Source organism: Saimiri boliviensis, chromosome 18 (genome assembly GCF_048565385.1).
Source record: "Saimiri boliviensis isolate mSaiBol1 chromosome 18, mSaiBol1.pri, whole genome shotgun sequence".
Taxonomy (NCBI): domain Eukaryota; kingdom Metazoa; phylum Chordata; class Mammalia; order Primates; family Cebidae; genus Saimiri; species Saimiri boliviensis.
Genome location: NC_133466.1, coordinates 3,844,922 through 3,985,835, shown reverse-complemented (window position 1 = coordinate 3,985,835; position 140,914 = coordinate 3,844,922). Strand labels below are relative to the sequence as shown.

General features: G+C 51.4%; 5 protein-coding genes and 1 pseudogene across 8 annotated transcripts; 1 reads left to right on the top strand and 5 right to left on the bottom strand.

The window, feature by feature from the left end:
• Positions 1–9,216: 9,216 nt before the first annotated feature.
• Positions 9,217–12,904, bottom strand: TFF3 (trefoil factor 3). Its single transcript, XM_003927585.4, has 3 exons — positions 12,711–12,904; positions 10,631–10,777; positions 9,217–9,441 (listed from the first exon to the last, which is right to left on the bottom strand). The coding sequence occupies exons 1-3, from the start codon at positions 12,832–12,834 to the stop codon at positions 9,428–9,430; spliced, it is 285 nt and encodes a 94-aa protein (XP_003927634.3). The 5' UTR covers positions 12,835–12,904; the 3' UTR covers positions 9,217–9,427.
• An 18,231-nt stretch (positions 12,905–31,135) lies between these two features.
• On the bottom strand, positions 31,136–35,181 carry TFF2 (trefoil factor 2). Its single transcript, XM_003927584.3, has 4 exons — positions 35,012–35,181; positions 33,828–33,977; positions 32,258–32,404; positions 31,136–31,306 (listed from the first exon to the last, which is right to left on the bottom strand). The coding sequence occupies exons 1-4, from the start codon at positions 35,088–35,090 to the stop codon at positions 31,293–31,295; spliced, it is 390 nt and encodes a 129-aa protein (XP_003927633.2). The 5' UTR covers positions 35,091–35,181; the 3' UTR covers positions 31,136–31,292.
• A 10,266-nt stretch (positions 35,182–45,447) lies between these two features.
• On the bottom strand, positions 45,448–49,964 carry TFF1 (trefoil factor 1). The gene is made up of 3 exons (XM_003927583.4): positions 49,555–49,964; positions 46,425–46,577; positions 45,448–45,643 (listed from the first exon to the last, which is right to left on the bottom strand). Exons 1-3 carry the CDS (start codon positions 49,628–49,630, stop codon positions 45,627–45,629), a joined length of 246 nt encoding a protein of 81 aa, XP_003927632.2. The 5' UTR covers positions 49,631–49,964; the 3' UTR covers positions 45,448–45,626.
• Positions 49,965–50,892: 928 nt separating this feature from the next.
• Positions 50,893–51,513, bottom strand: LOC101040776 (tubulin beta chain-like; annotated as a pseudogene).
• Positions 51,514–60,686: 9,173 nt separating this feature from the next.
• TMPRSS3 (transmembrane serine protease 3) lies at positions 60,687–84,308 on the bottom strand. 2 transcript variants are annotated; one of them, XM_010338248.3, is made up of 12 exons: positions 84,200–84,308; positions 78,302–78,412; positions 77,320–77,436; positions 76,805–76,928; positions 73,573–73,698; positions 72,118–72,161; positions 71,211–71,376; positions 70,219–70,388; positions 68,368–68,463; positions 64,791–64,936; positions 64,044–64,196; positions 60,687–60,790 (listed from the first exon to the last, which is right to left on the bottom strand). In XM_010338248.3, exons 1-12 carry the CDS (start codon positions 84,291–84,293, stop codon positions 60,773–60,775), a joined length of 1,365 nt encoding a protein of 454 aa, XP_010336550.1. In that variant the 5' UTR covers positions 84,294–84,308; the 3' UTR covers positions 60,687–60,772. The 2 variants fall into 2 exon arrangements, with proteins under 2 accessions (XP_010336550.1, XP_003927630.1); XM_003927581.4 differs by having other exon boundaries at positions 64,791–64,933; positions 84,200–84,293.
• An 8,360-nt stretch (positions 84,309–92,668) lies between these two features.
• Positions 92,669–138,237, top strand: UBASH3A (ubiquitin associated and SH3 domain containing A). 3 transcript variants are annotated; one of them, XM_003927579.3, is made up of 14 exons: positions 92,669–92,824; positions 94,907–94,960; positions 95,635–95,821; positions 100,287–100,485; positions 103,660–103,829; positions 105,306–105,514; positions 116,374–116,497; positions 121,588–121,687; positions 125,629–125,751; positions 127,533–127,625; positions 132,783–132,927; positions 133,637–133,743; positions 134,681–134,790; positions 137,153–138,237. In XM_003927579.3, the coding sequence occupies exons 1-14, from the start codon at positions 92,712–92,714 to the stop codon at positions 137,288–137,290; spliced, it is 1,872 nt and encodes a 623-aa protein (XP_003927628.2). In that variant the 5' UTR covers positions 92,669–92,711; the 3' UTR covers positions 137,291–138,237. The 3 variants fall into 3 exon arrangements, with proteins under 3 accessions (XP_003927628.2, XP_039336558.2, XP_074245322.1); XM_074389221.1 differs by having other exon boundaries at positions 92,732–93,058; XM_039480624.2 differs by lacking the exons at positions 133,637–133,743; positions 134,681–134,790.
• The last annotated feature ends 2,677 nt before the right edge of the window (positions 138,238–140,914 follow it).

The window sequence follows — 140,914 nt, the reverse complement described above, 5'->3', positions numbered from 1 at the left end:
TACAGACATGTGTGGCTGCCCAGTGTGTCCGAGGCTCACTCAGAGACCCTGCTTTGCTGGGGTTGAGCGAACGGCACACGTGTCAGCAGAGGCTGAGGTTAGGACCCTGAGGCTTCCCTGTTCTCAGAAATACTCTCCCGGCATCAAAAGGAGAAAACAGTCACTGCCACTGGCTACCGCATTCCAGCCTGGCAAGGGGTTACTGTGTGTAGAGGTACCATTTGGGGCCTTTTCCACGTAGAATGGCCTTTGTAAAGCTGAAGAGAAAGGAACAGAGCACAAAAGCACCTTGATTTGTTGCAAACATAGGCGGGTGGTGCCGGCTGGATGAGTGCTCTGCATTTTGAGGGCATGCTGGACAGTGTGGGCAGAGGCAGCTCTGAGGGGCTCCTCTTCATCTGTGGGCTAAGCTTGCCCAAGTCACTCCCCTTTTCCAGAAAGCCACCCCCAGGGGCACCAGCCTTTCCCGGCCCAGTTGAGGACACAGCCACGGGCACATATGTGTTTGTTTCACTGGGGTTCATGGTTTGGGGCACAGTCTTCTAGCCCCGAGATCTCCAGAAAGGCGTGAGCCCAAGTCACACGCCTGCAAAGTAGCTCAACTCAACATTATTACACTGAACTGTTTTCTCTCAGTAGAGTGCCACCATCCTCTGGGTGTCTGCACTGAGCAAACAGACGAGAGAATCTGGCTGATCACTTTGGGCGCCTTTGGCCTAAACTTTGCACCTGACTTTCAGCGTGGCCCGGCCTGATAGGCACAAAGTAAGAAATGCTTTTCATTTTATGGTCCCTGAGTTACAAGACCAGATCTCTGGAAATGTGTCAGCCACGTGCTGTTACCTCTGGCCCACGTGGCTCATTACCATGAGGGCAGGTGAGCAGGGGCAGACGCCGAGGCCTGGCTGGTGTGCCTCCCTAGTGGCCTGTGTGGGGGACAGTCCTCTAGTCCCCAGACAAGTCTCCCTTAAAGGAGGTTTCTGTAGCCGAGAGCCGGCACTGGGAGTTGGCTCTTCACTGCTCCTTGCACCTGTCTATGAGCCTCTGGAAAACGGTTTGCCAAATGGGAGTGTGCGGCAGCCGGGGGACCGGCAGACGTGTCCGTTTCTGGGGAAGTCACCGAAACAATCTCCCCTCCTAGGGGGCCCTAGTGTGCCCCCTCCTGCTGGTTGAAGTCCGGCCTCGAAGGGGACGGTTAGGGAGTTACGCAGTACGTGGGTTTAGGGTCAGCAGCCCCAGGTCCATGGACTCCTGCTGAATCCTGAACGCGCCTAACCTGAACGGTACCACAATTTGGTTTGTCTAAAAATAGGATCATAACCATGGTAGCAACTTCATTTTTACACCTTTGCATTTTTACATATCTGTCTTTGTACATCTTGGGGGGTCTCTTTTCCATGACCTACCAGCTTCCCAAGCTTAATAGCCAATGTCTCACTATGAGGTCCTTGGCCAAATAAAAATAGTAGCAAAACATCCCATCATCCAAATTGCTAATAACACCGACCACCACACCCACACACTGGGGCTTTCCATCTTCACAGCCTGATCCTCTCTCCCGGACGGTGTGAATGGGGGTCAGTTTTTCAATCTAACATCTTTGTTTAATAAGTTCCTATGTGTAGCTGACCCCTTTGCCTTTGTTTTTATAGATTTATATTTTTTCCTTTGTAGACATATTGAGGCAAAACCTGTTCCTAGTTGAATCTGTCTCGAATTGTTGCCTTTTATTTGATGAAGAACTGTCTAAAGGTTTTCCTTTGTTATTTCTTCTAAAGCAAAAGTCAATGCAAGTAACTCTAACAAGCGTGGAAACACGCATACATCTGTATATCTGCTATGTAATTATATAATACCTGTTTTTATAACGCTGTGTGGATAACTTTACACTAATTTAATTATCTGACTCTAGGAGGCGCTGTTGCTTTGCACGCTCTGAGCGGTTCATGCTGTTATCAGATGAATTCAGCATATTTACATATGTACATGTATATACATATATATATATATATTCAAAAATAATGTGGGCTCTTTGGAGTGCCTGTTTCCTTGGTGGTTTCACTCCACTGGAACGTTGAACCTGAACAGACCCTAGGATGTGAGCTTCCTGTCTCCACCTTACAGACCACAGAGCCCCATGTCTATTTCTGTAGACCTATCTCCTTAGATTTGTACATGCGTTTTTTGCAGACTTGAACTTTGTTTTCTGAAATTAGATGCCATTTATGATTATGTGACATCAATCAAATAAAGCATCATTATTTTCTGATTTCTGCTTCTCTTTCCCTTCTGCTTTCAACAGCCCCAGCTCTCAGACCTGCTGGGGGAGTCATGTCGGGTAGGGCGTCTGGATGGAGCAGTGTCATGGTGGACTCCAGGGAGGAAGAAAAATCAGAGTGACAGTAAGGACGCCTGCAGCTCCAGGCTCCATGGAACACGGCGTGTCGTCCCCACCTTTTCCTGTGCAATCTCATGTGACCGTCATCATCAGAGCTGGAGGGCCACAACTCACTCCATTTTTCAGGTTAAAAAAGATGAGGCTTAGAGAGATTACACAACTTGCCAAGGCCACATAGCTGGTAGGTGGCACGGCTGGTCCATGGCAGGGCTGGTCGGTCACAGAGCTGGTCAATGGTGTCTCACGCAGAAGTGAGACCCTGGCCATCTAGCCAGGGAGCCAGGGCTCCTGGCCACTCCATGGCGCTCCCTTCCTCAGCAGGAGGCATTTAGGAATGGAGACCACTCAGGAGGAGAATTGCTTTGTGTAGGAAGTGGTATGGCAGGTCCGACCCTCATGACCGGTGGAAACTTCTCCCAGACACTTGGCTGAGGGGTGAGATGATGTGCCAACATCTCCAGGATTGGCCTTGAAGTCCTTACGCTGTCAGGGGCCCCTGTGAGTCAGTGCTGGGGCCTAAATCCAGGTGTCATCTGGGACCATCACCTGGGATATGGCCCTACTGGGCCCTACTTGGAGGCAAGGAGGAAGGTGTGCATGTGTGGGTAGGAATGGGACAGTGCAACTGGTGACCTGGCATGCAGACTCGGCCCTCCCCCGGGCACCGTGATCCAATGAAGACAACAGCCGCCTCTGTACTCAGGGTCTCCCACACTCCCCTCCCTCCTGCCCTGGTTCCCCATCCTTAGATGACATCTCATGCCCCAAACCCACCCACCAAGCACAATAGCCTCTCCCCGACCCACCCCATGAGGTCACTCAAGTTGACAACCAGAGAACAGTTTGTTGACCCATCCCCTCCACCGCTGGGAAAGGGCTGGGCACTGCCCACGATCCACGTGGCTCTCCTCTCCGGCTCAGAGTCGCTGCAGGCCCACAGACCAGAGATGCAGTACTCCCCACACCTGCTTATCAGCCGTGGGGCATCCTCTTTTGGAGTGCTCCAGAATCCATGCAGAGACCAGCACCCCACACCCAGAGCGATCTAGGATCCATACAGCACATGACAGCCCCTCGTCGGAGCCCTCCAGAATCCATGAAGCACGTAGCACCCCCTCGTCAGAACACTCTGATCCCTCCTATGCAGCGAGCAGCACCCTGCACCCAGAGCACTCTAGAACCCGTGCCACGCACTCCAGAATCTATGCAGCCGGGGTCCTCCAATGGACCCTGAGATCATTTCTGCAAAAGGCCATGCCTTCATAAATCTGAAAATTTGGAAAACATCCTTCTACTTATATCCTTACGACCCACCATTCAAGCTGTAGAAGCTTTTCTGGGAACCCAAGCAGAAGGATGTCCAAAATGTCAAAATGGTGGGGCCTGCAATCCCACGGAGCACCCCAACTCTTACAGTGCCCAGGCCGTCCCACTCAACACAGACATTCTGCCTCCAGCCCTCAGGCCTCTGGGTTATACCCGAAAGAGGTGACTCTTGGGGACAGCAGGTGCCATGAACCCTCCCATAGCTGCAGCCCCTTGATTGGACAAGGAGTCCACAGCGCTGTTGCCAAACTGGCTGCACCCCCGCATGAGGGAGCCCAGCTTCCCGACACCACCCTGTGGCTGCTGGGAAGACACCATCGAAGTAGGTGTCCCTCGTTAACCACCTCATCCTGCGGACAGATGGTGATGTCAGACGCGGGTAGCCTGTGGCCAGGCACTCTTCCTGAAGAATCAGCAGATGCCCCAGGCCCTGCCCCACTGTTTTATTGCCCTTCTCTGCCCTTTCCCCATGTGAGCCGATGTTGGTCTCTGCCTCCTGCTGCTCTGCAGATATTAATGAAGCCACAGCCAGGGGGACGGAGGGTCAAGCAGGGACCACAGCTGGGCAACCTATAAGCTCTGTGACCTTGGGAGCTCTGGGACCTCACTTTTCCCATTGTCCCCATCTGTAAAGAGCCAGGTTGGCACAGTTAAGAGCAGGCGTCAGGAGAAAATGGGATCTCGCCACACCCCAGGACTGAGACAATTCATCTGGTTGGCGAGGCCAGGGAGACAGTTGCAGGGGTTGGAGGAGCGGAGGAAGTCAGCTGCACCCTATAAAACCCAAGAGGGAAAGGCTGCAGCGCCCAGGCCAACAGGGGCGAAGACAGCTGCACAGAGCGAGCAGCCAATGGATCTTGTGCCTGAGTGTGGTCTGGGAACCCTTGAGCCCAGGAGCCATCTGGAAGGGGACAAGGCCACCTGGCGGCCACCTGGCAGGACCATGGCATCGAAGACCAGATGTGCCAGTCACACCGTGGTGCTCACATGCCCTTGGAAATCAGCTCGCAATTCTCAGGGCAGAAAGTCAGGCCTTGTCTAAATGGGCAACTCAACAGAAGCATCAGCACACGGACAGATGCGTGTGTAATGGAGATGGCAGTCCCATGCCGCAGAATTCACTTTTGAAAAGTGCGTATCTCACTGGGTGTCAGTGTTGTTTTTAGTGAAGTGTACGACGTGGTTGCCTTTAGCATCTAGTATTGCATAGAACTGTGCAGCCGGTACCCTATGTCACTCCAGAACATTTCCAGCACCCCAAAAGGAAACCCCTCAGCCATGAGCAGCCACTCCCCATCCCCAGCTCCCCCACAGCCACTGAAACACTTTCTGTCTGTGCGTTTCCCTAATGCCCACATTTCCTGTAAATGGAATCACACAACACGAGGCTTTTTGTGATTGGCTTCTTTCACTCAGCATAAAACACACTTCCGTTTTGAAAACAAAGTAAAACCTAAGGAAGAGAGGGAGTGTGAACTCTAAATGCGCTAGGAAACCCTGGTCACCGAAGCCGCACGGCTCTGGTCTCACAGGGAGTGAGTTTCTTCCGCCTGCACCTGCTCCCGCAGCCGTCAGCAGCCCTCTGATGCCGTCACTGCAATTGTCCCGTTTTGCTGATAGAAACCTTGAAGCCCCGGCGGTCTCCAACTCTTTCTAATGCATGATGGCGCCTCTCGAACTCCCAAGAATGAGGACTGAGGGGAGAACGTCCGGCCTCCACAGGCCCCTGCAGGGCCTCCGTGTACACACCTAGTGAACAGGGCGCTTCTTGGCTGCCTGGAGATGCACCTACCACTCGGCCGTCCCTCAGAGGTGACCTGCGACAGGGACCTAGGTCACCAACAGCCCCGGGTTCCCCCTCAGCGTCCACCAAGGCGTCCATGCCAGGTCAGCTTCTCCAGGGCTGCTCCCAACCAGGGCATTCCCACCAGACACAGGGTCCCTTGAGGGGTGCTCTGCTTTGGGGACTCCCCATCAGCTTGCTGGAGGCTCTTCCTCCCCAGTCCTTCTGCCACTCAATTCGGAGGCATCAGACTCACTGCAAGGCCTGCAACTTCTCAGCCTGTTCTTCCTCCCTAAGGGCTTCCCCGGTGTGTCTGCGACGTATGGAAACCCTCGTGGGCGTCTGAGCTTGAAGCAAAAATCCTTGCCATTGCAAATTTAGGAATCCTTGGAATTCCGTGATGAATACAAGTGAGTATCCAACGTATTGTGGAACAATACAGAGCTTTCCAGCTGATCCTGGAGGCACTGTGGAAAATGAGAAATGCTGCAGCCACACCTTTGGCCACCAACTCGAGAGGCAGGGAAGGCACACACATGCCTGGGAAAGCCATCGTGAGACTTAACGACCACAGTGTGGGAAGAAGCCTGGTGTTCCCCTCCCCTTTCCACCAGCAGCACACGCCAGCCCCAAGGAAGCCCAGCCACATTCTGGCTTCTTCTGGCAATCAGAGTGTTCATTCTGGAAGGTTCTGGAAACCTGAACCATTTCCAAGTCAGTGATGAAGGTAACTGACATAAAAATAGTTCCTGGGTCCTATGGGTCACAATTCATTATTTGAATTCACCGTGAGCCACTGATGGATGTCAGTTTCAGAAGTGCCCAGGTCAGGAGGTGGGAAACCCAGCGTGTGGTGTGGAGGCCACTTGGGCTCTGGACAGCTGTTGTCAACTGATGCCCAGTGCTGGAAATTAAATATGCATGAGGCCCTATGAAAACATGAGAAATAAAAGCAGAGTAATGATCAATACAATCCTACTCCGTGTGCCATGCTCCTCATGCCCACACCAGAGGACGGGAGGAAGGAGCCAGGGCTTGAATCCCCTCGGATGGGCCTCCGCGAATGCAGGCAGCCCCAGGCATTGACATGTTTGAAATGAACCACTCAGCTAAAACTGCAAACCAAGCAAAGACAGCCCTGCACTCCTGGAAAATTCAGATATGTTCAAGCCATTTGAAACAAAAAACAACCACCAAAACAACTGTGTTAAGATGTGACACGGAAGTGGTCTCTGGGCTTCAATCATCATGAATAGGTTTGTAGCCACCATGAGTGTCCAACAGGATGTTAGCACGTCCATTGGGTGGAGGCAGTGGTCTGTTCGGGACACCTGGGGTTGTCACAGAGCCCTGCCATGTCTGGCTCAATTCCCCCGTTCACATGATTCATAAATGCATCCACAGATTCTCAAACATCCCCGTGGCAGTGCAATGGCACGATCTCAGTTCGCTGCAACCTCCACCTCCCGGGTTCCAGCAATTCTCCTGCCTCAGCCTCCTGAGTAGCTGGGATTACATGCACCCACCACCATGCCCTAGTAGAGACGGGGTTTCACCATGTTGGCTGGGCTGGTCTCGAACTCCTGACCTCACGTGATCTACCCTCCTCAGCCTCCTAAAGTCCTGGAATTACAGGCGTGAGGGTGTCTTAATTTGTATCTAGCGTTAGTACCAGGGCACAGCTGTGATGGGTTGCGAGCTGCTATGACTCCAGCAGCCAGCAGAGGGCGGTGACTGGTCACCTTGCGGGTTGGAGCCGGTTCCCGTTCTGCCGTCAGGCTGGTGGGTGCGTGGCTTGCTTTGGGTCCTGCTCCCACATTGGTGTCTGTGATCTCTTATGAAAACATCAGAGCCCCCAGGTGGGTGCTGTCAGGGGCGCTGCGCTCTTTCTCATAGCATGAACCCCACCCGGAGTTCTCAGAGCCCTCCGACCTCGATCCACCCCACCGGGCAGCAGGAGTCAATGGTGAAGCTTCTGGAATGTGCATGAAGCATTGTCCTGTCAGAGGAAGGCACAGGCTCGGGCTGGAGACCGGGAGCAGCACGGTGGTGGGTGAAGGAGGGGTCCTACCGGGCTCCGTCTCATGGGCACAGCGGGAGGGAGTCTGGGCGGGGGCACCGCAGTGTGGAAGGTGTCTGCAGTGACCACAGAAGGCAATGCTGGGAAGGGCGGGGTGGGGCGGAGCAAGGAGTTCTTTGGAAATGCAGGCGGGCGGTGCCCGTGAATGAGGTCCCAGGCCAGGAGGCAGCACAGCCGGAACCCGGGGAGAGGGCACCCGCGGGGTAGGAGAGAAACAGAGCTGGTCATCCAGTCTGCAGAGGGGTGGCCTGAGGCTGAGGCCGGGGCCTGGGGCCAACCTTGCCATCCCTCCAACCCTCAAAGGCTGGGCATGGTCTGTGAGGGAAGCGGGTGTAGAGCCCACCTAGGAGGATGTCCAGAGCAGAGCAGCAGAGCCCAGGAACAGGGAACCACGGTTGGAGTAGGCTCTGAGGTCTGGGACAGTCCTGGAAGTTTCACTTCCACGCCTGGCAGCTGATGCTTCAGGGCATTAGAAGGGACACCCTGGGCTTCAGATTCAGAAACCAGGACATCTTGACGTTGCCCCTCTCAGTAGGGGCTTTTGGACAAGCTACTTCAAAAAAGTCTCTTTCCATATCCGTAAGACAAGGGCAATACTACCTCCCGTCTAGGAAGGTGGTGAGCTCTAGGGGATCAGGCCCCCAGTGCAATCTCAAAACAAAGGTTGCTGTTTTAAAGGAGCAGTTGTCTCTTTTCGAATGGGGAGAAATAGCTCAGAACAAGAACCCACGGCTGTGACTGCACCGCAGGGGACCTGTGGACTTGGCCCTGAGACCGCCCGGGGTGGGAGAAGCCCAGGAGGCCCGGCCAGGCAGCGCTCACTGGCCTTTGTGCATCCAGAACTGTCTCGAGGGGAGTGGAGAGCTGCCTTGTCCCAGAACAGTGCAGGAGGCAGAGACCCACACCCTGCTCCAGAGGTGGAGAGGCTTTATGACAGGCGTTGCCAAACTTTTTACACAGGGGGCCAGTTCACTGTCCCTCAGACCGTTGGAGGGCCGCCACATACTGTGCTCCTCTCACTGACCACCAATGAAAGAGGTGCCCCTTCCTGAAGTGCAGCGGGGGGGCCGGATAAATGGCCTCAGGCGACCGCATGCGGCCCTCGGGCTGTAGTTTGGGGACGCCTGCTTTATGAGGACGTGAGATGGAGTCCCTGGGGACACAAGCTCATTCATTCCCCTAGCTGCATCCATTTATTAAAAGAAGGCCACCCAATGTGTCACAGATGTTTAAACTTAATTAGGAAACAAATACAAAAAAGGGCCAGTCTGTTCGTAGTTACATTTACTGTACAAAGAAGCAAGGACCCGGGAACAGCACTAGCACGGACAGCAGCGAGAGTGGTTATGAAAAAAGGGCCACTTTGGAAGATGGTTTTACCGGCTTGATGTCTTCACCGAGAACGACACTGGTGATTTTGCTTGAAATGAATTTTTTCTGCTTTCGAGCGGAAGCGGCGCTGACGATGCTCCCGGGCTTTCCTGTGACGTGGGCGCCCGTCTGAAGTTCACCACGTCCTTCCATGCGCTGCTGCTCCTTACGGAGTCTTCCTGCCCTTGAGGCCTGGGCAGAGCCTCCCTGAACCCCTCCCACCCTCTTCCACGACGCAGCAGAAATAAAGCACAGCCGTGGAAAGGCTCAGGCACGAAGAGCCGTCCTCGTGCGGAGCATGAGATCTTTATTCATTGAGACGCCGGGCCCCAGACATGAGCTCTCAGCAGAAGGGCTTGTCGGGAGCAAAGGCAAAGAAAAGCGGAGAAGAGCAGCGCCCGCAGCCATCCAGGCCGGGCCCGGGTGCTCGGAGCTTCGCGTCCCCTGGCCCGGAGCAGCTGGAGGTGTCTCAGAACGTGCATTCTGCAAACAGAGCAAAGGCCTGTGGTGAGCAGTCTCTCTCCACCCACGCTGCCCGGGTTCCCAAGGCCAAGGCAGGCTCCAAGGTCAGTGCCTAGTCCTGCCTCCTCCCCCAAGTCACTGGGGGAGTGTTGAGTCCCCACCGCGTGGGGGAATGCCACGAATCCCACCTTGGGTTGCTAAATGAGGCAGCCTGGGGTCAGGCAGGTAACAAGGCCCTGGGCCTTCGCAGGCCCATGGCTGGCACTCAGAGAGGAGGGTGTAGTCCCAGGACGAGGAGCCAAAGGAACAGGACCAGCAGTGGACAGTCGATAGACCCTTCTCTCTCCCGCCCTTCTCTGGACCCCCACCCCCACCCTGGACTTGCTGGGGAGGGTGGAGGGAGGCTCTGAGCAGGGCAGGGGCCTATCATTGATCAGGGAGCCCGGATCAGCAGGATTCAGACTCCCTCATTTTCACCCTGGGACAAAGGGCAGGAGAGGCCCCTCTGGATGCGGTTCCAGGAAGGCACCTGAAGCAGGTGCGCCCTTTGTAGGAGCTGAGCTGGCACTTGGACACAGCAGATGGCTTATAGCCCATCGCCCCACCCACAATGTGGGGCAGCTGAGCCTGGTGGAGCCAGGGCGGCAAACCCGGGTACAGGGCCATCTGTTACCCGCACAGCACACAGGCGCTCCGCCCCGGGGAGAGAACCCCCACGGTAGTTGCCCTGTGCCTGCCCTCCACCATGGCAGAGAGAGGGGGAGGAGGTGCCCCTTGTGGCAGGGCAGAGTGGGGAAGTGGGGTGGGGCACCAAGGCCTGACGCCCAAGGCTGGCACCATGTGCCATCTGTGGAGGGCCTGCCTCAAACACAAGACTCTGCGTGGCTGGTCTGCAAAAACAGCCTGAGAGTCGGCCCAGCTTTCCACAGCTGTGCGTTTCCGCTTCTCTCAAGAATAGTGGTTAGTTTCCCCTATATAATGCCATAGTTTTGAATACCTTTTTGTAACAAGTGCTTTTATGTTTTACCCCAAGGGGACAGAAGAGGTCAGCCCCCGGCCATGGCTGCCCTGGGCTTGAAGCCTCTGCTGTGAGGCCTTGGTGTGGGCGTGTGGCTTCCCGGGGACCTCCCGCCAAAAGGACAGGGCAGCCCTGAGACCCCCTGCCGGACGGGGCCAGGGCCACACCACGATGCTGCCCCTCGGGGCTTACCTGTTTCCTGCAGGGGCTTGAAGCACCAAGGCACTTCGGGGATGCTGGAGTCGAAGCAGCAGCCCCGATTGTTGCACTGTTCAGAGGTGACCTGGGGATAGCCGCAGTCCACCCTGTCCTTGGCAGGCACGGCACACTGGTTTGCAGCTGTCCCAGAGAAAGCCCTGTCAGCTGCCGAGCCCTCGCTGGGCTGCGGTGGGGGTGTTTGCAACTTTGCCCCCTCCCGCTCCCCTCTCCTGGGTTCAACCGCTGCTGAAACCCTGGCCCCGGAAAGATGGGCTTTCCCCGTGAATATTTAAAGAGAACCAGTCTGTTCAATGCTAAACGGGGACTCGGGCCATCCTAAGTATCTCTCTCCCTGGCATGCTCTTATCATCGTCTCAGGAAGTCACACGCAGACCTGGGTCCCCTCCAGCTGACAGGAACCCCTGGGGAATCCAGGGCCTCTTGAACCCGGAAACAAAGTTCCCCTTCATTGTTTGACCAACAACAGCTTGCCCCTTTGTCTTAAATGAAAAGCGTAACGGGAAGCACGCATGCCACAGAGGTCACCGCAACGCATGCCACCCACTTTTCATTCGTTTCACATCTCCCCACCCCGAATTGTTGAGTCTGTCCCACCTTCCCTGGACATCCTTCGGTCCCCAGCGTTTTCATTTTTTAGGCAAGCCTCTACGTCTGTGTATGCGGCAGAAATTTATTACCTTTCCTTAATGAACTGGGTATTTCCTTAGGAAAATGTAAATCATGTGCAGTCTCTTAAATTCCCTTCTATTGCTCCCAGTCCAAAATTCGTTTTCCTAGCACAGCGGTGTTCAAACTTTGCTCACACTGGAATCAGCTGCAGAGCTTTAAAAATGACCGACATTGGCCAGGTGCGGTAGCTTACACCTGTAATCCCAGAACTTTGGGAGGCCAAGGCAGGAGTATCACTTGAGGCCAGGAGTTTGAAACCAGCTAGGCCAACATAGCAAAGCTCTATCTCTAGTAAAAACACAAAACATTAGCTGGGCATAGTGGCGCATGCTTGTAATCCCAGCTACTCGAAGCTGAGGCACAAGAATTGCTTGAACCCAGAGGCAGAGGTTGCAGTGAGCCCAGATTGGGCCTCTGCACTCCGGCCTAAGTGACAAAGCAAGACTGTCTCAAAACACACCAGCTGAGGCCTGGCTCTGGCCCGGAGAGCCCTGATGTAACTGCTGTGCCCCCAGCATTAGGACTTTTAAAGCTCTCCAGGTGATTCTAACGGGCTGCAAATGCGGGAACCCCGGCCTTTGACCCTGCTCAGAAGACAGCGCGGTAAAAGCTGTACCCGAATTCCTTCAGACTTGGGTGAACGGGGCAGCCACACCCCCGACGCAGGGTTGCTGTGCAAAGGCTGAATGAACATTACCCTGCATGTGTCGGAGTGCTCTGAAGTCACAGCTTCTCCCCCGTGTCTTTGCTTTTTGCTTTGTAAATGTGGAAACAGTGCATAAAGACCTGTATTGTAATTCAGACGTCTCCGGCCAAGGCAGCTATGGGGTCATGGAGAATGGGCTTGGACTCAAACCCTGATGTCAACACCGACTGGGCAGGGCTGCCTTAGATAAGTTGTTAACTTTCTCTGAGCCTCAGTTTCCTTGTCTGTGAAATGGGGACAATAAGAACCCACTTCATAGGGTTAGTGCAGGAAAAAGTGTATATGTGACAGCTGGCCATTTTTTTTTTTTCTTTTTGAGATAGAGTCTTGCTTTGTCACCCAGGCTGGAGGGCAGTGTCGCTATCTTGGCTCACTGCAACCTCTGCCTTCCGGGTTCAGGTGATTCTCCTGCTTCAGCCTCCCAAGTAGCTGGGATTGCAGGCACGTGCCATCACGCCTGGCTAACTTTGTATTTTTAGTAGAGATGGGGTTTCAGCACCTTCGCCAGGCTGGTCTCGAACTCTTGACCCATCTCGGCCTCCCAAAGTGCTGAGATTACAGGCATGAACCACTGCACCTTGCCAGAGGGCCATTGTTAAATTAACTCAGAATCCTCCCTTATCCCCGGTCCCTTCCCTTCACGCCCACCTGCCACCAGGCAGTTGGAATGATACTCACACAAGCCCACGTACTCCTCGACGGAGCTGGTGAACACCAAGGCCAGGACCAGCCCCAGCAGGAAGAGCGCTCTGGCCATGATGACCACGGTGGGCTCCGGGACGCAGCTCGGGACATGCTTCATGGTCCGGGAGGCCTCATTTATGCCCCAGTGTTTGCACAGCGCTGCGGCGTGTTTGCCTGGGGAGGGCTCTCCCTCCTGGCTCTGGCTGCCCCTGTTCTCTCCCACACACCTTTGTCAGCAAACAGACAGTTCTTCTCTCCCCGAGGGGAGAGGTCTGTTCAGGCCCTGCTGTTTTGGCAGCAAGCCCGAGGGCGGATCCCAGCTCTGGTTCCGCGCTTTGCTGGCAAGTGGACCTGTGTCAATCACCTTCCTAGATGGCACAGCAGGACGGTGTCCAGTTCAGCCTCCTAGCCAGGAGCCCTCAGAACACCCCTGGTCCCACGACAAGAGAGCCCCAGGCTGCCCATCCCAGGTCAGCCTCGGAGACAGACAGCCTGAGTCCGGACCCTATGGCTCTCTCACAGCTCCTGAAACGCAGAGCTTCCTTTTCTCTTTTTTGCTTTCTCCCCCCAAAATTATTAATTACGTTTTAATAAATAGATGAAATGAATTGATTGAAAATATGTTAATAAAAACATGGTACACACAATTGGTTTTTAAAATCAAATAATGCAAAAGAGCCTCTCCTATCCAGAGGCATCTCTTGTGAACACTTTCTTAGGTATCCTTCCAGAAATTTTCTCTCTGAATCCAAGCACTTTTTTTTTTTTTTTAAGACAGGGTCTTACCCTGTTACCCAGGCTGGAGTGCAGTGCTGCGATCTCAGCTCACTGTGACCCCCAACCCCACGGGGCTCAAGTGATCCTCGCACTCCTACCTCAGCCTCCTGAGTGGCTGGAACAGCAGGCATGCATCCAGCTAATTGTCTGAATTTTTTTAAAGACCAGGTTTCACCATGTTGGCCAGGTTGGTCTCAAACCCCTGGACTCAAGTGATCCGCCTGCCTCAGACTCCCAAAATGTTGGGATTACAGGGGCGAGCCACCACACCTGGCCACATTTTTTAACACAGATGGAAACTGACTATACACCTTTGCCCAGCTTGCTGTATTAAAAACTAAAGACTGCCTCTTGGGAATTGTTTTATAACAGCGTATCAGATGAGGCAGGGATGATTACATCTATTTTCAAGAGGAAGAAACTAAGACTTGGCATTTTAGGCGCCTGTCAGAGGTTTTTCCAATGCCCCTGGTAGAGCTGGCATTCAACCCACTCCCAGAACCCTAGGCCTCCGTCCTTTGTGGCCACAGTACCCCGAGGACCCCCAAGCTCCTGCAGTGGACTGGCTGGTTGCAGACAAGAAGTTATTCTCATTCCAGGGAAATGGGTTCCTGGAGCTTCTGTTCTCTGTGTTTCTTCTCCAGGGAGGCATTTCGATGACCCCCACTGACCCCTCCAGGAGCCTCTGTCTGAACATCCCTGGGGTGGATGTTATCACCCTGAGAAATGGGAGCGCCTGGCTGCTCGGACTTCGCCTCCAGCGGGGGTCCCGGTGTGCACAGGGTGACCTGAACCACCAAGGATATGTCTATGAGCTGTTCTTCCCTGAGTGACCCATGGGAGCCCGGTGAGCACGTGCTGAGCGCCAGGATGTGCCCTGCCCTCATGCTCAGCAAGCCCGTTGTGGGTAGATCTGAGGGCCCCTCGCCTCCGGTGTGCCATTCCGCTGAGGCCAGGGAAGGAAGAAGGAAAGGGCACTGCCTGCATTGCTTTCAGGGCACTCCCTTTTTCCGGGAGATGCTGGACCCAGGTTCATCAATCCCTGGATTTTCACACAACAGGATTTTCAGAGGTTTCAGTCTTTTTTTCAAAGATCATTGCAGGGGAAATTCCCGGGGGATCTGGTGAGATCTCCCTGCCTTCTCACTGCTCATAACACCCGGAGGCCAGGCCAGGTCATGGTGCAGGGCTGAGTTCCAGGACGGTGTAGACACCCCAGGAACAGACTGCAGCCCCTCCGGCCCTCATGATCGGGGGGAAAGGACCCCCTTGAGGAGCTTCCGCAGGTGCTGGGGTCTCCACCTGCCTCACTCAACATTGCCTGGAGCGGGAGAGTATCAGTGCCTGGGCCCTGCCCCGACAGGGGTTCTGCTGCCTGCGATTCTTCCGTGCGTCCAGCACCGAGGACCATGCTGCTCTTCACTTCCATTTAATGCAGAGAACGTGACTGAGCCCCTACTGCCCACACCCCGGGCTTAGGGCTGCGGAAGGAATAGCAAAGGCGACACATTCTTGTCTGTGAAGAGCCCTCCTGCAGGGTGGGGGTGGGATCATGTCAGAGTTAAGACGGTGAGGCCGAGACTTGGTCCCAGTTGGCACTGCTCAACCTTGGACAAACCCGCCCCATCTGTACCTCAGTTTCCCTACCTGTCACAGGGTGCTCACCCCACAGGACAGCATGAAGTGGTGCTGCACGGCCCAGCCGGGCTCCTGGGACACACGCTGACTGCCTGCAGGGTGTACCGGATCAGCCACGAGGCCAGAGGAGCAGATCCCTGGTCCTGGTGCTGGTGGGAGCAGCGGCTGTGGCTAGAGCCAGGTCCCGCCAGGTGGAGACACGCAGGCTTCTCTGAGAAGGGGGACGTGGGCTGGGGCTCTGAAGAGGGGGGCAGGTAGACCTAGGTGTGCCCCCCTCTCTGTTCTAGGAGCGCCCTCCCCAGAAGCCCCGAGCTCTGTACAGAAACAGAGGATGGCAAGAGAGAGCCCACCCTTCCTTCCAGAGCCTGCATCCCCCTAGCCTTCCCCAGCCACCCTGTTCCCCCAGGGGAGTTCCAGTTCCAGAGACAGAGCAGAACATTGTCAGAGCTGTAGGTCCCGGGGAGCTGAGTGTTGGGCCCCACCCGGACAGGTGGCTGCCCTGCACAGCCCAAGCCCTGGGGGTGAGCAAGACTGGCTCTAAAGGAACCTCTCTCCTTCCTCCTTGGGGGCGGCATCCCAATGCCTGCAGGAGCCTCCTCAGCCGTGTGTGGTGTGGGACGTCAGGGGAGCCCTGTGAGTCCCTCCCAGCCTGGGCTTTGTGTGCTGGTGTCCAAGGGATGGGCAGGGGCTCCCGGATGGATCCAAGGAGCGAGCAGTCCGGTCCCCGAGCCGGGGCTGCAACCTTCCACCTCCCGGACGCCCGGGCATTGTCACATACACGTCACAAGCACAGGCTGAGCACGGGTCCCAGGCCAGGCGCTCGGCCTGCAGATGCAGGAGCCCCAGAACGTTAGGCAGAACCCCGGCCTCAGAGCCTGAATTGTGGTGCAGTGTGATTAGAGCTGGCAGGGTGGGATGAAATCTGACTAGGTCTTGAGGGATGACCCTCAGCTCACGACAACCTATACCACCCAGGCTCAAGAGATCCTCCTGCCTCAGTCTCCCAAGTACCTGGGATCACAGGCGCCCCCCTACCACGCCTGGCTGATTTTTGTATTTTTAGTTGAGATGGGTTTTCGCCATTTGGCCAGGCTGGTCTCAAACTCCTGACTTTAAGTGACTCACCCTCCTTGGCCTCTCAAAGTGCTGGGATTACAGGTGCACGCCACCATGCTCGGCTAATTTTTGTATTTTTAGTAGAGCCAATGTTTCACCATGTTGGCAAGGCTGGTCTGGAACTTCTAACCTCAAGTGATCCACCCGCCTTAGCCTCCCAAAGCGCAGAGTGGCAGGTAAGACCGTAACACTGTCTTTTTGGCACCAGTAACTCACCGCCCTGCAGAAAACTCAGCGTGGATGTGGCACGTGTAGATTACAGGGTCACTAGATGCCTGGGGTCTGCATGACGGCTCAGTTTTCTGGTGCTGTTATTGGGTTACGCAAGCAGCAGAAAGTCCGATGGAGGAAGGAGGTAAGAAGTCATGCCAATCAGCACCCTGGGCGGCCCCGGCCCACGCCTCCGGGGAGCACCCTGCTGCCCAGCTGTCTCTCGGTCTGCAGCTGCTGAGCTGCCGCCCCTCCCTCTGCACAGGACTTCCTCCTGCCTCCCCAACAGAGGCTTGCAGACCCCTCCTGAGCCATCACCACCTGAATGTAGGTGCTCTGGGGAGGCAAACGCAGTGACCGATTCAAGGACGCTTCTGTCTTGACACAGAGTCCATTGAGGACAAATGCGGGGTAGGGGGCCAGGAGCAGCGAAGATTCCGTCTCCAATCATGGAACAGGAAAGTGGGCGCGCAGGGCGGCCCAGTCGGCTCGGGGTGGGGGCGGTCGTGGGCTCCAAATTTTCCTGGTGCAGCTCCAGGAGCCCTTGTTGACATTGCAGCCACTCCTCTTGAGAAGGAGCCACAGAGCCTCTAAACCCAGAGGGTCTGTGAGTTTGGGACCATTGCATCAGTCCCATGTGGAAGGGACAGGAAAGGTTCCCAGAAAGGCGTGGACGGATGGGAACAGAAATAAGGCAGCTGACCGCCATGGACAAGGGCGCCTCTTCACCCACAGCCCCACCTGTGGGACCCAGACAGGCCCTTCTCGAGCAGCCAGACCTGCTCTACCAGGAAGCAGAGCCCGGGAGGAGGGTGCAAAGCCCTCGCCAGGCGTGGCAGGGGACAGTGGAGGCACGGGGTCACCTCACCTTCCGTGTGACGCACTCCAGGCCGCATCCCTGCACTGAGCCAGTTCTGGGCGGACGGCTGGGAGCCCCTCTTGTGCCAGACCTAGGCTGACAGCAGGCAGCTCTCACAGACAGTCCCTGAGAGCGTTGGCACGGGCAGCCAGGTTCAGAGCCCGACAGCACAGGAGTCCCCGGGGGAAGCCGGGTCTTCCCACCACCAGGCTGGGAAGCCGCAGCCGCTCTCGGCCTTCAGACTTCTTACCAGTGAGCGAAGCCTTTGCCCCCAAGCGATTTCCAAGCACACTGAGTTGAAGGGCATCCTCCCCAAAATTCATGCCCTTCCTGGAACCTCAGAATGTCACCTTATTTGGAAGTAAGGTTTCTGCAGATGTAAACTGAGATAAGGTCTAGATCAAACTTGTTCAGTGTGAGGTCTGTTGGCCATATTCGGCCCAGGACGGCTTTGAATGCGGCCCAACACAAATCCGTAACTTTTCTTAAAATGTTATGAGATTTTTTTGCAATTTTATTTTTCACTCATCATGTATCATTAGTATTGGTGTGTTGGATGTGTGGTCCAAGACAGTTCTTCCTCTTCTGGTGTGACCGAGGGACGCCAAAAGACGACCCCTTGGTCTAGACAGGTCTGCTCGCCGTCCGGCCTGGGCTAGCTGCAGTAGGGTGAGTCCCAATCCAATCTGACTGGTGTCGTTATAAGAAGAGAAGAAACACAGAGACACATACGGGGTGCAGATGCGAGCACAGACGCAGCAGGAGGCCACGTGCTGAGAGCAACCGCGGCAGGGACCAGAATGACGTGCCTGCAAGCCAAGGACACCAGGGGTCGTGGCACCCCGGGAGCCGGAAGAGGCAGGCAGGACCCTTCCCCAGCCGTCAGAGGGAGGTGGCCCTGCGACACCTGACCTTGGACTTCTGGCCTCCAGAGCTGGGAGACAATAAACGTCTGTTGTTTAAAACACCCAGCTTGTGGTACAGGTTATGACTGCCCAGGACAGGACACTCACACACGAGGGGCGCCTGGCGGCAGGCTCTGTTTAACCTGTGCTTTCTGGTGTGAGGGCAGGGGAGAGGAAGGACACATTGAGAGATCCCAGGGGCTTGTCTCATGGTGACCTCTCCCTTCCTGCCCTGGCCTGGCTCCCCAGGGAGCTGTACAAGCTCTTCGTGGGTTTTCAGTGCCCCCAGCCAGGACCTTGGGTCCACTGGGCCGCCTGGATGCCTTTGACCCCACACCTCGCCAGGCCTCGGCCTTTGTCCTCCGTGGCACCCATCCGATTGCTGGTCTCCACAAGTCACTGGTTATCAATCACCAGACGTGCATTGTGTCTCTCTCCACACTCCTCTGTCACCAGCATTATCCCCAGTGGAGTCTTTCATTCCGATTTCCTTGTGTCAGGGAAGGCTAAGACAATACTGGTTGGGGAGAGCTAACTCCCACTTCCTGGTGAGGCTTGGGCTGGGCTCTGCCCAGTGGAGGGCAGGGCACGTGGCAGCTCATGCCCAGGGCAGAGCCCGACAGAGAGGCAGCCCTGTGATAAGGTGTCAAAGCCAGGACACTTTTCAGATGGACTGGTGGGGGTACCGTGAATCATGACGCCAGGACAACAGGTGTGGGCAGGGAGTGTCCCTGGTGAACTGGGACCAGGACCACTTGCCAAGAGGGCATTCCACAAGCCCCCCACTCGGCTGCAGTCATTTCCTGAGGCTTGAACATGGTGGGACTTGGACAGAGGGAGGATCAGGCACTCTCCCAGCTTTGGAAACAGAGACACAGGGGGTCCCAACACAGGTGTGGCATACCATCATGCTCTGACATACGTGGCTCTATGTGCCTTCCCCATCTGTGCACGACCACGTATGTCAGAGTATGACAATATGCCACATTTGTGTTGGGATTGCTTGACTGTGTCTCCGTGTCCAAAGGTGGGAGAAATGACCATTACTTTGTTCAGAGAGAAGAAGGGTCATTGTTCGCTGCTCACCCCTAGAGGAGAAGAAATGGCCTCTTAGATTTTTCATGGGAATGTAGAAATAGAACGATCAGAATTGAAAGTACCTTACACCTCATAAAATGCAACCATAGCTGGTGCCTAATCCCACCACATTCTCTGCAACTGTTAGCCCAGATGAGTAGAGAGTAGTTTTTAGGGAATTCAAAAGAAATTGAAAGCAGGGCCCATCCTTAAGAAACACATTGTTTATCAAAACAAAAATAGACAGGACTATCAGAACCACAGGGTGACTGTATGAGATGGCCCAGACAGAAACCACACGAGCTCTGGAGACTCACCCTGGGGATTCCCTCCCTGTGCAGGGAAAGGGGTGATTTCTCTGTGTGGAGTTGGCCTACCTTTCCAGGGCTGGTGTCCACAGGAGTCTGAGTGGTTTGTACTAAAGGTGCCCTGTGGTCATTTCTTTGGTTTGAAGCAGGGATGCCTCTCACTTGACTCTTCTTACTCACCATCAGTCCTTGTTTCAAAGGATGCTTTTACCCTGCTGTAATGTGTCACCTCATTAACTGTTCAATCCATCCAGGAACTGAAAGCAAAGTGTGAGATCACAAAGTATGGCAACATCGTCAGGCCAGAGCCTACCTTAGCTGCCAACGCTTCCCCGTGGCTCTTCATTACAGAGGCAGCCCCTGTTCTCAAGACTCACAATAGCCCTGTTTTGCATATCAAATAGCGAGAAGCTAAATACCAACTCTCATTAATACGTTATTCATACTTCCGTAGCCCTCATATGATATCTTGTTTTTCAATGTCTTAAGGAGTTTTACCAAAGAGCTAAGATTTGTTGAGTTCCTATAGACAAATTTTATTATTGAACAAAGAACAATTGGTCAATACATAACATTCACTGTGTGCACAGCCTTCAGTCCAGGGGCTGTGGAGATTACAAAGGGAGGAGATGAGACGGTCACTGCTGATAAGAAAGCTGCAGCTGTGGAGGCATCATAAACTCCACCCCAGCCCCCAGCTTTGTGAAATCCATGCAGCACCACGTTGACATGGCATGTCCTCAAGCAGCTCAACACATTAAGAGGGCTTGAGAAGGTAAATACGGTCATTTAAAAAATCAGTTCACAGATACACATACAGTCAACCTGGAGGAAAAAGTATGTGGTGTTCAGGCCTCAAGGTTAGCACAATACTCCTCCTAACAGAGTCTCAAAGGGAAAGGAGACGCCGAATTGGGCTCTGCCAGGCAGAGGTGATCTGACTGAGTCAATGGAAATGCGTTACTTGAGAGGTGAGAAAGAGGATAATAAACGGAGCTGTAACAAGAAAATGCCTTTCTCCAGGGCGGCAGGGCAGGGCCAGACAGTCCTGAGACTCAGAGCAGAAGTGCTGGATGATGCCCTGGACAGCCCCTGGGCAGAAGAGTACTTGGCTTCCAGATGGCAGCTGCTCAAGAATCCAAGGTGCAGTAGCCATGACCTGGGCTCTTCACTTTCCTCTACCCTCTTAGGTTCTTCAGCTGGGGACTGCAAATTAAACTTATTAAAATGGAAGATTAACAGGAGAAAAAGAAAACAAAATTGATTTGATGCCGATAGTTTAATTTGTATGCGCATAGAGACCTTCATAGAAAATAAGTGAAGATCCCAAGAAGTGGTTAGACCTAGGGGCTTATATATCACTTTAACAAAAGGTAATACATTGTGAAGAAGTGATAAGGTGAAGGGAAAGAAATTTGGACTTCTAGAGGTGGGAAATTGTGGGAAGGTAAATATCTGAGGGAAACTAATGGAAGATAAGAGCTATTTTAGTAAGGATCATTTGTGCAGACCCATCTCAGTGCCAACTTTCAGTCTGCTGATAGGGGAGAGAGGTAGAAACGCCTTAACAGAGGAAAATTTATGTCCTGCTTCGAAGCAGATCAGGGAGGGCAAAGCACTCTTTCTGCATTTGATGCTTCTTCATTGCCTTCGTCTCAAAACAATTCTTATTCCAAAGTGAAATATCTTGGGGGTAGCAATTCTGATCTCCTTCACTTTCATCTCTGTTGAGGTGCAGGAAGACTGACAGGTGATGCCCCATAGGGTCTAGAGACAGAAAAGTGAAGGCCATCGGCCATCGTTTCCTGCTGGATAATCACGATGCCTTTCCTGACCTCCCTCCTCAGGCAGGTGTGAGGGTCAAGCAGTGGTAGGCAGCACAACCAGAAGCGTAAAGCACAGCCCACCGGCTAGCAGCAGAAGTCACTGCTGTTATAACAGGTCAACACATAATGACTATTTCATTGTGGTTGTGACTGTCTTGAGATGTGAACTCTGTAGGCAGGCTCAGTCAGTTCCTCATGATTCTGCTCAGTTTGACTTGATCTAACTCCCCAGCCAGCATCCTGGGCTGTCTCCCACTAGGGGTTTCACGCCCAGAGCGACTGTTCCTTCCTGGAGCAGATCCTTGCCTTCACTATCCCTTCCAGCTCTTCTCCTGAGCCTCCTCTGCTTGGCGGGGGAGTGGCTCTCAGCTCAGTTCCCTGCTACCCCAGCTGTGGGAACATAGAAATCATTGATTGCAGTAGGGTGTGTGTGAAAGTGGGATGGGTAAATGAAGACAGTAAGCTATCTTGACCTTGCCTGAAGCTCACAGGTTTGGAGCCTTGTAGTGCAGTGCTGACCCCTGAGACCAGTAGTCTGTTTTCCAGCGAATTGCATGCCTCTGGTGGTTGAATGATTAAAAATCTCCAGCAGAGGGGGGTGAATGCCTGCTGATAATCACACTTTCATAGATTCTGGGTAAAGCAAAGGCAGGAAGAGAGGCAGGCCTTGTTTATTTGCATAATGACAGTCATTTGGTCCTAATTCAACACACTCGATGTGCCAAGGTACAGTTTGCAGAAGAACACAGCCATAAAGCAGGTGAGTTCAGAGAAATCCGGAACGAATAGAAAGCTCAGGGGGTTATTGTGAGTGACAAGAAATGCAGAAGCAAGCACTGGGGTCACCTTTCCCAACTCCCCCCTCCTTTTTTTTTTCAGATAGAGTCTCGCTCTATCTCCCAGGCTGGAGTGCAGTGGCATGATCTCGATTCACTGCAATCTCCACCTCCAGGGTTCAAGAGATTCTCCTGCCTCAGCCTCCTGAGTAGCTGGGTTTACAGGTGTGCACCTCCATGCCAGCTAATTTTTGTGTTTTTAGTAGAGATGGGGTTTCACTATGTTGGCCACATTGGTCTCGAACTCCTGACCACAAGTGATTCGCCCACCTTGGACTCCCACAGTGCTGAGATTACAGGCATGAGCCACCGTGTCTGGCCCCCAACCCTTTTTGACTTGTAAACACATTTCACAGGGACAAAGAAACTCATCTTGCCTGTCTTGTTTGGAATTACAAAAAGTTATTTGCAGTAACCTTGTCTGGCATAAGATAAGGTGAAATGATATAAAACTATTTTATTTTAGATACAATAATTCAGATCAAAAATACAGTAATTCAGATCACGGTCATTTTTTTTTCTTTTTATCCTTATTTTTAATTTCTAGGGAAACTTTGATGTGCTAAGTCGCCCCCTGGTTCCCACACTGGTCTGCTCTGCAAATGAGGGATGCAAACTTGCTAGCTGTGATTGACTGATGCTTGTTTAGCTCTGATTGGTCAATGTGGGACACCTTCTCCTGGTGAGCTCCATGGGCCCAGGCGAGGCTTTCCAGCTGCCGTTGATACAGGCGTGAACAGAAACAGCTGTGAATGTCCCCAAGTGGAGCAAACGTGTGGGTTTCCAGGAGTGCAGAGTACACGTGTGTCTTGTCAGCAAGTGGCCTCTTGGCTCTGTTTTGAATTTAGCCCCGGTTGGCTGCCCGGGATCCACCTTGAAGGACTGGTTCTTTCTGGGTTCACAGAAAAAAAAGCCATAAAAATCTCCCTGTCCAGATAATTTCACAGAGAAATTCTAGCCAAGTTTCAAGTAACTAATAGTCCCAAATCCTGCAAAAATGGTTTCAGATACTTAAAAACAAAGGAAAATGCACACATTTATACAAAAATGTTAACTCAAAATATGTCATAGAAAAAAGTATAAACCCTAAAGTTATAAAACTCTTGGAAGAGAATATAATAGAAAATGTCTTGTAGCCTTTAATTAGGCAAAGATTTTTAGGCAGGACACATAAAGTGTGAATTAAAAAAAATTTAGTTTCATCAAAATTAAAAGTGTTTGCTCCTTAAAAAATATTCTTAAGAAAATGAACAAAAAGGTAAGTCACAGACTAGGAGAAAATATTTGTATAAAATATATCTAATAAAGGGCTTCTATGCAGAATATATAAAGAATTTCACAACTCATTACTAGGAAGAAAAAAACCACCTGACTTAAAACGTGTTAAAGATTTAGGCAGATATTTTACCTGAGAAGATGTGTGAAAAATAAGCCCATGAAAAGATGTTCAGCATCCTTAGTTATTAGTAAAATGTAAATTAAAATGAAAACGGGATGCCATGCTCCACACAGCGAAATGGCCAAAATGTGAAGGACTAGTAAGTCACCGATGTCATAAGCATTTAGAGTTCTCCTCCATCGTTGCTGGGGAGGAAAAGTGGTTCAAAACTTTGGAAAACAATTTTTCAGAATTTTTTTTTTGTTGTTGAGACGGAGTCTTACTCTGTTGCCCAGGCTGGGGTGCAGTGGCATGATCTCAGCTCACTGCAACCTCTGCATCCTGGGTTCAAGGGATTCTCCTGCCTCCGCCTCCTGAGTCGCTGGGATTACAAGCATGTGCCACCACGACCGGCTAACTTTTGTATTTTTAGCAGAGATGGGTTTTCACCACGTTGGTCAGGCTGGTCTTGAACCCCTTTCCTTGTGATCCTCCCGCCTCGGCCTCCCAAAGTCCTGGGATTATAGGTGTGAGCCACCGTGCCGGGCCCAGCTTCTTAAAAAGTTAAACATAACAGGGTACTATCCAGAAATCCGCTCATACCTACACATCCAAGAAAAAAGGTATTTCCCCAAGCATTTACCCAAATCCCCTCACATAGCTGGGCATACTTGTTCGTAATAACATTATCCATAATAGTAAAAAGCTGGGAATAATCTAGATGTCGTCACCTGGTGAATGGGTAAGCAAATGGCAGTATGCCCTGCTGTGGAATACTACTAAGCAATGAAAAGGAATGAACCACCCTTCCGTGTAACAACCTGGATGAATCTCAAAGAAAGTTGTGTGCTGAATGAAAGAAAACAGACTCCAGAGACTGTGCACTGTGAGATTAAACCTACTTGAGATTCTAGAAGAAATGGAACTAAAGTGAAAGAATGCACATTCTTGGTTTCCTGGCACTAGGGAGAGGTTATTGACAGCAAAAGGCACTACGGGATTTTCGGGGGGGGAGGGCATGAACGTTCTATATCTTGCTTGTGGTAGTTTTTACACAATTGTATACATTTACCAAAGCTCAATGAACTGTTCATTTACAATGGGTGAGTTTTACCGTATGTGAATTATACTTCCGTGAACTAATTTTTTAAAAAAATCCCAAGGCACATGCATTACCATCGTCAGCATTGCTAGTGTGAAGACAGGGACTTGATTAAATGACAGGACGATCTTCAGTGTCTGTCTCCGGACATCAGGACGCTGCATGTTGCCCAACGCCCAAGCGGAAGCCACTCCGCCATGTCCGCTGCATGGACAGCAGAGGGCGCCGTGGAGCATCGTTTACCAGCAACGTCCTTCACTGAGAAACGCCTCGGATTGAATGAACCCTGTGCGCTCCGAAGGGGGAATCGCGGGCTCGTCCTTCCCGGAAGCCACATTTCCAGTTGTGCCACATTAAGTGCTGAGCAGTCTTTGGATCACGGAAAATAAACGCAGAGGCTGCGGCCACTGGGCTTGCTCCACACCCGGGGGCCCCAAGGCCCAGGCATCCTTGCCGTGGTCCGCCCGGCCAAGTGCAGCAAGAGGGAAGGCACCAGCCCTGCTTATTTCACTGCCGAGGGCAGACCCCCAGGGCTTTCTGCGAGAGATGCAACAGCAGAGTTCAGTGCTCCACACGGTGTCTGGGAAACACACTTGAGCCTGGCTATGTACGGCTAGTTGATGAAATGCTTCCAGAGGCTCGCGAGAACCTGATCCTGTACCTCCCCAGGAGCAAGGGTTCCAGATGCACTAAGTCAGTGCTGGCAGTGACTTCACAGAGCTTAACTACGTGAATGCCAGAACGTACCGTATAGACGCCCACTGTAAATCAGCACTAAAGTGCCTGCACGCATACAGCCACGCAGTGCTTGACGACAGGGATATGTTACGAGAAACGTGGTGTGAGGGGGCTTTGTCATTGTGTGAACGCCACAGTGTGCACTTAACGCACAGCTAGAGGGCAGCACCTCTGCACACCCAGGCTGCACACCTGTGCCCAAGTGACTGGACTGAACACCGGAGCGACTGCAACACAGGGGCAAGCATTTGTGTACCATGCACGGTGGCGCACACCTGTAATCCCAGCACTTTGGGAGGCTGAGGCGGGTGGATCACAGGGTCAGGAGTTTAAGACCAGCCTGACCAATATGGTGAAACCCCGTCTCTACTAAAAATACAAAAATTAGCCAGGCATGGTGGCGCGTGCCTGTAATCCCAGCTACTCAGGAGGCTGAGGCAGGAGAATCGCTTGAACCCAGGAAGCAGAGGTTGCAGTGAACTGAGATCACGCCATTGCACTTCAGCCTGGGTGATGGGGTGAGACTTCGTCTCAAAAAGAAAAAGAAAAAAGAAAAGTTACAGTCAAAAGATGGCATGAAAGATAAAGAACGGGACGTGTGTAGGAGTACATAACGTCCGTTTTCCATAGATGGAGCCTGCAGGACTGGGCGAGTCAGGGAGGGGGTGCAGAGTGAATGTGGAGGCCCAGGACACGACGTCCTGAGACAGACTTTATGAACTCACATGGGCACATGACACTTATAAAAATACTCTTCTTTCTTCAATAATAAAATTAACCTTAACTTGCTGTAACATTTTTACTTTATAATTTTTTTAATTTTTAAAAATTTTGACTCTTTTTAATAACACTTGCTTAAAACACAAAAGCATTGTACAGCTGTATAAAAATATGTTCTTTCTTTACATCCTTATTCTATAAGCTTTTTACTAATTTTATTTTATTTCTTCACTTTGTTAGACTTTTTGTTAAAAGCTGAGACACGCACAGTTGCCTCGGCCTTCGCAGGGTCGGCTTCTCAATGCCACCATCTTCCGCCTCCACACCTTGTCCCCCTGGAAGGTCCTCGGGGCCAGGAACACGCAGGGAGCTGTCGCCTCCTGTGACACCAATCCCTGTTCCTGGACACCTCCTGAAGGGCCCACCTGAGGCTGTTCACAGTTAACTTTTTTTGCATAGGTAGAAGGAGTACATTCCAAAATAACAATAAAAAGTATCGTTCGTACATAAGCCAGCCACACTGCATTTATCGTCATATGGAGTATTATGTGCTGGGCATGATTTTCTGTGCTGTGCTTTCACGCAACGGGCAGTGTAGCAGGTGTGTTGACTCCAGCCTTCCCAAAAACACCTGAGTAGCATACTGTGCTATGATGTTACAACGGCCCTGACGTCACCAGGTGTTGGAGATTTTTCAGCTTCATTGTAACTCTGTGGGATCACAGTCATATAGGAGGTCCACTGTGGATCAGAACGTCATGCGCGCATGACTGTGTATGGGGCGAGCACTAGGTGTAGTGACTACATAAAGAATAAGTGTGTATTCTCCAGCACCACTCACATTCTGGAGGCCAAGCCAGTTGCCCTGCGTGGTATGTGGAAGAGGCTTTCTCATAGCAGCCCACAGGACAAGACCGGAGCCTGCTGTGTGCACCAGGCAGCTCACAAACTTTTATTATTACTATTTGTGGGAAGTAGAAAACTTCCTCTTTAAAGTTTCCTTTCTTGTTAAAGAACAAATCCTAAGTGTGCTAATAACTCCTTGCTAGGCCCTATTCTATGTAGCTGTTGAACACGCCATGCTTACAGGCACGTAGTACATTCTGTGTCCTTGTACTTTAACCAAGATATCTGTGCTGGACGTGCTCACAGGCATGTCCCAGCTCTCCATTGCTTTTACCTGTTTAGAAAAGTTTTAAGTTGTTAGCCAATCGGATTTTAGTTTAGATTGTGAGGTCTGGCTCCAACCAATGGAGATCAGACACGGCAGTAAGGACGACCCCAAATGCACAAGAGATAAATATGTCTGCTTTCCTTTGTTCATTGTACTCTCATGGCAAGATGGCTAGCACGGATACCCTTCCTGCAGTCCAGGAAGTAAAAATTGTATTGCTGAAAGCTCCTTTGTCTCAGTGCTATTTTTTTTTTTTTTTCAGCACTGAGCATCTGTTTCCAACATTATTAGAAACAGAGTCTCACTCTGTCACCCAGGCAGTGTGACAGAGTGGAGTGCAGTGACATGATCACGACTCACTGCAGCCTTGACTTCCCCGGGTTCAAGCAATCCTCCCACCTCAGCCTCCTGAGTAGCTGGGACTAAAGGTGTGTACCACCATGCCCAGCTACTTTTTGTATTTTTTGTAGAGATGGGGTCTCAACACGTTGCCCAGCTGGTCTCAAACTCCTGTGCTCAAGGGATCCTCCTCCCTTGGCTTCCCAAGTGCTAGGATTACAGGCCTGAGCCACCGCACCCGGCCACAAACGGTATTTTTATTTCTCACCAGAATCCTGCTAGGGATGTAATCATTACTCATATTTTACAAAGAGAAAGCCTGCGAATCTGAGAGATTCTTAAAAACCTCTCCACAGTGACCCGCCTGGTACATCAACCCACACACAGGTGACGGCTCATGTCATTCCCACCCCCAGCAAGCCGACCAACCCCGTCTCCTCTAATTGCATCTCCAGGAATCTCTGTTTCCTGGATCAGCCAGACAGGGACCTGGATCAGCCAGACAGGGGAGCCCAGGGAGTGGGGAGAGCCGGCGGCTGACTCGAGGGCCACAGTGGCTGTCCTGGTTAGGTTGATGGTCACTGGGCCCTCCCGCCAAGCGTCGCCTGCTCTGCTGTCCATGAGGTCCCTGCCTGCACTGGGTGGGGACTGTGGGAGCTTTTGCAGGGAGAGGGAACAGAGGGGAAGGGAACCAGGAGCAAGCGGAGGGAAGGCGATGGGGGAGAAAATGGAAAAGAGGGAGAAAGAAAAAGCTTCGTTTTGCTCAAGGGGTGGTTCAAATGGCACCAGCTGTTGCTCCAGGGTCCCTGGGGGACCCCTCAAAGGAGGAGGAAGGGGGTGGTACACTCTGAACGATTTTGAGGTGTCACGTGGTCGATTAACACACTCATGGTGCTGAATCGGACGGGAGCAGTTATACTGGAAACCGGTCAGAATGGCCCAAGGACCCCCAAGCCCAGGCCCAGGCAAACACAGTGGAAGTTGCTTTAGAATCCGTGCTTGAGGATCCGAAGGGCAATATAGGCACTGGCTGAGAAAATGGGGCCTTCGTGCATCAGAGAATTTCTAAAGAAAGGAAGTGGGGTTGGAGTGCTGGCACGAGAAGAACGTTCCTGAGAAAGACACCTTGGGAAACACAAGTGCCCACACATTAAAGATGTTCCTGCACCCGGAGCCTCATGCCAGGCGGCCTGCAGACAACTCTGCCTAAGAACAAAGGTCCGCAGACCAGAAACTGCCTGAAAAGACCTGAAACTTGAAGGTTTTACCCAACCCGGCACACGAGAAGGCCCCAGTGCCAACTCCAGCAGCAGAACCTCCACACTCTCCACCCGGAGGCGCAGGTAACCCACAGGCCCCTGGAGAGCACGCCAAACACCCTCTCCAGGAATCCGCCCGCCTGCCTTGGCCTTGCCGCCAGCGTGGCCAGGAACCCCGGAACCCATAAACTAAGTGTACTGGGAGGGCAGACGAGAAAGGACAGCGCTCTGGGAAAAATAAATTCACAAACGCCAGACTTCGTCTCTGTCACCTGATGGTCTTGAGTGTTTTTGAGACCCCACGTTGCCAACAAGGGCCAATGTTCATTGAGCACATGAGGTTGTGAGCAAGATAGAGACACAGCTGAGACCCAAAGCTGTATGTGGCCTCCTTCCCGAAGTGGGAGTCCGAAGAGCTGGTGTAAGGCCACATCCGTCCCTTGAGGAAGCACTTCCTAATATTCCCATCTTCCAATGGGAAGCCAGTGGCGCTGGCCCCACCCCACCCTGGAAGGCAGAGGCCTTGGATTCTCTGGGGTGATGGGAGTGGGCCATTGGCTGACACATTTGCTAAGCCAGTCGGCTTGGGCTACGAGAGTGATGAGGGTGAAAGCAACAGAAAGGCTGGCCTTGTGTCATCCACTCTGCACTCCCGCCACCACGCTAAATGACACCAGGGCCCCTTAGAGCAGATGCAAAAGACTCTCTCAACCAAATACAGAGCTACTATTCAATGCAGCAATCCCTACTGGTTCTCCAAAGGAAATGAAATTATTCTATCAAAGATACCCACCCTTGTACAAGAGCAAAGGTATGGAGTCAAGCTAAGTGTCCATCCACAGGTAAATGGATTTAAAAAATGGTATATACACACAACGAAGTGATATTCAGCTATAAAACGATGGAATCCTGTCTTTTGCAGCAACGTGGATGGAACTGGAGATCATTATCTTAAACAAACAAAAAAAACAACTAGGCCCAGAAAGTCAAATATCGCCTGTCCTCACTGGTAAGTGGATGCTAAAAACGTGTACACGTGCACACAGAGAGGAATGGCGGGCAAGGCACATGTGGATGGCGGACGGGGGCAGGGGTGGGTGGTGAGAAACTAATGGGTACGATGTCGGCAATCACCCTAAAAGCTCTGACCTGACTACTATGTAAACTATGCATGTAACGAAATTGCAAATGGGCCCTGTAAATTGGTACAAAAATAATAATAATAATAATTAATAAACAGGAATCTTCCATTCAGTGATCTCCCCACGGCTGGTATTGCCTTCATGAAATGCTGTCAACTTCCTCCCTCGAATATCCTCAAATGTTAGCAGTTACCAAAGCTACCCTCAGGCGGAAGCCAGAAAACACAGAAGCAAAGAGTTGGGAGAGAATTTTTGGCTTACCCAGTCCAAACTCCGTCCCTGCTCCCCTCGGAAGTAGGAGACGGCCGGCTGCAACACACTCATTTCAAAAGCAAGGGGTCCGTGAAGCATTTGGTCAAAGAGAAAGGATTTTGCGATTGCAATCTGAGGTCACATATCACTCCAAGAAGTTTTTAGGGCTAGTCATTTGAGTTTTTATAAAAAGGACCGAGTATAGAAGTTATAAAGTGATGGCGAATTCTGAAATTTACTTACGTGCTATACTTTTTTATTGCTTTTAGAGAAACCTGAAAGTATTCAATAAATTTTTTCTCTTAAAAAAGTTGAAGTGACATTAAAACTGCCCAGCATGGTGGCTCACGCCTGAAATCCCAGCACTTGGGAAGGCTAAGGCGGGTGGATCACTTGAGGTCAGGAGTTCAAGACCAGCCTGGCCAACACGGTGAAACTCTATCTCTACTAATAATATAAAAATTAGCCAGGCGTGGTGGCACACGCCTGTAATCCCAGCTGGGAGGCTGAGGCAAGAAGATAGCTTGAACCCGGGAGGAGGGGGTGGAGGTGAGCCAAGATGGCACCATTGCACTCCAGCCTGGGCAACAGAGCAAGACTCGGTCTCAAAACAAACAAACACTCCAAAGACCCTGCAAGTACACACACACATGTACACATTCACACATATACACACAGTCATGCATGTGTACACACACCCATACATGTGTACACACCCACACTGCCATCACCATCTCTGTGTTAATGAAACCAAAATGAAATGTAGCACATTTTAAGAGTTTTATTTAAAGAAATTGTACGTTAGACCATTGAAAGGATAAAAAGATGATTCAGACAGCCCAGGATTTCATGAGCTATGAAGCTGACAGGCGGTGAAGCTTCTCCTTTTGTTTCGGAACACCCGCTGGAGCCAGCGGCTCTTAGTAATGGCAGTCTAGAAATTCAAATGTGAGACCGTTGATAAGGGAATCCCAGAAATATGGGACCCTAGGCTGTGAAGCTGGGGTGCGTGCACGTCGCTTTAGCAGGAGCTTCCTACTAAAGGAGCCCCTCTCCTGGGAAAGGGTGTAAAGGGACCAAGTCCCCCAACTGCAGGCTACTTTCCTCTGTGGGGTGCATTCTCCCCAGACAAGCAAAGATTTTCTAGGTGGACCTTTTGTCCTATAAAAATCCTGAGCGTTAAACATTTTGCTCTTTGGAGTACTTTGATATCCTAAGAAAGGACATAAAAAGGCATCCTTCAAGGACCAGAGTGCTCTTTCCCTATTTTCCTGGATCTGGATTTCTGCTTGGTCTTTTTTTATCTTGCCACACTGTGTGTCAGGGACACACTATAACTAAGCGGGTGGGAGACGTGGACCCGCTCACCTCTGCGCACGGGACCCTCCCAGGACTGCCCCGGAGCAGGACTTTGCGGGCCGCGTTTGTCACTGGGGGTCATGTGGGGGAGGGTGGGGAGGCCACGGGAGGAGGGTCCAGGTCTGCTGGAGTTGGCCCTCTCTAGTACCCAGAGCAGTGCAAGACACTCAGAACACAGATCGAATTGCCATAAAATAGGCGATGCCGCTGAACGTGGCGACAGACACATCGGGAGGCCACAGGGAGGAGCTGCTGTTTCTGGAACCATCACAGATGGCGCAGTCATTTACATTTACATTTGCGGAAAAGATGCTGGCTTTGCCAAGAACATTCTGGAATTGCCTTCAGAATCCCAGGGGAGGCAGCCTACCTCCCCAGGGACTATGGAAGTACTGGCCCTGGGACCACCTCCCCTGGGGACTGTGGAAGTGCTGGCCCTGGGACAGCCTCCCTGCACCCCACCTCTACGGATGGAGGAGAAATCATGTGTCCAGGAACCGAAGGGAGCGTCCCCCAGCGGCGTTACCTTCCACAGACTTCGGGAAGAAGCACCAGGGCACTTCAAAGATGAGGTTGGAGAAGCAGCACTTCCGAGAGGCGCACTCCTCGGGGCTGATGCCTGGGTAGCCACAGTTTCTTCGGTCAGAGACCTCCATGACGCACTGCTCCGACTCTGCAACCGGACAGGCACAACGCAGAGACCCAGTCAGGCCTGTGGCGCACTGCACAGCTCCACCCCTTCCTCCGCTGAAAGCACAGCCGATCTGCAGCCTCCGGGGATCAGGAGGGGCTGCCGGGGGCTCCCCCAGGGACTGTGGAAGTGGTGGCCCCTAGGACCACCTACTGTCAACCCCAGTGACACTTGGCTGGCCTGTCCTTCCCAAAGGTGGGGCCCGGCGTGGGGTGGTCACAGTCAGAAGCTCTGGTGTCCCCGCCTCGGGGAAATCACTTTGCCTCTCAGGACTCAATGTTCTCCTCTGTAAATGGGCCGGCCCCCATGCCAAGGTGAGCAAGGGTTTTGGGGCACCTTGGAAAAATGGAAAGCATTTGGACGCAGTACTGACACTCAGGGACACTGCCATTCCGTGGCGCTCATGAATAATCCAACATCTGCCTGGTTCCCTGTGGGGCCTCACAAGCCTCCCAGCAACAATCCTGGGAAAGAATCGCCTTCCCTGAGGGCGCACCCGGCCCCGTGCGCACAGCTGCACAGCACACATGCAGCCTTCTTCTGAGCACACTTCAGTGTTACGACATGGATCCTGACCACATGCAGTGACATAAAACTCGTTCCCAAAGAACCCTAGAAGGCCTCACTTCCTTCCCTAGCATTTGAGGTCTGTCAGCCCCTGTTACTGCTGCCCTATTAAATATCTTCATTTCCCTGTTGAAGCTTCTTCAGAAGTCACATTTCAAAAGTTAGAGGAGACGTATTTTTTTTTCCTCAACTAAAATAAAACTGATGGCTTCACAAACACGTCTGCTGAAGAAACTAATGGTGTAGAAACAGGATGGGTGGGACATTTTCATCTCATTGTTGGCTGACATGGGCTACCTCTAGATTAACAGTCCAGGCTAGCCTCAGTCTAACCAACCTGGCTAACCAACCTGGGCTGGCCCCAGACTAACCAACCTGGCTAACCAACCTGGGCTGGCCCCAGACTAACCAACCTGGGCTGGCTCCAGACTAACCAACCTGGGATAACTAAAGGCTAACCAACCTGAGCTAGCTCCAGACTAACCAGCCTAGGCTAGCCCTAGACTAACCAACCTTGGTTAGCTCCAGACTTACCAACATGGGCTAGTCCCAGATTGACCAACTTGGACTAGCTCCAAACTAACCAGCCTGGACTAGCTCCACACTACCCAGCCTGGACTAGCTCCAGACTAACCACCCTTGGCTAGCTCCACACTAACCAACCTAGGCAGCCCTAGACTAACCAGCCTGGGCTAGCTCCAGACGAACCCACCCAGGCTAGCCCTAGACTCGCAGCTGAGCCTCCCGCAGCCCCTGCTCTGGGCTCCAACTGTGCAGCTGGGTCCTGGGCTGCCGGCCGCTGGCCCAGGAAAAGGGTGTGGCTTCCCTGGAAGATTACCTTGCTTCGGGAGGGGGTGGAAACACCAGGGGACCCCACCAACAGTGGAGTCGAAACAGCATCCATTGTCAAAGCACTGGTCACTGGTGATCCCTGGGAAGCCGCAGTTCTTCCTGTTATGAGGACTCATCCTGGAGCACTGGCAGGGGGCTGTGGAAAGACCCCCATCAGCCCCGCCTTGGTACCCTAGCCCACGCCTCTCCTCCTCTCAGAGGTTTTAGGGGATGCCTCTATTTCTGAAGACCCCCGTCAGCCCCGCCCTGGTACCCCAGCCCACGCCTCTCCTCCTCTCAGAGGTTTTAGGGGATGCCTCTATTTCTGAAGACCCCCGTCAGCCCCGCCCTGGTACCCCAGCCCACACTGCTCCTCCTCTCAGAGGTTTTAGGGGATGCCTCTATTGTCTGGTTGCCACACAGAGAAACATGAAGTCTTATCTTGCTCATATTTGAGCAATGCAGTTGCCCCCTGAGAAACTGATGGGGCTTTGCTGACATTTTTATGATAGTTTAAAATGTTTAAAAGGCCAGGTATGGCAGCTCACACCTATAATCCCAGCACTTTAGGAAGCCAAGGATGGGCGGATTGCTTGAGCTCAGGAGTTCAAAACCATCCTAGACAACATGGCGAAACCTTGTGTCTACGAACAATAATGAAAAAAAAAGTTAGCCAGGCATGGTGGTCCACACCTGTGGTCCCAGCTCTCAGTAGACTGAGGTGCGAGGATCACTTAAGCCCAGGAGGCTGAGATTGCAGTGAGCCAAGATCGTGCCACTGTACTCCTGCCTGGCTGCCAAGTCAGATCCTGTCTCAGAAAACAAACAAACAACAACAACAACAAACAAAACAAAACAAAACAAAAAAACCCTTCTAGAAGAGGTTGAACAGATGGACCCAAGGCCAAGATCAAGGGGACAAGTAAGTGCTCTGGGACTCTGAGGACCCTTGGTGGGAACGGCCTCCTGACCCTGCATGGGGCCCGCTGACACCTGTGGTCACACAGCCTTTCCCTCGGAGGGAGGCCCTTCTCGGAGCCCCCCACCCAGCAGCGGCAAATCCCACACTCCTTGACACACCTTGTCAAATGCCTTTACAGCAATTTCCCCTCTCAAGTTAAATTATGGCTGTGCTTTTCTTTTTAAGAGAAAGAAGGCACTTAAGAAGACCCTCTCTTTCCTGTCACTTACAGGGTTTCTCGGCCCCTGCCAGGGCACAGAGCCCCAGGACAAGGAGCGCTGCCAGGAGCTGGGCGTCCCGTGGTCCCATGTCCAGCGCAGCTGCACCCCAGGGCGGCTTGCGGAATGCATGGAGCTCTCCGCCGGGCGTGCTTTATAAGCTCCTCTCTGTTTGTCCAACAAGCACAGATAACCTTTCCCCCCTGCCCCGCGGCCCCAGCCTTTCCACCGTGGAGGCGAAGATGAGGCAAGGGGCAGCCGTGCCCTGTGCAGGCGAGGCTTCCGGGCCAGGGCGACTCTCTCCCTGCTCGGCGAGGCCTCTTCCTGCCCAGGCCAGGGAGTTGGGTCATGCCAGGCTGCCAGCGTGGAAAACCAGCCACGTGCAGGTCTGGGGCCAGACACACACAGGGTCACACCCAAGAAGGGATAAGCCATGCATTTCTACTGATAGGGAGTGTGGGCACCCCAGGAATTTAGAAAGAACTAGGGCCAAGTTTACTGGGGAAAATGAACAGGCCAGCAGGTGGTATGGAAAAGACCCTTCCCCGAGGAAGGGAAGCATCTCAGAGGAGCGAAGATCTGCTCCCGGGGCTGTGTTAGAGCCTCCCCAGCCACGGCACGAAGCCCCTCGTCCCATCTTCAGCAGGAGGGGCGGCTCTCCATGGACACAAGGCTGACAGAGTCAACAGAGCCGCCTGGGGCAGGCAGGTTTTAATCATTTCATTTTCAGCCAACCCCTGAAAATGGTTCTTTTTGTTCCATGGAATGCTGTACAGCACCCGGGACAGCTGGTAAGGGATGGCACCTGGGACCCTGCCTGGGGTGAGATGTGCAGCCCCGCCCTGCTCCGGGTGGGATGTGCTGGAGAAGGAGTCTGCGAACTGGACAGAGAGGACACAGCCAGCGGGCAGACACCCCAAAAGAAGGGGGAAGCATGGTGGGAAGGACAGAGGGACACCCGACATTCCCCAGGCCAGGAAAATGACAAGGGTTTGCCAGTCTATTTCTGACGGCTGAGCAGTCAGGGGCCCAAAGACACAGGGAACCCAGAATCCTTGGTCTGCCACAGGGCTGTCCTCAGGGTCTGGAGAGCAGGCCCCGTCCTCCCGGCCCCCATTCTCCCGGCTCCCGGCCCCCAGGCCCCCGTCCTCCCGGCCCCCGTCCTCCCGGCCCCCGTCTTCCTCGTCCCCGTCCCCCCGGCTCCCGTCCCCCAGGCCCCTGTCTTCCAGGCTTTATCCTCCAGGCTCCTCTGGGTCCGGCTCAAGCGCCTCCACCTCTGAAAGAGGGTATGCAAATATCCTTTCTGCCCAGGGTGTCCTAAGCTCTGAACATTCTCTCCGTTACTGCCACCACGCCTTTGCCTAAATCCTAAAGCCCTCCGACCCCCTAGCGCCCCCAGCTTCCCCTCTGGGAGCCCCTCCTCTCTTTTCTTCCTTCCTTCTTCTCCTGCCTGACTTCACCCACTGTCTTCCCCTCTGCTGTCCTGCACCACCGTCTCTGTTCCCACACCATCTGCCCAGAGAGGCCAACAGGTGCCATCAATTGTTGCCACTCTAAACGTGTGATCTCAGCACCATCCGGGCACTCAGGGCTGGCACCCTCCTTCTTTGTGACTATCCTTCTGCATACTTTGGGGATGATACTGTCCATCAGTTCACATAGAAAGTCAACAAATGGGAACCACCACAGAGATCACCCAGGCAGACTTCTGCTTTTGCCTATCGAGTCACTGGCACCAGGCTAGCTTGCCACCGTAAGGAACTCTAAAACTGCATGAAGTCACTGTCTACAGATATGGAGCAGCAGGCAATGCCAGACAGCGATCTCTGAGAGGAGAGAAACATGGAGGGAGCCCCGTGGTTTCTTGGAGACGCTCTCCAGACCACAGCACAGGGAGGGGAGACTGAAGAGCACTGCAGCCCCACCGGGCTGAGGAGACAGAGGCCGGAACCGGAAGCTTCTGAGGCAGGCAGGTTGTCAGGGTAAGAGAAGGGAGCTCCGGAAATACAAACGGGGATCCTTTGAGCTTTTCATCAAATACTACTATACTGTTCATGCCACGAAGCCAGGCAAAACAGCTCCTGGGGACAGAACAATCACGGGGAAGACTGGACTGAACAACCAGTACAGGCTTCATGGGGCTGGAAATCCTCTGAGCTCTGAGCAGCCAGAGGTGCTGACCACTTCCGGCATTCCATAACGGTAGTGCCATAAAAGGAAGCCTGATCATTCTAGAGGAAAGCTACTCAGCACCTGTTCTAACAAAACTTTAACACAAGTCTTGCAAGAATCAAGTTAACCTGTAAGTCAATTAACTGCTTGTATGAGTTTGCTCAGGTTGCTATAACAAAATACCACAAATTGTGTGGCTTAAACAACAGAAATGTACTTTCTCACAATTCTGGTGGCCACAAGTCCAAGATAGGGTGTCGGCAAGTCTGGTTTCCACTGAGGCCAACTTTTCCCATATCTCACATGGCCTTGCCACTGTGCACGCACATCCCTGGTGCCTCTCTTTGTACAAGGACATCAGTCAGATTGAATCAGGGCCCACCATGACAGCCTCATTTTAACTTGATTATCTCCTTTAAGACTTTGTCTCCAAATGTAGTCATATTCTTAGGTAATGGAATTTAAGGCTTCATATATGAATTTGAGGGGGAAAAGTCAAGCAATATCATTACCCAACAGAGCAAAGCTTTCAACACTGTCAACGAAGACAGTAAAAGCTAAATACACAACATAGCATCCCTAATGTCTAACACAAAATCAGAAGTTACTAGATGTGTGGAGAGAACGAGGAAACATGGCCGATAATCATTAGAAAAATCAGGGAAAGAAAACAGACTTAGAAATGGCATGAAATGTTCAGAGATGGAAAGAAAAAACATAATATAATAAAGGAATAAAAGGGAATTTCAATAGATACATGGAAACTAAAAATTAACCAGGTACAAATTTTAGAAATAAAAAATACAACATCTGAAATGAAAAATACACTGTATAGATTTTAGATTAAATAGCATTAGGTACTGCAGAGGAATGGTTAGCTTACTCGAATGAAGCCAATGCAAGATAAACTATCCAAACTAAAGCATGACGTAAAAATGGCTAAACAAATCAACAGGATTCCAGTGACCTGTGAGACAATGTCAAGCTGTCTAACATTTATGTAATTGATGTACCAGTAGGAGAGGAGACAAAAAATCATTTAAAGAAATACTCAATCAAGAATGAGTATTGAGTAAATACTCATTAGATTGTTTGTGAAGTTGATGAGAAGTATAAACCTACAAATCTTAGAGGCTCAAAGAACTTCAAGGAAGATAAACACCAAAATAAAACCACGTCAAGGCACAGCATGCTCCGACTGTTGAAAATCCAATGACTTTAAAAACTCTTAAAGCAGCTGGAGAAAAAGACTGCTATGGTTTGAAAGTGCCCTCCAAACTCATGGTGAAGCTTCATCCAAACTGGGGCAGCATGGAGAGGTGAGGCCTTTAAGAGATGTTAGATCATGAGAATTCTGTGCTCATGAATGGATTAATCCACTCATGAATTAATGGATTCGTGGGATGATGGATTCATGGGTGATCATGGGAGGGGACCTGGCAGCTTTATAAGACGAGAGACGTGAGCTAGCACATTAAGCTGACCTGAGCACAGTGCCCTCACCATGGAATATTCTGGGCTGCCTTGGGACTCATCTGAGACCCCACCAGCAAGAAGGCAGCCTCTCGACCTTGGACATCCCAGTCTCCAGCACTGTCAGAGAGGAAGTTCATTTCTTACAAATTACCAGTTTCACCTTAGCAACAGAAAATGGGCAAAGACAAAGGCATACGGCACTGAGCGGAACATAATAACAATAATGATTGACTTTCTCCGATAATGCGAACCAGAAGACAGTGGGCTTACATGTGTAAGTGGCCAGGGGAAAGTCAGAATTCTACACTCTGAAAACGTCCTTCCAAACAATTTTCAGGTGAACAAAGGTTTAGAGACGCTCTCACTTGCAAATCTGCCCTTCAAGGAACTTTAAAGAAAATTTTTAAATGCTTAGGCTAAAATCATGAGCACCCCTTAACACAGGACATGAATTCTCCAGGTTGCTCCAGCCAGTTCCCACCCGGCCGAATCTGTTCAATTATGGCCTCTGCTTGGTCTCATTTGAGTTTACAACCCTGTCCAGACTGCAGGATTTCTCACTTGGTTCACTACAACTATCTCCTAACTAGACTCTAAAATGAAAATGGTTTTGTCCCTACCCAGAAAAAAAAAAAAAAAAAAAAAAAAAAGAACTCTTGCTTACTTTTTGTAAAATAAAAACCTATGTCCCTTCTCTGTCACTCCTTGGCTCCTCACAGCCTGGAGGGTAAAGACCAAACTCCTGAGTATGAAAAGCAAGACCCTTCCTGAATGAACTGGACTCCACATGTGCCACCACCTCCTTCTATTGTCAGGCCCTGCGTTATCACGTGTGTGTCTGCGTTTCATCTTGGAGCCTTTGCTCATGTGTGCCCCCACACCACAGTACCCTTCCCCTCCTCTTTGCCTGGTTAACACTCATCTTTCCCTCAGCTCTTAACTCAGGAGTCACTTCCTCCGGGAAGTCTCCCTCTATTTCCTCCAGAGTAAAGATGGGTGCTCTTCACCCAGTTCCCTACAGCGCCCTTTATCTATCTGAATCATAACACTTGGCCACAGCCACACCATGAGTGAATTTTTTACTTTTCTGGGTCCTTTATTAATTATACCAAAGATAACAGCTAACGTACAGGTTTACTTGTGCCAGGCATCACTCTAAGAATTTTGCTTTCTGCTATTTTTACTTTTTTTAATCATTACATCAATCCAAAGGAGGCCTAAAATGATCTTCCTCATTTTGTCATCACATAGGCAAAATAATTTGCCCGAATAACACAGCACGCAAACGTAGGATGAGATCGGGTCAAGCGCACGCCTCATTTGTCTGCAACCCCAGGACCCACCCTCGTTCTGGCACGTGGTAGACTGAATGAGCGCAGTCAAGTAGAGAAATGGATGACAGACATCCCAGGAGTTTGGGGAATAGACATTTGTGATTTATTTCTACACACTCTTATATTATAGTCTTAAGCTGTCTAAAAATAAAATGTAAAAATAACAATGGAAGGAAATATTTGTATTCTATTTTTCTTGATGAAACACTACAGAAATGAGCCTTAACCCTTTTTCCTCACTCTATAATCTTGTCCTGAAAATAAGATATTTAGTATATCTGTTGTTGGGACATTTGTGCGCATCCTGTGAATAAGAAACTATCCTCAGGGTGTAAAACCTAAAATTAAGGCCCCGTATTAAGTGCTTCCTTGGCATCTGGTAAAATGGAGAGGGCCTCGAGCAGCCTCACCAACAGTTCCCCTCCCACCTCTGCTCCCACGGATAAGGTCCCCTAGCCAAACAACCCTCCCTATCAAGGCGGCAGGCACCGTGCCTGCTTATCTGTGAACAGCAGATTTTAGTTCTCTGACAGCCCACAGAATTATTTAAACAAGTCAATTGCATCCTCCTGTAGGAACCGCTGGCCACCACACCCTCTCGATACTAACCAAGCCTGCTTCCCACAGCCTTTGCTTGTTCACTCTGCTCCTGAATGCACCCTCTGTGTGGCCCCACATGGCACAGTGTCCTTAGCCCCTGGGCTCTAAGGCTATGGGACTCACAAACTGCTATTGTTCTCACCTATGCGGTGTTGGGGGTGGTGTGTAATCCCCCCACCAATGAAACGCATAGGAGGCATTTAAGACAGTCCTTTCTTCCAGATCTCTCTCCAAGGGTATCTGTGTCACAATGTCTGTGTTGCCACAAAGTGGTGTCCTTATGAGAAAGTGGATAAGGTGCCTCCTTCTGGGGCAAAGAGCAAGGGAGCTGACTGTCCCTTAGGAGCCCTGGATCCTAAGGCCAGGGCTTCTCTCCTATTAGGCAACCTGCTGCGTGTGCAGGCGCCTGTCTGAGCCAGTCCCAGTCCCAGTCCCTTGGGGGTCTTGGAGGAAAACAGAACCAACACAAGTAACCTTTGTTTATGCTGTTTGCTGTAGCATGAGTAATAAAGTCATTTATCTTTGAACCAGGAATCTCCTGTCTTCTGGAAGCAACCAGGAAACTGTGGCAGACTCACTTGTTAGCTTGCATATAAGATACAATCAGCTTAGCCCCTCCTACTTCTCGACACTGATACGCTAGATCAGATGAAGTGTAGAAAATCCTTCCAGCACTTGCCTTTAGGTTCACTCAGTCCCCTCATAGCTCATGCATGTGTGACCATGTATGGTTTGGTCTAAGTTAGTCTGTTTGGCTCAAACATGTCCTGCTCAGGGCACTGCTAAGAGCTGAGAACAAGTCAGGAATCCTTTAAGAACAGTACTGTTTATTCTTGTGTTACCAATGGGTGTCTTCTGTCTTCTTGGACCATTAAGTCAGGAGCCCCTTCTTCCTGATGGCCATCCATTCTTTCTAATAAGTTATGAGGACTGAGATTTGCCAGGTGTGTGTCTCTTTCTTATGAGCTGATGTTTCCTATCAGACTCATAAAAATTAAATATTGCAACAAACCACCCCTCCCTCTACTTGCAAAGAAAGGTGAGGGAGTTTTCTTAAGTTAACGATATCTTTCCCAATGACCCTACAAATATGAACTTAAGCCACAACTTAGCTTCAAGAATTAGTTCCTGGTCTGACATTTAGTTCAAGACATGCCCTGAACAGAACCCTGCTGTTGTGTGGGAAATTATCTAGAAGCAATTGTGGCCTGTGGCAGAACAGAGGGGTGTGCAGACCAAAGGAGGGTGTGAATCCTGCTACTTATTAAATCGATTGACAGCACGTAGTGGAAAATGAGGGAAAGAGAAGGTGAACACTCACAGGGGTGCAGGAGGGTAGACGGACCACACACCGGAATTCCAGGCAATGAGGCACTCTCGAACCCTCCCCGTCTCTCCACCTTCTCCACCAGGGTCGCAGACCTCAGCTAGGGACCAGGAGGTGGAGGGAGCCTCGTGCTGACACATGGTCTTGCTTTGTCTAAGAGCCCCTGGGCAAGGGCTCCTGAGCCCAGCTGCAGCCCTGCACAATCCACAGAGCAGCCCATGTTTACGGCACATTTCAGGGGCCAAGCACGCGGGGGCCACTGTGTGCTGCTGATTCAGGGCTGAAAGAGTTGTCAGCCTAGCGTACACCATCTGCTCCCTGTGACGTGGCCCTCCAGTCCTTTTCTCTCCTCAGTGATGTTCTTGCTGTTTGCATCCTTCTCATCACGTAGCACAACTCACAGGGTACCACTCCTTCACCGTCCGCTTTGAACATGCTTCCAAACGCGTGCCCCTATCTGCACCTGACACGCCTCCAGTTTCACGAAGTCCGCTTTGTCTTCCTGTCATCCACAGCAGAACTGCCTCATCTCAAACAGTGGTGACCAATCATGACAGCGCTCTGTAACAGCCTGCCTTGGCCAGGGCTCTTTGGTTGCGGTAACAGGGACCACTGCTGTGGCCCAACTGTGTTCCTCTGCGTTGAAGCCGGAACCCCCAGCGCCTCAGAATGGAATCGTATTTGGAGAAGGGGACTTTAAAGAGGCGATTAAAATTGTGAAGCCAAGTTTAGCCTAAAGCCACCGCCTTATGTATTTTAGTTTGGCCTAAAGTTTTCTCTGTACATTGTGAATGTAACAGATGGAGGTGTAAACCGACCCATAGCCCACACTTGTGCCCGTCACCGAGTTTTGACCAATCAAATGCAGCCAACGGTCTAAACCAGGTTCAAGTGAGGCCAACTTGGAGCTGTGGCCAGTCCGGCTGTTTCTGCACCTCACCTCCTTTCTCTGTGTGCGTCGCTTTCCTGTCTCTGTCCGTAAATCTGCTCCCACCAGGTGGCTGTGCTGGAGTCTGTGAGCTGCTCCGACTCAAGAGGCTGCCCCATGTGTGACTCGTTCGTTGCTCCATTAAACTCCTTTACATTTAATTCAGCTGGAGTTTTTCTTTTATCAAGTTACAATGGGGTTGTTAGGGTGGGCCCTAGTCCGGTCTGGCTAGTGTCCTTATGAGGAGAGGACGTTTGGACACACAGACCCCAGACACACAGACAAGCATGGGAAGAGGCAGCCCCAGGGCGCTGCCTGCAGGCCAAGGAGCGGCTTACAAGAAAAGTGTAAACTGATGTGTAACTGCCTTGAGCAGATCTGAAGTGGAAGGGCTTTTATTTTTTTATTTTTTTGACAGAGTCTCACTCTGTCACCTAGCCTGGAGTGCAGTGGCACAGTCTCGGCTCACTGCAGTCTCCACCTCTTGGGTTCAAGCAATCCTTCCACTTCAGCATCCCTAGTAACTGAGACCACAGGCTTGCACCACACACTCAGCTAATTTTTGTATTTTTAGTAGAAACATTTCACCCTGTTGCCCAGGCTCCACTGGGTGAAGGCCCAGGGAACCCACAGGAAGGCAGTGAGCCACCTTGTTAACTGGCCCTGCCTGCTGTCCTTGGTGAGAGCAGTTGTTGCTGGCCATTGTGGCTGGGCCATAGGCTCACTGCTCTATAGTAGGGGGAAGACGTGGGCCTTGGTAATATACTGAAATGTAACAGGAAACCCAACCATCAGTGATTTAACCCATAAGCACACTTAGGTTTATTTAACATGATGTCTGGAGGTGGGTGAGGGGCTCAAATCAGCAGCTCAGGGTTATTAAGGCTCTAGCTCTTGGGCCTTACCTCATTATTACAGAATGGCTGCCTGCAGCACCACATCACACCTCCCTTCCACAACACCTAAAGGCAGGCTGCAGGGGCTGGCCTGGAAAGCCAGAAGTCACTTTCTTTCATCATGGAAGAAATTCGTTCCCAAAACCTTCAAATAGATGCCCCTGTGTCTCATGGGCCACATAGAATTGCATAGCCACTTCTGGCTAAAAGAGGGGCTGGGAAAGTGAATTTTTTTCCCTTTCTTTGTAGAGTGCAAGTTAGGTAAGAAAGAAGGGAAGGAATGGATTGTGGACACCCAGGAAACAGTCTACTACCAGATGTCGAGGAGAAAGCCCACCTTTCTGGCACTGGGCAACCGTGGGAAGAATGGACAGGGCACATGCCAGTTGGACTCTGAGAACCCCCAGCCTCGCTCCACAGTGGGTCAGCAGGAATCCAAGGGGCGTGGGCAGACCCAGGGGCTCCTTCACTCCACCCAGAAGCAGAGAGGGCAGGGCGCGGTGGAGCGAGGTAAGAGACTGAGCAGTGTGTCCCCCAAAGACTGTGACCAACAGAAGCTGTGCAAATTATTAAGATAAACTGAATTTTAAGAGGAATTGGACTAAATAAAGCTACCTTATTTTTACCTGTAATTAGCAGACAGAGAGTGTAAGATCAGACATACCACAGATGAAAAAGAGAAGCTAAAACTTCACTTACATCTGAGAGGTGAGAGGAGGTGTCTGTGGTCCCCGACATGTAAGTGACAAGGTGTACTGTGACAGCTCATGTATATGCTGTTGTGTGCAGGGGGCAGGGGGCTTCCTGTTCCACCCGTGGTTCGAGGCCAGGGTGAAAGGCTGCGCTTCCTGGCGGTTCTTCATGATGGGTGCCTCCTGGCTTCTCGGCCACTTTACCTGCTTACCCAAGCGGCCAAGGGTTTGGGAGTGATGTACCGGACTGGTTCATGTGGAAAGAGCTGGCCCTGCTCAGCTCTGCACCTCCCTCTTCCTCCCTGGAACCAGCTGGCTGCAGAGAGTAGGGGCTTTCCAGAGCTCCCAGGACCCCATCCCCAGTATAATTGTGCCATCTGTGCCCAGCACAAGAGCACCAGATACAGGGACAAGTGGGAGGAGGAGGAAGCCAGGGTGCAGGTGGCTTGGGGCTTGCTGAGCTGAGGTCCTGCAGCAAGGATGACCAGGTCAAGGGGCACCCTCTCCCAACCCTCTCCGAGGCGCAGAGGGGCCAGCGGGGATAAAGTGCTATTTTGGGGATGGGGAGGGGTCGGCCCACGCCGCCCTCTTTAATTTTCATTACCCATGCTCTCAGACACTCTGCTCCAGGTTTCATCTCCTACGCCAATTTCTATTTGGGAACACAAATACATGGAAAGGTAATTTGTGTCACTTGGCACTGGGGCATCTTGGTGAGTAATTAAGAAATGCCAGGAGAGTCGGAGACATGAGTGTGGCTCGGACTTGTTTCTGGAGGACTCTGCGCTTTCACAGAAGGAGCCTGAGATCTGGTCCTCAGGCATCAGCCCTGAGCGCTAAGAGCCAGGCATCTCCTGCACGCCCCACCGTCCCCGCTTCCCACACTCTGCTACCCACGCCTGTCCCAGCTCAGGCAGCCCAGAAGACACATAATCCACCACGAGAGGCCAGGGTGAAAGGCTGCGTTTCACTTTCAAAGAAAGGAAAATCATTCATATTCTTAAAAGATTGAAAAGCACAGAATAACATCAATCTCTTTTAATTTTCAGGCCCATTTTGAGTAGTCAAAGTCAGAGTAGTCAATCTGTGTTGAGAATCGAGGCACGGCTTCAGGAGCGTGTCTGAGGTGTCCCGTGGAGGTGGCAGCCAAGCTCTGGGACTAACCACCGCATCAGGATGCAGGCAGATCTCTGCAGAAATGTCTAAAATTCACACTCATCTACGGGGGTGAGGGGGAGGGAGGAAGAGATGCTTTAGTGAGGATAAATATTTTCTTTCACATTTAAATGATTACAGTTTTTAGTTAAAAGTACCAACAGGCACATTCTTTAGAAAACATGAATTGTCAGCCAGGTACGGTGGCTCATGCCTGTAATCCCAGCTCTCTTGGAGGCTGAGCCTGGTGGATCACATGAGGTCAGGAGTTCAAGACCAGCCTGGCCAATATGGTGAAACCCCGTCTCTAGTAAAAATGCAAAAAAAAAAAAAAAACAAAAACAAAAAATAGCCGGGCACAGTGACACATGCCTGTTAGCCCGGCTACTCAGGAGGCCGAGACAGGAGAATCACTTGAACTCAGGAGGTGGAGGTTACGGTGAGCTGAGATCACACCACTGCACTCCAGCCCCAGGGCAACAGAGTGAGACTCCATCCCCTCAAAAAAGAACACATGAACTGTCTTCAGATTTTGTCATGCCTTCCCCCTCTATCCCAGGCAAGCTGGAAAGCGTAACCAACAGTGGCTCTTCACGGGCTTTTAGTTAGAGATGTGAAGAGAAGCCGGGGAAAGTCAGGTCCCTTCCCCAGCCCCTCAGCCCTGCCTTTCTATCCCCGGACCTGAATGCAGCCTGACTCAGGCTACCCCACTGAGCCACCACCTGCCGCGGTGACTCCAGGTAAAGGTGCAGCTGGTGATGCTGATCAGAGCCTCTGTGGTCTCACGTGGTTTTTCTAACTAATTCTAAATCTTCAGAGCCCAGCGTGGTGTAAAAAGGCCGTACCTTCTGGAGGGACATCGATGGTCTTAGGAGTGAAGCACCAGGGGAAGCCAGGGATGGTGTCATCAAAACAGCAGCCCCTACTTGTACACTGGGAGGCGGTGACACCAGGAAAACCACAATTCTTTCTTTCACGGGGGGCCATCACACACGTCTCTAAAAGCGAACAGGTAAGAAGCAAAGGTAAGTTGTGGGCTGAGTTCCTTGATGTTATCGTGCACACGCCGGTCCAGCTTCCTTCTCAATGACATCAGCAACCGTCGGGTGAGGCAGATATAAAACCCTCAAGACACGAGCGGAAAACCTGGTCCTCACCTCCTGGTGTGCAAACATTCCACTCAGGGAAAACGCAAGGGGCCCCGGGTTTGTGGACTTTGCGTTTTTCTGGGTCACTTATTTATTCACTCTTCAATTTCAACAAATGGTTATTAAATTTTACTCAATACATCAATATTTACTGAGCACCGTTTGTGTGCATGAGGAGTAGGAGCTAGCGTGGCAAAAGCCAGGCACTGTGCCAGGTGAGGGGGACCCAGAAATAACCAGAGAAGTTGTTATAAGTCTAAGGATCTGGGCCAGGTGCAGTGGCTCATGCCTGTAATCCCAGCACTTTGGGAGGCTGAGGCAGGTAGATCACTTGAGATCAGGAGTTCAAGACCAGCCTGGCCAACATGGTAAAACCCCATCTCTACTGAAAATATAAAAAATTAGCCGGGCATGGTGGCACACATCTGTAATCCCAGCTACTTGGGAGGCTGAGGCAGGAGAATCACTTGAACCTGGGAGGTTGCAGTGAGCCAAGATCGTGCCACTGCACTCTAGTCTGAGCAACAGAGCAAGACTCCATCTCAAAAATAAAATAAAATAAAGTCTAAGGATCTGATGGAGGAGAAAGCCAAGAAAATGTGAGAGAGAACGCAAGGCCCTCATCCCAGGGTGCCCAGGGTAACTACGGCGGCGGTGGGGAGGGGGGTGCGCTCCCAGGAGGGGCCAATAACAACCAGGCTGAACAAAGCAGGGGGAGCTCCCTGCAGGAGGAGGTTCGCCAGGTGGAGACAGAGCCTCATGTGCAGAGGCCATTGGAGAGAACGAGGCGTGATCAGGAGCTGGAAGCCCATGGCAGGTAGGGTGAGAGGATGGGGGTGGTGGTCTGGGAGGAGCAGACCACAAGGACTGTGAGCTGTTAAACAGCTTGAAGCAGGGCAGTGAGGAAGGGAGTCCAGAGGGGAAGACATGTGGACGGGCTTGGCCTGCCGGGGGCCATCGAGGCATCTTATGCAAGAGATTCTAACACAACTTCAGGCTCTGAGCTCCGTGGAGTCAAAGGTCTCAGAAAGCAACCCGTTGGGATCTGGTGGTTGACAGCCTGCAGCAGGGATGAAAGAGGAGCCCAGAACACCCTCCCTGTCCCTGTCCCTATCTCTGTCCCTGTACCTGTCTTGGGGCGTAGGAGGGGGGGAGCTCAGTCTGGCCACACGGACTGAGGTGAGGACGCCGCAGGGGAGGCCAGGCGAGGCTGCTCTCTCGTCTGCTTTGGCATCTGCAGCTGCCCCATGCTCTCTTTGGAAAAGGTGTTCCTGGCTTGCTGGGAAGGATCCAGGTCCACCTCCCACTGCCCAGTGGCTTCTGTGGGGACCTTGCCCTGCTGAGGTTTGGCTTCATCATGAGGCGAAAGTGATCGTCGCCCACCCCGAGGAGGTTATGGGGGTCCAGAGAGGTGCTGTGGGTGGCGGACCAGCACCCCGGAGGCAGCTCCTCCACAGGAAGGATTTCTAGCCCCGGCCTTCTGCCTCCCACACGCTCTGTCTTACCCACCCACTTTGTCGTGTGATGGAAATAAATGGAAACGATTTCCACACGTGCATGCACTAAATTGTACACAATATTCTAGATTTCTGTTGTAACAGGATCATGGACCTGAGTGACTCATTAAGAAGCTCTAAGCCTTGGGCCAGAGGGCGTGAGGGGGAGGGGTAGGAGAGTTTGCCTCGGCCTCTGCCATTCCACAGCACAGGGGGCAGGGCTGGGGGCACAGCTGGGGGCGGGGGTGGGGGCAGGGCTGGGGGCACAGCTGGGGGCAGGGCGGATGCAGATGGGCCCAGCAGGTGGCCAGCATGGGGACCCGCCCCCTTGATCCTGCACAAAAGGCTACTTCCCCTCTCAGATTCTGAGGCTCCCCTGCTCCCTGACATGGGCTCAGGGGGCTTCCCATGGCTGCCTGATGCCATCTCTTCTTCCAGCCCCCAGCCCCCAGCACCCCCCTCAGGCCCTGTACCCCACAGCATTGATCAGGAGGTAGCCGGAGGGCAATGAAACCGGGCACCACCGCTGGGCGCCCCCTGTTCAGACCTCTCTGGAAAACCTTGCTTTGGAAACGTGGAAAGCCCTTTCTCCAGCCCCACACCCTGAAACTGTGTCTAATAACAACGGACACATTATTCAGCTCCCTGCCGCTGGCAAAGCACAAGTCACGGGCACTGCCACACGGCATTGCCCTGCCAGCCTAGGGCAGACTGTGGCTCCATTCTGCAGGTAACGGAGCTGAGATGCACACACTTGCCAAGGAAACAGGAACAGCCTCCTCCTCCACTCCCAGGGCAGCTGGTCCCCTGGACGACACCAGGCAGTAGGCGCTGCCAGCCACGCGCCCATGGGAGAGGTGGCTTTGACCCCCAGAGCGTGGATCCCAGGGGAGCCCAAGACCCTATGGGAGAGGCTCTCCCAGTTGGCCATTGCTGGGAGGAGCATTTGGGCCTCTCTGGGAGGGCCTTGGGAGGGTCCACCCCTAGGGGAGATGTTGGCTTGAACACTCCGAAGCACTATTCTGAGACCCCACGCCTACACTTCCTCTTTGAAACATGACACTTGGGAGCATTGTATATTCTTCCCAACACGGAGAACGCCCCGGCCAAGGGAAGCAGCCTCCTCACAGTGCTTCTCGAAGGCCTCCCGGGGCTCTGCCACCTGCGTAATTCTCCACTGGTTTTGCCGATCCTGTAAAATGGGATATACTTTTAAGGGCCTAGAACAGCAGCTGGCACGAAACAGGTGCTCAAAAATATGCATGTAGAACAGTGGCTCGGCGGAGGCTGCCCGCCCTGCTGTGCCCTGCAGAGCAGGAAGTGTGCCTTACCTGACTGGGTCTCGGCCAGGGTGCTGAGGGCCAGCACGGAGACCAGGACCAGGGCACAGATCACCTTGTACTCCATGGGGGCCGTTGCCTCCTCTCTGCTCCAAAGACGACCACGAGCCAGGGATGAGACGCCGTCGGAGCCCTGGGTTTTATAGGGCAGGCTCTGTTTGCTTACAGAGCGTTAGATAACATTTGCCCAAGGAGGTCCCGAGACCCTCCAAGATGATAATCTCCACTGATTTTATAAAAGGTGTTTCCTAGACTCAAGCCACAGTGACGGATTTGCTGATAGAGAGGGATGGCATGCGATGAGGTCATCCTGGCTGAGGGATCTGAGATCCAGAAAGTCCCTCTTATCCCGTGGGAGTCTCCTCCAGCCTGACCTTAATCCCTGTCCTACCTGTATGTGAGAGGCCCTCCCTGCAGCATAAACAAAGCACTCACTGCAGAAGTGATTCATAGAGAGGGCCAGAGATAGGCTGAGTGACAACAGTGGCTCACGGGGCGGCTGCCGTGACCTTGCAGAGGGATAAGAAGGAGCTGATGAAGCCCGTGCTGTCTGCTCTCCTCACAAATTCAAATGGACATGTGAGCAATCTTCCACTATTTTGAAATCCAAGTCTGGGTTAAGACAGCTGTGTCTGAACAAGAAATAAAAGGCCCGTTCCTTCCTCTTTCCCTCTGCCCCCAGAGGATCTGGGGCTTCAAACTGCATCTTTTCTCACGGATATTGTCCACTTGGACATTTCCATGGCCAATTTGGCATGAGCAAAGCCCTCGAGGTCCTCTGTGGGGGAAACTCCGCCCCAGCTAAGGTGGCTCCTGCTGGGGCTCACGCGGACGGCAGCCAAAGCCAAGGAACTGCTGTTTTCACTTATTTATCTAAACCAATTCTTTCTTTTCTGTTCTTTTCCCTTTCACAGTGGAATTGTTTTAATAATGAAACTGTAGGCCGGGTGCAGTGGCTCGTGCCTATAATCCCAGCACTTTGGGAGGCCAAAGCAGGCAGATCATTTGAGGTGAGGAGTTTGAGACCAGCCTGGCCAACATGGTGAAACCCTATGTCTACTAAAAACACAAAAATTGGCCTGGAGTGGTGGCAGGTGCCTGTCATCCCAGCTATTCCAGAGGCTGGGTCAAGAGAATCACTTGAACCCAGGAGTGGAGGTTGCAGTGAGCCAAGGTTGCACCACTGAGCAACCTGTCACCCTCCAGCCTGAACGACAAATTGAGACTCCTTCTGGGAGGGGTGACGTGGGGGGGGGGGGAAGAAAAACAATTATATACAAGAACTGCCATCAAAAACTGACAATGTGAACGTAGCTCACTCCCCCGTGTCTATGGGGCTCCCTCCCCAGTTGGTCTCCTGGAATTCCCCCCCATGCCTCCCCAGATGGTAACCTGGACTCCCAGGTTGCTCTCAGCCTCGGTGAACTCCATCTCATCCATGCCCTCGCCCGTGTACCAGTGCAGGAAGGCCTTGCACCTGAACATAGCTGTAAACTGTTCAGAGATGCAGTTGAAGAGCTCTTGGATTGCTGTGTTGTTACCAATAAAGGTGGCCGACATTTTTAGCCCCTGGGGTGGGATGTCACAGACGGCTGTTTTCATGTTGTGAGGGAGCCATTCAGCAAAGTAGCTGCTGTTCTTATTTTGAATGTTGAACATTTGCTCATCTACCTCCCTCATGGACATGCGACCTCTAAAAATGGCAGCCACGGTTAGGTAGCGGCCGTGACAGGGGTCACAGGCGGCCATCATATTCTTAGCATCAAAGAGCTGCTGAGTGAGCTCAGCCACGGTCAGGGCCCGGTACTGCTGGCTGCCCTGGCTGGTCAGCGGGGCAAAGCTGGGCATGAAGAAGTGCAGCCGGGGAAATGGAACCATGTTCATGGCCAGCTTCTACAGGTTGGCATTCAGCTGGCCTGGGAAGCGCAGGTACGTGGTGACCCCACTCATGGTAGCCTGAAGGTAGAATTTTTTCCACACCAAGAAAAAGATATAAAGGCTTCTGAGCCCTGGGCAGGGGTGGGGGTTGCCAGAGAATGCTGCCTTCCCCCAGGCCTGCCCCTCTGCCCTTCCTGCCTCATTTTCTTTTAGCTCCTCTGGTTGTTTGCTCATTGGCCACTGTGTTCATCCCAGGGGGCTCTCACAGAAGTGGAGGGGCCTCTCCCTCTATCCCTTGGGGCACAGGGCAGCAGCTCCTGCCTGAGCCTGGACATGGGGCTCTTCCTTGTGTTGCCAATTTATTAACAGCCGTGATGGGAGAAGACATTGAGTTTGTGGCTGCCCAGCTCAAGTCCATTGTGCTAACCTTGGGCCTGATTGACCTGCGCCTGACGGTTTCCGGCTTTATTGGGACAGGCTAAAGGCAGCCAGCTCATTTACCTTAGATTAGGGAAAAGACAGACTTGGTAAGAGGCCTTCGTAGTTCATCCTGTTTACCCCACATCCCTTTGTCTCTACTCTGTTTACTCAGGTAAACTTTGTGCTGATGGTCTTCTCAGGGGGAAATTGAAGGGGAATTACCCATTAATAGTGTTTACTCTGGGCCCCAGAACCTAAAGCTTTTATCATTCATAAAAACCGCTCTTTCAACCATGTTAATTATCACAAGTGTGTTGACTTAGAACCTCTGTTATGAAATCTTTACTGAAAAAATATGAGGACGGGACAAGGGGTCTTGGTCGATTGGTGGCAGTTGTCCTCTGAAAGCAGCTGATGACCATCTCTAGCCCATTTGAATCACTGAAATAGGTGTGAGAGTGCATTCATTCACCCATCATTAAGTCAGGGTCTGGAGCACAGACCTCCACAGGTGGTGATTGACTTCTCACTGGGGGACTGGTTTCAGGACCCCCTAAGGATGTCAAAATCCATAAATGCTCAACTCCCTGGTATAAAATGACATAGTATGTGCATAGAAGCTATGTGCATCCTCCCATGCACCCTGATTTCAGATCCCAGGCCTCCAGAGCTGTGCGAGAATCCACCTCTGCCATTTAAGCCACTCAGTCTGTGGGACTTTAGACAAACCCCAAGAAATTAACACAACTAGAGTGACTCTGCACTGGGAAGAGGAAAGTATTGAGACTCTAAGTGCATTGCATATTAGCTCTGAACTGACAGCATTCGGAGACCCAGACCCCATGGTGGTTCACCAACGGGTGCAGCTTGTGTGTTGGAGGTGGCAGGGGGAGTCTGGACCCACGCGGGTCTCACAATGGGTCCAATAAGGTCACACATCTTCCACTGGAGGAAACAGATACCTACAGACACAGGAAGTGGAAATTGGTGTCACCTTTTCGGACATTAACATGATACTTTGTATCAAGAGTCTGAGGAAAAGTCCGCTCTTAGACCCAGTAAATCTACACTGGGAAATGTTCTCCCATCTAAGTCCTAACCAGGCCAGACTCTGCTTAGCTTCGGAGATCAGAAAAGATCAGATGCATTATAGATCATGTTGGTGGGTGTTCTAAAGACAGAATCCTATACCTGGGAAAAATCACTTTGCATGAAGATGTTCATCAAAAGAAATCTTAGTTCATAAAGAAGAATTGTAATATGAGGAATTATTAACTAAATGTTAGTTTAGCTACATGAGGAAATATTATGGAAACTTCATTAGCATATTTCTGCAGAATTTGTAATAACACGCAGTATTTTCATGCTTCAGTGTTAAAAAGAACGGGATACAAAAGTTTACAAACCACTCATTAGAAAAAAGCAGAAAAAAAGAAAATACACCAGTGAGTGTCAGTGAGTGCTTAAGTATCAGTTGTGTCTTTTTCCTTGGATTCTGACTTCCTATTTGCTGAAATAGCTCTATGATGAGCATAATTAATTTTTACAATGGAAAAATACTGTATGCTTCCAGATAAAATGTAATGATTTAGCTCTCCCCAAAACAAGAGAAAGAGAGGAGTTCCCCTACCTTCCCTAGCTGATGACTCAGTGAGTAAGAGACGGAGGCAGGTGTTTAACTTTGAGGTTTTCTCTGCAGGCCATGCCCCATGACACGCTTGCCCCATGACCTGTGTCCTCACGCCTTCCCTGAAGTTAAACACAGGTCTGAAGTCGTGGTGTAAGCGGCCTGTAATCTCTTAGATTTTAGCACCTGCTAGGAGAAGCTGCCTGTTCCTGCCCTTTGATTCCTCCTTGTCCCACCCAACAAATCCCAGAGGTTCACTCAGTACAAACCAGTGAGATGCAGACGTGCCCATGGAGGGAGGAGAACACACCTGGCCCCACCCCTCCTCTCCACGCTCCCTGCCCCTCACAGCCACCTGCTGCAGCTCCCACCACCCTTCCTGTTCAAGGGGCACAGCAAGGCAGAGCAGCCCTTCTATCGTCATGGCTCCAAAAGCCAAGAAAGCGTAACCGTGGCCTCCAAGGAACTGAGAACTGGGAGTGAGACCTCACTCACATCAAATGTCGAAGAGACAAATTTGACAGAAGCAAAGGGGAAAAGATTCCCTATCTAATAAATGGTGTTGGGAGAACTGGCTAGCCATATGCAGAAAGTTGAAACTGAACCCCTTCCTTACACTTTATACAAAAATTAACTCAAGATGGACTAAATGTAAAGACTTAAGTGTAAAACTAAAAGATTTAAATGTAAAACCCAAAACTATAAAAACCCTAGAAGAAAATCTAGGCAATACCATTTAGAACACAGGCATCAGCAAAGTTTTCATGATGAAAATGCCAAAAACGATTGCGACAAAAGCAAAAACTGACAATGGGATCTAGTTAATGAGTTTCTGCACAGCAAAAGAAACTATGATCAGAGCAAACAGACACACTACAGAATGGAAGAAAGCTTTTGCAATCTATCCATCTGACAAAGGTCTGATATGCAGTCTAAGGGAACGTAAACAAATTTACGAGAAAAAAACAACTGCATTAAAAAGTGGGCAAAGGACATGAACAGACATTTCTCAAAAGAAGACATTCATGTGCTCGACAAATATGAAGAAAGCTCAACATCACTGATCATTAGAGAAATGCAAATCAAAACCACAATGAGATATCATCTCATGACAGTCAGAATAGCAATTATTAAAAAGTCAAGAAACAACAGATGCTGGAGAGATTGCAGAGAAAAAGGAATGTTTTACACTGTTGATGGGAATGTAAATTAGTTCAACCATTGTGGAAGACAGTATGGCGATTCCTCAAAGATCTAGAAGCAGAAATATCATTTGACCCAGCAATCCCATTACTGGGTATGTATTCAAATGTAAATCATTCTTTTATAAAGTACATACATGTGTATGTTCATTGCAGCACTGTTCACAATAGCAAGGACATGGAATCAACTCAAATGCCCCTCAGTGATAGACTGGATAAAGAAAATATCATACATCTACACCATATGCAGCCATTAAAAAGAATGAGATCATATCCTTTGCAGGGACATGGATGGAGCTAGAAGCCATTATCCTCAGCAAACTAACACAGGAACAGAAAAACAAACACCAAATGTTCTTACTTATAAGTGGGAGCTGAATGATGAGAACACATTGACACATTGTGGGGAGCAACCCACACTGGAGGCTGTGGAGGCGGGATGGGGTGGGCTGAGGGAGAGCATCAGGAAGAAAAGCTGATGGAAATTGGGCCTAATACCTGGGTGCTGGGTTGATCTATGCAGCAAACCACTATGACACATGCTTACTTATGTGACAAACTGCACATCCTGCCCATGTACCCGGAACTTAAAAGTTGAAGAAACTAATAGTAATTCTATTATTGGTGATTTAGGTTGCTTACAATTTTTCACGATTAAGGAAGGTTTCTTTTGATGGGCATCTTCACACAAAGTGATTTTCCTGTGTTTAGGATTCTACACAGATCTCAATGCCACACAATTCCACACCCTCCTTTCCAACTACCCCCGGATCTGCCAAGCTGCAGTTACTTAAACTACCAATACTCAGGCACAGCTCCAACCAGGCTAGAACGCAGTCCTGCTCCTCCCAGCGGGTGACTTTGGAATTAAGCTGCTGACTCCTTGCCAAGGTTTCAGCCTGGTGTAGCATGGACACTGCAGATTCCCGTTCATTGGCACCCGAGTCCCTGCAGTGAGTGGACTGGGCCAGCCCTGTCCCTCGACACCACGTCCCTTCCTCCCTCCCGCCCCCGGGCTCTGCTGGAGCTTCGCCCCCTTGGCCTGTGCACTGCCCCTGTCCTGGTCATGCACTGGCTGGTGCAGCCCACAGACCCCTCCTCCCATGACCCACGTATTCCCTCTGGCCATCCTGCCACCACCTGGCCTGAACCCCGTGGATATAGCCCCTGGTGATAGTCAGCTCATGTCTAACCAAGACATAAATGTGTGGTGAAGTTTTTATTTCAGATGTGAGGATGTCATGTAGGACTGATGATGAATTGTTCCTGCTTCTACTGAGGAAAGGTCAAGAACTATAAATTATCTGTAAGGATGGTGGTGACTCATCCCTGGCACTGCTCCAAGGCCTGGTCTCACCGTGATACGCTATGAGTCCCAGAGATAAAGACATGGTGAAGAAGAAGCCAGAGTCTCCACTGGTTTACTGAGCCATCAAGATTGACCAAGAGGAAGACCTTCGTTTGCTGGACAAAGGCCCAGGATTTGATAATCTCTAAAGACACTCGATTTCTATTCTATTTTAAGATACTTTATTTCTATTTTTATACCTTGTAACCCTGTCTTCCGTTGTAAATTACTTCCTCTAAATATAGGTACAGAGCACAGGGCTCTGAAGGCCAGGACAGCCCCACCACGTCCATCATCCATCGATGGGGGATGCATGTGGTATTGTGCTGCCTGGGTGCGTCCTATCGCATCAGTTGTGCCTTTTTCTGAGTCTCTGTGCCCCTGCTGTAGGGTCTAGCCCTACAGGGTTCTGTGAATCCCTCCCTGCTGGTGCAGAGATGAGAAACTGTAGAAATAAAAGACACAGACACAGAGAGAAAAGAGAGTCTGGGCTTGGGGTCCACTGCCAATCAAAGCATGGAGGCCTGCAGTGGCCCCGAGTGCCTGGATGCTCTGACTTTCATTGAGTACAAAGCAGTGGGCAGGGAAGGTCAGGGGAGGTAACGGTGGTCAGTGATAGGGTCAGGTAAATCATGTGTCTTGGAGATAGGAGCCCAGGACTTTCAAGTAGCGAGACAAGGAGAAAACCTAATGTGTCATCACTCTGCACATTTGTCAGAAATGTCAAGGACATTAAGATTATGTTACTATTATTAATTCTCTTCTAAGAAAGAGAGAAACCAGGTGCAGAAGCGGAGCGTGAGAGTGGACACGGAACGTGACCGCTGAGGCCCAGCGTCACGTAGAGACAGGTAACTCCCGGATGTCTGTGGGTGTCCCTGATAGCCGTCAGGCCTACCGCGAGAGCTTGGAGAAGTGGAGTTTTCTCCAGACTTCCCCAGAAAGACGTCTCTGCCATTTTGGATGTCTCCTTCCCTAGCTGGCTAAACGGTGGGCGCTTTCCCAGCTCTGGCGCTGCCACACAGCCGAGGCGCCCTCCAGCAGCCCTTATGCGGCGTCGCAGAGGGCTTGCAGCATCTTGCCTTAGGATCACTTTGTTCACAATGTCACCTCCGTTCCATGCTTCATAACCTGAGAGTCATTAGTAAAATTAAACGTTATTTGAGTATATATCTTTATGATTATAAGTGAGTAACCTTGAGATTATATATGATTATATAAAGGAATAGCTGTGCCTACATTTCTAATTCTTTTCTAACTCAATATCTATACGGGAACAGGCTGAGGCTTCAGGCCCTTACCACGGCACTTGAGGGGTTTTGCCCCCACATCTGCTGTGCTGTGTGTTTGGAGGACAGAGCCCTGACAACAGGCCTGACCTCGGCTGCCTGTCTGAGGGGGCCGTCAGCCTTCCACCTCTGCGCACACTTCACACCTGCAGAAGACACTGAAGACGTTTATACCACTTTTTTTTTTTTGAGATGGAGTCTCTCTCTGCCACCAGGCTGGAGTGCAATGGCAATTCCTCGGCTCACTGTAACCTCTGCCTCCCAGGTTCAGGCGATGCTCCGGCTTCAGCCTCCCAAGTAGCTGAGACAACAGGTTCGCACCCCCACGCTCGGCTAATTTTTGTATTTTTTAGTAGAGAAGGGGTTTCATCACGTTGGCCAGAATGGTCTCGATCTCTTGACCTCGTGATCTGCCTGCCTCGGCCTCGCAAAGTGCTGGGATGACAGGCGTGAGCCACCGCGCCCGGCTCCCGCTTCAGTCATTGCGCTTGCTGCTGGAAGTCTGTGCAAAAGCAAGCAGCCAACATGGTCCATCCCGGCAACAATCCTGCTTCATCCTCCTACCAATCGTAAGATTTAGCTAAGACGGGTTACGAAGGAGGAGTCTGGAAAAGGAGGGCTTAAGGAGAATGCCTGATTTGCGTGATCACTCTGGGTGCAAGGCCTGGACCCCCAGACTTCCTGTTCCACCCCGGGTTCACTCCCCATGCTCTCGGGTGGCACTGCCTCCCTCTTGGGCCCTCCTCACCACTTGAGGACCACTGAGGCATCTCCCAAAGGCACACAGGCGGCTGTCCTTGGAAAGCGTGGCTGCGGTCAGTGCTGCTCAGCTGTCCTCCAGGGTGTCGCCTGGCATGTTAGATGTATGACTTCATTTTTAAGCATGTTGGAGGAGATCCAAGAAGCTCTCTGTCTGACTGCTCTCCCTCGTTTGTATCCTTACATGCTTTCCTCGGCGGGAGAGGAAGGGGTGGCTGTGTTCTCTCAAGCTGAGAGCTGAACACAGCCAGGCTCCCCGTGAGACACTCATCTTTAACGCATGCGGCAGAGAATGTTTGAAGTCCACTCATCTGTCTTTTACGTTCTATTTTTAAATTTTGGCTTTATTAAGGGCATGGAATGTTTAGAAAGCCCCTTTGCAAGTCTACCCTTTGTCTTTTGTCAGTTCGCCACATCAGGAGACTGTGCAGAAACATTTCCCAAGACCAATGAAAGCAGCAAGTTCGCTTGTGAGGCCCAAACCTCCGTGGGCCTGATCTTTCCTGCCTCAGCCTGCACGGGGGATGGCGCGATGAAGAAGCTGAACGTGGCTAGAGGAGAAAACACGGGGTGTATGTATTCTCAAATGCGTGATGACGATTACCTGGCTCGAAACTATTTTCCGTTTAAAATTTTCAGAAGAATTAGTGCTCACCAAACAGCAAAGCTCCAAATTACACAGAAGAAAATGGATAGAGCAGAAAGGGAAAAGAGATATGTCCACAGTTAGAGTGAGAGACTTCAAGACTCCTTCACAGCAACAGACACGGACAGAACTACTCGACAAAATCAGCAAGGATCTAGACGATCTGAACTGATTAACCAATAGCATTTCATCGATATTTATAGGACGCTCCACCCAACAGTAACAGAATACACATTTTTCTAAGCATCCATGTAAATCCACAAGGATAGAACACACATATCCCAGGCTCCTGGTGAAGAGAGTGATTGGCAAGTGGCCACAGCACATGTGATGGGAACCGCAGATCTCAGCAACTCCTGTGACCCTCTGGCCACTGCTCACACCCTTCAGCCATGGCTCACTTCCTGTGGCCAATGCTGACTCCCTCAGACCACACACCCCCTCCAGACATCGTTCACTCCCTCCGGACACTGCTCACACCCTCTAGCCACCACCAACTCCTTCTGGCAACTGGCCACACCCTCTGGCAAGCACCCACTCACTCTGACCACCGGCCACACCCTCTGGCCACTGCTCAAACCCTCTGTCCAGGTCCCATATCCTCTGATCACCGCTCATTCCCCTGGCCACCGCTCACTCCCTCTGGCCACAGCCCACACCCCTTCAGCCACCACTCACTCCCTCTGGCCACAGCCCACACCCCTTCAGCCACCACTCACTCCCTCTGGCCACTGCTCAATACCTCTGGCTATGGCTCACACTGTCCAGCCACCTCTCATACCATCTAGCCACTGCTCACACTCTCTAGTCACTGTACACTCCCTCGAGCTACCAATCACACCCTCCAGCCAGGGCTCACTCCAACCAACCACTGCTCACAGACTATGGCCACCACTCACATACTATGGCCACCACTCACACCCTCTGTTCGGGCCTCACTCCCTCCGGCCACCGCTCACTCCCACTGCTATGCCTGGTCTTGCTCTGCTTTTGAGTTTTGTGTATGACATGAGCCGATGCTAACCTGCTGAGCACCCATTCCCGCAGGAGAATGCCACGTCCACAATGCACACAGGACAGATGGCAGGAATGGAGCCCCTGGAATTCAATGTATGATTTCCATCCACACGACCAGTCAGCATCCACTCAGACAGGCCAGACAGTGAGGGAAGAAAACAGACGTTCTTTGGAATCAAGGGACAATAACACATCAAGCACCAAATGCTACAAAAAAATCATGAAAATATGCCTTAAATGAGTCATTCCTAGATTAAGTTCCCCGTGCGTGAAAATGAGTCTTGGAAGTAGAAAGGGTGGGTTTGGTTCTGGTCCTAGGGATAAAAACATGCAGGCGGCTCCATCTACAGGGACCGTGCTACCGTGGTTCTGGCTGGTGTGTCTTTACTGAGTGGCTGTTGGAGGCTTTGCACGTGAAGTCACCTAACTGCTTATCTCGTCAGGAATTCTGCAAAAGCCCTAGAGAGAAAACCACATGGATGGTGGGAAAGGCCACACGTGCGAGCTGTTTTGCTTTTGTTCTTAGTGAAGATCAGAAAGGAGCGTGAGGCTAGGTGCCGTGGCTCACACCTGTAATCCCAGCGCTGTGGGAGACGAGGCAGGTAGATCATTTGAGGTCAGGAGTTCGAGATCAGCCTGGCCAACATGGTGAAACCCTGTCTCTACTAAAAATACAAAAACTAGCTGGGCAGGTTGGCCCACGCCTGTGGCTGCATCTACTTGGGAAGCTGAGGCAGGAGAATCACTTGAACCCGGAGGCGGAGGCAGCAGTGAGCAGAGATTGCACCACTGCGCTCCAGCCTGGGTGACAGATTGAGGCTCCATCTCAGAAAAACAAGAAGGAAGGAGCTGGAAGGTTGTGCTGGAATCAGACAAAGGGTGCCTGTTTCGGGTTGGCTGCCGGTGCTGGAATGCAGAGCTCCGAAGGCATTTGCTCATGTGCAAGGTTCCACACGGGAGTCCAGGGGAGGACCAGGCTGTCTTCATCACCACAGGAACTCAGGTGGCTACTTGGGTCCCTCTTCAGGTTTTTAGGTCCCTCTAAAAATGAAAACAAAGGTGTTATTGTTTTTAGCACTTCCAGCCATCTGTCCAACATTGTGATGGAGCAGGCACCTGCGTTTTGCCCTACAGGGATGGTGGGGCTGTTCTCCATGGTGAAGACAAGGTTGGCCTCCTCCTGGGGCTGCCATTCTGAGCAGATCCCAGGCAGGGATGAAAAGGTCTGACCAGCAATACACCAGCAATACATCTCTGCCTGCGACAGCCCATCACTTCCACAGGAACCTTCCAAACCTTGGCGTTGTGTTCCTAAGTTCTGATTTGAGTCAGAACAATTTCGTTTTAAGCCCCAACTAGATAGAGGAAAGTGCTGGATAAAAATGAAAATGAGGCTGGGCGCGGTGGCTCACGCCTGCAATCCCAGCACTTTGGGAGGCTGAGGCAGGTGGATCACGAGGTCAAGAGATTAAGACCATTCTGGCCAACATGGTGAAACTCTGTCTCTACTAAAAATACAACAGCTAAGTGTGGTGGTATGCACCTGTAGCTCCAGCTACTCAGGAGACTGAGGCAGGAGGATCGCCTGAACCCGGGAGGTGGAGGTTGCAGTTAGCTGAGATGGTGCCATTGCACTCCAGCCTGGCAACAGAGCAAGACTCTGTCTCAAAAAGAAGGAAGGAGGGAGGGAGAGAGGGAGGGAGGGAGGGAGGGAAGGAAGGAAGAGCAAGGAACAGAACAGAACATGAAGACGTGAAGATGAGGCCGTGGGCATGCTACCAACCAGCAGTCGGGACAGTTCCCCACAAGACACTGAGCCCTTGGAAGGTCCTCGCATTGACATTCCTCACAATGGAACAACTCAAATGCACAGCGGGCCTGCTGGAAACCCTCCCGAGCAAGGAAGCGTCTTCTGGGTCTGCCCTAGGAAGTCTGAAGAGAGACTTGGGAAAGGGCATGTCTGAGGCCGTGGCATCTCACCCAGGCACTGGCGTGTGGAGGCAGCGGATGACTAAGGGGTTCTGCAGGGAGCGGGGGTTGCAGGCGCGGCGGGATCCAGCCAGCATCACAGTCAAACTCCTGCACCCCAGCTTCGCCGCGACAGGGGAATCTACCTCCAACCCCCTCCCAGGGTTTCTTAGAGTGCCCTGAAGCCCCCGTGCGACAAAATCACCAGGGTCTTCACCCCAGACCTCCCAATCAGACTCCCGAGAAACATCCTTCGGTCTTCACAGCTAACAAAGGGCCCGTGCACCCCTAAGTTTGAGATCTGTTGATTCTGCAGTGCAGTCACGCTGGGGCCACGTGGGGGTCTGATGTGACTCTAGCTCTGCCCTTGTTAGTGGGGGGCCTCCTCTGTAGTGCAGGGAGGGTCCTGGGCTCTGCCGCCCAGGGCGGGACTGACAGGGGAGAGCTGAGGCAACCCTGCCTCGGCACCGTTGTGAGCCGGCTCCCCAGGCTGATTCTGAACCTTTGTCTCCAGCTCACCCAGGACAGCTGAAGACGTGGGAGTGGGCTCTGCTGCCTTGCGCCTTCCATGTCTTAAGGGGGACTTTTAGGGTCACCAGCTCGGTGCTCAGTTCCATGAGCACCTCCATGCACTGCAGACCCAGCGCAGAGGACTGGCTTCTCCTTTCCTGCCCTCTGCGCTCTGTGCCCACATGGCCCATGGGCACCGCAGGCTCCCACAGCACCCTGAACAGTGAGGAGGTCTCCATTCAGCTGTCCATCCCGGTCCTGTCTAAATGCGGGCAGGCTGGGCTGAGCTTTCTCCTGAAGGGCATTGCAGGCCACTCAGTGCCCAGCATGGGGCCACGCTGCCTCTCCCAGCAAGGGCAGCAGATCAGGCACTTTCCACCCAGCGGAGTACCATATCTCAAGGGCGGGGGGTCAGCTCAGGGCTGAAGGCAGCAGCGCTGGAGGTGAAACTAGGCCACATCTCAGTCCCGGGCCTCCCTGTGTGCTGTGGGCACCAGTTTGTAGTTTCTCATTTAAAGCACAAAATCAATGACAGCAGAGTGGGAATCCGTGGCTGAGGCACATTCAGCATTTGATGTCCTCTGTGGGTCAACTGTTTCCAATTAAAGGCGCTTTTTTCAAAGGTCTTTGAGCCTTAGAGACAGAAAGCCGACGGGTGGGTGCCGGAGGCTGGGGAGAAGAGTGGGGAGCGACCACCTGCTTCGAGGGGCCCACGTGTCTGGGGAGATGAGAATGCTGGGAACCGGTGAGGCGGCGGCCACACAGGCCTGGGAATGCGCTGAATGCCATGCTCACTTCAAAACGGTGAATTGTAGGTTATATAAATTTCACCTCAGTTAGGGAAAAAAAACCATACTCACTTTGACATCATTGATAGTTCTTGGAAACTACAGCTTTAAGCAAAATGACATATAATGAAACCAATTTTTTTCCCCATCGACTTTATAACAAAATTGCGTTGCCAGCAAGGACGCTGCTGGAGGGCCTGTGTGCATGCTTCTCCCAAAGCCGCAGTTCCCAGGATCCCATCGGCCGCATTCCGTGAGGGCCTCCTGTGTTTCAAACTGTCCAAGGACTGGGTGAGACTTCATCAGAGATGAAGCTAGCAAAGGTTTGCCTGGCAGCCGCATGAGGAAGGCACAGTGCACACCCACCAGCGGGCAGCCCCTGGGGTCCCAGCGAGGCCCTGAGGCTCCTTCTTCCTCTTCCACCGTCTCAGGGGTCCCCTCCCTGCCAGGGTCCTGCCAAGCCAGGCTTGCTGCCGGGCACCCCCCTGGAGGCCACTCCTACTTCCTTCCATCCCTCCCCCTCAAGACCCCACAACCCCCACACCACCACCAATGCAGAGCTCCCCAGGCCCCTCCTGGCAGGGGACGCTGCCTCTCATCCCTGGCTCCCAGTGAGGTTCCAGCTCCTCAGGGGACAGGCGGGGTCCTCTCCGGCACTGACTCAGCCCCCACCCCCCGCCCCCTCCCACTCTCTCCCTGCTCCTGGCACACAGGGACACACCCAACCCATCCCCATCCCAGCAGGGGCTCCTCCTTGCCACCTCCTCCTTTCCGTGTGGTAAGGCTCCTTCCTCCCGGCCCCAGCGCCTCTGTGTGCCAGGCTGCACCTGCCAGAGCTGCCCGGGACTAGCTGTGATCTCTGTTTTCAGCCCAAGAGTTTGACACCCTGGAGCCACCAAATCACTGCTTCAGAATTGACAACCACTTGGACACTCCCTGGTTCTTTATAGCAAGACCAGGCTGCATTTAACAGACCCTAGAGGTCAAATGCCAGGAACGAGGTGAGCTGGGGAGGGTGCTGCACCCACCTCCATCTGCTCGTGGATCCAGTCCAGGAAGGAGGTGATGCGGGTGTAGACCCCAGGCTTGTTCACCTCGGCGCAGCCAATGCCAAAGCTGGTTGCTCCCACCAACTTCCACAGCCTCCTCTCTTGACACACCAGGGGTCCCCCACTGTCCCCCTGGGTGAAAGAAAAGAAGCAAAAGTCAGGGGACAGGCACTGCCCTGCAGGCTGCTTGCTGTGGTGGTGGGACCCTCATGATGTGACAATGGATGACCCAGGTTACAGAAGGCAACACACCGGCCCTTCCAGACATGGCATCCCCCAGAGAGGGGTCCCTCAGCCCCTTCGGGGTGCTGCCTCCAGCTGTGTGTTCCTTCCAGAATGCAGACCCTGACCCTGGGAAGCCCAAGGGCAGCTGGAGAGGGAGGGTCCACCTGGCCGGGGCCTTCAGGTGACCTGTGATCCACCTGGTAGAAGTGAAGTGTGGCTTTCGGAGGGCCAGATTCACCGGTTCCCTGCCGCCTTCCTCCTCGGCGGTCCCCCACAAAGTCAGAATTGGAGACCCCTCCCACCAGCCAGCACCCACGCAGAGCCGGATCACTGGGTAAACACATGCCTGGTGGCCAGGAAAAGGAGTGATATCTTGAGCAAATTTCTTCTCCACACCCTGTAAATTTACTTTTTGCTCGGTCACAGGGAAACGCTAGCAACGGCCTGTCCCAAGGGCTGGGTCACCCTGCCACGGCCTCGCCCACCGCCATGGCCCTGTACCTGGCAGCTGTCCACACCGCCCTTCAGGTAGCCCGCACAGAGCATGGAGGGGGAGATGATGCCGCCATACACGTCCCTGTGGTTGCAGATCTTGTTGGAAATCAAAGGGACGGCCGCGTGGTTCAGGACAGGGGAGGCGTCGCCTGCTTCAAAGCAAGGGAGGGAATGTGTGTGAGAAGGAAGCCTGGCTCGTGTGTGCTGGGACCGGGGGATGAGGGAATGAGGACAAGGGGGGCGCTGCCTCACGAGATGCAACAGGGCCCTGCAGGTGGGCCGGGCAGACCCCCGCTGTCTCTAAGCACGCCAAGCCCAGAGCTTGCCACCTATGCACAACTGCAAGGGCCACTCTGCTTCAAGGCAGAGCCACTGACTCTTCTCAGGTGTCCACAGTGGAGGAGGAGGGGGGCGACAGTGGCCAAGGCACCTGCCCAGGGCACCAGCCCCATCAGCCATCAGATGAGTGAGTCCGCAGGGGCCCTGCCTCTCCACCCCAGGTTATGGGAAGGAAACTGAGGCTCATGGAGGTCGCACACTCAGCGTCTCTGTGAACTCCGGGGTACTCAGCAGACAAATGACCCCCAAAGATATCCTCACCCCAATCCCCAGAACCTGTGACTGTGTCACCTTACAGGGCAAATGGGACGTTGCAAGTGCGGTGAGGGACAGGCCTTGAGCGGGGAGAGGATCTTGAGTAAGGGAGTGGACCCGAGGAAGTCACAGGGATCCTCGGAGGAGCCGGAGGAGGAGCTGTGACCACAGAGCAGGGACCAGAGTCAGACAGAGATTCGAAGATGTGGCGCTGCTGACCTGGAAGACCAAGGACAGCACAAGCCAAGCCGTGGGGCGGAGCGCAGAGGCCGGGAAAGGCAGGGGACGGGCTCCCCAAGGGAGGAGGGCTCCCCAAGGCAGGGGACGGGCTCCCCAAGGCATCCAGGAGGAGCCAGCCTGGCCCACACTTGACGCCAGCGCCCTGAGACTGAGTTTGCACCTGTGACCTTCCTAACTATGCGATGATACCTTTGTGTCATTTCAAGCCACAAATTTGGGGTCATTTGTTGCAACAGCCACAGGAGACTTAATACACCTCCAGTGGGCCAGGTGCACCCCCAACACTGAAGGGCACCACAACACCAAAGGGCACCTGACACCAAAGGGAGGGACCCTCCAGCTTAGCCGCTTTGTGACCCAGCCACCTTGTCGTTTTCTAGACTCAATACGGCAGACCTCAGTTCCTCGCAGAGGTCTCAGCAGGTGGCGAGAGGGCCTGCTCTCCTGAGCACTGGGACCTCACGTGTGCTGTGAGTGAGTCCGCAGGGGCCCCGCCTCTCCACCTGTGTCCTCGCAGCGGGGTCTGCCCGCACGGCTGCGGGGAGACCTGTTCATTCCTGCTCGCCCCACAGGCAACAAAACGTCACAACGGCGGGGCCTGAGGGGCCACTCGAGGAGCGCACGGTATCACAAGACACTCAGCTTTGTGCCCAGAATGCAGCGAAACAGCTCAACGCGTTGTGGGAGAAGGTTCCAGCACAGGCTGGGCTGTAGTGTCAGGAGCGGGGCTGGTTGGACCTTTTGTGTTGGACAGAGCAGACTGACAGCGAGAAGCAGGATGCAGAGGGATGGAGGATCTCCTGGGAGGATGCAGCTGTCGCTCAGCCCCCTCTTCAGAGCCCAGTGTGACGGGCTGGGTGGTCCTGAATGAGAGGTCCTGGGTAAGGAGGGAAGGGGAGCATAGCCTGGTCTCCCAGCTCCCACCGCACAGGAGGGGTACTGGTCCTGCTGAAGCCGGAAGGGCCCTGCCAGCCACGCTGGGACAGAGCTGGGACGCGTGGGTGGGTTGGAAACTAGAGAGCTGTGAGTGCCCTCAGCCAGGTAGGCAGCACTGCCAGCGGGCAGGGGGTACACAGGCCGCACAGACCCGAAGCATCCGGGTCAGCCCCTGGTGCCTTCAGCAGTGGGTCGGCTCAAGTAATTGGAGTAGAGAGGAAAATCCTGAACTTGCCGTCGGGCTGAACTGTGGGCCCCTCCAAAATATGCCTTCCTGCCACCATGGAGCCCAAACTTATTTGGAATATGGTCTTTGCAGATGTAATTGAGGTAAGGATCTCAAGATGAGATCTCTCTGAGTTTAGGGCAGACCCTAAATCCAACGACTGATGTCCTTATAAGACACGGGAGAGGGAAATTTGAGATACAGAGACACAGGGCAAAGCCACGGAGAATGGAAACGGGCTGGAGATCCAGCTACAAGCCCCAGAACACCAGGGCGGCTTCAGCCACCAGAACCCAAAGGAAAGGCGTCGGAACCTCCAGGAAAGCCACCCTGCAGACACCTCAATTGGGTGTGGCAATAAATCTCCATGGATTTTGTTTTGTAAAGGCAAAGTCTCACTCTGTCACCAGGTAGGAGTATGGTGGCATGATCACGGCTCACTGCAGCTTAGAATTCCTGGGCTCAAGCAATCCTCCCACCCCAGCCTCCTGAGTAGCTGGGACCACATGCCAGGCTGTTTGTTGTTTGTTTTGAGATGGAGTCTCACTCCATCACCAAGGCTGGAGTGGAGTGCCACAATCTTGGCTCACTGCAACCTCTGCCTCCTGGGTTCAAGTGATTCTCCAGCCTCAGTATCCTGAGCTAGGATTACAGGTATGTGCCACCATGCCTGATTAAATTTTGTATTTTTAGTGGAGACAGGGTTTCTCCATATTGGCCAGGCTGGTCTCGAACTCCTGGGCTCAAGCAATCCTCCTGCCTTGGCCTCCCAAAGTGCTGGGATTACAGGTGCATGCCACCATGCCTGGCTAGTTTTTGCATTTTTTTGTGGAGACAGTGTCTATGTTGCCCAGGCTGGTCTCAAACTAATGGCCTCAAGAGATCCCATGGACTCGGCCTCCCAAAGTGCTGGGATGACAGGTGTGAGCCACACAGCTAGCCAATTTCCATAATTTTAAGCCACCCAGACTGTGATAATTTGTTACAGCAGCCACAGGAAATGAATCCTCTTCCTACTAACAAGAAAGCGATCAATGGAAAACCTTAGGCTCGTGACCAGCTCTGTGCCCACACTTAGGAAAGGGCAACCCAGGCTTCCTCCGAATGGTCTGTGACTACTGCCACCCCCGCCGCCCTCGTGTTACAACAATCCCATCTGCTGCTTCTTCCACTTGCTCCTTGTAGGATGAAAGAAGACATCTTCCAAAGTCCCAAAAGGCAACGGGTCTTCACAAACACGAATCTTTGAGTTCTGAATGAAGCCTGGGAGGGTTGCCTAGGTGGGCTCTGTATGTTCCCAGTGAAGGCCGGGGGTCCGGGCAGGGGAGGAGAAACACCTGCTATGTTTAAGGTCTAGCTCTCCCCTGAGAAGGTCTGTGGTGTCACATTGTCCCCATAACAATGGAACTGTGCCTCCCGACCCACAGCTCCTCGGCTGACTGTGTGTCCTGAGCAGCTGACACACTCCCTGGCTAGGGTATCTGGGAAGCTCATGGGAACATCACACTGGGATGTTGGAGGAGCCCCCTCCACAGCCCACAGGGTCCTGGGCTCCCGGGCTCAGAATCTTGGCTCCAGCCCACTGACCTCCATCCTCTGTGGCCCCCCATCCTGAGGTCCAGCACACTTTTCCATCGGGGAAGTTCTCTTCAGAGTTGGGCAGGCACACAGGCTGAATCATCTCTGTTTAAAAGGAAACAAGAGTTCTTAATGCCATTGAGGGAGGAGAAAGCAATTCATCTCATCAGTGCTTATGCCTCTGTGGAGCACAGACTATCTCCCAAGGGAAGGTCAAGCCCTTGGTTACTAGAAAGCAATCAGCTCACAGCAGGAGCCCCATCCACCACACCCAGAGCACTTAAAACTGTGAACCAGCCCTCCCCGTGGCAGCAGGCAGGGGTCTAGATCAGGGTCAGCACATTTCTTCTGGGAAGGGCTGAATACTCAACGCTTTAGGCTTCGGGAGCCGTGCAGTCTCTACAGCGGCCACTGGAGCATGAACACATCCCCAGGTACCCACATAGGTGTGGCTGCATCCAGTGAAATGTCTATTTGCCAAAACCTGACCCTCAGGCCACGCGGGCCCACTCCTGGTCTAGATCACAGTGTGCGCACTGCTTATGAAACATGGCTCCACGAATATTCCTATGGTCCCTGAGACGTCTGGAGGTGGCAGGTTTGCCTGTGTGTAGGGCTGGGTCCTGCGGGCCTCCCCCAAAGCCAGAGTGCCCTGCGGGGATCCCAGGCTTTCGTGCAAACACCCCGAAGTGCCCTCAGCTTTTCTGTGCAGAACAGTAATGAAGAGGTAGAGAAGGAACACCAGAGCTCACTTTAATTTCTGCCAAAGTACAAGTACCGCCACCTCGTTTTCTGTAACCAAATACATTAATCATGGTCGGCAAACCGGCCCCGCCACAGCCCTTCTCCTACTCTGGAAATGTCCATTTCCAGGAATGACGTGTCCATGTGATGGATGCAGTATTGACTCTGCCAGGTAGAGCCTGCAGCTGCTCTCAGTGAGAGGGAATTCACCTGTTTAGTATGCTCCCCCTGCTTTCTTGGGAAGGAAAAGGGCTTCGATTTATTTGGGAATAGGCTCCTAGTTCTTGGTTTGCGTCTACCGATGTTTGAAAGTTTTATCAGGTGTGGCTCTTCTGGCATTTTTGTAATGTCCAGAGGGCAGGGCCTGACTTTTGCAAGAAACAGGGTCTTTAGGAGCTGCTGGTTGGGAGAGAACTTTCCTGTACTTCCGGGGAGCTGAGGGTGCCCAGCATCTTTCAGCCTGTAGAGAGATGAGAGGACACTGCCACACCAGCTGGCCAGCCTGGGAGGTTCTGTCCCTCAGCTAAGAGGGCCCTTGTACCTGGAGAAACCAGGCAGGTGGGTGGCACTGGCTGAGGTGGCCCCTCCACAATGGGTGCCTGGACAGGGAAGTGCTCTTTGTCACCACAGCTGGGTGACTCTCTTCCACCACCTAGAGGCCCCAGGTGGTCTGGCCTTGAGAAGCTCTTCCAGCCTCCAGATGGCTCCAACAGGGAGAAGGTGTCACCAGACAAACCACGCAGCACACGAAGGCGCTAAAATTGAGTCATCATTGGAACTACTGCCCACCCATCTATCGTTCTATGTTCCAGGATCTATCTACAAACCACACTGAAATGGGGTAACGTTGAAAATGGTAGAGTCAACAAGTCTGCAAACAGGAGAGCCAGGATACAACTGAAAATTACTCGTCGTGCCAAGAACTAGGAACATTACGACTTTAATGAGAAAAGATAATCAACTGATGCCAACACCAGCATGAATCAGGAGTTGGAATAATTAATTAATATCTGACAAGGATCGTAAAGCAGCCATCCTAAGAATCCTTAAATGAGCAATTGCAAATCCTCCTGAAAAAATGAAGAGCAACAGCCCCACGTGGAAACCCAGACGTACCGTTGAACGTGAGCGGCCCGGCCAGCTTCATGAGGGCGATGTCATGGCCCAGCCTCTTTGGCTTGTACTTGCTGTGGTAGACAATCTTCTCCACCAAGTGGGATGGGGCAGGACTGTCCAGCAGGACAACTAGACCCACCTGGATGGTCCACGACTTGGGGAGGTACAGGCTGAAATGAGAAGAGCACGAGGTGAAGCGCAGGAAAAACCCAACCACTGAACTCGTCGACCTCAGGTGTCCTGAAAACCTAGGAAGACGGTGACAGAGGTTAGCAGGCGGTGGTGGCCCCGTCCTATGTTGACAGTGTAACAAGCACAGGCTCTTGTTTGTGCTGCACATGCAACCGCACTGCCATGCCCTGCAGAAACACAGACCCACACCCCCTGTGCCTCCCAGACAGGCCCCACTCTCAGCACCTCTGAAGCCTTCTTGGCATATGAGGGCTGAGCTCAACTTGGCTGACTGCAAGCAGTCTATCGGGCCCATTCTTCATCAAACAGCAACAAAATAGGGGGTAAAAATTACGTGAGAACCATTGTGTTTGGAAGGCTTTTCTGTAGCTTTCTTGCACTCTAAGCTCCTGAGATTTTAAGAAAAAAAGAGTTCCAGAGCCTGGCCCCCAACATGTACCCTCTAGCCTACCTCGCCAGCATCTCACCCTATCTCTGCCATAACGTGGTCCTCCGGAATTAGCTACGGGAAGGTCTAGGGCCTTTGATTTTTGTAGTTTTCCTCCATCACACGAGCTTCCTCCCTCCTCTGTCTGCCCTTTCTGTAGGAGCTGCAATCCTTAAAACAAGCTCAGGGCACCAGTCGCCGATAGAGATGGGGCCACCGTGAGGCTGGAGGCATCTCTCCAGCTGGACGTTACTTGGGGGTTGGACTCTCCGCCTTCCCTCTGGAGCCCCTGCCCTCTGCCCAAAGCAGCTCGCCTCACCCGACATGACCCAGGCATGAACAGGGGTCTGGGAAGACGGTCAGCAGCACTCACTCGTAAACACAGTGTGCAGCGGTGACGATCCACAGGGGCGTGATGACAGAGCCCCCGCACAGGTGGTAGCCCTGGAACTGAAGGCTGGCCTGCCAGGGCCACTGTGAGAGCGAGGACACGTTTCCACCCACGATGCGTGCGCTGTAGCCCCTTCTACGACCGCAGGCTAGGAGGGGAACAGGGCTTGTGGGTCCACCCTGCAGACCTCTCTAGGGGACATGGTGTACTACCATGCACCTGCTCCTGTCTCCCCACCCTCACTGCCCCGCTCCCAAAGCTCACAGCAGTTCCACGACAAGTGCTGTAAGAGGGGCTCAGTGGGGGAGGTGGTCAGGCTTCTGGGGAGACCTGAGGATGGTGGGTGCTGTGGGGGGTGCGGTGGGAGAAGCACCTGCCTTGCTTGGTCAGTGCCCGGCGTTGGCAGCCCCACCCCCTCCTGTCCCCTCGGTGATGACAATACCCTGGGATATCAGGAGCAGCCCCCTCTCACTGCCACCAGTGCACGCACCTCCCTGACTGCTCCAGACCCCACCCCTGCTGTGTGAACACTCCCCTCTGCCAGGAACGAGGGGCACTGCCCCGGGCCTGGAGTGGGCACCATGCAGGTGTAAGGAGGAAGCAGTACTGAGTCAGGGACTCAAGGCTCTACAGAACGATGGGACATCATGGACCTTGGTCCTGTCTGCAGCTAATGAGTCCCTCTGGCTGCCTCTCCCACCTAACAGGTGAGGCTGGCAGGTGAGGAACTGCTCTCCTCCTCCGGCAGGTAGGGGTACACAGGGTTCCCGCCTGGCACCGGGGAGGAAGGGACACAGAGCAGCACGGGGAGAGAGGACTCTGAGGGCGGGGAGATGGGACTCGGCGTGTGCTTGCTTCCCCTGGAGGCCTGTCTTTCTAGAACTCTTACCTGTGCACTGCAAGGTAACCACATGGCCAGAGGCGCAGCCCTCCCTAAAGTGGAGAAAAAGTAGGCTCCGTGAACAATGCCCAGGTCTGTGAAAGGAACACTCTCAAAAACGTAATCTTAGGGTAACAGAAAAATAAATTCTGTTTCCCCCTCTCTTGAATATAGATGACAATTTTAGTCTATGTTAAAAAAAAATGAGGACGAGGTCACATGATTCATTCTAAAACACTCGACTAACAGTGAAGTATTGTGTATGCAATGGGCTGCTCTGTATTTCTAAGCTTTAGATAGTTAATGATAAAGGATGTGTAAGGGGATCTGTTCTATCACGCTGTCACTGCAGGGCGATTCAGCCCAGTGTTCTCCACCTCCTGGCCCCTGGGGACACAAGAGTTCCCAAAGGATAGTGTGGCGAGCCCTCCAGGACTCCTTGCAGCCTGGGTTCACACACCTGGCAGAGGGCTCCTTCCCCAGAGCTACCGTGTGACTGCCCAGAACTGACGCTCCTACCCCCACCCCCACACACAGGTGGAGAACAGGGTGTGTGCTTTGCTCATAGTGAAGGGAAGGCGATCCCCAAACCTCTGTGATGTTCTATCTTTTGAGCCCCAGCTCATCATGCAAGAGAAAGCTAGTGTCACCAGACTGAGGATTCAGCACCCAAGACATGAGCTGTCCCTCCCACCGCATGTGGGTCCTGCCTGCTTATTCATCCCCGACGGACAGACCGACAAGCTTTTTCCCGGAGCAGAAAGCACATCTTGGATGTTTGGGCCAAGATCTCAGGAAGAGACTATGGAATTGGATTCAGAACACTTGGCTGTATCTGCTACGTACCATCGAACCCGGGGCAAGGCAGGTGGTCCCTGTCAATCTCAGGTACCTGACTGTTTTTTAAGGACACCTGGTTTTACCTTCCCCATGAGTTGTTGGGGAAAACATGTAAAATAAATAATGAATGCTGAAGTACTTCGTAAACAAAGAAGGATACATTTCTATCTTAATTTCTGGTTTTTCCTTTGCCCTTCCTCTTTTCCTCCCCCTCCCTCCCTCCTTCCTTCCTTCCTCTTTTCCTCCCACCCTCCCTCCCTCTCTTCCTTCCTTCCTCTTTTCCTCCCACCCTCCCCTTCTTGCTTGCCTGCTTTCATTCCCCAGACCCGCCCAGAGTGCCTGTTACGTGACAAACTAACCCTACCTGGTCACACACACCGCGCTGCTACCCTTCTGCTCTATTTCCTTCCCTTTCTTTGTTGGGCCGTATTTGCCCAGTTGGGACCGGGTTCTCACACCTCCGGCCCGGTGGATCCACCGGTCTAACCAAGGTGGGTCACTCCCACCAGCCATCTGAGATAACACGCTCGTGCCTCTGAAGTCCTTGTGGAGCCGAGCACAGCGCCACAAATCCAGCAGGTGGCTCGATGCCCTTGCAGACAACAGCATCGCCTGACCACCTACCTCACATACACCGAGTGCTGTAACGCCGTCACCTTGTCATCTGGCAAGAGGTGATTGATGGACACAAACTCCCCTCGGAACTGCTCCTCCAGCGAGCTCACTCTGAGGTTATCTGAACTTACATAGCTGCAAGCACATCAGAAACACAGACCCGACGTGTTAAATTTACCCTTTGAAGCATCCAACCTGTGTGCGAGTCACAATATTATAGGGATTGTACATGGGGGATGTCATTTGTCCCCCCCCAAACCCATCAAAGGCTTCCTTTTTCCAAGAGAATGAAGCTCACTCACCCTGGCAAGGCATTTGTTCCAGGCCTGCTGTGTTCTGGGATGACCCCTGCTTCTGGCCTGCACCCAGCGGCCGCATCCACCCACCCTGGGTTGCAGCCGCACGGATGAATGACCACCTCCTGATGTACTTGAATGGGCCACACCCTTTACACACTTAGCTGAAATGCCCTTTGCTTGGCTTGAAGCAAGTCCTGAGTGGAGCTGAGCACAGAACTAAGCCCAGTATTGTCCGGGGGCACCAAAGCAGGGACACCAAGTCCCCTAGAACAATGAGGAGAGACGCCCCTCATCTGCCCAGGACCAGCGTGGGTCCCCACTGAAAACAGAGGAACACGTACAAGAAAGTGATTCCATGAACATCAGGGCCCAGCTCACGTTTAAAGTACCAGGATGCGGGGCTTCTGGAGAACAGTGGTGAAAGTGGCTTTGCAACTTTTTTTTTTTTAATCAAATGTTTAGAGTCACGAGATGGAAAATGGTGAATAAACAGTCATGTTACCCTTTCTTTGTGAAAACGCAGTGCAGAAGGCTTGCTTTCATGGTGAGCACGCCAGCTCACCCACAGGATTCATCAGCTTACTGTAAATGCTACGGAGACGTGTATGTGAAACAGAAAGTTCAGTCGACTTGGAGTTTTAAGGAAAATGTAATCATGGCAGCGGGCAGCCCTTCCAAGGACTGCTGAATGCACTGATACCGCGGGCACTGGCGTGAAAGGGTGGATTGTGGCTGGGATGGCCTGGTCCCAGTGCCAGTGGCAGGGCTTGTGCCAGGCAAGAAGACCCCAGAGCTGCAATTGGAGCCTCATAAACTGTTCGAGTCTCAAATGCTAACAATGGCAGCCGCAGCCCCACGCTCCCCCAGCGTGCTGTCGCGCACCAAGTGCTCCCACCCTCACGGGGTCATCGGAACTTACCACACCCCTCAAGGCAGGTGCTATTACCATCCCTGCTTTCTAAGGAAGGAAACTGAGGCAGGAGCTGTGTGTGCAACTTGCCTGAGTCTACACTGGGATATGAACCCAAGCAATCTGGCTTGACAGTCTGTCCTTCCTTCCTTCCTTCCTTCCCTCCCTCCCTTCCTCCCTCCTTCCCTCCTTCCTTCCTTTTCTTTCTTTCCTTCTTTCTTTCTGAATCACAGATATCTGACATAGGATTAGTAGAGCAGAGAATATTAAAGAAGGATTTTCAAAGAGAATTTAAAAACATAAACAGAACAAAATGCAGAAAGAAATCTTAGACACTGAAGCAACAGCTAGGGAACGAAAGCACAGCCTGTAGAGAAGAAAGCAGGCAATGCTGTGAGAGACAGGGGGGCTGGCACTCCCTGGACTTCCTCGCAGACGGAGCATGTTGAGTGTAAGAAAGAATATTGCACCAAACAGACCAGAGTGGAAGACAGACGGGAAGGCTGTGCCACCGTGAGGTGGCCTCTAACTGGTCCCTCGGACAGCTGGGGCCCCTGCTTGGGTCGCTGGTTGGGAAAGGAGAGGGATTGAGCTGAGTTTTTCTGCATGACAGAGCAGAGAGGCCTTGGGGTTCACTCAGAGAGAGGGGTGGTCCTCCAGGACAGAGAAGGAATGCAGAGAGAAGAGAAAAGGAGGCCCCCCACACCCCACACCCAGTGAGTCAGAGGAAGAGGCTCAGCAGGGAAGAGAAATGCCCAGTGGGAAAGCTCTAAGATATGTGCAGTGTGTGTGTACAGTGTGTGTGTGTACCTCTTCTCAGCTGTGTGCAGTGTGTGTGTGCAGTGTGTGTGTGCAGTGTGTGTGCAGTGTGTACCACTTCTCAGCTGTGTGCAGTGTGTGTGTGCAGTGTGTGTGTGTGTACCCCTTCTCAGCTGTGTGCAGTGTGTGTGTGCAGTGTGTGTGTGCAGTGTGTGTGCAGTGTGTACCACTTCTCAGCTGTGTGCAGTGTGTGTGTGCAGTGTCTGTGTGTGTACCTCTTCTCAGCTGTGTGCAGCGTGTGTGTGCAGTGTGTGTGTGTGTACCTCTTCTCAGCTGTGTGCAGTGTGTGTGTGTGTGTGTGTGTGTGTGTGTACCTCTTCCTCTGGGGAGCAATACTTAATTCCTTAAGGCGTTAGCGTGGATGATTTTTGCTGTTCTCATTGAACTTGAATGGCAGCTCATTTCTGAATCTCAGCTGGTGTGGAGGGAGAAGGAGGCAGACCTCAGGGCTAGAGACTGGAGGGTAATTTGGCTTCACCAGCTTTGGAGAAAGAGAGCCGAGAATATAAAGCACAGAATTTGAAAGTGGAGTCTCTGTGGAGGACTCAGGCAGCGTGGCTTTAATACCCCATCGTCCTGAGTGCGAAGCAGAATGCAGCCTGCCTGCTCTGAACACTGAGGATTCAGAGCAAAGGAGAGGAAGGAAGATGCTGGGGAGGCTGCGGAGGTACAGCGGCTGCAGGAAGTCAGAAGGAAGGGGCCGGGGAGAGGCCCAAACAGTGTCACCCCAATGCAAAAAGTCACGTAGGCAACACCAGACACTAAAACGTGCACAGTCAGCTGCTATGGTCCTTTGCTCTACGTGTTGCCAAACAACCGTTTTGAATGACTGTGTCTTCACTACATTTCTGACTTTGAACAGTCGGTTCTGTGGTGACCACCAGGACCAAGCGGGAAAGTGTCCGGGAAGCTCCTCCAGAAGCTGCAGGCCGAGGAGCTGGAGCGCTCGTTTACCACGTGTGCGTCTCCGGTCCCGGCCTGGCTCCGAGAACCCCAAACACGCCATTTCCCAGGCGCCTCAAGCAGGTCACTTAGCCCGTCTGGCCTTGGCTTGCCTGTAAAGCGAGGATGGTATTGGGCAGCCCCAGGCGGCTGTGAGGACGGAATGTGAGAGCATTAAAGCGCCGACGGCGCCCAACGGAACGGTCACTGTCTTTCTTCACTGTCATCCTCTCTGTGTTTGCCCAGGGTTTGGAAATGCTCTTTCACTTACCTTGGGAAACCCAGCTGGGCACAGGCAACATTTGCATAGTGACCCTTCCAGTCATCGGAGCACATGGTCTTCCACGAGGCTGCTGTGAACACCTGGAGCACAGCATTCCGGCCGCTCACCCGGACTGGCCGATGCGCAGGGAGAAAGGCTCATCAGGGGCCAGTGGAACCCTGAACCACAGGCAGGGGCTTCTCCACAGCCAGCTCCAACCCCTTCTCTGCTGAATCTGACCCACTCCTTGTCCCTGGACTTTCTCATAGAGGGAGCACATTAAGCGTAAGAAGACTCCCCGTTACAGAGCAGTGACTCTGGACCCCCTGAGACTTCTCGGTGGTCTCATTGCTCATGTGGTCCATGGAAGGCCCTCCCTGACCCCCCGTCCAACATGTCTTTGGGCAAATGCCGGTTCAATGACCTAAAAATGGCAGTGACTTGGACCCATTTCCCAGATGGGAAGGGTCAGGGTTGGCCTCTGCTGCTTCCGTCTGCTTCCCTGGGAAGAGCCGTGACCTTACCACAGCGGTACTCATCCTCCCCGCCTTTGCAGTCTGAGACTCCGTCACATCGAGCTGTCAGCTCGATGCACTTAAAGGATGAGCGGCACCTGTACTTCCCTGAGCAGTCGAAGTGGACTGGGAAAAGGGAGGAAGGCAGGACATGACCAACAGCTCCTCCAGTGCGCGGCACTAACAACCGTCCACCTGCCACGCAGCGCGGAGCCGGCCGGCGAATAATGAAACCTGGATTGAAATCACCTCCCTGTTTCCCCCAGCCCAGTTTCTGTTTGGAATTCCAAGGGGTGGGGCTGCTGCGCCCCACTTTGTCTCACTAAGTGGCCTGGCCCGGAAACCACAGTGCAAGGTGAATTTAGACTCTGGAGGGCTCAAGGTCAAGAGAGAAACTGCGTGGCTGGGCCGACCTGCTGAGCCGGCCGAGCGAGGAGTCCCGACTGAGAACTCCAACTCCCTGGGTTCTCTTACCCTGGGGGGAAAGCGAATGAGCTGCAGACCACACAGTGGGGCAGGTGGCGAATTCAACTGACCTGTGATTCAGCTACTTGAAACAAAAATTGTTCCCTTTTAGAGACCTTCCATCCAAATGACCCACTTTCTCAAAAGCCACATGCACCTTGTTATAAAAACAGCTGGTGCGCCTGCCTTGCGTGAATGGGCCCCTTTGTCTTGTTCCCGCTGCTCCGGTCAGCACCTCCTTCCCACCTTCGGGATTCTATTTCATCAGCTGCCTTTGGCCGCTCCTAACCGGGCAGGTTCCTTGGCGACAAAGTCATGAGCACGGCCAGCAGCCCGTGCTGTGCCCCAGACTGGCTTTACATCCAAGCAGGCAAATAAAACTTCAAGTCAGCAAACGAAAAGGATGTTTGCCTCCAGTAATTAAGGCTGGGCAGCAGCAAAATGCCGGAATGAGTGGGGGAGCTCATGAAAGTTTAACTACTTGGCCAGGTATTTGAGAACCTACTAAATAATGGATTGTACTCACTGCCCAGACCAATGGCCAGCGCTAATATCAGTGCGATGATCCCAATGACGATGATTGGAAAAAACTTCAGTGGCAGCAGTGACAGGATCTGTGCAGCAACCGCATCTGCATCTGAAAACCAGAAAGAAGAGGAAGGGCAGAAGGCCACAGAGCTCCACTTGGAGTGGCGAGAAACTCACAAATCTAGGTACCCATTCTCCTGCCCCTCTTTGCAGAGAAGCCTCAGTCCATCGAAAGTTTCTCTAATGAATGCCTTCATTAGAGAAAAGGCCACCCGCCAAGGGACACAATACCTAGAAGTTCAGTCATACCTGCTCCACCTTTGACCCTGTCCTTCCATGGGGGCTGAGCGGATGGTGCTATGGGTTGAATAGGATCCCCCAGAAAGACTTTTAGTACCTCAGAATGGCATCTTATTTGGAGATTAACTGGAGAGTGTCTACAGAGTCATCTAGTTGAAATGAAGTCATTAGGGTGGGCCCTAATCCAACATGACTTCTCCTTAAAAAAACGGGAAATCGGCCGGGCACAGTGGCTCACACCTGTAATCCCAGCACTTTGGGAGGCCGAGGCAGGTGGATCACCTGAGGTCAGGAGTTCAAGACCAGCCTGGCCAACATGGTGAAACCCCGTCTCTACTAAAAATACAAAAATTAGCTGGGTGTGGTGGCGGGCACCTGTCATCCCAGCTATACTTGGGAGGCTGAGGCAAGATAATCACTTGAACTCAGGAAGCGAAGGTTGCAGTGAGCTGCGATAGCACCACTGCACTCTAGCCTGGGTGACAGAGCAAAACTCCATCTCCAAAAAAACAAAAAGGGGAAATCAGGACACAGGGACAAACACGCGTGGAGGGAAGAGGATGGGAGGAGACACAGGCAGAAGTCAGCCTCACGAAGATGAAGGCAGAGATGGGAGCAATGCGTCTACACACCAAGAAACGCAAAAGATTATTGGGAAACCACCAGGAGCTACGAAGAGGCAAGCAGGGTGTCCTGTGGGTTTAAGAGGGAGCCTGGCCTCGATGACACCTTGCAATTTGGACTTCTGACCTCCAGAACTGAGACAATAAATTCCTGTTGCTTTAAGTCACCCAGTTTAGGGGTTTTTGTTTCAGCAGCCCTAGGACACTAATACACAGGGGCAGTTCCCCTTCAGAGGAGGGTATGAAACTGGCACGGGGGACTTGCCGACCAGAGGTAGTGCTGGGATCTGTCAGAGGGGATGCAAGGACATGATGTTAATTTTGGTTTGTTTGTTTAAATTTTTTCTTAGAGCGATGGGGGTCCCACTACGTTGCCCAGGCTGATGTCAAACTCCCGGGCTCAAGCGATTCTTTCCACTCAGCCTTCCAAAGTACTGGGATTCCAGTTGCAAGCCATCATGTGCAGCCAAGGACAGGATGTTGATATCCCCTCTCCACACTTGCTGTGCACAGAGACACTGACAGCTTTCGTTCCAGATCATCTCTTCAAGAATGTGTGTAAAGCAAACATCCTTGAAATACAGAAATAGCATCTCCCTGCAGAGCAAGTGGCAGGTTTGTTAACTGTCCAGTTTCACAAATATAATGTCTTCCTCCAGAGCAAAATTTGCACAGGCCTGCTTGCAGCCCATTATAAAGATCAGGGTTTCCTTAACTCCAAGATGTGCAGCGATGCAAGCTGCCTGCACGTGCAGTGTACACGTAGGCTGCTCCACATGCCTCTGTGGGACTGAGAACGCAAAGGCATCAGCTAGCACAAACAGGACGCTTGTGCCTCTCGCTGCACTGTAAGGAATAGAGCCCCTTGTCTCTGACCCAGTGAGTGTTGAGTCTTCTGAAGCAACCATGAAACTGTGGCAAGCTAAATTTTAGCTTGCAGGTTGGGTGAAATCTCAGGCCCTTCACAGTTCTTGCCCTGAGAACCAGGCCCATCTGGTGGGAACAATGTGTAAGCCGTGTCCAGATGCCTGCCTGGAAGTATGTCTCCCTGGGTAGCAAGAGAATACCCACCAGCACTCTTTCCTCCAGGGGAGAGGCAGGCCATTTCACAAAAATTACTTTATCAATCCTGAAAACACATCTATGCCCAAGTCACCTCTTTTAAAAATTTGGAAGGTTGGAATCCAGAAAGGGGAGGGAAGCCCGCCCAGAGTCGCACAGTTGCTCAGGACGAGACTCGCACCCGCCCCTCTTCTCCTAGTCTTGGACATGTTGAGCCAAGAGCTCTCTCATGGAACAGCTGAGAAGACCTTCCCCTGCCTGTCCATCGAGACTCACAACCTCACCCTCTGGCAATAAGGGGTGTGATTATGAAATGATCAATATCAGCAGAGGCTGCCTAAGAAACGAGAATTTGAAGATAAAAATGGTGAAAAGACAGGAATGCAAGGAGAAGACAGTGTGCAGAGGAGAGGGTGAGTGTGAGAGGTGGAGGAAGAGAAGGGCCACAGGAGGTACACACCACAGACCCAGAGGCTGAGAGGAACTCAGAGGGAGGGAGGACGAGAGATGGGCAAGCTCTGTGTGTTAGGCCTGGACAAGCTCAGCAGTTTGTTGAGGCTGCATTCTCCATGCCTAGAACAGCAGGGGCAACAGAGTAGTCCTTGATGAAAATGTGCTAGATGACAGGCCGGGCACGGTGGCTCATGCCAGTGATCCCATCACTTTGGGAGGCAGAGGCGGGCAGATCACCTGAGGTCCAGAGTTCAAGACCAGCCTGACCAACATAGAGAAACCACATGTCTACTGAAAATACAAACTTAGCTAGGTGTGGTGGCACACCCCTGTAGTCCCACCTACTCAGGAGGCTGAGGCAGGAGAATCGCTTGAACCTGGGAAGTAGAGGTTGCAGTGAGCAGAGATCATGCCACCACACTCCAGCCTGGGCGACAGAATGAGACTTGGTCTCAAAAACAATAAAATCACACACACACACACACACACACACACACACACACACACACAGATAATACCTAAGTGAATGAACATGGCTGTGTTCCAATAAAAATTCATTTTTAAAAATGTGCTAGGTGAGTGAATGAATGACATCATGACGATGAAGTTGCTTTAACTCAGGATCTGAGACCACGTGCTTTCAGGACAGCCTGTCTGTGGTCTTGAGTTGGCAGAACGGATTCTCTCTCCACCCTCACACCTCGATCCCCAGCAAAGTAACAATTCTTCATATGAGGATGCCCACCCTCCATCTTACACTTAGAAATCTGCAGGAACCCCAGGAATGACCTCTTTGCGTTCCATCTGCTCTGTATCTAAGTTAGATTTAGAAAATAACCCCAAATTGTAAAATCAAAGATTAACATGTAATAGAAATTTTGTATCCTTTCCGTTTGCCCTGCTCCTCTGCCAGGCTGCCCTTCGGGCACTGCAGGGGCCGCACCCCTCCTCTGTGCATGGTCCTTGAGGGCATACCTGGAATACACAGTGAAATGTACAGCATTTCTCCAAAGAAGGAATGCAAATGGCACACAAGTGTGGAAAAGCTTTAGACTTCTTGACCAGCCTGGCCAACATGGTGAAACTCCATCTCTACTTAAATTATAAAAATTAGCTGGGTGTAGTGGTACATGCCTGTAATCCCAGGTACTTTGGGAAGCCAAGGCAGGTGGACCACTTGAGGTCAGGAGTTCAAGACCAGGCTGGACAATATGGTGAAACCCCATCTCTACTACAAATACCAAAATTAGCCAGCCGTGGTGATGGGAGCCTGCAGTCCCACCTACTTGGGAGGCCGAGGCAGGAGAATCACTTAAACCCGGGAGGCAAAGGTTGCAGTGAGCCGAGATTGTGCCACTGCACTCCAGCCCTGCAACATAGCGAGACTCCGTCTCAAAGGAAAAAAAAAAAGCTTTGACTTCTTGAGGAATGAAAATAATGTAAATTAGACATATCTACATACCAACTTCACAATGATTCATCTGAAGTGAAAGGAAATGGACCCCCACCTACAGTCCATAGGGGTAGAAATTATGTAAACTTCCCAACTATGTAAACTTAGAAACCAGAAAGCTCAAAAACAGATGAAAGTTTTGACCTAGCAGTTCCACTGCTAGGAATTTATCCTAAAATGTCACCATAGATATACACAAATATCGACCCCCAAGGACACTTAGAAGCATGGCACTTGTAATATTGATGCACAGGAAACAGACCAAATGACCCACAAAACAGAACGGGTGAAATCAGAAATGATGTACACATATACTAGAATACCTATAGGAGGACAAGATGACGTAGAAAAGGAGTTGGAGAGCTTTTTCTGTAAAGGACCAGATAGTAAACACGGTACTTTAAACTTTATGGGCCACGCCATCTGTCCCAACAACCCCACTCTGCTGTTATGACATGAAAGCAGCCACAGTATGTGAACAAATGAGTGTGTCTGTGTTACAATAAAACTTTATTTATAAAAGCAGGGGGTGGGCCAGATTTCACCCATCAGCCATAGTTTGTCAATATCTAGAAAATATTTAATTATTTAATGCCATAGAAAGATAAAGATGATATTGTTAATTTTTTTAAAAGCTTCAAAATATTATAAATAGTACATGTTACTTCCAAGAGGAAATACAGATCTACAGATAGAAGGCAAGAAATCTAATCATGAATTGCTAACAGGATTATCTCTGAGTAATGGTGCCATTGTGGGTGATTTTTTAAAATCTTTTTGCTGAACTGTATTTTCTGAATCGTTCTAATGAACAATACGTTGGTCTATTTACAAGGAAAAGTTTTTGTTCCTTCCCATTACTAAGAATTAGTCACAGCAAAATCATCGAAAAATAAGAGAAAGGAATATTATAGTGCTCTCAATATTCATATTATTTAAATTATATTAGGAACAACTACAGGTCAAATGATGACCAAATGGCTATGTAAATTGCATATCTACTTGATGGAATATTGCGATTCCATAAGATTTATAAAAACCTTTTATAGAAAAAACACCTGCCTATATCTGCACCGTGCATGAAACCACACTAACAGGCAAAAGCAGGAAGGGACTGAATGTGGACGTAAAAACCAGGGGAGTTTTGGGGGGGGTCGGTGATTACAAGACTTTTTTCTTTCATTGACACTTACGCTAATTTTGAGCCATATTCTTAAATAGTGTGTCTTTTCCGTTACTTGAAACCTCTTCTCCCACCTCTCATCCTTTCCAAACCTCCTCCAAGCCAATTGTCCAGGTGGTTTAAAAGGAATCAGTAGGGTGGCCCCCACTCCCGCTTTCTGAAACCTCAGGCAGAGCGTCTGTGGTTCCTCCCCAGCACCAGCAGGTCAGGATTCTGCTTGCATTCAAGCCTCAGCTTCCACAACCAGCAAGCCCACAGGTCCCTCTGACCCATCCTGACCGTCTCCCGTCAAAAAGATCCTAGCTGTATAGGTTGCTAGAGAGTCCATTGTTTTGCCAAGCATCTGTGACTCATTTACGAAACAACATTTTTCCTCCTCTGCTAGGAGCCACTCTGTCATCTGCTTCTGGATTTTAATCTAGGCCTCTCATATCTTTGGTGACATCCAGTGTACCCTAAGTTTTTGGAAGGACGAGTGGTCACTGCTTCTCAGGACATCCTGGGGGGCTCAGAGATTTCCTGATCAGCATCTGACCTCCTTCAGGATTGACAGGGCAATTGTGGAAGCCCAATCTCTGAAAATCTCCAACAAGAGAAGAAAACACCTGTCTCTAGGGAGTGAGCAAGCGGCTTAGCTGAACAATGCCCTCTCCAGTGCCCCTGCTCCCCGAGATTCCGCAGGTCTAGGGAAGTGCAGGTGTCCAGCCTGTGGGTGTCAGAACAGCTGTGGAGACATTTCTCCCACAGGGACACTCAGCTGCACTGGTCATCTACATGGGGGTATGGGCAGAAATCACAGGGTCCCCACCTGACTCTACCTACCTGGCGCAACAGGACTTATTTTCAAATCATCAAGGCCAAAAAGCGATCGGAATGAGAACGGGGCTTCAGCGGCAGGCGGATCGTTTTCCCCCATGGTGACTATTTCAGGACTTCTGACATCCGGCTCCACCTCCACCTCCACCTCCTTAGCGGAGGAAGAACAGAAAACATTTATTCACCTATTTATAGTTGTAGCATCAGGTGCATCTTGGTCACACGGTAAATCTTTGAAATTCGACAGTCCACACAAAGCGCATTCAGTATGGATTAATCAGAAACACTCATCTGTTAAGAATATATTTTGTCTGAGCCACGGCAGATAACAGAAAAGCTTCTAGAGTCAGAGAAGAAAGTATGAACTTAATTCCGCTAAGACAATGACTTTCCCGTTGTTTGTCCAACCAGTCTTCAAACTGATTGCGTAGCATACCTTTAGAGAGATTCCCTTTCACCATTTAGAAGTCACTGACCGTATCGTTATTCTTCGGAAGATAAATGACTCTCAAAGCCTTTTCCGTCGCTTTTTTGCAATTGTTTTCACCTGTCCCACATAAACGAACTTACCTGCACGTGGGGTACACCTACCAAAAACATAAGATACTCACATAATACCTGAGTCCCAGAAATATAGATGGCACCAGGGAAGGGATAGCTGGCCACAGTATTAGTAGCTTCCCACAAACTCAGCCCTTTCCTGGCTCACACGAGCATGACCTAATTAAGACTGAAAGTATCCAAGCCCGCCGGTGCCCAGTCCTTCGCCCACATAACAAAATGGGGAGTGGCTTTGGACCAATGGCTTGCATCAAAACAATCCTGGGGCTGTCTTTCCTAGGAAAGAATTCCACCTATCGCAAGGCAAAAGAGACCAGAGGCCTTTCCAAGTCGATCCCTGTAACCCCGAGAGGGCGGAGGAAGCAGGGAAATAGCAGAATGCTTCCAGTTAAACTCCAGTTCCCTCTTCCAGATATCAGGCATGGCTGCTCTGGGAACCGGCTTCCTCCCGGGGCTAAAATCCACAGAGGCTCCAGCAGGCACAGAAACACAGATAACCAGATCATGCGCTTTCATTCTAACCTGTGGTAACGTTTGGAATTCCAAAGGAAACCAGCAAGCCATTTAAAACAAACCGTGTTTCACATGGTCATAGTAAAATCTAAACAAGAGTTTTGTGCCAAAAATGTTTATCTCATTTCTATCACAAGAATAGCTTAGAAGAATATCTCAGAAAAACAAGAAGTTCACGGTGGGCCATTTTTGGCTTTCATTCTTGCTGATACCTCTGTTTACTATCAGCATGTAGCAAATTAGTTTATCTGTATCAAAAGAGTAAGTGGGAAAATGCCTTCTGAAAGATGGAAGCAGGGTGAGAACATCCCCTCCCAGACAGGCTGTGGTTGGCAGCTGTGCAACACTGAGAAATGCTGAGAGGCTTCTCTCCGAACACCCGTTTTACTCACCGTTTCTGGAGCTGCCATTATTAAAAGCAGAAATAATTTCCTCTTTCATTATAAAAACAGGTGTGATGGTAAGCAGGCCGCCAACAGGTTAGACCAATGGGGGAAGATTTTCCCCGAGTCACTCAGCCTTGCCGACTCAATCATCATAGCAAATGGCATTATCGCGGGCACCTGCGTAACCCAAGCTGCATGGAGCTATCAGGTGGCCCTGAGCGGTAAGGCTACGGAGACCTGGGAGGGAAAGATGTGGCTGCCCTTTCATTAGTCAGTAAGGTGAGCAAACCTTTTCAGAAACTTTGCCTCAGAGAGTCATTGGAACACACAGGCTCCTTTTACTTGAAAGAACCGCTGGGCCCTGTGCAGAGTCAGTGATGGCCGTCAAGAGGCAGGAACACTCTTTGGTGGGGGTTTCTGTCCCTCCCTGTAACCGAGCCCCCAAATTCAATTCTGCAGCTGCCCCGCAGACGAAAGACCAGGAGCCTGAAGATGGTCACTGAAGCCAGCACTCCACAAAAGACAGGTCATGTTTCCTTCCTCGGAGGCCTCTGCGTCCGGAGAGGCTTCTGCGTCCCAAGAGGCTTCTGCACACAGCCCTGCTTCAAGGGGTTTTAGCGGGAGAGGACGATTCCCTCCTGTTGTGAGGACCGGAGCTCCGAGCATCTTTGAAGAGCTGAATTTACCCTTGTGGATGGGGAATCCTGAATCCATGCATTTCTTCAGCAAATATTTAGCAAGCATCTGCCGTGAGTCAGGCTCTACACAGAGAGCAGACAGCAAAAAAGACAAAGCGCTCCTGTGGGCCCCCAGTGATAAGCATTAGGGAGAGATGAGGCGGGAGGGGCTGAGAGCGATGGGGGCAGAGTGGTGGCAGGACGGCCTCTAGAGAGAGTGAGGTTTCAGCAGGGACCCTGGTGACCAGTGAAGTGAGTCTTACAAAATTGTTCCAAGGAGGCGACCAGCAACTCCAAAGCCTGGAGAAGGGGCTGCGCTGGAGTGTTTGAGGAACCCCAAGAGGGACCGTGAGCCTAGAGAGCATGGAACGGGGAGTGCCAGGAGGTGCCAGTGGCAGATCCCGGGGCCCAGGGGCGTGGGGGGGGCTCTGATTTGCTCTTGGTGTGCGGAAGTGCTCGGGGGATCTGGCTGGGGCAAATTCGGATTGACAGGCAGGGCACAGAGTGGGGTAAGCCTGGGGGTCACGAGGAGGCTGCAGCTCACAGGCCTCGAGGGCCGTGACTTGGACCAGGTGCTAGTGGTGCCGACGGTGGGGACTGACTGCCTGAGACTGATTTTGAAGGCAGAATTGGCGGGATGTGCTGACGGCAAGTGCCCGGCAGTCCATGTTGACGTCGGCCTCGCCCCCCTCCCGGTGGGTGCCTGCCCACATGCCTGTCAGTGCCCGTTGTCTCCTTCAGGCTCGCTTCTCTCTCCTTCACCTCTTCCCTGGCTACTCTCTCCGGTCCCTGAATGAACGTTTGCCCTCAAAGGCAATGGCAGGAAATTTAACATGCCATCCCTCCCTTGCTTTTCCCTGTGTGTGATAGGAGATGCTCCCGCCCGGAGTAAGCCGTCAGGGGACAGATTCTGGCATGAGCTTTCACTCCTAAGACCCTGCGGTGCTCAGCACAGCCATGTGTGTATGACAGGGGCTTTGTATACGTGGATGAGCTGACCCAGGGGAGCAAACCACACCACGTCGACACGCATAGCCAAAGACCAGGGCATGCTAGCACATGTGTCAGATGTACATTAAAGGTCAAACCAGCTCCCCAGGGGGCAGGAGGGAAAGACCCCACAAAAATGGCTACTCTTCCTCGCCATAAAATAGCCTCTCAGAAGTTTACTTACAAATCAGTTCCATGGAGCTCAAACTAAAATGTTAAAGAATCAGAGAAATAAGTGTATCTGAGGCCTAGCACACGACAGGCACAAAGCCAGTGCCATGAGCAGACTTGGTTTTGGGGCGCGAGCGCCTTATCCCGTCCTGATATCTCTCCTGGGAGCCCTGCAAAGCTTTAGTAACAATTTACAAACAGTGTGAGTTACAGGCACATTCTCTTCAGTAAGTGAGGGGAAATTGGTAGTCTCTTCCCTGTTAGGCTTGAAAGATGACTTTTCAAGTTGTAAAGGAAGGATTAAGCTAGATAGGACATCTCCTGGCTTACACAAATAAGGGTTTTTTTTACAAGAGAAATGCATAGAAGCATTTTTCATTTTATTTTATTTTATTTCAGATGCGAGTTTCGCTCTTGCTCCCCAGGCTGGAGTGCAATGGTGAGATCTTGGCTCACTGCAACCTCCGCCTCCCGTGTTCAAATGATTCTCCTGCCTCAGTCTTCCAAGTAGCTGGGATTACAGGCATGTGCCACCATGCCCAGCTAATTTTCTATTTTTAGTAGAGATGGGGTTTCTCCATGTTGGTCAGGCTGGTCTCAAACTCCCAACCTCAGGTGATCCGCCTGCCAAGGTGATGCACTCGGCCTCCCAAAGTGCTGGGATTACAGGCATGAGCCACCGTGCCCAGCTGCATTTTTCATTTTAATATGTTATAACCATAACACAATTGCTCAAAACAGGGTTTATTATTTAGAAGAGAAAAATATACCTGAGTAGAGACTATTTTTCACACACAAATCTGCTTTTTCCTTTTGGGTCACAAGCTTCCTCTATTTACAGACTTTCAAGTTCAAGATAAATCATTTGATTGTGGAATTATTTCATCTTTTGAGTTCCTCAAGGAAAAAGAATACTGAACTCTCAGGATATCATGCTAAGTAAAATAAGCCAGACAGAGAAAGAAAAATACTGCAGGATCTCACTTATATGTGGAACCTTTAAAAAAAAAATGTTGAATACATGGAGAATAAAGTGGGGGCTCTCCGGGGAGGGCGTGGGGGCAGGAAATGGAGAGGTGTGGGTCAAAAGGTATAAAGTGGCAGATGTATAGGCTGAAGAAGTCCAGAGACGGAAGGTACAACTGACAACCAGAGGTATAATGTCTTACTGAATAGTGAAAATTTGCCGAGAGCAATTTCAGTTTCTGTTACCATAAAAAAAGAAGTAAAAAAGTAACAATGCAAGATGACAATATGTTAATTTGCTTAATTATGGCACTCACTTCACTAAGTACAAATATATCAAAACATCACATTGTACACCTTAAATATGTACAGTGAAAAGAATATTATTTAAAAGTCAGACCAGGCATGGTGACTCACACCTGTAATCCCGGCACTTCGAGAGGCCGAGGCGAGTAGATCACCTGAGGTCAGGAGTTTGAGACCAGCCTGGCTGATGTGGAGAAACCCCATCTCTACTAAAAATACAAAAATTAACCAGGCGTGGTGGTGGGCACCTATAGTCCCAGCTACTCAGGAGACTGAGGCAGGAGAATCACTTGAACCCAGGAGGTGGAGGTTGCAGTGAACCAAGATCATGCCACTGCACTCCAGCCTGGGTGACAGAGTGAGACTCTGCCTCGAAAAGATCAAAATAAAAATATATAGATAAATAAATATCATAATATGCTCACATTTAATGGTGAAATACTAAGACCTTGTCCTCTGAGATAGAGAGTTATACAAGAAGGTGCACTAGTCCCACATCTGTTTGACATTTGACTTGGAGTCCAAACCAGCACAATAAAACCCAAAAAAATAATAAAAGGAACAGAGCTGCCATGAACATTCATAGACCAGTCTTTGTGTGGACACACATTTTCATGTATGTTTACCTTCATAAGAAACCATCCAAATGTTCCCCAAAGTGGTTGGACAGTTACGCATTCCCACCAACACTGTGTGAGAGTTCCCATTATTCCCAGCCTTGTCTAAACCTGGTATTGTCAGTCTTTTCCATTTTAGCTCTTTAGTGAGTATGTTGTGGAATCACGCTGTGGTTTTAATTTGCATTTCCCTGATGACTAATGATGTTGGCACCTTGTCACGTCTATGTCTCTATATTCTTTTTGCAAGTAACTTTTTCGATATTTTGCCCATTCTTAAACTAGAAGCTTGTTTTCTTATTATTGATTATAAGTATCTATAAAATATTCTGTATATTCTAGATACAAGTCCTTTGCCAGGTATACAGATAGTGATACTTTCTCCCAGTCTGTGATTGGCTTTTTAATATTCTTTACAGTGTCTTTCAAAGAGCAGAAGTTTTCAACTTTGGTGAAGTCCAGTTCATCATTTTTTTCTTTTATTGGCTTATTCATTTTATGTCCTAAGAAAGCTTTGCAAACTCCAACATAGCAAACATTTTTTCCTAGGTTTTCTTGAGAAGTTTTATAGTTTTAGCTTTTATATTTTGAGTTAATTTTTGTATATAATGTGAGGTGAGGGTTGAGGTTCATTTTTTCCCATACCAATATGCAGTTTTCCTAGCATAAGTTTTTTTTTTTTTTTCCTGAGACAGGGTTCTGTCACCCAGGCTGGAGTGCAGTGATGCAATCACAGCTCACTGCAGCCTTAAGCCATCATCACACCTTGGCCTCCTGAGTAGCTAGAACTACAGGCATATGCCACCATACTTTTTTTTTTTTTTGGTCTGAGACAGAGTCTCACTCTGCTGCCCTGGCTGGGCCCAAGTGGTCCTTTCATCTTAGCCTCCTAAAGTGCTGAGATTACAGGCACAAGCCCCTAGAACCATTTATCAAAAGCATTATCCTTTGCCCCACTGAATTTCATTGACAACCTTGTTGAAACTCAGTTGATGGTAGGCATGAATCTTTTTGCACTACCCAAGGACACACTATGACATACTATGGCAACCTGATTTGTAAATATTTATGAAAAAGCAAAGGACAAAGAGAGTTTAACACTATAGTAATTAAAGCAGTGTAGAATGGGCACAAAAATGGACAAATCAAACAAGAGAGCATAACAGTTAGAAAAAACTAATCCATATACTGTCACTTGATTTACAATAAGCCTCCTACTGCAATTCACTGGGCAAAGGATGGTCATTTCAATGGGGAAGTAGATGAAAGTTTACCCCTACCTCACTCCATACACAGATTGAATTCCAATAGATCATAGAGCTAAATACAAATGGCAAAAGTAGCACAACTTCTATAACAAAGCATAGATTATCTTCATCAATGTTGGATTAACAACAATCTCTTGAACAGGATGTAGAAAACTCTAACCAGAGTTCCTACAAATTGATAAGAAAAAGCAAACAACCTAGCGGAAAAAAAAAAAAAAAAAAGAGAGCAGAAAATCTGAACAGGAACTTCCCCAGAGAGGATATTCAAAAGGACAATAAGCCTGTGAAATGGTGCTCAATATCATTATTCCTCAGGGAAATGCAAATGGGAACCACAGGTAAGTACCACTACACACCACCACCCCCTAGAGGGGCTAAAATTAGGGACTGATAATATTAAGTGTGAATGAGAATATAGAAATGTTTACAACTGCTTGGCAGTTTCTAATGGAGTTTCACATGCTCTGTGATCCAACAAACCCATTTCTAGATGCACAGATGCACACCTAACAGAAATACACGTGCAGTACACTCAAAGACACATACAAGAACATCCTCAGCAGCATTAGTTACAATAGCAAAACAAATGAAAACCTCCCAAATGCACATCAACAGAAATATGTATGAATTAATTATGGTATTTTTATTTTATTTTGTTTTATTTATTATTTATTTATTTATTTTTGAGCTGGAGTCCTGCTGTGTCCCAGGTTGGAATGCAGTGGTGCAATCTCCACTCACTGCAACCTCCACCTCCCAGGTTCAAGTGATTCTCCTGCCTCAGCCTCTCGAGTAGCTGGGATTATAGGTGCCCACCAGCATGCCCGGCTAACTTTTGTATTTTTTAGTAGAGATGGGTTTCACCATGTTGGCCAGACTGGTCTCGAACTCCTGACCTCAGGTGATCCACCCACCTTGGCGTTTAAAAATGCTGGGATTTCAGGCATGAGCCACTGCACCTCGCCAGTATATTTATTAATCAAATACTACACAGCAATAACAGTGAACTAACTGTGGCTACAAGCAATAATGTAGATAAATTTTACAGACATAATTTGAGGCAAAAGAAACCAGAAGTGATACAGAATATGCTATATGGTTCTATTTATGAGGCTCAACAGCAGGCACAATTCATATAAAAGCAATATAGCAGTTTCCTTCATGGGGGAGGGAGGAGCTGACTGGAGGAGGCTGGGCAGGAGGCAGGGGTGCGTCTGAGATTCTGAGAATGTTCCAGAGCACACTTTCTCCACCTTGGCACTACTGACATTTTGTTGGGGAGGCCCTCCTGGCACTGAGAGATTCCCAGCTTCTACCCACTAGTGCCAGTACCACAATGTCTACCCACTACCACCGCCGCCCCCACCCACAGTAAGACAAACAAAAATGTTTCCAGATATTGCCAAATGTCCTCTGGGTTGGAGGATGCACAAAATTCCCCTGGCTGCACTGTTTTATTTTGGGTCCTGGGGAAAATACGGGTGTGGGCTCCTTTATGGAAATTCCTTGATCTGTATGATTCATCAGCTTTTCTGTACACATATTAAGCTTTCAAAGTTTTTAAAATAAGAAAACAAGTCAACGAATGACTGAAAGAACCAGCAAGTTTTCCAGCAATCCCAGAGAGAGTAGATCGAGTGGGGTTTAATGTCTTGTTCACAGACGAGGAGACTGGGATCCAGGGTTGTTCAGGGCAGGTGGCTGGCAGGGTCCAGGAGAGAGCTCACTACCTGACCCCTACTCCCACTGCCTTCCCCCTGCTCTCATGCATTCTTGCTCCCAAACACTGACCAAGTCCTTATTGAGGTTGGTCCCATGCAGGGGCTCGACTGGACCTTTAGACTCATGGTGGAAACAGTTCGTGTTGGTGGACACTGCACCCAGCACCCTGCAAGCAGAATTCTGAAAACCAGTATCTCATGCAAACAGGATATCAGCTTTTGTGAGAAAGATCAAAAAGGGCTTGAGGTTTTTCTTCGCAGCCTCCCCTTGCCTCTCCCCCTCTCGCTTTATCTCCTCGTTTGTGTGTGCAGGCGAGCTTCTTGGCCTGCGGGCAGGAAGAGATGGCAGCGGGAGAGACGCAGCTCTACGCCAAGGTCTCCAACAAGCTCAAGGGCCGCAGCACCCCCTTGCTCCTGGAGCCCCTCCTGGCCATGGGCTTCCCGGTGCATACCTCGTGAGTACTGCCCAGAGACCCTGGGGCCCAGCCAATGGGGCTGGAGCCAGACCCTGCCATGGAGCTGCAGGGGCGCAGGGCACGGCCTCCTGTCAAAGCCGTGCACCTTGTGGGGTGACACACTGGCTCTTCAGAAGCCTCTCTTCTGCTTTGCGTAAAGGACATGATCTTGACCAAGCTTGTCCAACCCACGTGTGGCCCAGGACAGCTTTGAATGCTGTCCAACACAAATTGGTAAACTTTCTTAAAACATTATGAGATTCATGTTTGTTTGGTTTTTATTAGCTCGTTAGTGTCAGTGTGTTTTATGTCTGGCCCAAGACAATTCTTCTTCCAGTTGGGGCCAGGGAGGCAAAGATTGGAAACCCCTGATATTCTTGACCTTTGAATCACTAGCTCTGCTGGCTGATGCCAGGGGGATCCTGAAATTGTGGAAATCAGAAGCCATGTATTACTCCAGGCGCCTCATTGTGGGGGCTTGGGGGAAGTCGGGGTCTGGTTGCAGTCTCTGTGTGCAGCTCAGCGACTCTGAAGGTGGCATTTCAAGGTGTTCAAACTCTAGCATGAAAGACCCCAAAACCCTCTGAGTCTCTAACACTGGGACCAACTGTCAGCAGGACTGGGCTGCCACACTGCCCAGGGAGAGCCGCTTGTCCTCAGGGAGAATCCCTTGAGTGTCCGGTAATGAAACCAATGGGTCGGAAACGTCAGCCACAGTGCGAGCGCACCCCTGTGGGAAGGGTCAGTGTGTGGGAGGGTTTAGCCTCTGGAGTCGCCGCTCTCGGAGAGGGAGGAGATGTGACCCACGCTGGGGTTTTGCAGCTTTTGCGACAAACCAGAGCCTTGGATCGGGCCCGTTCATTTCTCACGTGGAAAAATAATCCGAAACACACTTGAGGTGACTTCGGGTTGGAGAAGGAGCTAAACTTGCCTTCCACACTGTCACAAAAGCTTGGCCAAATTGGGTAAAGCAACTCTGAAGCTAGAGAAAGCCCTTTCTTCTCCCCAAATCAGGGCTTGGTTGTCACTGTTATGTTCAAGCTAATCCAGGGCCTCTGAATGGGGAATGCGTTCGGGCGTGGGGAGCGCAGGTACAAGGCAGGCTTCATCCTCTGCTTGCCACCCAGTGCAGGCAGGACCCTGGGCCCAGAGAGTGCGTTGGGGGTGGGGGTGGGGCTTGAACCAGCCCTCTATGCCTTTGAAGGCGTCCACGTTGTATTTTGCTGTTGAACCTGTAGCATGGACTCCTACTCAAAATTCCTTCTGGTTTAAACATTAAACACATGTTGGGGGAAGAGAAGTGTGTGAATTTCCTCACACCAGAGCACCTCCGAGGAAGGTCCTGCCCCGAGGCCACCCTGTTCAAACCTCTCCAGGTGGCCACAACCCCGTCAGCACCCACCCAAACAGCAGCATCCGGTAGCACGTGGTGGGTGCCTCATGGACACCCGCTGTTTCCTATCGGCAGTCCTGATAAATTGCCTTAGCTACATTCCACTGTTTAATTTGGTCCAGGTCTAGCAGGGGAGAGCCGTGGGAGCGAGGGACTGTGAGAGCCCTGGCGAGTGCCTGCCGGTGCTTTGGGAAGGGCTGTTCCCCTGCGTGGGAGACACGTGGGAGCTGAGCCTGAGGATCAGGCCATTTCGCGAAGGGATGTTGGGGTGAAGGAAGCATTTGTCGGGGAAGCGTGTGTCCGAGCAGGGACACACTCCACAGCAGCTGCCCCAGTATCCACAAGGTGGGTCCATGTGCTCTAGGTAGAGGGGAGGGGCAGGCCAGGGAGAGGGATTGCAGGAGCCGGCAGAGGTCAGGTCCTCAGCACCAAGACCCCGCGCCAAGGGCCAGAGCGGGTAGCCAGGGAAGGAAAGTGAGGGGGGATGTGAGCTGGTCAGCACTGTCCAAAGTCATCACGGTGGCACTCAGGGGACAGGGACCTCTGGGCACATGCCCGCTGGAAGTTCAGCGTCAGGCCCTCTTCAGAGCACACCCCGAAGATCCGGGAGTGCAAGGCTACCCTGCCTCTCTGACCCCTTTCCCGAGGATGGGCGATGTGACCCTGTGCCCGTGTCTGCTCCTCTGCAGGCTGAAAGCGCTGGCAGCCACGGGCAGGAAGACAGCGGAAGAGGCCTTGGCCTGGTGAGTGCGGCTGCTCCTAGAGACCCGGGGGCATCTGGGCTGAACACCCTGTGCTCCAGGGCCCCCTCCCGCCAGGGCAGACCCCAGGAAAAGCCCGGTGCCTCTGGGTGGGATGGGGCCACTGCGGAAGTGAACCAAAGTAACCTCCCTGCCAGTCACAGGGCACCAGGAGGGGGCGAGCCTCCATTTTAAAATCACTAACTGAATCCAAAGAAACCTAGTAGCTATCTAAATTTTGTCTAGTTTTTGGTTTGGGTTTTTACGTGTAATTTGAAGCTTGAGGTAAAACACAAATGTGAGTTTCTTCCACATGGTGAGTTTGAATGGTGAGTTTCCACACCATCCAAGAGACGCTGGGGCCACAGACAATCTGAAGACCAGGTACTGGGTCTTGCCATCAGCTTTCTTTCCTCTTTTCCACCTGTGAGTTTGGAATGAGACTCAGGTGGTTCTGAGGGCAGGATGGACACTGGCCAGGTCTGTCCCACACGCGGCTCCACTGCAGGTGCCTCCGCTGATAGGATGGCACTGGGATGAGTCTAAGTCATGAGCATATATTGTGTGTTCAGTGAGCCCTATAATTCTGCATTGCTGTCACTGCTGTTGTGTGTCCTCGAGGGGGAGAAACCTTCTCGTTGTGGCAGTGGGTGAAGCCGGCTTGCTCTCTGTTGCAGGCTGCATGGTCATTGCAATGACCCTTCCCTAGACGACCCCATCCCCCAGGAGTATGCCCTTTTCCTCTGTCCAACGGGGCCCCTGCTGGAAAAACTTCAAGAGTTCTGGAGAGAGAGCAGGCGCCAGTGTGCAAAGAACAGAGCTCATGAGGTCTTCCCACACATGACACTCTGTGACTTCTTCACGGTGAGTCAGCCCAGTGTGCCTTCAATGCTCTTCATCACTGCAGCTGGAGGCATTTTTTCTGTGATAACTAGGCCATGACAGGACAAAGGTGACTCATTTAAGTGGATTGTCCAGAATTGCATCATTACCTGACATCTTCATGTGAGCTGTGCTTTATTTTCCTCTTTGCTTTCATCTGGCCAACTCCTATTCATCCCTCAGAACCCAGCTCATTTATCGCCTTCCTTTTTTGAGTCTTCTCCAGCTCCCCAGGCAAAAGGAGTTGCTGCCCATTTCTTGTTCACGTGTCTAGTGGCACCGGCGTATTATATGGGCCATGTGTCTGGTCCAACACTGCATCTCTCACAAGACTGGCTCCCTCAAGGGAGGGCAGATGCTTCACTCATCTTTGCACCCCAGAAACTAGCACAGTCCCTAACACAGAGTTGGTGATTCCAAAATGCGTGATAAGTCAACTCGAGAACAGGTGATGGTAGGCTACTCCCAGATGCAGAACTTTTCCTGTCTCAGGGACCAGCCCTCCAATTCAGAAAAAAAAATGGCCCAGTGGCTAGCTCCACAGGGCACTGGGAAGGCAAGAAGGATGCAGGGGCTGCTCAAGAGAAAAGAAGGAGAAGGTGGGGACAGACAGCCACGGCCTCTTCGGCTCCACCAGAGGGCCCCGGGAAGGGCACCCCTACTTCCGCTACCCTGGCCTGACCCCAACTCTGTTGTTGGCAAACTGATTGGTTCCACCCATTTCAAGGGATTCCGTCAGGGCCCAAGGAAGCCTCCACTCTGACACCAGTCTCCTCCATGCTGGGTGGAAAGGGGGAAGGCAAATCTCTTCAGGGAAAGATTTCTGGAAGATGTCCCAGGAGAAGGAGCACCCTCCGAAGCCTCCAACTGACACCCTGGATTGCCTGAGACTCTCAGGGATTCCCAGAACACAGGACTAGGCCTGGGAAAGCCCCAGGCAAACCAAGAGACTTTTCACCCTGCATAGACATCGATGGCATCTGTGACAAGTAGACTTCCTTCTGGGTCACCCTCTGGAGCAAACGGGAAAAGGCAAGTCAGTCCATGCCATGTGACACAGCTCAGAAATCAGAGTAGGCCTTGGCCCGCGGCTCCTTCCCCAACCCACTGAGGCACAAGCACACACGCGCACACACACACAGAGACAGAGACACACACATAGCTCACACACAGACACACGCACACACAGATACATGCACACAGACATATATAGATACAGACACACAGACACACACAGATAGACATAGAGGCATATACATGGCACACACAGATATAACACATACATGCATACAGACACACGCACACAGACACACACATAGCTCACACACATAGACACACAGACACACACATACATGCACACAGACATACATAGATACAGACACACACAGACACAGAGGCATATACAGGGAACACACAGACATATAACACATACATGCATACAGACACATACACATGGACACACAAACATACAGATAAAAATGCATACATGCATGCAGATATACACACAGATATACACACACAGGAATACACAAATACATGCACATAGACACACACAGACGCATACAGACACAGATACACACACACAGAGACACACCTAGATACACACACATGCACAAACGCAGACACATCCATGCACATAGACATATGCACACACACAGACACATACATAAGTACCACATGCACATGTATGCACACAGATAAACATGCATACACACAGACACATAGACATACACAGACAGACATACACATAGACATACACAGACACATATAGACACACACAGACACACATATAGACGTGCAGACACACACACACACACACACACACCTCCCTCTGTTGTTAGCTCCTCCCAGTCCCCTACCCCAGATCTGGCCTGGCCGTGGTTACTGCAACTCACCTCGCAGGCAGAAGAGTGTAGCGGAGACTCGCTGTGTACCTTTCATGCTGTAAAATGAAAACACCAATCTTCTGAAGTGTGATACTGATCACAGCTACGTTTATAACATGACCATTCTTGAAAATTATGTATCTGAGGCCAAGAAACGCAATGCGAGACGGACTCCAGAATGGACATGCATTCACTATGTGGTTTTGTGCTGTGTGCCATTGAGGGCTGCAGAGAAAACAGACAGGAGGAATGTCAGGCAGGCATGTCCACGGGGCACTGGGATACCACCACATTCAGCAATAGGATCTGGCCTCATACTTGGGCATGTCAAAAGCACTATGGGAAATTCCGAGGTGAGCCCGGTGCTGGGAAGAGAAGGGATCAGACCATCTCCCGCCAGGAGGTGGTGGTGTCTGGGTTTCCCCTGTGGTCCCACATGGCCAATGGCACTGGAAAGGTCTTCAAGCCCAGGAAGTGGCCTGGCCAGGGCAGCGGGCAACACCAGGCCCAGATGCCGAGAAACACTGCGTCTGGCTGGAGGCGAGGGTGGGAGCCCCATGGGCAAAGCTGTCAGGCCAGTACCTGTCGGGCTCGATGGGCAGGCTGAGCCCTGGCGAGAAATTCTCCAGGTGACAGAGAACCTGCAGCTTCAGGAGCGGGAACCGCATCAAAAAGAGGGTCCCACAGCCACACAGGGGGCATCAGGGAGGCCTGGCCAGGGGCTGTGCAGGCTCAGGTCCCCCAGGGAGCAGACCCCAAGGCAGCATTCCAAGTGCAGGAAACACACAGTGGAGAGACTGCTGGTGAAGGCAAAGGAGGAGAAGAGGGTTGGAGGTGGGGCGGAGCCTTGGAGCCTTGGAGGAGTCCCCTGTGGAACCCGGCTCCGCGCTCAGCCGTGGATTCAAGGGCGGCCCTACAGCTCTCCGCAAGAGTCCAAGGCTGCCCAGGCACTGCTCAGAACCTGCTGAGTCCCTGTCCACTGCTGAGTCCCCCTCCACTGCTCAGTCCCCCTCCACTGCTCAGTCCCCCTCCACTGCTCAGTCCTCCTCCACTGCTCAGTCCCCCTTCACTGCTCAGTCCCCCTCCACTGCTCAGTCCCCCTCCACTGCTCAGTCCTCCTCCACTGCTCAGTCCCCCCTCCCCTGCTCAGTCCCCCTCCACTGCTCAGTCCTCCTCCACTGCTCAGTCCCCCTCCACTGCTCAGTCCCCCTTCACTGCTCAGTCCCCCTCCACTGCTCAGTCCTCCTCCACTGCTCAGTCCCCCCTCCACTGCTCAGTCCCCCTCCACTGCTCAGTCCCCCTCCACTGCTCAGTCCCCCCTCCACTGCTCAGTCCCCCTCCACTGCTCAGTCCCCCTCCACTGCTCAGTCCCCCTCCACTGCCCAGTCCCCCTCCACTGCTCAGTCCTCCTCCACTGCTCAGTCCCCCTCCACTGCTCAGTCCCCCTCCACTGCTCAGTCCCCCTCCACTGCTCAGTCCTCCTCCACTGCTCAGTCCTCCTCCACTGCTCAGTCCCCCTCCACTGCTCAGTCCCCCTTCACTGCTCAGTCCCCCTCCACTGCTCAGTCCCCCTCCACTGCTCAGTCCCCCTCCACTGCTCAGTCCCCCTTCACTGCTCAGTCCCCCTTCACTGCTCAGTCCCCCTCCACTGCTCAGTCCCCCTCCACTGCTCAGTCCCCCTCCACTGCTCAGTCCTCCTCCACTGCTCAGTCCCCCCTCCACTGCTCAGTCCTCCTCCACTGCTCAGTCCCCCCTCCACTGCTCAGTCCCCCTTCACTGCTCAGTCCCCCTTCACTGCTCAGTCCCCCTCCACTGCTCAGTCCTCCTCCACTGCTCAGTCCCCCCTCCACTGCTCAGTCCCCCTTCACTGCTCAGTCCCCCTTCACTGCTCAGTCCCCCGCCACTGCTCAGTCCTCCTCCACTGCTCAGTCCTCCTCCACTGCTGAGTCCCCCTTCACTGCTCAGTCCCCCTCTGCTGCTCAGTCCCCCTTCACTGCTCAGTCCCCCTCCACTTCTCAGTCCCCCCTTCACTGCTGAGTCCCCCCTCCACTGCTGAGTCCCCCTTCACTGCTCAGTCCCCCTCCACTGCTCAGTCCTCCTTCACTGCTCAGTCCCCCTCCACTTCTCAGTCCCCCCTTCACTGCTCAGTACCCGCTCCACTGCAGGTTCTGAGCAGTGCCTGGGCAGCCTTGGAGTCTGCTGGAAACCTCCAGAAGCCAAATCGTGCAAACCTGAGCGATGACATGGGACTGAGGAAAGGGCTCAGCAAGTGATGAACACACACCATGGAGGGAGGGGATGCAGCTCAAGGACCAGGGGATTTCCAACCTGGGCACCTATAGGAGACACCATCCCGCAAAGAAATTGACCTGAAATATTTGAAAAACTGAGGTCCAATTATAGAACAAATCCATAACCCCAGACACACAGGGACGAGATAAACTGTTACAGCATTTTGAACAGAAAAGGGTCTCACTTTAATTGCTGCCGGTTGCTATTAAATTAATAGATGACTTCTGATGAGATGTGAGGAAACGCGGGCTCTGTCTCTCTCCCCTTAGTGTGAAGACCAGAAGGTGGAGTGTCTGTACGAGGCACTGAAGAGAGCTGGAGACAGGCTCCTGGGCTCCTTCCCCACGGCTGTGCCCCTGGCTCTCCACTCCTCCATCAGCTACCTCGGCTTCTTCGTCAACGGCAGCCCCGCAGACGTCATCCGGGAATTCGCCATGACCTTTGCCACAGAAGCATCTCTCTTAGCAGGTGGGCAGCCCTGGCCAGTTACAAACACAGGGCGGGGTTCGCAGTGAGTGAGCCCTTCGTGGCAGGGACCAGCTCACGCACACAGATGCAGTGGGTTGCTTCCAGGGGAGCAGTGCCCACAGCAATGGTGGGATGGCTGGGTGGGCTTTCTCCCGAGCAAAGTGGATGCACCCATCCTCACCAAGGCACTTCCGTGTCCACTTCTGGATTGTCAGCCAGGTGCCTGGACATGATCTAAACCTGAGGCTGAAGAATTTAACTAGAGCCTCCTTCGTGAGCCACCGCAGCCTTCAAAAACGCAGGCCGATAGGAAGCTCCATATAAAAACGCAGGCCGATAGGAAGCTCCATATAAAAATGTAGGCTGAGAGGAAGCTTCTGGACCCACAGTGGTCTTCTCCTTAAGTGGAAATAGCCTTGTTCGCATTAAATGGTTTTTCAAACTCTTAGCTATATGCCAACAGCCTGGGAAACTGCCCCAGAGAGGTGTGCCAAGCATCAAGCCTGACTGGGTGACCGTGACAGGGTTGGAGGCCAGTGCACATGGAGAGTCAGGGCCTCCCGCCCTCGGCCTCGAGTGGGAGACACACAAGTTCTGTGTGACCTATTTCTGTATTTTCAGAATGAGCTTAGTGCTCTCTCCTTGGCCTCTCCGGGGAAAGATTATTTAGACTTATGTTGAGAATCATCAAAATCATCAGAGCCCTGCTCTGGAGCCCGAGGCTGGGGTTCGGTAGAAAGGATTCTGGACTTCGCATCAGAAGATGTGGACTTTTTCTGTGTCCCTGATGAGTGGCGTGCCCTGAATCAGGTCAGGTCCACTTGCTCTGTCTCTTTTCTTTCTCTGCAAAACAATGAGGGCTCTCACTCTTCAAGAACAACGTTGCCTGAGTCTGCGGCGCCCCTGCCCCAGTTCCCGGGACACAGAAGGCGCTCAGCGCTGTCGTGATTTGCCAGCTCCAAAATCTGACAAGGCCGCAGGGCCTTGGTGGGAGGGGTCCCTCCTTTCTCTCCGAAGGAACATGTCTGTCTCTGTCCTCAGACACGTGCGAAACACAGATCTTGGCCCATAAATCCAACCATGAATCCCGGGCTTCCATTTGGATGCCAGCTTGTGAGTCTGGAAACCAAATCTGCTGGATAATTAGAAAGTAACCCCCGGTCCTTGTGGAACGAGTCTCCTTTGTCAAATGATGGCTCTTTCATACCCCAGGCTTCCCTAGTGAACCTCAATGGCAACATCTCAAAAACAGGAAGACTGAGGCTGTGAAGGGTAAAGTGCCTGCCCAAAGTCACTGTGGTGTGTGGAGTCGTGTCCCCTAAAAATGTATGTCCACCAGGAACCTCAGACCTCACTTGGAAACAGGACCTTTGCAGATGCGATTGGTTAGGAGGAGGTCACAGTGGATTAGGGTGGGTCCTCGTACATGGAGAGGCCACACAGAGACACAGAGAAGCCATATGCCAACTGAGGCAGAGACAGGAGTGATGTGGCTACGAGCCAAGGGATATGTGAGGCCACGAGAAACCGGAAGACTCAAGGAAGGACCCTTCCCGGGAGTTTTCAGGTAGAGTGCAGCTCTGCCAACACCTCGATTTTGAACCTCTGCTCTCCAGAAACGGGAGAGAACAAATGTCTGTTGTTGGAAACCGATCCAGTGCCCTAACCAGTCTGGTGGAGCCGGGACCTGAACCCAGCTCTGTCCTGCTCCACACCAGCTAGGTTCATGCTGAGAGGCCTCACTTCCTGCAGGAGCCAGCACTGACCTCACACCCACACCCTGACCCGGAGCAGGCTCTGGCCTGCCCTTCTCTGGCCCATGCCCTCTGCCTGACGCCGAGCGGGCAGAGGGGCCTCTCCCAGTGACAAGTGACCAGTCACTGCTCTGAAGTGGCCAAGCTCTAGGGCAAGTATACGAGGCACCCTGCCCGCACCGGCCTCCCCAGTGAAACATCCCCAGAGGCACAGGTCTTCAGCGAGAAGGAGACACATGGGCCCATTCACAAGTCGGTGTGACTCACTCTGACGTCAGCCACCAGCAGTGGGTCTTTCCCAGGCCACACGCACTCACATGGCAAGGCCGTCCTCCCCGACTGCTAAAAAATAGTCAGAAAAGGAATTTCCCCACCACCTACACACTCCCGCCGCTCTGGGCTGCACAGCTCAGCACCTGGGCCGGCCAGAGATCGTGGGAGTTTCCCGTTTGCCTCTAAAGGCTCACCTCTCACATGGGAGACAGCAGTGGGCTCCAACTTCGGGGGTCCGAGGAAAGGCTTGCATTACCCTCGACGTTTTTTAGGGGGTGAGCAGATCCTGTTTGTAAGTGCCTTGCCATGGAGAGGGGGCAGGTGACCTCTGCACTGACAGCGTCTCTAGCAGGAAATTTTAAGAGGCCAATTTCCCACGGTAGCCCTGGCAAGCAGCCACTGCCATCCGCCAGCAAATGCTGCTGAAACAGAAATTGGGCCAGTCCCAGAGCTCAGTCAAGGTCACCTTGCAAAAGGGGGACACAGTGTGCCCTGAAACTAGGTCTGTCCACCCCAAAGTCTGTGCTGTCCCCATCAAGACACTGACTGCCTCCCTAGGACATAAAATATTTTCTGGCCCAACTGAAATCAGATCCCGGCTGCTTCAGTGACGCCAGCTGCTCTGCTGACTGGCCTGAGAGCCCCCTTGCAAGACCAGGGAGGGCCAGGGTCACCGGGGCAGAGGATGCCCAAAACGACTGGAGATTCAGCCATTCCCAGGACCTCCTGCTTCACCAAAACAAGGTGGACCCTAAGACATTGTGTGTTTTATAGTTGTGTTGCCTAAAGAGTTTTCTTGAAACTCTACAATTAAACAAGCCAGTGAACTGAGCTCGGGCCTGCAAGTCCAGGCCGCTGGGTAATGTGCACACCCCGGGGAACGCAGCAGCTGTTCACTCTGTGCATCTGAATCGTGCATTTGCGCAGCTGGCCTGCAAACCGATAGGCCCCAAGACCCTGAGCCCACATCTCCATGCCCTCCTCTTCCCTGCTTCCTGGAAAAATCTGCAGGTATCCAGCCATCTCCTTTACGGTGTGAGTTCTGAGCGGGCCAAGTCCTTGCCTTGTTGAGGGAGCAGGAGGTGGAGGGAAGGAGGCCTTTAGGTAACGGTGCCCTGGCACCCTCTGCGTTTTCCTGATTTCACAGACTGTACCGTGAAGCCGTGCACCAAGCAGCTGCATCTGACCTTGGCCCACAAGTTCTACCCCCACCATCAGAGGACGCTGGAGCAGCTGGCCAGAGCCATCCCCCTGGGCCACAGCTGCCAGTGGACGGCAGCCCTCTACTCCCGAGACATGCGCTTCGTGCACTACCAGGTGAGAGAGCCGGGCGGGGGCTCCTAAGAAGCAGATGAATGCACGACCACCCACCTGACAGCACGTACCCATGGAGCCCTCCAAGGGGGATATTTTAGGAGCAAGGGAAATTTCTATTGCTTCTCTAAAACCATTCTCTCTCTTGTGCAATTTGCAACTAGCATTCTTTCATATGTGAGTCAGAGAAGCACAGAAATTTTAACACAAAATAGAAGTATTTCCAGTATTAGAAAAGGAGGCCAGGCGCGGTGGCTCACGCCTGTAATCCCAGCACTTCGGGAGGCCAAGGCAGGTGGATCACTTGAGGTCAGGTGTTCAATATCAGCCTGGGCAACATGGTGAAACCCCGTCTCTACTGAAAATACAAAAAATTAGCCAAGCATGGTGTTACGCAGCTGCAATTCCAGCTACTCAGGAGGCTGAAGCAGGAGAATCACCTGAACCTGGGAGGTGGAGGTTGCAGTGAACCAAGATGGCACCACTGCACTCCAGCCTGGGCAACAGGGAGACTGGCAAGAAAAGAAGGAAAGAAGGTAGGAAGGAAGGCAGGCAGGCAGGGAGGGAAAGAGGGAAGGAAGGAAGGAGAGAAACAGAAGGAAAGAGAGGGGAAGGGAAAGGAAGAAAGAAACAGAAACAGACTGTTGTAAATACATGTTTTGCTTATTCTTATTTTTTTTTAATTTAGGGGTTATGCTAATCTCTGTATCGTTCTAATTTTAGTTATATGTGCTGCCAAAGTGAGCACAATTCACTTTAAATAATGATTTGAATGAAACCTCATTCTGAGACTTCCTCCTCATGAAAGGAAGTGTGTGGTGCTTCCGTCAGATCCAGAGAAGGTGTCAATAACCTCACACCGATGAAGGCGGATGTGAAGGTCAGCTTGGCCTTCAGATCTTTTGTAGATGAAAAAGTACCTGGGTGGATGGATGATGAATAGATCCCAAAATGCTTGCCTTTTTTTTTTTTTTTTTTTTTTTTTTGAGACAGTCTGGGTCTGTTCCCAGGCTGGAGTGCAGTGGTACAATCTCAACTCACTACAACATCCGCCTTGTGGGTTCAAGTGATACTTCTGCCTCAGCTTCCCAAGTAGCTGAGACTACAGGCGTGCACCACCACACCCAGCTAAAGTTTGTATTTTTAGTAGAGAAAGGGTTTCACTATGTTGGCCAGGCTGGTCTTGAACTGACCTTTTGATCCGCCTTGCCTCAGCCTCCCAAAGTGTTGGGATTACAGGCGTGAGCCACCACACCTGGTCCCAGAATGTATTTCTAAATCTATCCAAAGAATTCGATGCTGCATTTCGTTATATTCTATGCTGTGTGTTGCTGGACAAAGCTTTGGACAGTGTCTTGGAGACATGGCACACTTTGGAGGAGGCAGAGAGCAGGAGGTAGCAGGTCACAGGCCTCCCACTGCCGCCATTTTCCAACGTAAATCTTTGCTTGAGACATGAAACCCTTGTCTCTTTTCTAGACCCTGAGAGCCCTCTTCCAGTACCAACCCCAGAATGCGGACGAGCTGACACTAAGTCCTGGCGACTACATCTTTGTGGACCCCACACAGCAGGACGAAGCCAGCGAGGGCTGGGTGATTGGGATCTCACAGCGGACGGGCTGCCGGGGCTTCCTGCCGGAAAACTACACAGACCGAGCCAGCGAGTCTGACACCTGGGTTAAGCACAGGTGAGTGCTGCCTCCAGCTGCAGGCCCATCATCTCTCTGTTACTGCGTGAGAGTGCCCACCTGCAAACACTGTGCTTCTAAACCATTCCATCGTTAGTAAAATACATTCTCTATGCTGGCAAAATTATTCCTGCAGGTATATAGTAAACATCTTGGTTCGTGTGTGGTTTTCTGACGATAACGTTCAAAAAAGAATGAATTACTCTGCCTTAGAGTAATTTGAGATTGTAATCCCAAAATTATTGCAAAATAGTATTTCCTTATCACAAACATAATAAATTACACACAGAGGTCCTGAGCTTGGGTTTATTTATTCTTCTGTCCCGTACATAAACTGTGAAGTCCTAGGGTATATTGTTAGTTTCCTATGGCTGTATAATGAATTACCACAAAATTAACGGCTAAAACAACGTGCACTTATTATCTTATTGTATTCATGGGTTGAGAGAGTCAGCTTAACTGGCTCCTCAGCTTGGGGTCTCAAGGCTGTAATCAAGGTGCCTACCAGGGCTGGGATCCCGGCTGAGGCTTCTTGCCCTCGCCTGAGCATACGCACTTGGTGGAAGTGATTTCCGTGAATCTGTAGGACTCCTGGTGACTCACTTCTTCATCAGCTGGAGAATCCCTTAATTTTAGCGTCATCTGGTGAGGCTAAGGATTTTCAGAATCATCAGGCGCTGGTTCTTTCTGTTTAATGTTCTTCCCTCAGTTTATCTCTTTCCTCTCCTGCTGTGCTATAAGCAACATGAAGAAACCAGGTGATAATACCAAACACTTTGTTTGGAAATATCCTTAGCTATGTAACCAGCATTATCGCTTACAAGTCCTGCTCTCCATGGACAATTTCATTAAATTCTCTGGCACACATGGGAAGGATCCTCCTTGCTCCGATTTCCTGGAACACGTTTTGCATCCCTTTCTGAGTCCTCTCTGAAGGATTCACCTCCAGCATCCACATTTCCACCGGCAGTCTGTTTGTGGTGATTTGGGCTTTCTCTACCACGTTCTCAAAAGTCTCTCAGCCTCTACTCAACTTTGCCAAGTCCCAGAGTTGTTTTCACATGTTAAGTTCAGAAGGTTTCCAACTTACGGTTCGACTTAGGATTTCATAGTGGTACGAAAGCGATATGCGTTGGGTAGAAACCGTGCTTCACTTTCAGTACAATATTTTACGAGTTATATGAGATACTCGACACTTTATTACAAAATAGGCTTTGTGTTAGGTGATTTTGCCCTACCATAGGCTGCTGTAAGTGTCTGAGCCTGTTTAGGGTAAGCGAGGCTAAGCTACGACATTCAGTAGGTCAGGTGCATTAAATGCATCGTCAAGGTATGATGGGTTTGTTGGAACGTAACCCCATCTGCAGGTGAAAAGCACCCATGTTTGTTACAATAGCTCCCCATTCCTGATACCAAATTTAGTAAAAATGTAACCAGAGAAGCAGAACCGATCACTTGCATACAATATATAATACATATGAATATTCGTGCAGATGTCCCTTGCTATCTGCACAGCACTGGTTCCAGGACACCCACAGATACCCAGATCCTCAGGTGCTCAAGTCACCGATATAAAATGCTGTAGTGTTTACATGCAATGTCTGTACATCAACCTGTATCTTTTAAATCATCTCTAGATTACTTATGATATGTAATATAATGTTAATGCTATACAAATAGTTGTTCTACAGTATTGTTTTTTATTTGTATTTTTAAAATTGTTGTATTGCTTTTTTTTTTTTGAGAATGGAGTTTTGCTCTTTTGCCCAGGCTGGAATGCAATGGCAAGATCTTGGCTCACTGCAGCCTCTGCCTCCAGGTTCAAGCGATTCTCCTGCCTCAGCCTCCCGAGTAGCTAAGTTTACAGGCATGCACCACCGCACTCAGCTAATTTTGTATTTTTAGTCGAGACAAAATTCCTCCATGTTGATCAGGCTGGTCTCGAACTCCCAACTTCAGGTGGTCCGCCGGCCTCGACCTCTGAAAGTTCTGGCATTAGAGGTATGAGCCACCTCGCCTCACCGCTATTTTTTATCAATTAATTTTTTAAAAAATATTTTTGGCCTGCAGTTGGTCAACTCCACATAATACTTTATATTGTATACACGTGTATCACATACGCACATACATATATAGAAAGGTATATATGTATATACACATCTATATGGATTTGGTACAACAAATTGCCTTATGGGATGACTGGGGCTAGCTAAGCAAGGGCAGGCAGGCAGGAAGGGAGGATCCTACTCAGGCGGAAGCCCATGGGCAAGCGGAAGCTTGTTGTCCACATGTGGGCAGGTGGAAGGACCACGCAGTGGATGGGAGAGCAATCGCAGACACAGCTGCTACGAGTCTCTGAGCTTCGGGAAAGCCTAAGCTTTTTAAAAAATGCCTTCCCACTGCGTAAGTCAGGCCTGCTCAGACTACTCTGGCTTTTGATTAATTTGAATTCAACTGCTCAGGGGATCTAATCACATTTGCAAAATCTCCTCCTAGCAGCACCTAGACTAGCGTTTGGTGGGATAGCTGGGAAGGCTGTGTGTGATGCTTAGGATGACTACTGCCCACCTTCCATCCTCCGGCTGTCATGAGAATGCCTCTCGTAGCCCACCCTAGTCAGTCACGTGCTAAAAAGGAAGTCTAGGGACTGTCGTTCAGTCTAGCCAGGTTGCCACACTGTAAAGCCTTTGCATCGTGTGAAGGTAGCTCTCGTGAGCTTTTTCACTGTCTTCTCCTGGGTTCCAGTAGGAAAGTGGAGAGAGCAGGCAGAGGTCAGAATACATGTGGTGGAAAAAGAGAAAAGCTGCTCAACCTCACGGGTGTGCGTGTTGGGGTGCAGCTCTTGCAGGTGTCAAGACTGATGGTTGGAACAACTGAATGATGAGAGTAGGAGGAGCAGGGCAGAAAGGCACAGAAAACCCTACGTTGTGGTTCGGGGCTTCGGCCCCTTCAGAGCTGTGTGGCTGGGGCAGAGAGCCTGGAAAACCACCCACATGGCCATCCGTCTGTCTCCAGGCAGGAGGTCTTAAAACCCTTTTACCGTTTCACTCATTTGTTTACTTCTCTCCCAGAATTTCCCACAGCTTCTCTAGGGTTTCCCCCACCACCCTGACAAATAAATAAATTAAGTTGGACACAGATGAATCAGCATCTACTCAATCCATAGATTTTCAGATCTGTGCTGAACACTTGCTGTGGACATCTATTTCTAGCATCTATATATCCAGGGAATTCTTTCCTGTACCTTTCCTACTGAGGTTCATACACAAAGCAAAACTATGAAAATTGTGACATTTTATTTGAGTTGTCATTGGAAACTACTTAAAAATTATCAGAGACTATAAGGATAACTAATAAGACAAGCATTTTGAGTAAATTTAGAAAGAATATATTTTGAAGAGCTAAAACAAGTGATTGATTGCTTATTGGCTATTTTTATCCAAACCCCCCAAAAAGGAAAAGAAAAGATGGTTTAATAGTACCTAATAGAAGCTCTTGGTGAAATTATTAGAATTTGCAAGAAATAGTAGTAAAAATAATGGAAGTATTGTCTGAAATATTTATAAAAGGAGATTTGGTGACTATGGCTGATTTCTTTATGTATTATATTTCTTTCTGCTAATTATTCATACACTGAGATTTGTGTAACGAACCAGGGACAGCATTTATGTCCCTGAGCTTCCCCACTAAACGTAGTGGCAACTTGACACACAAGGGGAGCAGCCAAAGCCCCAAGGCTGTCCAGACGTGGCATTCTGTATCATCTCCGCTTTGTCCAGACGTGGCATTCCGTATCATCTTTACTTGAGGCCATTTAACTTCTTCCCCTAATGAATAAGAACTAAGGACCACAAAATGCAAATATGGGATGAAAAATGCAGCAGTAGTCACACGTCTTTATTTATTGATGTGTTAATTCATAATCCACTTAAATCTATTTTAAGGCAGCTTAAGAGATGCCCAATAGCTTTGCACACTAACATCACCCCCCTGCCCCATGCCTGGCTCTGTTCCATGTATGTCCCTTATTAACTGATTTAATTCTCCAGTATCCCCGGGGTAGGCACTGTTATGGCTCCACTTTACAGATGATGAAACTGATACACAAAGAGATCAGATCACTCACCTGTGTTCACACAGCAAGTGAGCAGGGGAGGCAGGATTCCAGCTTTATACCTAATCCCACACGTGGGCTTCCAACTATGACCTCAACTGCCCCTATAGAAGAGATCATTACATTTTAAAAATAAGTCCATAAATTAAATTATGACACATCCATACAATAAAACATTTGCAGCTTTAAAATAATCAAGAGGGAGAATTTTGTGTATTGATTTGAAAAAATATGCAATATTTATTGATAAATGACAAAAGTAAGTTGCAATACAATGTATGTGGTATGATACACTTGTGGGGGAAGTGGAAAGACATGTACATGTCTGTACATACATGTGCACAATATGTTTTTCCATGCATGCATATGTCATAGGTTCCCTGGAAGGGAGAGTGTCTAGAAACTTCTAACCATGGTTACCTGTGAGTGCTAGGAGTGGGAATCAGGAGAATGGAATAGAAATGGGAGAGACTTTTCAAACATGACTATTTCATAATATTTACATATATGAAGCATATAAATGCACTTCTTACTCAAAACATAAATTAATCCATTTTAAATTTTAAGAAGAAAATATAAGAAAGCTGGGTCAAAGGGGGAATAAAGGTGGAGAAGCTAGACAAAGCCAGGGCTGGGGTTTGTCTTCACCGTGGCATGTGCTGGGAGCTCCTAGCTCTGAGCTTTCCCCCATCCGGTGAGAAAACAGACACATTCAATCCACAGTCATGGCCATCCCAGACCCGTGCAGACCAGCAGTTCAGGAGAAACACGATTTGCTGACATAGACATGTCCATGGGTCCAGGGGCCACATCTAAATCACAGGATGTGGGTGCCACAGGGGATTGTAGGTAACCGAAGGCAACACCCTGCTTGAGAGCTGAGAAGACTCGGGCCTCAGGGAAGGTGGCTGATGCTGCACAGTCAAGGGAACTCTTGCTTTCTTGCAAGCTCAGTTCATTACCTGATCCAAACAACAGTTTAAGGAATAGAGGAGATGCTGGCTATACCCTAACTAACCATCTACATTCCAGGAGGGTTGAGGCTCCCTTGCGGCCCTGCATCATTCAGCATGTTGTTCATTCTCTGCCCAGGATGGGAGAGTTTCATTGTCACAGAGAAACCACAAAGACTCTGTAGAAGATGAGTCAACGGCTATGATACTTTTCACTTCACGGTTGATACATTAGACACCTGTCATCAGGGTAACCATCCCAGCTTTTATGCCTGACATTTCTGGGACTATTCTTCCTAGAGACAACTTTCTCTTGAGAATTAATCAGTATTGGCCAGGCATGGTGGCACAGGCCTGTAATCCCAGCACTTTGGGAGGCCGAGGAGGGCGGATCACCAGGTCAGGAAATCAAGACCATCCTGGCTAAAGGGTGAAACCCTATCTCTACTAAAAATACAAAAATTTAGCCAGTGTGGTGGCGCGTGCCTGTAGTCCCAGCTACTCGGGAGGCTGAGGCAGGAGAATCGCTTGAACCCAGGAGGCAGAGGTTGCAGTGAGCCAAGATCACACCACTGCACTCCGGACTGGGTGACAAAGAGAGACTCCATCTCAGAAAAAAAAAGAGAGAGAATGAATCAATATTAACAAAAATTGTGATGAAAGAAGAGACATAAGCACTGGGCCAGGTGCTGTGGGGTGTCCAATTGGTCCTGCTTTGGAAGCACCCTCACCATGGCTGGGGGAGCAGCAAGACACCCTGCTAAGCAGTGACCTGTGTGTGTGGGCCAGTGAGGCAGATGATGGGAGCTGCTGGACTCCGCTGAGGCGGCTAAATCTTTTCAAACTGCTTAAAGTCCTTATTAAATACAGAAAGCTTTTAAAATCAGAAAATAAATGGTCCTTGAACGTCTCCACACATCACTGAGGTATTCGTTAGTGGAAAATGTGGTCGGACAGCAACCTCCAAAGGCCAACTGACCCACGGGCTGACGGATAGCTGTTCAGATGATTGGTAAATACCTACAGATAGCTGTTCAGATGTTTGGTAGGAGTACCAGCCTGGGTCAGGACTCACACTTTCGTGACCCAAGCAGCAGAACCGCCACCATTACAGTGCCTGGAAACAGACCTGTAGGTGCACCAGGAGGAATCCCCCTGCCCACAAAGAGGGCACCTTTCTAAGTAAGAGTCTGCAGCTCCGATACCATGTGTAGTACTTGGCAATTAACATAGCAATCATCCATCACCACTCTAATGACTCCAGCCTCCTTGCCGATGGTGCTGGGATTCTTCGGACTTACCTACCACCAAATCACACCGTGATGTGTGTCCACTGCTTTGAAGAAGGTCAGAGGTGGCCTGGAGGGACTGGTGCTGGAGGACTGTATTCACAAACCGCAGCAGGTCCAATCCTCTGTATAGGAGAGCAGAGGGAGCCCCGCCGTCGGACAAGGAACAGCGGGGCCTGAGAGTGAGGGCTCAGGAGAACGCGTGCCATGCGCCAGTCAAGACAAGGACGCTCCCCACACTGAAGACAAACGCAGCAGATTACTTCGAAAACCTCAGAGCAAGTTTACAGCAAGTATCTCAGACATAAGAAAGGTACAATTAGGGCTGAATTGCATCCCGCCAACATCCACATGCGGAGGTCCTGACTCCCAAGACCTCAGAACGTGACCTTATTTGGAGACAGGGTCTTTAAAGAGGTGATTAAGTTCAACTGAGGCCATTAAGGTGTGCCCCGATCCAGTATGACCCTTGTCCTTGGCAGAAGAGGTTAGGACACAGACACACACAGAGGGACGGCCCTGTGAGGACACGAGGCAAAGGTGACTGTCAACAAGCCAAGGAGAGAGGCCTCAAGAGGAGCCAGCCCCAACCGTGGCTTGACCTCAGACCTGCAGCCTCCAGGACTGTGAGAGAATCTGTGGCTGTCGTTGAAGCCGTCCAGCTGTGGGACTTTGTCAGGGCCTCCCCAGAAAACAAACACAGGGACGTTGTCCAGGCAGCCCCAGACGGCAGCTGTGTCCTTTTAAGAACCGGGGAGAATTCAAACACGTCTGTTTCCGTGGTGTAAGTTAACCACCAAGAGGCTCTCTCAAGTCAAAGAGAAAAATAGAAATGTGAAAATGCTAAATTCTTGCCTTTCTCCTCCCATCACCCATGTGCTCAGCGTAATCTTGATCGTATTTCATTTGAAAGACCAGCAAAATGCACTCAGTTCTCTCTGTAAACCTCACAGATGTCATCAGTTGATAGCAAAGTTCTGCCTACAGTCTGCAGAGCAAGCCGCAGGCAGGGCGTGGGTGCCCCCGCCTTGCCCCCAGGAAGGGGAAACCAACCAATGTTTCCTGTGCCAACGTGGGGCTATGAATTGTGCCTCACTGCTCTGAGCATGTTAACTTGAAGAAGAAACTGTTGATTGTTCCAATGTGACGACTATATTCTTGGTCTACTTAGGATCAATTCAAGTTTGCATTTTCTATCTGTTGGCATCTGACACCAAGAGATGTAAAGTAAACTGGCCTGGACCTGCCCTCGTTGATAGGTGGAGACAGGGCAGGCAATGGGGCTGTGGAAAAAGCAGGTGCAACTTGCAGACAAGTCAAGAAACACATGAACTAAATCCAGACGCCGTGCACGTGGCGGGTGGTCCAAGGCGCACAGTCAGAGGAGTGCGGCGCAGGTGCTGAGATGCAGAAGGGAAGGTGCCCTTCCTGGCTCTGGACGGGTCTCGGTGGAGGCGTGGGAGCCACTTCTGCTTTTATGAGAATGTGGGGACTTGAGACCTTTATGGGAGAAACACAAACATTTGCAAATGGGCTGGATAAATAGAAACACTCCCTGTGGGTGACTGAGAACAGTAAACTGTGGCAGAGTGTCACTTCCAGGTTTAATGAAATTCCAGGCAAAATCTCAATGGGACCATTTGCTGGAACTTTACCAAAGGCATGAAAAGTTTATCTGGAAGAATAAACCGGAGAAGAGAGCCGAGACAAAACTTTGAAAAGTAAAAATAATGAGATATTTACCTGACTAGATGTTAAAAATAGGTCGTGAATCTACAATATGGTCCTGGCATGAGGCAGATTAAAAAACGGATCAGAGGCACAGGATAGAGACCAGAGGACAAGGCCAGCGTCCTGGAGAGGGTCACATCTGACGAGGGGCACATCAGAGATAGGGACAGACATGGGTAAGAAACAGACAGTATTGGCCTGGTGTTGTGGGTCATGCCTGTAATCCCAGCCATTGGGAGGCCAAGATGGGAGGATCACCTGAGGTAAGGAGTTCGAGACCAGCCTGGCCAACATGGCGAAACCCTGTCTCTACTAAAATCACAAAAAATTAGCCAGACACAGTGGCGCACACCTGTAGTCAGCTACTCGGGAGGCTGAAGCTTGAGAATCACTTGAACCCAGGAGGCAGAGGTTGCAGTGAGCCAAGATCATACCAGTGCACTCCAGCCTGGGTGACAGAGCGAGACTCTGTCTCAGAAAAAAATAAAAATAAAAATAAAATAAAACAAATAGACAGTATTTCATATCCCCTCACATACACCAAAATCAATTCCTGGCAGAGTCCAGTATTAAATAGAAACAGAAAATCATTTTAAAAATAGAACTGTTTAATGAATGCATTTCTGATTTCTGGACTGGGGAGAGCTCTGAAAGCTCAGAAGCAGTGGAAGGGATCTTAAAGTGAGACTTAGCAGACCTGTTTTTCACAGTGAGTGTCACTCTTCCTCTACCAAAACTTCATTCAAAAATTGCTAAGAAAAACACTAAGGCTCTGAGAGAAGAAATGGCCAAAGAACATGAACAGGAGAGAAATGAATGGGAGAGGAGTTCCTATTCAATAGTAAGAGAACGTGTGCAAAAGAGTGAGGCCCAGCCAGTCGCAGTGGCTCATGCCTGTAGTCCCAGCACTTTGGGAGGCCGAGCTAGGAAGAAGGTTCACTTAAGCCCAGGAGTTGGAGACCAGCCTGGGAGACATAGGGAGACCTTGTCTCTACAAAATAAAAAACAGAAGTAAATTAGCAGGGCAAGGTGGTGCCATGCCTGTACCAATTACTTGGGAGGCAGAGGTGGGAGGATAGCTTGAGCCTGGAAGGTCGAGGCTGCAGTGATCCATGATTGTGTCACTGCACTCCAGCCTCGGCAACAGCGAGACCCTGTCTTTCAAAAAATTAAAGGAGAATTTTTTTAAAATGAGGCACCACTTCCCCTCACCTTCTACTAGACTACAATTTGCTTTTCCTGAAAAAGTGGTTCAAATTCAAAAAGCCATAAGGCAACATTCCCAAATGGGGATGGATGAGGGAACAGGGTTAGGGTCTGTGGCTGACCCAGCTGGAGGATTATGGATGCTCTTTCACCTTTTTAATTTGTTGTATTTTCCACATTCTAATAACCATTAGAAACAAAGTCTCCTGAATTTTCCCAATGGAACTGGAAATTTAAAATGTTAGGATTCACTGAAAGAAAGAATGAAATGTCAGTAGAAGCTTTTTGTGCCCGATTCAACCCCAATAAATCACACAGAGCCCCTGCTGAGACACGCCTGTGTGGCCACTGGACTGTGGCCGTGTGTAATTTCTAAACAGAGTTTTCGAATATCTTTGCTTCTATGGAGTGAATTCCCCCTTGGGGAAATCAACCATGTGCTGTTCCAAGGAGGATTCCTGTAGCCCTCGGGTCTCTGTCTTCCTCTGACCACCCTGCCTGTTTCTCCCAAACACATTCATTTTGGGGGCCCCCATCACCATCACCCCCTTTCTATTCCAGAGCGTGGAGTTCTCACTGCTGCAAGTTGCTGGGGTCTTTCCCCTCAGTCGTCCCTGAGCACCTGAGTGCCTGTCCACTCCATGACATGTTTCTGGATTGCTGGAAGGCAGCAGCTTCCTCATTACCCCGACGCCTTCTGCTGAATGCGTCTTCTGTCCTCCAGATGTGAGCAGAGCGCATCGATGTGTCTGTTCACTGCTGGTTCATTCCTGCAGCTCAGCTGCGTCCATTTGCACACCTGTGACTGTATTAGAAAGTGGATCAAAGAGGATGGTGTATTCAACAGTGTTCCCCAGAGAGAGACAGAGACAGAGAGTGACTGGGAGAGGAGAGAGCTAGGTGAAGGAATGGGCTCAAGACAGCCTGGCAAGTCCACAGTTTGCAGGGCAGGCCGGCAGATGGGAGACCCCGGAAAGCACTGAAGTTCCTGCTCAAGTCCAAAGGTGCGCTGGAGGCAGAACCCCCCTTCCTCATGGGACCCCAGTTTGTCTTCACTTCAGGCCTTCAGCTGGTTGGATGAGACCCACCCACAGTGGTGTGTCGAGACATTCAAGGACCATTTTCTGATTTTAAAAACTTTAGATGTTTTTAATAAGGACTTCCAGCAGTTTAAAAAGATTGAGCCAGCACCATGGAGCCCATCCTCTGGAAGGTGACCTGCTTTACTCAGTCTAGTGACTTAAATGTTAATCTCATTCTTAAAAAAAATACCTTCATAGTGACATCTAAAATAACATTTGACCCAATACCTGAGCAGTGTGGCCCAACAACATTGACACATAAAATTATCCATCAGAGACGGCGATCGTTGTAATAAAACAGCCACATCATCCGCACTTCCTGGGTCCTGAGCACTTTGCACACACTACTTCGTTCTGTGCTCCTGGGACCCTGTCTATGAGGCTGTCCCACACATCCTCAAGTGCACACGTGACCAGATGTGGGGTCTCTACGGCAACAGCACAGTCTTACCTCTGCTCAAGCTGTGCTTTCCTTCCCCTGCAGGACGTACACCTTCAGTCTAGCTGCGGACCTGAACTCCAGAAAGGACGGGGAAGCCAGCAGCAGATGCAGTGGGGAGTTTCTTTCACAAACAGCCCGGAGTCTCAGCAGCATACAGGCCTTGCAGGTAATAGAACGTTCTCTCTTTTCTTTTAAGTAAACTAAGCAAAACCACACTCTGTATTAACTTCGTGGTGGATGAAGCTGCGTGGGAATAGCTTCTGTTCCACAGACACATCCCCACTGCTGGCCTAGAGCACAGACCCAGGCGTGGGTCCGCAAAGGGGCCTCCCACCAGTGCTGAGGTGCCAGGGGGTCCTGCCCTGATCCATCTGCTCTGGGAAGACAGGGAGGCACCCCCTCCATGGGAGAGTGCCCCACCTTCAAGCTCCTCAAGGAGGCTTCAGTCATGGCACCAGGGCATGGCACCAGGGCAAGGGCACAGCCCCACCCAGATTCCCGAGTTCTCACCCCATTCCCTCATTCATGAGCCAAGCGGCCTCCAAGACGTTACCTCCTCCAGTGCCTTGGCTCCTCATCTTTTGAGGTAAAACTCTTCATAACCTGGGGTTTCAGCAGCCTCAGGCCAGGGGTCAGGGCACAACAGGGCACCATGAGCCGGCCACCCTCACAGGACACATCCAGGAGAGCAGGCTTCCAGGCAGAGACACCGACGAGCAGGCAGCCCCTCCCTGAAGGCAAACAAGTGGATGGCATCCCTGACCCCTGTCCTGTGATCTGAAGCATCACCCTCCTTACAGAAGAGCCCCTTAGAAGGGGCTGCAGCTGCTGCCGGCCCTGGTCCAGTTGCCACAGTGGTGGAAATACCTCCCTGTCCTTACTGTTCCCAAATTTGTCCTCCCGTGCTCTGCCGTGTGCCACACATGTTATTTCAGGATCTCTCACCCCTGCTACCCCCAATCAACACAGGAGGCCCTATTCCTGCCCCTTACCCATTTTACAGATCCGAAAACTGGGGCTCATGGAGGCTAGGAAGATTGTCCTACCACCCTCCCATCAGATTGTGGGGAGGATTACATGAAACAGGGCATCAAGTGCCCACCACGGCCAGGCCCCTGGTGAGGTGAGACTGTTGTGCCCAGAGGGTGGGCCACAGTAGCCTGGCTCATTCTCTAGTCCCCAGGGCCCAGCTTGAGGCCTGGTCCACAAATCTCTGGAACGACCAAAGGAAGACCCCACTGGGACTCATCCCTGGCTTAGGATCTTAGGATCAACGCTCACCCTCTGTTACGGATTGAACTGTGTGTCTCCAAAATTCCTATCTCGAAGTCTTAACCCCCAGTCCCCCTGAATGTGACTGTATCTGTAGGCGAGGCCTTGAAAGACATATTTCAGGTGAAATGAGGCTGGGGCAACCTGACCCATCTGCCTGCTGCCCTTATGAGAAGAGGGGATGAGGACACAGACACACACAGAGGAATGGCCCTGTGAGGACAGGGAGGAGACGCCACCTGCAAGTTCTGGAGAGAGGCCTCTAAAGGAGCCAGGCCTGGCAATGCCATCATCTCTGACCTCCAGCCTCCAGGACGGTGAGAGAGCAAACTTCTGCCATTGAAGCAGCGTCCCTGTCACCATTTCCGCCATTTGCGCCTCCTGGCAGCTGATGCAAATCAGCCGAAAGCTAAGCAGCCCCGAAAGCTAGGCAGGTCTTTGCTGCCTTGGTGGCTGGCTGAGGAGGCCTTTTCTTGAGAAATTAAGAATGTGTCTCCGAAGCTGGGTCCGTGTGAAATGGCGATCAGCATTCACCATGTGAGAAAGGCCCAGGCTTGGGAGACTCCCCAGGGCCGTGGCCTGCTTTCCAGATGGCAGGATGGGAAGGACCTGCGATGGAAGCCTCCGCTCGTAGCTCAGCCTGTGTCTAAACTGTGCTTCAATGGCTGAAGACAGGGCACACATCTGCCTGTGAACTGGACCCCCTCATGTGGTCTTCTCTATAGGGATTTCACCCCTTCGCTGTAGTAAGAAAAGAAAACTGGCAACAGGTCTGGTAAAACGCACCTGTGGGAGGCAGAATCATGGCCCCAGAGATAATGTCCTAAGCCTTGGAACCTGTGTATGTGACCTTATTAGGAAAGAGGGTCTCTGCAGACAGGATTGAGTTGAGAATCTTGAAATGGGAAGATTATCCTTGGCTATCCAGGAGGGCCCTAAATCCCATCATGAGTGTCCTGATGAGAGAAAAGCAGAGGGGATTTGATACAGCAGCAGAGGAGGCTATGTGGACACACAGGCACAAACTGGAGTGATGCCACCACAAGCCAAGGAATGTGTGCGGCCACCAGGAGCTGGAAGAGGCAAGGAATAAATTCTCCCCTAGAACCTCAGAGGGAGCACAGCCCTGCCAACACTTTGGCTTTGGACTTCCAGCTTCCAAAGCCAGGAGAGAATAAATGTCTGTTGTTTCGCACCACCCAGCCTGTATGGCAGCCCCAGGTCACCAATGCAGCACCTTCTGTCTAGAGAATTGCTACAGCCCTGTCTCATTCCACAGATCCCAGGGGTCAGTCCATTCCACTCCCCACAGATCTTTCTTTTGCTTTATCACCATATTGCTGTGGCAAAGCTCCACAGGAGAGCGTTTAAAATGCTCTGAGCTCTTCCAGGAAGAAAACACTCCACATCCAAAACTTCAGCCCAATGCATGGACTTTGTTACTAGGCAGAATGAGGTTCCAAGCACACACATGCTTTGCGACCTACTTTCAGATCAGCTGTCTACAGGGGAATGGGCTAGGATATTTTAATATTTATTCTGGGATGGGGTGGCGGGTGCTGCCTCTTGGTGTCAGTGTAGGCACCCCCTGCGTAACCACACTTCACAACTGCAAGACAGCAAGACAAACCTCCCCTGGAGGCCTTCCCCAGGAGACGGGTGTTTCTATCCTGAAGCAAACAGCTGAAACTCTCCAATAAGGGACACCAATACTATTCGCTTGGCCTTACTACATGTTCATTTTGAAGACTCAGCCCCGGGACCCTGAGAAAGCATTTGCATGGAGATTGCAAACGTTCTCATCGGCTCACCAATCCCATGGTTTATGCACCTACCAAATGTGGTCAGGGCCGTGGAGAACTGTCTGGTCCCGATGACTGTCAGCAGCTGGAAATTCTGCATTGCCCAGGCCAGTGTGGACTGTACAGCGGATCCACAGAGTCTGGCAGGAGCTGCCCGTGGTGCTGACCCAAGAATGCTTTCGAGGCAGGTGAAATGGGCCCCCACCCTACTTTCTGGCATCCCTTCCTTCCCAGTAGTTTCCAATCACTTCCCAAGGCGCAGGGACACCACTGGGGACCACTCTTGCCAGGGTGAGTGGCCAGTGAGTGCAGACCTTTGAGACTAGATCGCTGTTCACAGAAGCAAGTCCAGATAGGAATGATCAGCAGCACCGGCCAGGTGGAAGATGAGTCCCTTCCTCTGGGGGGCATTTGGATGTTAAAGGCATGTGCATTTTCCTCTCTAGGATTTTGGGGGAATCAGGGCGATGCTGGGGCTGGTGCATGAGGGTTTGCGCTGACAAGGCTCACCTGTCCTCACCTCTCTTCCTTACCCTGCTCAGTGGCAAAACACACGTGTTGCCCTCTCATTTTAGCCCAGAGAGAGCTGTGTGGCCAAGAGGGGGCAGGGCAGGGATTGCACCTGCCCGAGCTGCCTCCTGCCCAGGGGCCCTCCCCACCCTGTCCATCCCTGGTCACCTTGGCTCCAGGCAGGACTTGGTCCCCAGAAAGCCCTGCAGCCCACCTCCCGTGGCCGGCTCTGCTCGCTCTGTCCCCACCCTGTCTGTTGAAGACTCATCTTTCCACCTTCATCCCTTGGCCACTCCCTAAAGCAGAGACCCTGGGATCCTGGACCCAGGTACCCTGTGGACTACAGCTTCATGTCCAGCATGTGACATATTCCCTCCTGCTGTGCAGTGTTACAGGGAGGCTGAGGCTCAAGTCCCGGGTGCCAGAGGGCAGCACCATTGGGACCATGTTGCTTCAGGGATTCCCCCCTTTCTCTGAAATGGAACCCCCTGGAAAGCCTGGGCCTGATTCTGGGGCTGGGGGTGTAGGTGCAGGGCCGACGTCAGCTGGCACAATAGTGCCCTCCAGGGAAGCCGCTGAGCCTGATGTCTCCCTCCAGGGTCCTGGCACAGGGCTTAAGCTCCACACAGCTGTCCTGGTGGCCTCTAGCTGGCTCAGCCCCAGCACTCTGCTCTCTGGTCCCAGGGGCCATCCTTGGCTCTCATTCACTCACTCCATTTCATTTGCTGTGGGTTCCCCTCAAGGCCAGCCCCTCCACTCAGCCCTGAACAGCATGGGGAGAAGGGTGGCCCAGCCCCCTGAGGACAGAGCCCCCCAACACCAACCCACACAGAGGAGACCCCTCCCAAAGAGTAGCCAATGCCGCTGCTCTCAGCATGACCCTTGAGCTTCTTCCCCAAAGCACAGGCTCTCCAGAAACAGGGCGGCATGAGGCCTGTGACTGCAAGGCTCCAAGACCATCCTGGGCTGCCTGAGGCCAGAGAGGAAGGTGCCAGAGAGCTGCTCTCCCCGGCGTGAAGCCGCTGCCCACGGCCAAGGCCCCCTCATGCCAAGAAGATGTAAAGAAAGTATAAAGTACTGTTTTCCTCTAGTGCTTAGCCAAGCAGAGAATGAACAGCGATGGGAGAACAGCAAGGGGATGGATGAGGGCTTCTCCCCTTGGTGCTCAGAAGCAGAATTCACACCTGGGAGCCATAAAAGGTCTGCTCCTTAACTTGCCAACACCAGGGTAGTCCTGGAGGGCTCCTCAGAAGAAGTGTGCCAACGAGAGAGGAGACTAGATATATAGACAGATAATCTACATTATAACGGTACATATAATATCAATAGGGGTCGTGTCCTAAGAAGTCTCTATGGGAAGGATAAGGACTTAGAAAAGACAGAAAAGTAGAAAAACAGATGTGCCATGATAGGGGCCAATCCTGTCTCTTTTCATTTCCTTGATGTTAGAATGCCCAGAAAATAAAACACTGGAAGAAATTGAAGAGATTGCCAATTTCATGTCCTGTTTCATTTTCATGATTTTGGCGAATGGGCTGAGTTATTGACCAACGAAGGAGGAGATTCCCTCCCAGCTGCTGGGTGACCAGGAGAGCTGCCGTTGGTGCAAATCTGGCGCGTTGGATGTTAAACTGCATGTGCCTTGCTTCCTGCTCCCCCCACCCCCACCCAGGCCACAGTTGCAAGGAAGAGCGTGCTGGTGGTTCGCCACGGGGAGAGGGTGGATCAGATCTTCGGGAAGTCATGGCTGCAGCAATGCTCCACCCCCGACGGTAGGTCACACTCGGGCGGGTCTATGGACAAAACACTGTGGATCTGACAAGTGAGACTGAACGTCCTTACGTGGCACCAGATCCCCTGAGGCACCTTCTGTGGAATGACCTTGTGTATATGTGGAAAATGTGCCTGCTGCATCTTCCTCTGGGGGTGTTCCATGTACGCATTTGAGTGTGTGTGTTGTCTATGGAATGACCTTACGTATATTGTGTATATTGACCTCGTATATATGTGGAATGACCTTGTGTGTATTGTGTATATTGACCTTGTATATATTGTGGAATGACCTTGTGTATATGTGGAAAACGTGCCTGCTGCATTTTCCTCTGGGGTGTTCCATGTACGCATTTGAGTGTGCGTGTTGTCTGTAAGAATCTTACCTCAGGCCAGGCACAGTGGCTCACACCCATAATCCCAGCACTTTGGAAGGCCCAGGTGGGAGGATCAAAAGGTCAGGAGATTGACACCATCCTGGCCAACGTGGCAAAACCCCATCTCTACTAAAAATACAAAAATTAGCTGTGTGTGGTGGTGCGTGCCTGTAATCCCAGCTACCTGGGAGGCTGAAGCAGGAGAATCACTTGAACCCAGGATGCAGAGGTTGCAGTGAGCCGAGATCACACCACTGCACTCCAGCGTGGTGACAGAGACTCCGTCTCAAAAAAAAAAAAGAGAATCTTACCTCTGCCAGGTGCAATGGCTCACGCCTGTAATCTCAGCACTTTGGGAGGCTGAGGCAGGCAGATGGCAAGGTCAGGAGTTCAAGACAAGTCTGGCCAACATACTTAAACCCCATCTCTACTAAAAATACAAAAACTAGCCAGATGTGGTGGTGTGCGCCTGTAACCCCAGCTACTTGGGAGGCTCAGGCAGGAGAATCAGGTGAAACTGGGAGGTGGAGGTTGCTGTAGGCTGAGATCACACCATTGCACTCCAGCCTGGGCAACAGTGCAAGACTCCATCTCAATGAAAAAAAAAAAACAACAAAACAAAAAAACCTCTTACGTCAACTAACTACTTAGAGATGATGGAGGAATGGCTCTCAATAGGAAGCAGGTCCGCTAGTGTGAATGCTTGGCTGGTCTTTTCATCCCAGCAGCACATATATGGCATTTGGTTAGTGAATGCACCCCAGTCTGTAGTCTCTTAACCCCGCCGAGGCTGGCATATGCTATACCTCTCAGTCTCATCTCTGAACCTCTGCAACCTAATCTTAACTGCTATAATTTTTGGCTATGCTGCTTAACAGATGGGCACATTCTTAAACATGCCTCTTATGCACCCCAGCTTTGCTCCTCTGAATGCCAGGAGGTAAGAACAGAGCTTATAAATACACATACCCACAAGCCAACCTCTGTACTGATGATCAATGTCCATGTCAATGCTCATCTCTTCCTCATAGGAAGCCTTCCGTGTCACAATTTCTAAGCCATGACCCATTACATAAATTAAAGCATTGAACATAGTGACAAAATCCATTCACAATTGCTAGGTTAGCCAAACCCTTTTGGGATCCCACTCCAGGAGTCCAGCAGACCCAAGAAAGTGGGAACTGAGTAGGGAAAACCATTGACAGATAACAATCACACACCAGAAAAGATTCTGAGTAGATAACATCATGATCAAACATATTTCCAACAACTTGCAGAGCTAGTAATATGGTCACCTTTATAAAACAAGTTCAACTAAAGATATAAGAGCTTAAGGAAGAAACAACAAGATAATAGGTGGCTATCAGGATGCATTAACAAGCATATAAGAAATTTTCTTGCAATAAAATAATTATTGAAGCTATAGATTGAACTGACACACCGTGTCCATGATGCGGAGAATCAATACAAAACAATCAACACCAAAAATAGTTATTGGACTTCCTAGAAAAAGAAAAAATACCTGGTCATCTGAACAAAAGATCAAGTCACTTGTAAGGGAAAATATTTTAAAGGCGCTGGAAATCGCTAGCTGAAAGGAAACTCCTGGTGGATCTTTTCCCAAGGTAGAGAGACCCTCGATAAAGTGAAGAATGGCATCTAGTTTGTCTGTATTCTATATATTGCAGGATTTAATAAATCACAATGAGGTATAGCCACATTCTCCCCCAAGGTGACCAATCTCAGGGGACACAAGAGATATTTGGGGGGCTCTCCTGGCCTCTCCCTGCAGCTCACTTTTGGCCCAAGTGCCCACACCCTCACAGGGCCCCTCGCCTCACTTCATATTCTGCACAGACTCTGCTCCCATCAAGACCTGACCTTGCCCCACATCCTTGTCCTCTCCTGAGCTCTGCCCTCTGCCCCAGAGTGATCACAGAAGTGTCAATGACAAGCAAAATACCTAAATGGAATGTCTTGACATTTTGGGGGGATCACAGATGCCTTTGAGAATATAATAAAATTGATGGACTTTCTCCCTGAAAAAAAAAAAAGATTTTAAAACTACCTTTCCCAACAGCTAACACTGGCATTGAATAAACACCTCTAAAACACAGGGTTCCAATGAGTCTCTGCCCACAGAAATCCCAGGGAGGGAGTCTTTGGGAAACTCGTACATGGAACCTAAAAAACTGGCATGAAAAATAGCCACTGCCCCCAACCGACCCCTGCTGCCTCCCACCACCCCTCGCTGGGTTTGTGCAAAGCTGTGGGCCAGGATGAAGTGGCCTGGCATATTCTGGGGTGCAAAGGGCAGGGCCTGCCAGATATGGCAGAGCAGGTCTCAGGAAGGTCAGTGTGGCCGCTGGAACCTACCAGTAGCCAGAAGGTTTGGGGTCCCTCTGGAGGATGTGAAGGCAAACCAGAGTGCACAGGAGGATGCGGTGTGTCCTGATATCCTATATGAGGATAATCAGTCATTCTGACATGAGACCAGCACCCCCACTCATTGGCCACTCACTCTGAGTCAGGAGCTGAGCTATGAGTGTTACGTTACTGGCTCCTTGCAATCTCTACCCTTTCCCTGTTTTTTACTGATAAGAGAGATAAAGTCACACAGTGAGAAGATGGTGGCACCAGGATTTGCCACCAGACCATCAGATCTTAGAACTCAAGGTCAAACTCCCAGTGAACCCTGGCACCAGGCAGCCTCTGGTGGAAGAGAGCCCCAGTGAGCCCACCTGGCTTCTAGCCTGGCTTCAAGCAACTGACGAAAGAATGCACAACGCAGGGCATCTCCAGCCAGAGCACTGTGTCCCCTGAGCAAGAAGAATACGTCTAAAGCTAGGGGCATGGATCATTGATGCCAACTTCAGATTCTTAGCAAGTTATGCTAAATCAGTCATAGAGACACTTTATCACGTTCTTTATCAGAAAAATGTAAGAGTAAATCTTTTTCTTTTTTTTCTTTTTCTTTTTTTTTTTTTTTTTTTTTTTTTGAGGCAGACTTTGGTTCTTGTTGCCCAGGCTGGAGTGCAGTGGTGCGATCTCAGCTCACCAAAACCTCCGCCTCCTGAGTTCAAGTGATTCTCCTGCCTCAGCCTCCCAAGATTACATGCATGCGCCACCACACCTGGCTAATTTTGTATCTTTAGTAGAGATGGGGTTTCTCCATATTGGAAGAAACGTGTTGGTCAGGCTAGTCTCAAACTCCCAACCTCAGGTGATCCACCTGCCTCGGCCTCCCAAAGTTCTGGGATTACAGGCATGAGCCACTGTGCGTGGCCAAGAGTGAACCTTCATGGGGGGTTTTGGGAGGACAAAGAGGGTTGCATGGTTCATGGGGCTGAAACCTAAGTTTTCTGCATTTGAGAAAATGTGTGCACAGCTGAGCAGCACTTTCTTCTCAGTTTGAAGCCATGTTGCAGAGCACATTCGGAAACAACAGAGCTGACAATAATTTCAATAACCTTGACGTTAGAGTGGGTCTTAGTCTTGGGAGTTTTGTGGAACGAATCTGCACTAACTTGATGAAACTGAGCATCTGATGCTTATTTCTACTCCAGGGAAATACTACAGGCCAGACCTGAACTTCCCTTGCAGTCTGCCCAGACGGAGTCGTGGGATCAAAGACTTTGAAAATGATCCCCCATTATCATCGTGTGGCATTTTCCAGTCCAGAATTGCAGGTATGTTGGAAGGCTGTCAGTGGGAAGGGTAACAATAAGAGCAGCAATGATTATGGCTAGCAGGCATCCAGCCTGAACCCTCGCTGCCTGATCTTTACAGCATTAACTTTGTCCCCACTCTGCTGAGGAGGCTGGGGCACAGAGAGGTTAAGTGATTTGCCCAAGGTCACACAGCAAGAAAGTGGCAGTGCAGAGGTTTGATCTAGGAAGGGATGATTCAGGAAGTTGGGAGGAATGAAAGAAAGGCCTCAAAAGAATGAGAGAGGGAAGGAACAATCAACAACCACTGTATGCACCAAGGAGCTCACTTTAAAAATGGAAAACCACATCCTCCCCTGGTTTTATTTCAAAATCTGTCATTTTGGGCTTTTGTTTTGTGTCTGGGGGTTCTGCTTCTACGTGACTGAGTTTTTCAAACAGAAGAGACCACTGAGTTCATTGAGTCATTCCTAAATTCAGAAAGCGGAATCCAGAGAAGCAAGTCACACCCACGTTAATGTCGAGACCCCCACGGCCCGCTCTCGCGGGCCCCCACCCAGAGGTGTGCTCAAAATGTTTACCCACCAGCTCTGGGCAGGGTGAGAAGTCCGAGTCACAGCACCTGCTGAGTGCACTGTTGAAAATACTGCACTCCCCGACAGCCGATTCCAGGCTCCCAGTGTGCGGTCCCAGGATGCTGAGTCGGGAGGCGATGGCGCTCGCAGGCCTCTGTCCCTGGCTTGCAGGCGACTTCTTCTTCTGTCTTCCTTTCCCCTTCTACGCATGTCTCTGTGCACAGAGGTCCCCTTTCACAAGGACACTGCCGTGCTGGATTAGAGCCCACCCTAGTGTAACTGATTGAGGTGCCCACCCTTGTTTTAACTTATCACTGTAAAAATCTTGTTTCCAAATGAGTCACATTCTAAGGCACCAGAGGTGAAGACTCTGACATGTTTTTCAGGGGAGGGGACACAGTTCAACCCGTAAGTGCCTCCACTGAAACTTCACTCACCAGCTTTGGGGCTGTGCAATTTTTGTGCTGTAGGGACTCCCCTAGCATTTCCGTGAGTACAGGGCTTCAGTGTTACCAGGGGAGAGGCAGTGCACAGGCCTGTCCTTCCACGAGCCTCAGTGGGTCTTGAGTTTTCTCTAATTACACAGATGTGAGCCCCCCCCCACCACCACCCATTTCTGAGCTCACAGTGACACAGATTCGAAGCCCAGGCCCACAGGGCTGCTTCTCTGCTCAGGATCTTAAAGCCTGAAGTCCAGGTCTCTGCTGGGCTGAGTTTCCACAGGGAGCTTGTCTCCTTCCAGACTCGTTCTGCTGTTGACCAAATTCAGATTCTTGCAGTGGGAGGACTGAGGTCTGTTCCTTGCTGGCTATTAGCTAGGGGCTGCTCCCAGCCCTAGAGGCTGCCCGCATTCCTTGCCATGTGGTCCCCTCCATCTTTGCAGCCAGCAAAGGAGAATGTTTTTCTGAATCCTTGTCACTTCACACTCCTCTGACTTTTTTCCTGACTGACTAGAGATAATGATGGCTTTTAATGGGCTCATCAACTTGATCAATCCCACCTTGGACCCCCTCCCTTCTGCCGTAGGATGTAACCGTCCCAGGAGCAACAAATCATCCTGGTCACAGGTTCTGCTCCCACTTGGGGGCTATGCAGGGTGTGTACACCAGAGCGTGGAAACCCTGGGCCCTTTGAGGACCCTGCCTACCACAGGGAGCACATGGCTCCTCTTCGGTCAGAGGCTAGAATTATGAAGGGGCATTTTCTGCCTTTTTCATTATTTTCCAGGGGATGCACTACTGGACAGCGGTATCAGAATCAGCTCTGTGTTCGCCTCCCCAGCCCTCCGCTGTGTGCAGACGGCCAAACTCATCCTGGAAGGTCAGTGAGAACCCCGGTGAGCCTCTCCTACTCCCTTGACCTCGTGGCTATTCTCCAAGGGGAGTGGGAAGGGAGTGGAGCTGGAGCTGGATGATGGCAGTGAATGCCCACACCAAAGTCATCAGACAGGTACGAGCCAGCCCTCCGAGGATGTTGGCAGGCACGCTGAGTCCGTGAGCGTGTCTGGAATGCCAGGACCGTCAGACCAGTAGGGGCTGGTGCAGCCGAGTGCCGGGGCCTGTCCTCACACTGTTTCTCTTTGGCCTCCATCAGCAAGGCCTTTAAAGACACACCTGGAAAGCGGCATTCGAAAACCCTGAGAGCTGGGAACTGCTATGGTTCCTTTTAAGTCAGAAATGTGTGACCCTTCCCAGGGCAATGCACTTGGCCAGTGGAGCTGTCCAGCATCCTTAAGGGCTGATGTGTGTCAGGAAGCCCTGGGCAGACCCTTCTGCAGCTCCGACCTTCAGGAAGAAGAAAGTTCCTGCCTGGAGGAGGGCAGCTTGTCCCAGAGGTCTGGACTCTGCCCTCAGCCGGAGCCTGTCCTGCTCCTCTTTGTCTGGGAAGAGGGATGAGATCTCGATCCCCAGGCAGGAACTAGCCGTGGCCAGGAGCACAGGTGACATGAGAGGGCATATCACCTCCATGGTGATGGGGAAAGGGCAGAGCACAGAGACGCAGAGGCAGCAGGCGGACAACTGTGGGGGAAAGAACTTGCCTTGACTTTCTCAGAGACCTAGGAAGTCAGGTCACCAGTGGAAAGCGGGGACAGGGACCAGGGGAATTTGCGGTGCACTGAAGGTATAAATGGCTGTCAGCAAGAGGGGGCCAGGACCTGGTCTGGGAGATGCAGGGTGACCACTGGGCAGCACTAGAGCCCACCCACCATTCGTGAGCATGAGTTTAAATGGGGATGGGTAGGCCGGGCTGAGGGATCTCTTCCAGCACAGACAGGGAGTGGGTAGAGAGTGGGGTGCAGCTACTGGCATGCTGAGCTGTGAGTATGGTGGACAGGGAGACTTGAGGGTGTAGTGAGGGGGTGACTGTGCCCATGGACTTTCAACTGGGTCAGCTGGGAGGCCGAGCACAGGGGAGGTGAGGGGCAGGAGAAAGGAGGTGATCTGAGGGTCAAGGTCCAGGAGGGAGCCGCTTGGAGACAGCAGAATTTGGCACTGCACCATGGAGGGGCTGCCCGGCTGGCACGACAAGCCCCAGGTGGAAGGAATGGGCGCCGAAGGCGGGGAGGAAGGCGTGTCCTGCAGGAGAGGGGCCCTCCCTCTGATCATGGTCTTGCCAGGCCTTGCACATGGGGCCATGTCAGAGCTGGTGCCACGAGGGGCCAGGACCTTCACGGGAGGAGTGGTTGGGACAGCAGCGGATCCACCCCACACGTGTGCACTGCCAGCTCCCATGTCCCCAGAGCCCCTCCACCCCGCCAGTGAGGCTCTGTCAGAGCACCTTCCAATCCAGGTGCGCAGGAAGCCCTGGCCCAGCCGGGCCTGGCTCCATCCACCGAGCCACAGGCTCATCATTCCTGTCCTCCGCTCTCGTGAACTTTCCATCCCGTAATGCAGTCCGAGTCTCGTGAGGCACAGAAGTCCATTTTACCAGCATGGAGCATCCACGACCCACCTTCCATGCGCTTCACCGTCAAGACACTTTCTATCTACCTCAGGCTTGCAGCTGCAGCTTTTCATTTCCCACCCAGCTGTGGCGTAAGACCCCAGCCCCTGCAGACGCCTCAGGCCACTAAGGCAGAAATGCAGATTTCTCTCACCTGGACTTGGAGGTTCCCATGTTAATTACACTGCCCCTCTGGGCTCTCAGTGAGCCAGATGACAATCAAAGAACAATATCAGCTTCTTTGACCAAACCGTGAAAGGACCACGCATCCCCAAATGCAAGAGGCAGTGTGGCCAGAGGAGAGGGCAAGGAACCTTCTCACAGTCCTCCCTCACATCTCACGCATGCAGATACACATACCACACACCACACATACCACACGCACATCACACGCTACACACCACACAACCACACACATACACATCACACACCACACACCACACACATACACAGAGCCACACACACCACACACACCACATCCACACACACACCACACACATCACACACATATACATACACCATACACATACACATACACACCACACATCACACATATCACACACACTACACACCACACAAACACCACACACACAGCCACACACACCAAACATACCATATACCACACACACACCACATACATACACACCACATACACCATACACACACCACACACACACACACCACATACACACAACACACCACACACATCGCACACCACACACATACAAACAACATACACAAACCACACATACACACACCACACACACATGCTCCACACAACACACAACACAACACACACCACACACTACATGCCACACTCACCAAACAGACCGCACCACACACAACACACACCACACCACACACACACCATACATCACACTACACACACCACACCACACACACCATACCACACACATCACGCACCACACACATACACACACACCACACATTTACACACACACACCATACGCCACACACATACACACACCCGTTGGGGTTTCACTTGGCGCTGAGTCACAGATCACAGAGGAGGAAACTTCGACCCTCCTGCTCCTTCAGAGCCTCGACCCCAGCCCAGGCGACAGGGTCCCGCGATGTCGGCCTCTCCCTGTTCCGGTGCCCACAGCAGCAGGTCCCACCTTCGTGTTTTCAGGAAGACATAGGAAATGGGACGAGGTCTCTCCAGCTCTGCCCTTTGGGAGAGACAAGGATGGCAAGACCAGAAATGTGAAGGGGCGGGGTCTCCGAGCATCTGGGACCCTTCAGCGTGAGGGCGGCTCTTCATAACGTGGAATAAAGCAAAACTGATATGTGGCAATTCCATCCCTGGTTGTTTAGGATCAATATGTTTATAATTAACCTAATTAACCAAACAGCTATAACAATAAGACATGAACCAAGCAAGAAACACACAGAAATATATGACAAGAGGCGACAGGCCAGTGACTCAGTTTCCCCTCTCCTCCTCCACCCCCGGTCTTTGCACCCCATCACTCACTGAACGCATTTTGTTTGAAACCCTCAGCTGCTGCTGCTCTTCCACTAGGTTTCAGAGCCGCTCTGGTTTCTGCCGTAGGAGAGTCCCCAGGTCACCTGTGTCCACAGGGCCGGCAACAACGGCCTCCTCTCACTGGCCTTTTACTGCCTCCGCTTGCAAGTGCCTTTTCTAGTGAAGACCTTGATCTTCCTTTCCCTACCCAACCTCTCTCACTACGAGAGCAATGACGAATAAAACGGAGATCTCTTGGCCAGCCTTTGTAATAAAAGAATACAACTGACCAAAAATATTCCTCATAATTTTTTTTCTTTTTTTGGGTGGTGGGGGGGATCCTTTTGAGATGGAGTCTTGCTCTGTCAACAAGCTGGAGTGCAATGGCGCAATCTCGGCTCACCACAACCTCCGCTGCCTGGGTTCAAGCGATTCCTCCGCCTCAGCCTCCCAAGTAGCTGGGACTACAGGTGTGCGCCACCATGCCCGGCTAATTTTTGTATTTTTAGTAGAGACGGGGTTTCACCATGTTGACCAGGATGGTCTCAATCTCTTAACCTCATGATCCACCCACCTTGGCCTCCCAAAGTGCTGGGATTAGAGGCGTAATTTTATCTCTCTTTTGTCATTGTTCATGGTTCTCATTAACATACTTACTCCCATTTTTGGTGGATTTTTTTACTTCTATTATTTGGGTCACTTGCACATAAAGTAAAAAGCTTTTTAAAATGCCTTTTGCCCGCAATAATGTCAAAGCGTTTAACGTGATCTCTCAGTGATTTTTATGTGCAGATGGTGATGATGGTAATGATGGTGCTGCCTGTTTAAAGGGCATAGGTTTATAAATCCTGTGTCAATGCAGAAAAACAAGGCCACCCAGTCTTCTTCACAAGGCCTCAGACATGACCAGCCTGCTATTCAGATGGCGTCTGAGATGCCAGGGCGCTCCATTTTATTTAAATTCAATGTCAGCCAGTGTCGAGATGGCATGTTTCCCACAGCCACACCCAAAGAGCAGTGGCCTGCAAGACACCCTCAAAAGAAAGAGACCCATGGCCACACTGTTTGGGGGGCTCTCATGCTGTTTCTTCATCTGATCTGTTCAAATGGAAATGAGCCCTTCACAGGCTTGGAGGAGGATTCGGGGCCTGGTTAATCAGGGGGGACTCAGGAGCCTCGTTGTTGGAGGAGGACTCGGGGGCCTGGTTGATGAGGGAGGACTCGGGGGCCTGGTTGATGAGGGAGGACTCGGGGGCCTGGTTGATGAGGGAGGACTCGGGGGCCTGATTAACTTGCTTTGACTATCTTTTCTAAGCATGCTTGATGAAAGAGCTCATTCCATGGACTTAAAACACATTTGAGGAACTGATTTTATGTCCAGCATTTGAGTTCAGTGACAACTTCTCCATTCCAAATGAAAACATTCAGGTCTTTTTTTCCACTCAAAAGAGATGGCCTTACTTTATTGCTCTTCCTTTAATCAAAATATAAAATGCTCGGGAAGTGTGAGTTGCAGGGAGTCAGCATGTTCTAGGAGATGGCCCCTTCCATTCTTCACCTGTTGCCCAGTCCGTGTAAGCATTTATCAGGAAAGTGTCTCATGAGGCTAACACTCTTCATGATGGGTCGCATCTTGTCCTTTGATCATCGGATTGACCAAGTCCTCACTGGCAGGTTCTCCGCCATGTTGGAGGATGGGGCCATGGGCGAGTTTCACGGTGGAGCTGTGCTGGGTGCTCAGGTGAGCCCCAAGATGGGCCTGCTGCCTGGGACACTCACCAGTTCTCAGGAGACCCTGGCCCTTCCTGGCACACAGGGGGTCACCACTCCTCTGATACCTTCCCACGGCTCATCAGTTCTCACCTCAGAAATACCATGGCTGTGCCTAATCACAGAACAGTATTTGCCACGAAGAAAATCCCGTTGTTTAAAAGGCATGATTTAGACGTGTGTGTGTGACAGTCTGAGATCTAAAAGGAGACTTATTTATGCAAGGTCAGCGTGGACGTTGAAGATGATAAACACTTGTATTCTGTTGAATCCAGAACTCAAACTGGAGAAAAAAATCAAGATACGAGTGGAACCTGGAATATTTGAATGGACAAAATGGGAAGCTGGCAAAACCACCCCAACCCTCATGAGCCTGGAAGAGCTGAGAGAGGCGAATTTCAACGTCGACACTGATTACAGGTGTGCTGTTCTAAAGTTCTCTGCCGCTGGGGCTTTTCTAGTTCTTGTTAAGGAAAAATTTCATGACACTGTTAAAATGGTAAGAAAGACTTTATTCCAAAGGGACCGCTTCAGTGAGGTTTGCAGCAGGGGAGAGAGATGGGGCTCAACTCCTAATACAAGGAAAAGCGGGGATTTATAGCCACAGAGCAGGGTAGAAGTTGGTGACTGGAAAATTTCTGAGAAGGCGGGTCATTCTTGCTAAAGTGACACAAACAGGGACTCCAGCTAAAGGCAGGCCAAGGTGATCAGACATCGCTTGGAGGGTGGTAGAGGACAGGGAACTTGACCAGAGGCCGAGGGTAACAGGTTCTTGCTAAACTCACTCTGCAAGAACAGACACAGAAGCCCAAGGGTCAAGCCTGCATCGAGAAGAAGGTTCAGGGGAGCCGGACTGGAGTTTGGTCAAAGAGAGTCTTCGTCATTCTCCACCCATGTCTGACTCTGCCATCACAGAGCCCTCCTGGTGTTCACTAAGAATGTGCTGGAGACTGACGGTTAGCGCTTTGCCAGTTTTCAGCACAAAACTAGAGCCTCCCTGTTGCCCATGAGCCCAGCCTTGAGACAGAGCCATCCCAGGAGAGCATTCTCCTTCCCTAGCTAACTGCAGCTGCGCCCTCCTAATCCATACCAAAGGGCCAGGGCAGCAGCCTCCCCCTCCTCCTTCCAGGCCCGCGTTTCCCCTGTCGGCCCTCATGCCGGCGGAGAGCTACCAGGAGTACGTGGACAGGTGCACAGCGAGCGTGCTGCAAATCGTCAACACCCGTCTGCAGGACAGTAAGTGCCTCACCATCCTCGGCATGGACGGCCCCTGGGGCTTGGGGAATTCTCTCTGAGACAGAAATTGGCTGATTTTCTGAACCTATGAATGCCTTCACTTCCCCTCCCCCACATTCTCCAGCAGCAAAGCATTCATTGCTGCTGCTGCTGCTGCAGTAACCGGGTACATAGACACGCGCTCCCCTGCCGCCCAAGCCCCGGGACCCCTCATCCTGGGGCTGACTGCTCATGGGCTGATGGGACCCAGGCCAGCAGGGTCAGCACGAACCGCCCGTGTCCAAGGGATTCAAGTCAGCTTCCCGGGAAACAAAAGAGACAGAGAGGAGAAACAACCAATTCCGGGTGGAGCCCCCTTCCTGACCCACCACGCGGGTCTCCTAACCCTCGGGCGTTGCTTTGTCCTGGATGAAGCGCACGCAGAAGCACTGGCTTCCCACACCTTCCCCCGAGCTGGCAGGGACACGCATCTCACCTGAGGGCGCCCCTCCTTCTGTGGTCTCCAGGCGTTCTGATCTAAAGCAGGAGTCGTAGCAGGCTCGCGTAAGAAAACAACCAGCTGACCATTCTAAAGTGAACCAGGTCAGGCCTGGGCAACAGCCACCGCTACCCCATCCCAAACGGGGCCCAGGCAGCCGGCCACCACAGGGAGGGGGTGGCTCAGTTCACTTCCTAGGCCTCCCTGAGGCTGGCGGGCAGCTGCTGCATGCAGAGGATTCTGCGAGCGAGGGCGGGATGCAGGCGTCACTAAGCCATCACCCGCCATGCTACCTCCTAGTCCAGGGGTCTCTCCAGGGCACTCTGGGTAGACTTTGGGGTCCCCAAAGTGTTTGGGGCACTCTGAGGTAGCTCTGCCCCAGACACTTCCATGACCCCGGTCTCCTAACAGGTGCTCGCTGGGCCTGCTTTGACCTGGAGGTGTTCTTGTTTTCCGCAGCAGGCGTCATCCTGATTGTGAGTCACGGCTCCACGCTGGATTCCTGCACGCGCCCACTGCTGGGGCTGCCGCCCCGGGAGTGCGGGGATTTTGCCCAGCTCGTGAGAAAGGTACGTGCCCACTCTTGGCTCTTAGAGTCACGAAGTCAAGTACCCCAAAGACACAGGTTATCACAGCCCCTTCTTGGAATGAAAACAAGTGTCCAGCTGACCCAGGGTCACCAGGATCCACGTGCCCCTGGAGACGGTGCCCGCCTGCTCCTGTGCAAAGCGCGACCTCAGGCTGGGGCTGGTGGATGGGTCAGTCATCCTCGTCATCACTGGTCACTCGCCGAGTGTTTACCAGGCAGCTCACCCCGTCACCCCTGGCAGCTGCCGTAGGAAAACAGACAGTCCAGAAAGGAGTAAGCAGTTTGGATGAGGAGGGAAGAAAAGACTGCGAGACTCGCTTCTGACCCTCCGGGGACCTGGGCTCGGGCAGCTGACGGACGAGAAGGGCCCTCTGCCCTCTTGCTCTTGGAGTCACCCAGCACAGAATAAGCGTGATCTGGCTGTAGCTGCCTTGCGGATGACAGAGGACAATGCACACGTGGCATCTTGGACAAGCTTGACTATCACCCAGCAAAGTGAGAGGGTGCCGTCCAGTCCGTGGGTGAACTGAGGCAGGCAGACTCAGGAGCGAATCCTCCCCCCCGCGGCCCCGCCCCCTTCCATGCAGATCTGCTCAAGGCTGGACTCACCATGGTCCGGACCTTTTTATCAAATTAATCAGGCCACTGGTCAGTGCCCAGGAGGCGAGCACAGCATAGACAACGCCTGGCGTCGGAGGTGCCGGAGGCCCTGACCTGCTTTCTTTACGCGGCACAGCCACAGGTCCACACTGGCCTCAGCTTGTTTGCCCTAAGTTGTGGGCGGAGAGGGTGTTGCTGAGTCCCCCAAGAGGTCTAGGGGCTTCGGAGGGGCCCAACTCCCAGGCCCAGCCCAGTGACGCCACCCAGGTGCCTACAGGAGGGCTTGGCCCTCTAGTTGTGCCCGCCTCAGCAGCTGGCTGAGAACTTATGCATATGAAGAGCACGCCTGCCACAGGTCACTGTCACTTGGCAATTAGGGGTCAGACACCCGCGTCCCCCTTTCTCGTTCCTCGGCCCCTGAGTAGAAGCATGCTTCCCCTGCAACGCGTCTTCAGGCCGGTGCTTCCCAGTTACGATCCAGATGTTCCCAAGTGCTCTGGGTTCCTGAGCCACCAGGTGAGCATCGTCCAAACAGGACGGCTCGGCCCTCCGAACCACACTAGTAGGGGCCTGCATGGATTTTCCCGAGGACTGTTGGGGCGGCTCCGCACCACCTGCTCCCAAAATGTTGCTCTTGCTTCTGCCAGTGGGTCTCCCACACACGTGCTCTGATGCATTCCTCTTGTCCTCACAGCCCTTCCCACAGCCCCATACACACACCAGGCCCCCAGCCCAGGCGCTCCTGAAGGTCCGTGTAACCCGCAAGGGTGGCAGCGCTGCACGCGCCAGCCACTGACAGTTCCCCAAACCCATGAGCCTTTGTGGCCAAAGCTGCACCCACTCCTTGGATCCTTCACCCCCTTCCGTAGATGCCAGCCTTGAACTTCCAAACCACTAGACTTTCTTATACTGATCACGTAGCATTCACCACACCAACAGCCCCCACCCCAAAATAAGCCGGACTTGCTCATGCATATCAGAAAATACAAAGGGGGACTTGCCAAATGATGGGCCTCCAAATAGAGGCAACTGGACCCTCCCCAGCCAGCCCATCACCACCCACCCGCCACAGCCCCTACAAGCACAAAGGAGGGAATCGCCCTGGGGTCAAAACACCTGCTTCGCTTGCGTCCCCAGGCCAGTTGGCGTTTTTGAGAATTTCGTCTGCCTGAGGAATTTCTAGACATTAGAAAGAGGAAGGAAAGAAAGAAAAAGAAAAAGTCAAAAACAAGAAAGGCTTCACCACGAAGCTCGGTTCCCACGCACCCATTTCACAGACGAAGGCGCTGAGGTGTAAAGGTTCACTTGGCGCTTTTCTCTTGGGTCTGAAAACTCAATGTCTGTGTCCTTTTGTGATGTTGGATGTGAGACTACGAGTCACTCCTTGAGTGGCGGACAGCAGTCTCCAGCTCGGCCTGCACACCGCTGTGGCGGGGGCCACTCTGCGCATCATAGGTTGTGCCACCTTGTAGGACCTCTACCCGCTAGCTGTCGGCACCACCTCCATGCTCGGTTGTGACAATCAGAAATGTCTCCAGAACTGTCCAGCGTCCCCTGGTTAGGGGATCCCCCACAGGGCACCGCCCTGGTAGGCGTTGGTGCCGTTTGACAGTGGCAGTGCCAGCCTGGACAGTCGTAGACCCTCCGAGGCAGAGGAGCGCCTGACAGTTGGCTTTGGAGCTAGTCTGAAATCCACTGACTTGTTACAGCATATTAACAAGTGGTTTAAAACTCTGTTCTAGATCCCTTCCCTGGGCATGTGCTTCTGTGAAGAAAATAAAGAGGAAGGAAAATGGGAGCTGGTCAACCCACCAGTGAAGACCCTGACCCATGGGGCGAATGCAGCATTTAACTGGAGGAACTGGATCTCAGGCAACTGAGAGCCACGGTGACGTTCTCATCACCTCAGAGTGGACAGGCAGAAACCACGTGCAGAGGCTGGGAGACGCTGCTCTTTCCAAGGTGTCTCAGTCTCACCCAGTGTGATTTGTAGAAGCACAGGACGCACTTTTATGTTCCAGAGTATTTCCTGCCAGCTTTCACCTCTGTGACGCCCATCCATGGACCCGTCGTCCACCAGCCCAGCTGTGGGGGGCCCAGGGCGGATGGCTGGGTGAGGACGCCACCCCGCGGCAGGGGCACCGAGTGTCTGCAGCCGGGGAAACAACCACCTGGGACTCTAACTTCACACACGAAGGATCCAGCCACTTCATTTTCTATGGTCTGATCACTAAATTCCCAATCATCTTTTCTTTTTCTATTCCCATCACTCTTCAGCCATATCCACATAGGCTAAAACAGGTGTAATCGTCAATAAAATGGTCCCAGAAACCTGTCTACCAGATCAAAGCTGGGCTGCCGCTCCGTGCTGTCAACACTCAGGTTACTGTGTCTCTGCTGCTGCTCTAACCAGTGACCACAAACCTGCTGGTCATGGAAGGAACACAAACTTTACACACACACATACACACACATACACACACATGCATGCACACACGTGCACGCACACACATGCAAACATGCACATATGCCTGTGTACACACACGTGTGCACACACACAGGTACACATACACATACACACAAGCACGCACATGCACACACACATGCACATATATACATGTGTACATGCACACAGGCACACAAACATACAAATACACATGCACACACACAAAGGCACACATGCACATGAACACACACGCTCACATGCACACATGCAAACACATACATGCACACACGCACACACACCCATGAGCACATGCATGCAGGTACACAAACATTCACACACACAAATGTGCATACACACATGCACGCATGCAGACACATGCACACAAACACATGCACACACTCGTGTACAAAGACACATGCACACAAGGGCACACGCACGCTCACATGCATACACACACGCTTACTCCCCTACAGTTCTGGAGACAGGATTTTGTCAGCAGGCCACGTTCCTTCTGGAGGCCCCCGGGGAGGATCCTTTCCTTGCCCTTTTTCACTCTTAGAGGCCACCTGCATCCTCCCTCCTCAAGGACAGCAGCGTAGCAGCCTCCAAGCCCTCTCGGTCTCTGCCTCCACAGCCACATCACCTCCTGCCCTTGACCCTCCTGCCCCCTCCTACAAGGGCTCTTGTGGTGACCTTGGGCCCACCCAATAACCCAGGATCAATTCTCATCTCAGGAACCTTCACCCCACTTGTAAAGTCCCTTTTGCCACATAGAGTTACATATTCCCCGGTTCCAGAGATTAGGACATGACCATCTTTGGGGGTCATCCCACAGCCTGCCATTACATATCCCAATCCTTCCAAGCACAGCGGAGCTGCTCACACAGGGCCTCGGACGTAGGGATGTGAGACACTCCCCTGGCAGGCCTTTTTTGGCTTCTCCTATTCTTGTTTCCAATCATGTGCCGGTGAGAACAGGACTTTGCCAGTGGGAGGAGTGGGCTCCCCTGATTTAACGGCAACCCAGAAGAAGGGCCACCAGCAAAGTGGAGTCTGCCCACGATGGTGATGCTGAGGAAGCTGGTCCGGCCGGGGATGGGGTCTCCCCAGTGGGGAGTCTCCTGCCACAGCCCACGGGTCACACCTGCTCCCAGAGCCCACACGTGTGGTGGCTCATGCTGCAGGCAGAGATCCCACCATGGTGCCGTGACAGTCTGTCGGCCTTGCATCTTTTCCAGCCCCTGGTCCAGTGCAGATGTTACTTCACTACTGTAGTTTGGGGCTGCAGTGGTGGCTCTGTGAGTGCCTTTTATAGAGTGAATGCAGGAGCTGGGCAGCGAGGGCCCACACTGCACCGTCAGCCTCCCCCGTGAGCACCCAGGCAAACGGAGGGCAGAATGCAAAGGGAACTCTTGCAGAAATAAAGATGGTTAACACCCTGGGCTGCATCAGAACCAGCCCATGTCAAGTAGGACACGCAGAAGGCCAGACCCAGTAAAAGGTTCTCCCAGTTTTAGTCAATCAAACACGTTCTCCTGAGAAAAAGACACATCTGTCTGTCCTTGTTGTATCTCACTAGTGATACAGTTTTCCTGCGTCCAAACATAAAGAAGTTTGAGGTTGCCATAGCAGCAGAGAGCAAACACAGCTTGCACCACACTCACAAGCTGCTCCAAGTCCAGCCCGCACCACAATGAGGTCTTCAGGGCGATTGTTCTAGATGCATCCCAGCGGATACTGACTAGAAAAGCTGTGGATTCACCGGGACGCAGGCAGACGGGAAGTACGTCCTGCAAAGAATACGCCCCACTGCTGGGCACCTGGGCAGCTGTTCTTTCTCCTTGGCAAGCGTGTGGTTGGGAACAAGTCTCTCCTGGATACCACAGCACCGCACCGGATAGTCATGATGATGAATTAAAGTGTTGCCGATCCACGTGTGGCACTGAACTCACAGTCACCTATTCGGGTGTTTGTAACGCATCTCTGGATTCACCTTCTCAGGGGTGAAGCTTCCAGGGCTCCTACCCTGAGCAAAGCCAGACATGGGTAATTCCCCTCTCATCCTGCTGGGATGTGCACAGGTTTTGCAAGGATAATTAGACGGCCTTGAAACTCAGCTCTCCAGGTCTAGCGTGCATGAAATAGCATGGTCCTGATATTCTAGGATTCTGGCTATCAGACCCCCCCTTCCACTGCCACAGCAGAGGACCCTAGTTCTGTGGTTGTGTTCCTCCAGAAGGAACCATTCACTATATGGACTGAGCCTTGGGGACAGAGCCGGGCTGGAAAACGGCAGAGATGGAAATGCCTGGTGGGATTATCATTATTGGGTGTCAACTGTCAACTCTGTGAACCCATAGGGAATCCCAAAAAGGGAAACAAAAGACTCACTCATCTTTCCACTACCTGGTGTGTGTGAGCCAAGTCTGACCCCTGCTGACACCATCTGGAAGTGGATGTCCTGTCACCAAGGCCATCCCAATCCACACCCCACCCACATTCCCTTTTTTACTTCCTCACTTCCTGCCTGAAAAGAACAAGCCTGGGCCAGGCACGGTGGCTCAGGCCTGCAATCCTAGCACTTTGGGAGCCAGAGGCGAATGGGATCATGAGGTTAGGAGTTCAGGACCATCCTGGCCAACATGGTGAAACCCTGTCTCTACTAAAATACAAAAAATTAGCCGGGCATGGTGTCCCACACCTGTAATTCCGACTACTCGGGAGGCTGAGGCAGGGGAATCGCTTGAACCCAGGAGGCGGATGATTTCAGCTCACTTGAACCCAGTGAGCTGAGATCGCGCCACTGCACTCCAGCCTGGTGACAGAACAATACTCCATCTCAAAAAAGAAAAAGGAAAGAAAAAAACAAGCCTGAAAGGGAACTCTACGGGCATCCCTGAGGCTGAGCAGATGGCAATGTTGCTTTGTTGCATAATGTTGCCCTCCAAGACCCGGTTCTTTGGAAAGCTGGAGAGTCACAAGAAGGGTATGGAGCCAGCCTCAAGCTGGGCCAGCAAGGAGCCACAAACCTAAGCCAGTGCCTGTCTCTGGGCTGCAG

What these genes read in the sequence shown, in the direction of transcription:
- TFF3 (XM_003927585.4), bottom strand. Translation starts at nt 12,834, where the DNA reads ATGAAGCATGTCCCGAGCTGCGTCCCGGAGCCCACCGTGGTCATCATG. An exon ending in CGAGGAGTACGTGGGCTTGT is followed by an intron (nt 10,778 to 12,710) that starts GTGAGTATCATT and finishes TCTCTGGGACAG; the next exon opens with CTGCAAACCAGTGTGCCGTG.
- TFF2 (XM_003927584.3), bottom strand. Translation starts at nt 35,090, where the DNA reads ATGGGACCACGGGACGCCCAGCTCCTGGCAGCGCTCCTTGTCCTGGGG. An exon ending in GGCAGGGGCCGAGAAACCCT is followed by an intron (nt 33,978 to 35,011) that starts GTAAGTGACAGG and finishes GTCTTTCCACAG; the next exon opens with CCCCCTGCCAGTGCTCCAGG. An exon ending in CCACCCCCTCCCGAAGCAAG is followed by an intron (nt 32,405 to 33,827) that starts GTAATCTTCCAG and finishes GTCCGGTTGCAG; the next exon opens with AGTCGGAGCAGTGCGTCATG.
- TFF1 (XM_003927583.4), bottom strand. Translation starts at nt 49,630, where the DNA reads ATGGAGTACAAGGTGATCTGTGCCCTGGTCCTGGTCTCCGTGCTGGCC. An exon ending in CCTGGCCGAGACCCAGTCAG is followed by an intron (nt 46,578 to 49,554) that starts GTAAGGCACACT and finishes GTTCGCTTTTAG; the next exon opens with AGACGTGTGTGATGGCCCCC.
- TMPRSS3 (XM_010338248.3), bottom strand. Translation starts at nt 84,293, where the DNA reads ATGGGGGAAAACGATCCGCCTGCCGCTGAAGCCCCGTTCTCATTCCGA. An exon ending in GCCCAGCTGGGTTTCCCAAG is followed by an intron (nt 73,699 to 76,804) that starts GTAAGTGAAAGA and finishes ATGTGCTTGCAG; the next exon opens with CTATGTAAGTTCAGATAACC. An exon ending in GCTGCACACTGTGTTTACGA is followed by an intron (nt 70,389 to 71,210) that starts GTGAGTGCTGCT and finishes TTCTCATTTCAG; the next exon opens with CCTGTACCTCCCCAAGTCGT.
- UBASH3A (XM_003927579.3), top strand. Translation starts at nt 92,712, where the DNA reads ATGGCAGCGGGAGAGACGCAGCTCTACGCCAAGGTCTCCAACAAGCTC. An exon ending in GCGGAAGAGGCCTTGGCCTG is followed by an intron (nt 94,961 to 95,634) that starts GTGAGTGCGGCT and finishes TCTCTGTTGCAG; the next exon opens with GCTGCATGGTCATTGCAATG. An exon ending in TTTCCAGTCCAGAATTGCAG is followed by an intron (nt 125,752 to 127,532) that starts GTATGTTGGAAG and finishes ATTATTTTCCAG; the next exon opens with GGGATGCACTACTGGACAGC.